General features: G+C 46.0%; 3 protein-coding genes and 2 pseudogenes across 4 annotated transcripts in view; 3 read left to right on the top strand and 2 right to left on the bottom strand.

The window, feature by feature from the left end:
- Positions 1-14386: 14386 nt before the first annotated feature.
- Positions 14387-66798, top strand: LOC130298004 (oocyte zinc finger protein XlCOF7.1-like). The gene is made up of 12 exons (XM_056550918.1): positions 14387-14866; positions 16380-16559; positions 17502-17628; positions 17712-17779; positions 18323-18797; positions 25107-26150; positions 32833-32927; positions 49059-49139; positions 51327-51453; positions 51537-51604; positions 52148-52622; positions 58932-66798. Exons 1-12 carry the CDS (start codon positions 14789-14791, stop codon positions 59984-59986), a joined length of 3873 nt encoding a protein of 1290 aa, XP_056406893.1. The 5' UTR covers positions 14387-14788; the 3' UTR covers positions 59987-66798.
- On the bottom strand, positions 47666-47870 carry LOC130342459 (U2 spliceosomal RNA; annotated as a pseudogene).
- A 15306-nt stretch (positions 66799-82104) lies between the features above and the next one.
- LOC130298097 (zinc finger protein 850-like) overlaps positions 82105-144179 on the top strand; it is a 190945-nt gene continuing 128870 nt past the window's right edge. The window contains exons 1-5 of the mRNA XM_056551025.1: positions 82105-82216; positions 83219-83366; positions 84007-84186; positions 85962-86088; positions 86172-86239. Of these exons, the coding sequence (XP_056407000.1) occupies positions 83289-83366; positions 84007-84186; positions 85962-86088; positions 86172-86239 (453 nt within the window). The 5' untranslated portion in view covers positions 82105-82216; positions 83219-83288. The remainder of the gene's footprint in view (positions 82217-83218; positions 83367-84006; positions 84187-85961; positions 86089-86171; positions 86240-144179) is intronic.
- On the bottom strand, positions 82716-82917 carry LOC130342514 (U2 spliceosomal RNA; annotated as a pseudogene).
- The window catches only part of LOC130296670 (zinc finger protein 260-like), a 29335-nt gene continuing 12519 nt past the window's right edge, over positions 127364-144179 (top strand). Inside the window, exon 1 of one of the 2 annotated variants that reach the window (XM_056548465.1) lies at positions 127364-127426. The gene's annotated coding sequence lies outside the window, so the exon portion shown is untranslated. Of the gene's footprint in view, positions 127427-134600; positions 134829-144179 lie in introns of those variants that run through there. The other variant, XM_056548483.1, reaches the window with a different exon arrangement.

Below are 144179 nucleotides of genomic sequence, written 5' to 3' on the forward strand. Positions count from 1 at the left end.
CAGGTGACAACAACCCCCATCATTACCACTACAGACCATATAAGAGATTACATACAGTTATATCAGGTGACTGACAACAACCCCCATCATTACCACTACAGACCATATAAGTGATTACATATAGTTATATCAGGTGACAACAACCCCCATCATTACCACTACAGACCATATAAGAGATTACATACAGTTATATCAGGTGACTGACAACAACCCCCATCATTACCACTACAGACCATATAAGTGATTACATATAGTTATATCAGGTGACAACAACCCCCATCATTACACTACAGACCATATAAGAGATTACATACAGTTATATCAGGTGACAACAACTCCCATCATTACACTACAGACCATATAAGTGATTACATACAGTTATATCAGGTGACTGACAACAACCCCCATCATTACACTACAGACCATATAAGTGATTACATACAGTTATATCAGGTGACTGACAACAACCCCCATCATTACACTACAGACCATAGAAGAGATTACATACAGTTATATCAGGTGACAACAACCCCCATCATTACACTACAGACCATATAAGAGATTACATACAGTTATATCAGGTGACAACAACCCCCATCATTACACTACAGACCATATAAGTGATTACATACAGTTATATCAGGTGACAACAACCCCCATCATTACACTACAGACCATATAAGAGATTACATACAGTTATATCAGGTGACAACAACCCCCATCATTACCACTACAGACCATATAAGAGATTACATACAGTTATATCAGGTGACTGACAACAACCCCCATCATTACCACTACAGACCATATAAGAGATTACATACAGTTATATCAGGTGACTGACAACAACCCCCATCATTACCACTACAGACCATATAAGAGATTACATACAGTTATATCAGGTGACAACAACCCCCATCATTACACTACAGACCATAGAAGAGATTACATACAGTTATATCAGGTCTTCTCTGATCGGGATCGGTCACTTTCCTTTTTCTTCTTCAGCTGAGACCGCCATGATGATTTCTTCCAGCTATGACTAATCTCTGGAGAACATGGCAGGAAAAAACATTTTTCAAATTACTGTAATAATGCCCCCTTATTATAGTGGGTAGTAGCAGAATTCCCCCACATTAGGTTGCCAGCAGATTCCACCCACAGTAGAGCAGCATTGTCCCCCACAGTATAGCAGCAGCGTCCCCCATAGTAGGCAGCAGCAGTGTCCCCCATAGTGGGCAGCAGCAGTGTCCCCCACAGTAGAGCAACAGTGTCCCCCATAGTAGGCAGCAATGTCCCCCATAGTAGGCAGCAGCAATGTCCCCCATAGTAGGCAGCAGCAATGTCCCCCATAGTAGGCAGTATGTAGGTATATATAGCTATGTGTGTATGTATATATGTCATGATTCGGCTGGCTGGAGGTGGATCCTCTGTGTCAGAGAGGGATTGGCGTGGACCATGCCGGCGGAACGGTTCTAAGTTGCTACTGGTATTCACCAGAGCCCGCCGGAAAGCGGGATGGTCTTGCAGCGGCGGTAGCAACCAGGTCATATCCACCGGCAACGGCTCAACCTCTCTGACTGCTGAGATAAGCGCGGTACAAGGGATAAGGCAAGACCAGGGTCGGACGTAGCAGAAGGTCAGGGCTGGCAGCAAGGATCGTAGTCAGGGGCAACGGCAGGAGGTCTGGAACACAGGCTAGGAACACACACGGAAACGCTTTCACTGGCACAATGGCAACAAGATCCGGCCAGGAAGTGCAGGGGAAGTGAGGTAATAAAGCCAGGGAGCAGGTGGAAGCTAATTAGGCTGATTGGGCCAGGCACCAATTATTGGTGCACTGGCCCTTTAAATCTCAGAGAGCTGGCACGCGCGCCCTAGAGAGCATGACAGCCGGGGACCGGGACAGGTAAGTGACTTGGGATGCGATTCGCGAGCGGGCGCGTCCCACTATGCGAATCGCATCCCCGCCGGCAATGTCAGTGCAGCGCTCCCGGTCAGCGGGTCTGACCGGGGCGCTGCAGAGAGAGGAACGCCTCGAGCACTCCGGGGAGGAGCAGGGACCCGGAGCGCTCGGCGTAACAGTACCCCCCCCCCCCCCCCCCCCCGGGTCTCCCCCTCTTTTTGGGACCTGAAAATTCTTTAATCGAGAAGACATCTGAGGACCCGGAGGCAGGAGTAGCTTTCTCTAGGCACTTGACTTCAAAGGGTCCAAGATAACGTGGTCCCAGATTAAAACTGGGGACGCGGAAGCTGATATACTTGGCGGAGAGCCACACAAAGACAGGAGGAGTTCTTCTTTTTTTGTCGGCATGCTTCTTCATCCGGGATGAGGCTTGTATGAGGGATTTTTGAGTCTTTTTCCAGACGGTGGAGAAGCCCCGGGAAACCTCATCAACAGCGGGCAAACCAGAAGGCGTGGGAGTGGGGAGGGAGGGAAGAGGGTGAAGCTTGGCACGGGGCAGAGTGTTAACAGGACGGGGGCTATGAGGAGGAGACACAGCATAGTCCTGATAGGCCTTGGGGAGACCAGGTAAAGGAGGAGACACTGAGGTTTGACTGACGGGACTCGGAGCAGACGTGAGGCATTTTTTGTGGCAAGAAGCACCCCAGCTCTTGATCTCCCTGGTGATCCAGTCAAGGGTAGGAGAGTGGCGTTGGAGCCATGGCAGACCGAGGAGGACTTCAGAGGTGCAGTTGGGCAAAACAAAAAGTTCAATCTTTTCGAGATGCAGTTTAATGCTCATGAGCAGGGGTTCTGTGCGGTAACGCACAGTGCAGTACAGACGTAAATTTTTATTTCTGCGGTGAGTCCTCTCTTCAGGGGTCAGGCGAGACCGATCCACTTGTATAGCCTCCTCGGCGGGAGGCACAGGGGTAGATTGCAAAGGATACTGTGAGAGAGGTGCTCCAAGCGGTGTGGCCCATGGCAGGGCCTTCCCAGACAGGAGACCACGGCAGAGTCTAGAGTCCCCATCAAATTTGTCCGGCAGGGACAAGCGGGGGTTGGGAGCGGCCGCTCGCTGCGGAGGAGGTGCAGGAGCCGGCGGAGGAGATGGTTGTTGCTGTAGCAGCTGCTGTATCTGGGATAGCAGCTGCTGTATCTGTGACTGAAGTTGCTGTGTCACGGTGGTCAAGTACGACAGCTGGTGATCTCGTTGGGCGATCAGTAGGGATTGCTGGGCGATCACCGTGGAAATGTCGGCGAGACTTGACAGCTGCACCTCAGCGGAATCCATGGCCGGATCTACTGTCACGATTCGGCTGGCTGGAGGTGGATCCTCTGTGTCAGAGAGGGATTGGCGTGGACCGTGCCGGCGGACCGGTTCTAAGTTGCTACTGGTATTCACCAGAGCCCGCCGGAAAGCGGGATGGTCTTGCAGCGGCGGTAGCAACCAGGTCGTATCCACCGGCAACGGCTCAACCTCTCTGACTGCTGAGATAGGCGTGGTACAAGGGATAAGGCAAGAGCAAGGTCGGACGTAGCAGAAGGTCAGGGCAGGCAGCAAGGATCGTAGTCAGGGGCAACGGCAGGAGGTCTGGAACACAGGCTAGGAACACACAAGGAAAGGCTTTCACAGGCACAATGGCAACAAGATCTGGCGAGGGAGTGCAGGGGAAGTGAGGTAATATAGCCAGGGAGCAGGTGGAAGCTAATTAGGCTGATTGGGCCAGGCACCAATCATTGGTGCACTGGCACTTTAAATCTCAGAGAGCTGGTGCGCGCGCGCCCTAGAGAGCAGAGCCGCGCGCGCCAGAACATGACAGCCGGGGACCGGGACAGGTAAGTGACTTGGGATGCGATTCGCGAGCGGGCGCGTCCCGCTATGCGAATCGCATCCCCGCCGGCAATGTCAGTGCAGCGCTCCCGGTCAGCGGGTCTGACCGGGGCGCTGCAGAGAGAGGAACGCCGCGAGCGCTCCGTGGAGGAGCAGGGACCCGGAGTGCTCGGCGTAACAATATATATATATATATATATATATATATATATATATATATAGATGTGTGTATGTATATACAGATGTGTATGTATATATAGTTGTGTGTATGTATATATAGATGTGTGTATGTATATATAGATGTGTGTATGTGTATATATAGATGTGTGTATGTGTATATATAGATGTGTGTATATATATACAGATGTGTATGTATATATAGTTGTGTGTATGTATATATAGTTGTGTGTATGTATATATAGATGTGTGTATGTATATATAGATGTGTGTATGTATATATATAGATGTGTGTATGTATATATAGTTGTGTGTATGTGTATATAGATGTGTGTATGTATATATAGATGTGTGTATGTATATATATAGATGTGTGTATGTATATATAGATGTGTGTATGTGTATATAGATGTGTGTATGTGTATATATAGATGTGTGTATGTATATATATAGATGTGTGTGTATATATATATATAGATGTGTGTGTGTATGTATATATAGATGTGTGTATGTGTATATAGATGTGTGTGTGTGTATATAAAGATGTGTGTATTTATATATAGATGTGTGTGTATGTATATACAGATGTGTATGTATATATAGTTGTGTGTATGTATGTCACACTTTGCTCTCTGGCCGTATGCACCAGCCGTGAGCAAATTGTCCCTGTGTCCCTGGCTGCCGAAGGGGCCGGGATTCGCATTGCGGGACGCGCCTGCATGCTAATCCTGGCCTGTCCCTCACACGCTCTGCTGCCGCCTCCTCCTCTGTGTCTCTGCTCCGGCGTGCGTCTTCCCGTCTCCTAGGATGCGCACGTGCGGGAGCTCTGAAATTTAAAGGGCTAGTAAGCCCATAATCAGCTGTACACCTGACACTACTCTATAAAGTCCCTGCACCTCCCACACTTCCCTGCCGGATCTTCAGTGCCCCTAGCCTGAGATTAAGCGTTCCATTGTTACGCCGAGCGCTCCGGGTCCCCGCTCCTCCCCGGAGCGCTCGCAGCGTTCTCTCATTCGCAGCGCCCCGGTCAGACCTGCTGACCGGGTGCGCTGCGATATTACTCCCAGCCGGGATGCGATTCGCGATGCGGGACGCGCCCACTCGCGATGCGCATCTCGGCTCCCGTACCTGACCCGTTCCCCGTCTGTGTTGTCCCGGCGCGCGCGGCCCCGCTCCTTAGGGCGCGCGCGCGCCGGGTCTCTGCCATTTAAAGGGCCGCTGCGCCACTGATTGGCGCAGCAGGCCTAATCAGTATTCTCACCTGTGCACTCCCTACTTATACCTCACTTCCCCTGCACTCCCTCGCCGGATCTTGTTGCCATTGTGCCAGTGAAAGCGTTCCCTTGTGTGTTCCTAGCCTGTGTTCCAGACCTCCTGCCGTTGCCCCTGACTACGATCCTTGCTGCCTGCCCCGACCTTCTGCTACGTCCGACCTTGCTCTTGTCTACTCCCTTATAGCGCGCCTATCTTCAGCAGTCAGAGAGGTTGAGCCGTTGCTGGTGGATACGACCTGGTTGCTACCGCCGCTGCAAGACCATCCCGCTTTGCGGCGGGCTCTGGTGAATACCAGTAGCAACTTAGAACCGGTCCACCAGCACGGTCCACGCCAATCCCTCTCTGGCACAGAGGATCCACCTCCAGCCAGCCGAATCGTGACAGTAGATCCGGCCATGGATCCCGCTGAAGTCCCACTGCCAGTTGTCGCCGACCTCACCACGGTGGTCGCCCAGCAGTCGCAACAGATAGCGCAACAAGGTCACCAGCTGTCTCAACTGACCGTGATGCTACAGCAGCTATTACCACAGCTCCAGCAACAATCTCCTCCGCCAGCTCCTGCACCTCCTCCGCAGCGAGTGGCCGCTTCCGGCTTACGATTATCCTTGCCGGATAAATTTGATCGGGACTCTAAGTTTTGCCGTGGCTTTCTTTCGCAATGTTCCCTGCACTTGGAGATGATGTCGGACCAGTTTCACACTGAAAGGTCTAAGGTGGCTTTCGTAGTCAGCCTTCTGTCTGGGAAAGCTCTGTCATGGGCCACACCGCTCTGGGACCGCAATGACCCCGTCACTGCCTCTGTACACTCCTTCACGGAGATCCGAAGTGTCTTTGAGGAACCTGCCCGAGCCTCTTCTGCTGAGACTGCCCTGCTGAACCTGGTCCAGGGTAATTCTTCTGTTGGCGAGTACGCCATCCAATTCCGTACTCTTGCCTCCGAATTATCCTGGAATAATGAGGCCCTCTGCGCGACCTTTAAAAAAGGCCTATCCAGCAACATTAAAGATGTGCTGGCCGCACGAGAAATTCCTGCTAACCTGCATGAACTTATTCATCTTGCCACTCGCATTGACATGCGTTTTTCCGAAAGGCGTCAGGAGCTCCGCCAGGATATGGACTTTGTTCGCACGAGGCGGTTTCTCTCCCCGGCTCCTCTCTCCTCTGGTCCTCTGCAATCCGTTCCTGTGCCTCCCGCCATGGAGGCTATGCAAGTTGACCGGTCTCGCTTGACACCTCAAGAGAGGACACGACGCCGCATGGAGAACCTATGCCTGTACTGTGCCGGTACCGAACACTTCTTGAAAGATTGTCCTATCCGTCCTCCCCGCCTGGAAAGACGTATGCTGACTCCGCACAAAGATGAGACAGTTCTTGATGTCTACTCTGCTTCTCCACGCCTTACTGTGCCTGTGCGGATATCTTCCTCTACCTTCTCCTTCTCTGCTACGGCCTTCTTGGATTCCGGATCTGCAGGAAATTTTATTTTGGCCTCTCTCATCAACAGGTTCAACATCCCGGTGACCAGTCTCGCCAGACCCCTCTACATCAATTCTGTTAACAATGAAAGATTGGACTTTACCGCACGGAACCTATCCTAATGTGCATCGGACCTCATCACGAAAAAATTGAATTTTTGGTCCTCTCCAACTGCACTTCTGAAATTCTTCTTGGATTACCGTGGCTTCAACGCCATTCCCCAACCCTTGATTGGTCCACAGGAGAAATCAAGAACTGGGGTACTTCTTGTCACAAGGACTGTCTTAAATCGGTGCCCAGTACTCCTTGCCGTGACCCTGTGGTTCCCCCTGTATCCGCTCTTCCTAAGGCTTATATGGACTATTCTGACGTTTTTTGCAAAAAGCAAGCTGAGACTTTGCCTCCTCACAGGCCTTATGACTGTCCTATTGACCTCCTCCCGGGTACTACCCCACCCCGGGGCAGAATCTATCCTCTGTCTGCTCCAGAGACTCTTGCCATGTCGGAGTACATACAGGAGAATTTAAAAAAGGGGTTTATCCGCAAGTCCTCCTCTCCTGCCGGAGCTGGATTTTTTTTTTGTGTCCAAAAAAGATGGCTCCCTACGTCCTTGTATTGATTACCGCGGACTTAATAAAATCACGGTAAAAAACCGCTACCCCTTACCTCTTATCTCGGAACTCTTTGATCGCTTACAAGGTGCCCACATCTTTACCAAACTGGACTTAAGAGGTGCTTATAATCTCATCCGCATCAGGGAGGGGGACGAATGGAAGACCGCATTTAACACCAGAGATGGACACTTTGAGTATCTGGTCATGCCCTTTGGCCTGTGCAACGCCCCTGCCGTCTTCCAAGACTTTGTTAATGAAATTTTTCGTGATCTCCTATATTCCTGTGTTGTGGTTTATCTGGACGATATTCTGATTTTTTCTGCCAACTTAGAAGAACACCGCCAGCATGTCCGCATGGTTCTTCAGAGACTTCGTGACAATCAACTTTATGCCAAAATGGAGAAATGTCTCTTTGAATGTCAATCTCTTCCTTTCCTAGGATACTTGGTCTCTGGCCAGGGACTACAAATGGACCCAGATAAACTCTCTGCCGTCTTAGATTGGCCACGCCCCTCCGGACTCCGTGCTATCCAACGTTTTTTGGGGTTCGCCAATTATTACAGACAGTTTATTCCACACTTTTCCACTATTGTGGCTCCTATCGTGGCTTTAACCAAGAAAAATGCCAATCCCAAGTCCTGGTCCCCCCAAGCGGAAGACGCATTTAAACATCTCAAGTCTGCCTTTTCTTCCGCTCCCATGCTCTCCAGACCTGACCCATCTAAACCCTTCCTATTGGAGGTAGATGCCTCCTCAGTGGGAGCTGGAGCTGTCCTTCTACAAAAAAATTCTTCCGGGCATGCTGTGACTTGTGGGTTTTTTTCTAGGACCTTCTCCCCGGCGGAGAGAAACTATTCCATCGGGGATCGAGAACTACTGGCCATTAAATTGGCGCTTGAGGAATGGAGGCACCTGCTGGAGGGATCAAAATTTCCAGTTATCATATACACTGATCACAAGAATCTCTCCTACCTCCAGTCTGCCCAACGACTGAACCCTCGCCAGTCTAGGTGGTCGTTGTTCTTTGCCCGTTTTAACTTTGAAATCCATTTTTGCCCTGCTGACAAGAACATTAGGGCCGATGCCCTCTCTCGTTCTTCTGATGCCTCTGAAGTAGAGGTCTCTCCACAACACATCATTCCTCCGGACTGTCTGATCTCCACTTCTCCAGCTTCCATCAGGCAAACTCCTCCAGGGAAGACCTTCGTTTCTCCACGCCAGCGTCTCGGGATTCTCAAATGGGGACACTCCTCCCACCTCGCAGGCCATGTGGGCATCAAAAAATCCTTGCAACTCATCTCTCGATTTTATTGGTGGCCGACTCTGGAGACTGATGTTATTGATTTCGTGCGGGCCTGTACTGTCTGTGCCCGGGATAAGACTCCTCGCCAGAAGCCTGCTGGTCTCCTTCATCCTCTGCCTGTTCCTGAACAGCCTTGGTCACAGATTGGTATGGACTTTATTACGGACTTGCCCTCATCCCGTGGCAACACAGTTGTTTGGGTGGTCGTTGATCGATTTTCCAAGATGGCACATTTTATTCCTCTTCCTGGTCTTCCTTCAGCGCCTCAGTTGGCAAAGCAATTTTTTGTACACATTTTTCGCCTTCACGGTTTGCCCACGCATATCGTCTCAGAGGCGTCCAATTCGTGTCTAAATTCTGGAGGGCCCTCTGTAAACAGCTCAAGATCAAATTAAACTTCTCTTCTTCTTATCATCCCCAATCCAATGGGCAAGTAGAAAGAGTTAATCAGGTCCTGGGTGACTATTTACGGCATTTTGTTTCCTCCCGCCAGGATGACTGGGCAGATCTTCTACCATGGGCCGAATTCTCATACAACTTCAGAGTCTCCGAATCTTCTGCTAAATCCCCATTTTTCGTGGTGTACGGCCGTCACCCTCTTCCTCCCCTCCCTACTCCCATGCCCTCTGGTTTGCCCGCTGTGGATGAAGTGACTCGTGATCTTTCCACCATATGGAAAGAGACCCAAAATTCTCTTTTACAGGCTTCATCCCGGATGAAAAGATTTGCTGATAAAAAAAGAAGAACTCCCCCCATTTTTGCTCCCGGAGACAAGGTATGGCTCTCCGCTAAATATGTCCGCTTTCGTGTCCCCAGTTACAAACTGGGACCACGCTATCTTGGTCCTTTCAAAATCAAGTGCCAGATCAACCCTGTCTCTTACAAACTCCTTCTTCCTCCTTCTCTCCGTATTCCCAATGCCTTCCATGTCTCTCTCCTTAAACCACTCATCCTTAACCGCTTCTCTCCCAAAGTTGTTTCTCCCTCTCCAGTTTCCGGATCTTCTGACGTCTTTTCTGTGAAGGAGATTCTAGCATCCAAAACGGTCAGAGGTAAAAGATTCTTCTTGGTCGACTGGGAGAATTGCGGCCCTGAGGAGAGATCCTGGGAACCTGAGGACAACATCCTGGACAAAAGTCTTGTCCTCAGGTTCTCAGGCTCCAAAAAGAGGGGGAGACCCAAGGGGGGGGGTACTGTTACGCCGAGCGCTCCGGGTCCCCGCTCCTCCCCGGAGCGCTCGCAGCGTTCTCTCATTCGCAGCGCCCCGGTCAGACCTGCTGACCGGGTGCGCTGCGATATTACTCCCAGCCGGGATGCGATTCGCGATGCGGGACGCGCCCGTTCGCGATGCGCATCTCGGCTCCCGTACCTGACCCGTTCCCCGTCTGTGTTGTCCCGGCGCGCGCGGCCCCGCTCCTTAGGGCGCGCGCGCGCCGGGTCTCTGCCATTTAAAGGGCCGCTGCGCCACTGATTGGCGCAGCAGGCCTAATCAGTATTCTCACCTGTGCACTCCCTACTTATACCTCACTTCCCCTGCACTCCCTCGCCGGATCTTGTTGCCATTGTGCCAGTGAAAGCGTTCCCTTGTGTGTTCCTAGCCTGTGTTCCAGACCTCCTGCCGTTGCCCCTGACTACGATCCTTGCTGCCTGCCCTGACCTTCTGCTACGTCCGACCTTGCTCTTGTCTACTCCCTTGTACCGCGCCTATCTTCAGCAGTCAGAGAGGTTGAGCCGTTGCTGGTGGATACGACCTGGTTGCTACCGCCGCTGCAAGACCATCCCGCTTTGCGGCGGGCTCTGGTGAATACCAGTAGCAACTTAGAACCGGTCCACCAGCACGGTCCACGCCAATCCCTCTCTGGCACAGAGGATCCACCTCCAGCCAGCCGAATCGTGACATCCATATTGCCTGTTTTGTCTTACCCGTATATCCAGACCTTCCCGCTACATTCTTTGACTCTGCACCTTTGCCACCTGCCTCGACCTTCTGCTACGTTAGATTATGCTACAGCCTGATCCTTCGGTACCTCGCCTTGCCCAGTTACCTATGTGGTTTTGCCGTGTTGGGGGGTAGCGACCTGGGTGTTGCCTGCTGCAGCAAACCCAATCCTGCCTTGCGGAAGGCTCTGGTGAAGACCAGACTCCGCACCCCGATATGGTCCGAGTCGTTAGCCACACAGGTTAGTGGATCCACATCCAGCTTCATAACAGCAAAACAGCCATGGATCCCACTGGGGTTCCTCTGCCAGATAATCTGGATCTCGCTTCTATTGTGGCGCTCCAGTCACAGCAGTTTGTCCAGTAGGCACATCAGTTGAGTCAGTTATCCGCCATGATGCAGCAGTTGCTTACTGCTCAACAACAACTGTCACAACCACAGCCTCCTCCTGTTCCAGTTCTGCCTCCCGCTGCTGCAGTCTCCTCCGGAATGAAACTCTGCCTGTCTCTTCCAGAGAAATTTGAGGAGGATCCCAAGTTCTGTCGTGGATTCGTTACTCAGTGCTCCATGCACATCGAACTCATGGCGGAACAGTTCCCTACGGAATGAGCAAAGGTGGCCTTCATCATCAGTCTCTTAACTGGAAGGGCTTTGGCCGCTTTGGGATCGCAGTAATGCTCTCACAACCAATCTCCAGGCTTTCCTGACGAAATTTCGGGGTGTCTTTGAAGAACCAGCCCGAACCTCCTCCGCTGAGACAGCATTGTTGAGTCTTTTGCAGGGCAACTCCTCTGTGCGTGAGTATGCCATCCATTTTCGCACCCTGGCATCGGAGTTATCATGGAACAATGAAACTCTTTGCGCCACCTTCAAGAGGGGACTATCTAGTCACATCAAGCATGTCCTTGCTGCCCGGGAATTGCCATCTAACTTGAATGATGTTATACAGTTGGCATCCTGAATTGATATCCGTTTCTCTGAGCGACGTGAGAAACAACATCAAGAAAGGGAGTCTGCATGACCTCGGCGCTTTCCTCGTCTGGCACCTGTCTTCCAGCAACCACCGCAACCCTCTACGTTGCCTCCCACAGTGGAGGCTATGCAGGTGGATCGGTCTTGCCTGACCCCGCATGAAAGGATTCACCGACAAACTGAGAATCTATGCCTATACTGTGCCATTGCGGATCACTTCTTATAAGATTGTCCTCTACGTCCACAGTCACAGGGAAACGCTCGCACCTAGGGTTTGATGGAGAGGCCTCCCTAGGTGTGAATACCACCTCTCCACGCATAAATTTGACTGTCCAGCTTTTTCTACCCTCCAAAGAGATGGTCTCTGTTCTTGCCTTCTTGGACTCTAGTTCCGCGGGAAATTTTATTGATGCCTCCCTAGTACATAGGTATCATATTTCTGTATCTCGCCTGTTAAAGCCCTTATTGATCTCTACGATCAATGGAGAAAAACTGTACTGTACTGTGCTGTATCGCACTGAACTGTTGTCTATGCAGGTTGGAGTCTCGCATAAGGAGAACTTGTCTTTCTATGTACTCCCTCATTGTACTTCTCCTCTCCTACTTGGTCTACCGTGGTTTCAACTCCATGCCCCACAGCTGGAATGGAGAACTGGAGAAGTTCTATGTTGGGGACTGCATTGCAACAACCACTGTATTCAAATACGTTTGACTAAGTTGCAACCATCTTCTTGTCTCCTGCCTGGTTTGCCTTCGGTCCTTCAGGATTTGGCTGATGTCTTCAGTGAAAAACGAGCTGAAGTCTTACCACCACATCGTCCCTATGATTGTCCTATTGACTTACTGCCTGGCTCCACACCTCCTTGGGGCAGAATCTACCCTTTGTCGGTCCCTGAAACTCAGGCTATGTGTAATTACATCCAGGAGAATATTTAGAAGGGATTTATCAGGAACTCTTCTTCCCCTGCCAGAGCCGGGTTCTTCTTCATGGAAAAGAAAGACGGGTCCTTGCGACCTTTCATCGACTACCGAGGATTGAATAAAATTACAGTAAAAAAACGCTACCCACTTACTTTAATCTTGAAATTATTTGATCGTCTGCAGGGTGCCTGAATCTTCTCTAAACTAGACCTTCGTGGGGCCTATAATTTGATTCGTATACGAGAAGGGGACAAGTGGAAGACTGTGTTTAATACTCGTGATGGGCATTTCGAGTATCTTGTGATGCCATTTGGACTCTATAATGCTCCAGCAGTCTTCCAGGAGTTTGTCAATGACATTTTTGTGACCTCCTGTACTCCTGTGTTGTCTATTTGGATGACATTCTCACCTACTCGCCCAATCTCCACACTTATCGTTCACACCTCTGCCAAGTTTTACAGCGCCCCCGAGACAACCATCTCTATGCAAAACTTGAGAAGTGTCCCGGTTACCTTTCCGCTGCCACGTGTAAACCTTATAAACCATCTGGAGGTAGCGCACACAGGGACGTCACTGACCTCCCGTGCTTGCGCCCATAGGAGCAGAGCAACGAAGACACGCACATGGTATGTTACCAGCGGCACGTCATCTTCGGTGCTCCGACCACTGCTCCTCCAGTCCTGGGATCTTTAGGCCATAGCAGTAAATCGTGACCCCGTACCAGAGGAGCTGTGGTTGGAGCACTGAGGTGGGGCAGTACACAGTCATACAGCCTGCAGCCATACACTGTATATGACTGAAAGCTTGAAAGCTGTATGTCTGTGGGGGGGCACCAGGAGGTAGCGCACACAGGGACGTCACTGATGTCCCGTGCTTGCGCCCATAGGAGCGGAGCGGAGCAACAAGGACATGCACATGGTAAGTTACCAGCGGCACATCATCTTCAGTGCTCCGACCACCGCTCCTCCGGTCCTGGGATCTTTAAGCCAGAGCAGTAGATTGTCACCCTGGACCAGAGGTGGTCGGAGCACTGAGGTGGGGCAGTTCACAGGCATACAGCCTCCAGCCATACACTGTATATGACTGAAGGCTGTATGTCTGTGGGGGCCACTGCCTACCTAATGTGGGGGGAACTATACTGCCAACCTAATGTGGGGGAACTATGCTACCAACCTAATGTGGGGTAAACTATACTGCCAACCTAATGTCTGGGGGAACTATACTGCCAAACTAATGTGGGGGAACTATGCTGCCAGCCTAATGTGGGGGAACTATACTGCCAACCTAATGTGGGGGAACTATGCTGCCAGCCTAACGTGGGGGGAACTATACTTCCAACCTAATGTGGGGGAACTATGCTGACAACCTAATGTGGGAGGAACTATGCTGACAAACTAATGTGGGGGAACTATAATGCCAACCTAATGTGGGGGGAACTATACTGCCAACCTAATGTGGGGGGACTATACTGCCAACCTAATGTGGGGGAACTATACTGCCAACCTAATGTGGGGGAACTATGCTGACAACCTAATGTGGGAGGAACTATGCTGACAACCTAATATGGGGTAACTTTGCTGCCAACCTAATGTGGGAGAACTATACTGCCAACCTAATGTGGGGGGAACTATACTGCCAACCTAATGTGGGGGAACTATACTGCCAACCTAATATGGGGGGAACTATACCGCCAACCAAATGTGGGGGAACTGCAACCTAATGTGGGGGAACTATACTGCCAACCTAATGTGGGGGGGACAATACTGCCAACCTAATGTGGGGGAACTATACTGCCAACCTAATGTGGGGGAACTATACTGCCAACCTAATGTGGGGGGAACCATACTGCCAACCTAATGTGGGTGGAACTATACTGCCAACCTAATGTGGGGGAACTATACTGCCAATCTAATGTGGGGGAACTATGCTGCCACTGTCCCAGCATTTGGAAGCAGGGAGAGCTGACCAATCCAAGTAGGCTTTGTATACAACAACCAGACAATCACTGGTAAGGTACCATACATCGCCGTAGAGGGGTAGTCTTATATGGCGAGTATATCCCAAACTCTATATTTTAACTTTAAAAGTTGGGAGTCGTCTTATACGCCGGAAAATACGGTATGTCTGTTTAGTTTTTATTTATTTTATTCTCATTGATCTCAAGAACCAGAACTTTCTGCGTATTTGTCTCTTCCTTTTTCCGTCTGTTGTTGTTTCTATTAGCAGCCGCCATTTCTCATCGTCTCCTCTTCTTCCCTTCAGGTTCCTCCAACCCAGGATCCTCTGCTGATATCTTCTATATAAGAGAATTCTCCTGGATGACCCATCAACCATGGAGAGAGACAGAAACAAGATGGCCGACAGGATAATAAACCTCACCTTAGAGATACTCTTCCGGCTTACTGGAGAGGTGAGGGATTCTGGGAGTGATGTCACATGACCTCATTCTTATCTATGTAATAACAGATGGATATGACAGGAGAGGTGAGGGATTCTGGGAGTGATGTCACATGACCTCATTCTTATCCATGTAATAACAAATGGATATTACTGGAGAGGTGAGGGATTCTGGGAGTGATGTCACATGACCTCATTCTTATCCATGTAATAACAAATGGATATTACTGGAGAGGTGAGGGATTCTGGGAGTGATGTCACATGACCTCATTCTTATCTATGTAATAGATGGATATGACTGGAGAGGTGAGGGATTCTGGGAGTGATGTCACATGACCTCATTCTTATCTATGTAATAGATGGATATGACTGGAGAGGTGAGGGATTCTGGGAGTGATGTCACATGACCTCATTCTTATCTATGTAATAACAGATGGATATGACTGGAGAGGTGAAGGATTCTGGAAGTGATGTCACATGACCTCATTCTTATCTATGTAATAACAGATGGACATGACTGGAGAGGTGAGGGATTCTGGGAGTGATGTCACATGACCTCATTCTTATCTATGTAATAACAGAAGGATATAACTGGCAAGGTGAGGGATTCTGGGAGTGATGTCACATGACCTCATTCTTATCTATGTAATAACAGATGGATATGACTGGAGAGGTGAAGGATTCTGGGAGTGATGTCACATGACCTCATTCTTATCTATGTAATAACAGAAGGATATAACTGGCGAGGTGAGGGATTCTGGGAGTGATGTCACATGACCTCATTCTTATCTATGTAATAACAGATGGATATGACAGGAGAGGTGAGGGATTCTGGGAGTGATGTCACATGACCTCATTCTTATCCATGTAATAACAAATGGATATTACTGGAGAGGTGAGGGATTCTGGGAGTGATGTCACATGACCTCATTCTTATCTATGTAATAGATGGATATGACTGGAGAGGTGAGGGATTCTGGGAGTGATGTCACATGACCTCATTCTTATCTATGTAACAGATGGATATGACTGGAGAGGTGAGGGATTCTGGGAGTGATGTCACATGACCTCATTCTTATCTATGTAATAGATGGATATGACTGGAGAGGTCAGGGATTCTGGGAGTGATGTCACATGACCTCATTCTTATCTATGTAATAACAGATGGATATGACTGGAGAGGTGAAGGATTCTGGAAGTGATGTCACATGACCTCATTCTTATCTATGTAATAGATGGATATGACTGGAGAGGTGAGGGATTCTGGGAGTGATGTCACATGACCTCATTCTTATCTATGTAACAGATGGATATGACTGGAGAGGTGAGGGATTCTGGGAGTGATGTCACATGACCTCATTCTTATCTATGTAATAACAGAAGGATATAACTGGCGAGGTGAGGGATTCTGGGAGTGATGTCACATGACCTCATTCTTATCTAATTAATAACAGATGGATATGACTGGAGAGGTGAGGGATTCTGGGAATGTATGTAGTGATATTAATGTGTCTCTTCATACACAGGTTTACACAGTAGTGAAGAAGTCCTCTAGTGGGCGGTGTCGGGCCCCTGTGTGTGAAGGATGGGGAAGAACCCTGAACCCAATCCCGGGGCCCCCACCTCACCCCCTGATACATGAGGAAATGGATGAACAGAAGATCCTAGAACTGATCAACAAGATGATGGAGCTGCTGACTGGAGAGGTGACCCTGCTGGGACATTATACAGTAATGGAGGGGTCTGGTGATGACTGGAGAGGTGACACTGCTGGGAATGCTGGGACATTATACAGTAATGGAGGGGTCTGGTGATGACTGGAGAGGTGACACTGCTGGGAATGCTGGGACATTATACAGTAATGGAGGGGTCTGGTGATGACTGGAGAGGTGACACTGCTGGGACATTATACAGTAATGGAGGGGTCTGGTGATGACTGGAGAGGTGACACTGCTGGGACATTATACAGTAATGGAGGGGTCTGGTGATGACTGGAGAGGTGACACTGCTGGGAATGCTGGGACATTATACAGTAATGGAGGGGTCTGGTGATGACTGGAGAGGTGACACTGCTGGGACATTATACAGTAATGGAGGGGTCTGGTGATGACTGGAGAGGTGACACTGCTGGGAATGCTGGGACATTATACAGTAATGGAGGGGTCTGGTGATGACTGGAGAGGTGACACTGCTGGGAATGCTGGGACATTATACAGTAATGGAGGGGTCTGGTGATGACTGGAGAGGTGACACTGCTGGGAATGCTGGGACATTATACAGTAATGGAGGGGTCTGGTGATGACTGGAGAGGTGACACTGCTGGGAATGCTGGGACATTATACAGTAATGGAGGGGTCTGGTGATGACTGGAGAGGTGACACTGCTGGGAATGCTGGGACATTATACAGTAATGGAGGGGTCTGGTGATGACTGGAGAGGTGACACTGCTGGGAATGCTGGGACATTATACAGTAATGGAGGGGTCTGGTGATGACTGGAGAGGTGATACTGCTGGGAATGCTGGGACATTATACAGTAATGGAGGGGTCTGGTGATGACTGGAGAGGTGACACTGCTGGGAATGCTGGGACATTATACAGTAACACCACTGGAGGGGTCGGGGTGATGACTGTATCATTGTGTGTCAGGTTCCTATAAGGTGTCAGGACGTGGCGGTGTATTTCTCCATGGAGGAGTGGGAGTATGTAGAAGGACACAAGGATCAGTACAAGGATCAGGTGATGATGGAGGATCAGCAGCCCCTCACATCAGCAGGTAATAGACATGACTATATACACACGTCCTCTCATTATTTGTATGTAAAGAATGAATTCAGTCTCTGTATGTGTTCCCTACAGTCAGATCCAGTAAGAGAACAGCAGCAGAGAGGTGTCCCCGTCCTCTTCTTCCACAGGATCAGGATCAGGTAGATGGAGATATTCCCTATGATCTGTAGAAGGGCTGTGAAGCTCTTGTGTTCAGTCTTGTTTTATCCTACAGTATTATATGCTTTATACTTGTGGAATGAGAAAGGTGGAGATGACAGGATAAAGCCGACCATAGACATTACATGTTGTCTGGATCTTCTCACAGTTTTCTGGCTATGGAGACTGCTGGTTGGAATAAGGAACCAACAGGTTGGATTTATACCCATCTGATCCTTTATTTCCCCCGAGACAAACCCCAGAGGTGTCTGGCAGGAGCTGATCTCCTCCACTGACACAACCTGAAGCCTGTCTAGCCATGGTGGATATACATGTGTATGAGGGTCCTGAGGTTATTGATCCATCATCTAATATCTATATCCAGTTTCTAGGAGACCTGCAGCTATGGGGCTCAGATAACTCCTCCTGTCATTTTTGTTCCTCTTGATATTTATTGATCTTTTCTGCTCATATAAAACATTCCAGGTGACTTCTCCTACTGTCTGATGACTTTTACAATATTTCTTTTACATCTTATGATTTAGGGTGAAGAGCTGAACATTTTTAATGCTCCAGAGACAGATGTGAGCGGTGATGAGCAGTATAAGGAGAACATTGCTTCTGGGAAAGATCTGAACTATGCTAATACTATATACATGAAGGAAGAAGAAGAGACAGATGTGAGCGGTGATGAGCAGTATATGGAGGACATTGCTACAGGGAAAGATCTGAACTATAATAATGCTACAGACATAAAGGAAGAAGAAGAGACAGATGTCAGCGGTGATGAACAGTATAAGGAGGACATTCCTACAAGAAAAGATCTGATCTATATTAATGCTACAGAACTAAGGGAAGAAGAAGAGACAGATGTGAGCAGTGATGAGCAGTATAAGGAGGACATTCCTACAGGGAAAGATCTGATCTATATTAATACTACAGACATAAAGGAAGAAGATGAGACAGATGTCAGCAGTGATGAGCAGTATAAGGAGGACATTCCTACAGGTAACCGTCCAGGTGAGTAGTAACTACTAAATGCATAAAAGAGTCACAGATTCTACAGTCACTGGCTGCAATATTTTTAGGCTCTGTGTCCTTTCCTGTCTTTTTTGCTGTAGGGAGAGGTGAGCAATTTTTTTTATTGGTCTGTATATTAGTACTATATGGCGGCCTACTATGGGGGAGGTTGTAAAGTGCTGGGAATTGTGCTGGAGAAAGGAGCCCCAAATTTATGTCAGTAGATTCTGCAGAGACAAGTTTTGGCCTGGAGAAGTCTTCATGGCTGTCTGGGCCAGATAGAAAAGAAAAGGTGAACTATTCCGATCAGAGGAGACGCCACTTGTGAGTCACCGGATGTAAATGTAATCTGTAATAGTGATGGAGGACAACCACCGGTGTACTATGTGTCCTGGCTCTTACCTCTGTCAGGTGACATTCTCTGTGCCATGTCTCTGCTGTACACCCTGGCCTTCCTCTTCTGGACTCCCTCCTGCTGCTTCAGACATAGCTGCAGTTTCCTCTCTGCCCTCTAGAGGCTTCATGCAAACACTGGCTTAGACTTCTAGGGCCAAGGTGCGCTCTCTAATAAATCCTCCTCCAATCTCTGTCAGGCACCACCTATAAGGGAGCACTCCTCCCTACCTGTGGTGCCTCAGTAATTGTGTAGTTAGTGCTACAATCGTAGGTGTTTGTATCCAGTTCTGTTTATCTGTGTGTTTGACCTCCGCTTGCTTCCTGATTCTGCTTCAGCCTTATCCCTCAGTATCTGTCTGCTTCTCCTGTGCCTAACCCTGATTGTCGACCACTCTTCTGTCTTCTATTCCTGACTGCTCCGTCTGGCTGCATTTGAGCTCCTCAGCTCTGCTGTTCTTACAGCTGCAGCTTAGCTAAAACAGGTAGTCAGCTCTGCTTCATCTGACTCTGCACCAAATCCTCCTATAGTGTCCGCTCGCCCCACCTGCTTGTATTCCCTGTGCTTGGCACCGGGGTGTTCTGGCCTGCAAGACCAGATACCAGTTACCAGGACCATTCTTGTGGCAGCGACCTGGTTTCTCCCCTGTGGCTATGTCCGGTTTCCGCATCCTGGAGCGGGATAAAGGGTGAAAACCAGGGGAACACTTCAATTACACTCCCAAGTCTGGTCCAAAGCCAAGTGGCACTGTGGGTCCACACACATAATCACTTATATGGTCTGCAGAGCCCGCGTGTACAGCTAGTATGTCACCAAGACCAACATCTACAAGGAGTTTGTATGTTCTCCCCTCGTGTACATGGATTTCCTCCCACACTCCAAAAACATACTGATAGGTGAATTAAGAATTTAGATTGTGATCCCCAATGGGCACAGGAAGCAATTTGTGACATGACAAACTCTGTACAGCGCTGTGGAATATGTGAGCGTCATATATTTATACACTGCTCAAAAAAATAAAGGGAACACTTAAACAACACAATGTAACTCCAAGTCAATGACACTTCTGTGAAATCCCACTGTCCACTCAGGAAGCAACACTGATTGACAATCAATTTCACATGCTGTTGTGCAAATGGAACAGACAACAGGTGGAAATTATTGGCAATTAGCAGGACACCCCCAATAAAGGAGTGGTTCTGCAGGTGGTGACCAAAGACCACTTCTCAGTTCCTATGCTTCCTGGCTGATGTTTTGGTCACTTTTGAATGCTGGCGGTGCTTTCACTCTAGTGGTAACATGAGACGGAGTCTATAACCCACACAAGTGGCTCAGGTAGTGCAGCTCATCCAGGATGGCACATCAATGCGAGCTGTGGCAAGAAGGTTTGCTGTGTCTGTCAGCATAGTGTCCAGAGCATGGAGGCACTACCAGGAGACAGGCCAGTACATCAGGAGATGTGGAGGAGGCTGTAGGAGGGCAACAACCCAGCAGCAGGACCGCTACCTCTGCCTTTGTGCAAGAAGGAGAAGGAGGAGCACTGCCAGAGCCCTGCAAAATGACCTCAGGCAGGTCACAAATGTGCATGTGTCCAACGGTCAGAAACAGACTTCATGAGGGTGGTATGTCCATAGGTGGGGGTTGTGCTTACAGCCCAACACCGTGCAAGACATTTGGCATTTGCCAGAGAACACCAAGATTGGCAAATTCGCCACTGGCACCCTGTGCTCTTCACAGATGAAAGCAGGTTCACACTGAGCACATGTGACAGACGTGACAGAGTCTGGAGACGCCGTTTGGCGGTGGGTCAGTAATGGTGTGGGGTGGCATTTCTTTCAGGGGCCGCACAGCCCTCCATGTGGTTGCCAGAGGTAGCCTGACTGCCATTAGGTACCGAGATGAGATCCTCAGACCCCTTGTGAGACCATATGCTGGTGCTGGGCCCTGGGTTCCTCCTAATGCAAGACAATGCTAGACCTCATGTGGCTGGAGTGGGTCAGCAGTTCCGGCAAGAGGAAGGCATTGATGCTATGGACTGGCCCGCCCGTTCCACAGACCTGAATCCGATTGAGCACATCTGGGACATCATGTCTCGCTCCATCCACCACAGACTGTCCAGGAGTTGGCGGATGCTTTAGTCCAGGTCTGGGAGGACATCCCTCAGGAGACCATCCTCCACCTCATCAGGACCATGCCCAGGCATTGTAGGGAGGTCATACGGGCACGTGGAGGCCACACACACTACTGAGCCTCATTGTGACTTGTTTTAAGGACATTACATAAAGTTGGATCAGCCTGTAGTGCGGTTTTCCACTTTGATTTTGAGTGTGACTCCATATCCAGACCTCCATGGGTTGATACATTTGATTTTCATTGATAATTTTTGTGTGATTTTGTTGTCAGCACATTCAACTATGTAAAGACGAAAGTATCATACAATTAGTTCATTCAGATCTAGGATGTGTTATCTTAGTGTTCCCTAAATTTTTTTGAGCAGTGTATTTATATATGAATATTGTAATTCTGTATCCTCACACTGATATTTCCCCCTTCTGTCCCCGCACTGATAGCATGTACTACTATTATTAGTGCCCCACACAGATTACCTGGTGGTGGCTGCTCGGTGATCCCACTGTCTGGTCTGTACCCGGCAGACATCACTAGCTGCTCCAGAACACCGCCTGCAGTATAGAAGTGATGTGGAAATCACGAGACAGAGAGCTGAGACCAGTTGTCCGAACTATTAGCCCCTTAACAACAATGGACGTAAATGTATGTCATGGTGCCGTGGTACTTAACGCACCATGACGTACATTTACGCTCTGCCATGACTGCGAGCACAGAACCGGTCATGCGCGGCAGGTCCTGGCTGCTATCAGCAGTCAGGGACCCGCCGATAATGGCGGACATCCACGATCGCGCGGATGTCCGCCATTAACCCCTCAGATGCCGTGATCAATACAGCAGAGATCCGATCATCCAGCATGGCGGCCGGAGGTCCCCTCACCTGGCTCCGGCCGTCTCCCGGGGTCTTTTGCTCTGGTCTGAGATCGAGCAGAAGATCACCGATAATACTGATCAGTGCTGTGTCCTATACATAGCACTGAACAGTATTAGCAATCAAAGGATTGCTATAAATAGTCCCCTATGGCGACTATTAAAGTGTAAAAAAATTAAAAAGTTAAAAAATGTAAAATAAAAAAGTTAAAAAATGTGAAAAATCCCCTCCCCCAATAAAAAGGTCAAAAATCAGTTTTACCCATTTTACCCCAAAAAGCGTAAAAAAAATTATTAATACACATAATTAGTATTCTTAAAATATATTGTTAATTATCCCGTACGGTAAACGGCATAAATGTAAAAAAAAATTAAAAAGTCCAAAATTGCTGCTTTTTTGTCACATTTTATTCCCAAAAAAATTAATAAAAAGTAAAGCCTAAGCAAAAATGTTACTGATAAAAACTACAGATCATGGCGCAATAAATGAGCCCTCATACCGCCCCGTATACGGAAAAATTAGGAAGTTATAGGTGGTCAAAATAGGGCAATTTCAAACATACAAATTTTGTTAAAATAGTTTGAGATTTTTTTTAAGCGGTACATATACAGAAAAGAATATAATCATGGGGATCATTTTAATCGTTTTGACCCACAGAATAAAGAAAACAGGTCTATTGTACCGGAAAGTGTACAGCGTGAAAACAAAACCTTCCAAAATTTGCTAAATTGCGGTTTTCTTTTCAATTTTCCCACATAAATAATATTTATTTGGTTGCGCCGTACATTTTATGGTAAAATAAGTGATGTCATTACAAAGTACAATTGGTGAGGAAAAAAACAAGCCCTCATATGGGTCTGTGGATGGAAATATAAGTTTTTAGAAGGCGAGGAGGAAAAAACGAAAATGCTAAAATAAAATTGGTCTGGTCCTTATGGCCAAAATGGGCCTGGTCCTTAAAGGGGTACTCCGCCCCTAGACATCTTATCCCCTATCCAAAGGATAGGGGATAAGATGTCAGATCGCCGCGGTCCCGCTGCTGGAGACCCCCGGGATCGCTGCTGCGGCACTGCGCTATCATTACAGCACAGAGCGAGTTCACTCTGCACGTAATGACAGGCAATACAGGGGACGGAGCAGCGTGACGTAATGGCTCCGCCCCTTGTGACGTCATGACCCGTCCCCTTAATGCAAGTTTATGGCAGGGGGCGTGACGACCGCGCGCCCCCTCCCATAGACTCGTATTGAGGAGGCGGGCCGTGACGTCACGAGGGGCAGAGCCGTGACGTAACGATGCTCCGGCCCCTGTATTGCCCGTCATTACGTGCAGAGCGAACTTGCTCTGTGGAGTACTGACAGCGGGGTGCCGCAGCAGCGATCCCCGGGGTCCCCAGCAGTGGGACCGCGGCGATCTGACATCTTATCCCCTATCCTTTGGATAGGGGATAAGATGTCTAGGGGCGGAGTACCCCTTTAAGGGGTTAAAATATGTTCATGGTCCTGTACGGTGGATGGCCTTAAAGGGGTTCTCCTGGAAAAAAAAATTTATTTATCAACTGGTTCCAGAAAGTTAAACAGATTTGTAAATTACTTCTATTAAAAAATCCAGTATAAAAAATCAGTACTTATGATCTTCTGAAGTTAAGGTTGTTCTTTTCTGTCTAAGTGCTCTCTGATGACACGTGTCTTGGGAAACGCCCAGTTTAGAAGAGGTTTGCTATGGGAATTTGCTTCTAAACTGGGCGTTTCCCAAGACATGTGTCATCAGAGAGCACTTAGGCAGAAAAGAACAACCTTAACTTCAGAAGGTCATAAGTACTGAAAGGATTAAGATTTTTTAACAGAAGTAATTTACAAATCTGTTTAACTTTCTGAAGCCAGTTGATATATAAAAAAAAGTTTTTTCCTGGATAACTCCTTTAAGAGTAAAAAATGAGAAAAAATGTCCGCTATATGGAATCCTTCCAGTAATCCTTCCAGTACTTATCAGCTGCTGAAGTTGAGTTGTTCTTTTCTGTCTAACTGCTCTCTGATGAGACCTATCTCGGGAGCTGTCCAGAGTAGGAGCGAATCCCCATAGCAAACCTTTTATGCTCTGGACAGTTCCTGAGACAGACAGAGATGTCAGCAGAGAGCACTGTTGTCATACAGGAAAAAAAAAACTCAACTTCAGCAGCTGATAACTATTGGAAGGATTAAGATTTTTTAATAGAAGTCATTTACAAATCTGTTTAACTTTCTGGAGCCAGTTGATCTAAAAAATAAAAAAAAATAAAAAAAAAAGATTTTTATTCCATTTACTGTGCGCCATAAAAAAAAGAAAGCCCAAAAAAGTCTTTAAATTGCTATATTCTGCCCCCCTATACCTGGTTTAGTTTCCCCTGTATGGAGCGGTGTCAGGATATTACTTTTTGCCTCGTGAGCTGCAGTTTTATCTTTATTATTTTGGGGTAGATGAGTTCTGACACAATTCTGACATTTCGTATATTTTTTGGTTAAAGGGGTATTCCAGGAAAAACCTTTTTTTTTGTCACCTCGCAAATTTTTTCCCTATTTTGCAGAATATTTTATGGTATAATAAAAGGTGTCATTACAAAGTATAAAAAACAAAAAAAACAAACCCTCATCTGGCCCTGTAGATGGAAAAATGTATTACGTCTCTTAGGAGAGGATGAAAAAAAAATTAGCATAAATGTAAATTTCCTGGGTCATTAAGGGGTTAGGCTCACACTATGGAATTTCTGGCTGGAGATTCAGAGTGTCGCCATAGGACTGCGCATGTTCTGTAGAAAGAATAAACAAGTCCATTCTTTCCGTGGCAAAATTTCAGCAGCGGAACATCCGCCGGCAAAATTCCAAAGTGTAAATCAAACCTTAAGGTTATTTCTTAAAAATAAATCTGTTTTATTCTCTGCAGATTCTTGTAGCAGGAGATCAGAGGAGAATCTTATATCTTCAGATTATAAAGCAGATGATGATATCACACAAGATACATATGAAGAACATTCCATTATCCCAGATACACCCTCAGCCCTTCACAGCCAAGATCTGTCATCTCATCCTGTAATACAAGTCCGACCTAAAGATTCATCACAGCAAAATATGAGGAAGCCATTTTCATGTGCTGAATGTGGGAAATGTTTTAATCAGAAATCACGTCTTCTTCTACATCAAAGAATTCACACTGGAGAGAAGCCATTTTTATGTTTACAATGTGGGAAGTGTTTTACTCAGAAACAATCTCTTGTTAACCATCAAAGAATTCACACAGGTGAGAATCCATTTTCATGCTCAGAATGTGGGAAATGTTTTATTCAGAAATCGCATCTTGTTGGTCATCAAAGAATTCACACCGGAGAGAAACCATATTCTTGTTCAGAGTGTGGGAAATGTTTTACTTGTAAATTATATCTTGTTAAACATCAAATAACTCACACAGGAGAAAAGGCATTTTCATGTGCAGAATGTGGGAATTGTTTTTCTGACAAATTACATCTTCGTCAACATAAAAAAATTCACATAGGAGAGAAGCCATTTTCATGTTCACAATGTGGGAAATGTTTTGCTGTAAAATCACAACTAGTTAAGCATCAAAAAATTCACACAGGAGAAAAGCCATTTTCATGTTCGGAATGTGGAAAATGTTTCACTCAGAAATCAACTCTTGTTAGACATCAAAAAATTCACACAGGAGAGAAGCCATTTTCATGTTTGGAATGTGGAATATGTTTTACTCAGAAATCAATACTTATCAGACATACAAGAATTCACACAGGAGAGAAGTCGTTTTCATGTTCAGAATGTGGGAAATGTTTTACTGAGAAATCAATACTTATCAGACATACAAGAATTCACACAGGAGAGAAGCCATTTTCATGTTCAGAATGTGGGAAATGTTTTACTGGGAAATCAAATCTTATCAAACATCTAAGAGTTCACAGAGGAGTGAAGATAATTCAGAGCAAAAATTGATGCAGATAACACATCTATATCTATATATTAACACATCTATATATTAACCATGACATTCATACATATATCATATACTGCATCTCCAAACTTGTTCCCAATTGTTAATAAAAGTTTTCTTTGCAGCATGCTGAGACTGGCACTTTTTTGTTTGTTTATCTTTTTTAAGCAAAAATGCCATAGTTTAACCCCTTAAGGACCAGGGATTTTTCAGTTTTTGCACTTTCATTTTTCTCTATCGGCTCCATTGGGGGACACAGACCATGGGTATATGCTGCTGTCTCTAGGAGGTTCAACATTATGGCAACAAGAAAAGTCGTCTCCTCCCAGCAGGGTATGCCCGCCCACAGGCACCGAGGTAATCAGTTTTAGCTTAGTGTCTAAGGAGGTAGACACGGTCTGGAGTTCTCTCCAGACCAGGTCTCATATTTTTTATTTTCCTAGGTTTAGGGACGTGTTAGTTTTTTTTATTCCTTTATCTTTCCTGTTTTCAGGTGGGGACTCAGGAACATAGCGTTCACTGTTTCCCCATTGCAATTGAGGGGGCACAGGCATCTTGGATGTACTGTTAACCCCCTCTCGCCAACGGTCAGCGCCTGGGGTTGTACCTCATGGGTCCGGGTCCCCCACCTTTCCCTGCTCGCCTCGCTTTTCAAGCCCGGCATGATGCATGTGACAAAATGCTGACTGAAGACTCCATTAGGTAAGTTCTTCTGACAGAAGGTGAGTATAATTCCCCCTTTTCTTGCAGGTCCTAGGATTCTTTATCCTCTGGAGACCCCCTACTTCAGCCCACTCCTCTTTATTGTTATCTCCTGAATTGTGGGGAACCCTTTCAGGCAATGGGGGCTTAAAATCTGTGGTGTAGGACTGTGCAAGTCTTTCCTTTTCTTCGGAGTCTATTCATTCAGACGCCGACACTACTTGGGCAGTAACTTTCATTTTGGCAGCGGAACACTGCTGACTCCTCCTGCATTCTCAGTGAGCGCGGACCCTATCTCCGGCCATATCGCTCATTGCGCCGGAACACAGCCCTGCTCTCCTGTCGGCAGCAGTTACTTTCATTTCAGCAGCAGAGCACTGCCGACTCCTCCTGCGCTTTCCGTGAGCGCGGCCCCTATCTCCGGCCATATCGCTCACTGCGCCGGAACACAGCCCTGCTCTCCTGTCGGCAGCGGCATGCTGCCGTCTGTGTTTTTTCTTTATGGGAGCGAGGACACCATTAGAGCCCGGCCATTTTCCTTCTCTGGCCGCAGGCCCTTGTCGGGCTTTAGCCCCGCCTACTCACAGCCGCGGGAATCCTTCTCTCTCTCCTTCTCTGCATGCGGCCAGTCCCTTTCTCTGCCAATCAGCGCTAAGCGCGTGCAGAGGGTTTCTGAGGGCCAATGAGTGGCGCCCTTTGGCTAGGCCGGTCTCTCTCTCTTCTCATTGGCTATGCTTTCTTCTCCCTCGCTATCTCCCCTCAGCCGTGTAGCGCTCCTCACAGCCGCTACCTTATTGGGGACACTTACATTGAGTGAGCAGTTACTTTAAAAATAAAATAAAATAAAAAAAATACATTTAAATAAATAAATATATAAGAATGGATGTGTCTGAGCCCGGAACTGTCCCTCCTTCTGGACAGATACCACGGGCCTGGTCACCTATTGTTCTTGCAGGGGTTAGCAACTCTACCATACTTGGCTCTGCTAAACCCACTTGTTCCGCCTGCACCACTGCTTCCCCTGCTATTCTATTTCTATCAACTTGGCTCAGGTCTCCCGTTCTGTGGTGACAGCCTTGGAGAGCTCCGCCCTACGCCGGCCCTCCAGAGGGACCCGCTCTCCCCCTATACTAACCGCTCTTGCAAGCGTCATAAAGGTGTTTCATCTGACTCACCTCGTTCCCATTCACCTGGAGAACTTGTGGTTGGAGTTTCCGATTGGATACATATGACATGGTGCACTCCTTGGTTTCGGCCATAAGAGACACCTTCCATCTAGAGGACCCAGGAACTTCGGACGTGGCTCCAGAAGTTTCCTTTCACAGAGGACAGCACGATTGGATACATCTGATGTGGTGTACTCATTGGTTTTGGCCATAAGAGACACCTTCCAGCAAAAGGACCCAGGAACTTCGGACGTGGTCCAGAAGTTTCCTCTCATCAGGGTCTTCGGGCGTGGCTCCAGAAGTTTCCTTTCATAGAGGACAGCATGGATAATCCTGATGTGGTGTATTCATTGGTTTCGGCCATAAGAGACACCTTCCAGCTGAAGGACCCTGGAACTTCGGACGTGGTCCAGACGTTTCCTCTCATCATGCCCGACCTCTTCCAGGGCTGCCTCACCTCGTTCCCATTCAACTGGAGAACTTGTGGATGAGGTTTATGATTCGGCCTCCGACTCATAGGAACGCACGGATGCCTGATGTGGTGTACTCATTGGTTTCGGCCATAAGACACACCTTCCATCTAAAGGACCCAGGAACTTCAGACGTTGCTCCAGAAGTCTCCTTTCTTCGTGCCCGATCGGCACCTAAGACTTTCAGCTCTCACGCTGAATTTTACGCCCTGCTGACATCCGCCTGGAGGCACCCTTTCAAGAAGGTTCAAGCGCGGTATCCCTTCGCCATAGACCTCATTGCTCGGTGGACCTCCTTTCCAACTGTGGATCTACCGGTCTCCCGCCTCTCTAAGGTGCCTACCCGGCTGTTGGCTGATGCGGCTGCCTTTAAGGATCCAGCGGACGGTGGACACTTTGGCAAACCTTGCCTTTGAGACAGCAGGTTCTTCCTGCTTTTGCTTCAGCCTGGGTGTCAAAGGCCCTTTCAGTATGGTCTCCCAACTCCACCAGGGTAGTCTTCAAGATCCCTCTAGAGGATTTGTTTAATCTAGCTCTCCGATGCTCCGCAGCTGGAGATTTTCTGTGTTCTGCTTCCATGCGCAGCCACTGTGCTGCCTTTGCCACAAGCTACCTAGTAGCCACTGTCCCTCCATATGGCTTAAAGCCTGGAATGTGGACGCCGCCTTTAGGAAGTGAGGCGACGGGCGGAGAAGAGTTCTTTATTACCTCTGGACAAGGCTCACAGAACCGCTTTCCATCGTAAGTCCTCCTTCTGGTTCTGCAGACCTTTGGTACCATCAAGGGGTACCAACAAAGGCTCCAGCCAGGCGCTTTCACAGGAAGAGGGCTCCCTCCTTCCGGACCTATCCGAGAGGTCGGCTATCCTTTCCGGCCGTTTTGCGGCCCCATCAGGCACCCGTAGGCCTTCCTCGGTCTGAAGGGTCGCCCCCACCCACCGACCTTTCTCGGGTGGTTGGCGCCTCTTACTCTTCTGGGACACCTAGACTACGCACATTCAGGACTCCTAGGTCAGGGATGTGGTAGTCAACGGATACAGGATCAAATTTGCTTCTCTTCCTTGGGATTGTCTTTTTCTTTCCTGGACCCTCCGGTTCCTCTCTCTAGCGAAAGCAGTTCGGGGAGCGCCCCAGCTCCTTTTTTACCCAGGGAGTTATTGTCCCGGTTCCTTCAGGGTAATGTTTTCGAGGTTTATTCCAACCTCTTTGTGGTCCCCAAGAAAGGCGTTTCTGTTCGCCCACTCTTGGTTCTCGAGTATTTCAGCCAGCATCTTCTGACTTCCATCCCGAATGGAGTCTCTCCGTTCAGTGCTGGCGTCCATGGTTCACGGGGAGTTTTCATTCCTCAGTGGACATCAAGGATGGCTGCCTCCACATCTCATTGTTTCCCGGTCATCAGCGGTAGCTCCGCTTTGCAGTTCCGGACGGTCATTTCCTATTTTGGCTCTCCATTTCAGTCTGACCACTTCTCCACGGACCTTTCACAAAGTCCTTGCACCTGTGATAGCCCCTTTTACGGACAATGGTTGTTTCCGTGATTCCTTACTTGGATGACCTCCTGATCAGAGCTCCAGCCAGGGCCCAGATCCTTAAGAGTCTTAGTCTCAACCTCCAGACCTTGTCTCACTTCGGTTGGGTGTTCAATCGGGACAAGTCCAACTGCTCTCCTGGGGCTCCAGTTCGACACGGCCTCTACCCGCTTTCGTTTTCCGCCGACCAGTCGGCTGACTCTCTTATCAAGAGTCCGATGACTTCGGCACCCTGATCCAGTTTCCATTCGCTTTTGCATGGATGTCCTGGATCGGTTAATGGCGGCCATGGAGGCCGTGCCATTTGCCCAGTTTCATCACCGACCTCTTCAACTGGTGATTCTCTTCTGGTGGGACAGGTCTCCATTGTTTCTCGACCGCAAGATCGTTCTCGGGGCCTTGGTCCCCCAAGAAGCCCTTTTACCCTTCAACATGTTTGGGCCTAGGGCAATTCTTTCTTGGCTTGTTTCTTGGGAAATTCCCTTCGGGGCGGAACTCAAGTTCCGGCATCTCAGTGATCTTCATTCCGGACGTTTCTGGGATGTGGTCTTTCTCAGACGGTCCTCAGCCGTCCAAGGCAAGTGGTCCCTACATCCGGAGGTGTTTGCAGTGACCTGCAACCTCTGGGGCGCTCCAGGCATGGACCTCTGCACTTTCCGCCACAATGAAACCGTTCCCTTCTATTGTTCGGGCTTTGCCCTTCCTTATGTTTCCTCCCCTTCCTCTCCTTTTGGGGTCCTGAGGCATCTCACAGCAGAGGGCGTTCCCGCCATTCTCATGGCCCAGACTGGCCCCGGCGGGCATGATATGTCGTCATGGTCAGGCTCCTGAACGACTTACCGCTGCGCCTTCCCTATCGTCCAGACCTCCTGTATCAGGTCTCCTGGGCCACCTCTATTTACTGTCTCTGCTTTTGATGGCGTGGCCGTTGAGACAGCGGTTCTGAGGACCCGCGGTTTCTCTTCCCAAGTGGTTCGCACCATGCTGAGGGCTCACAAGCCTTCCCCTGCAAAGAGTTACCACCATACCTGGCGGTCTTATTTCTGTTGGTGTGACACTCAGCCTTTTTCTTCGGTCGTGGTTGGCTTCAGCTCCCTTAGGGGTCAAAGGTTAGGCTGTTTCCATTCTTTTCCAACGTTCTCTGGTGTTCAATTATCATGTCCGAACATAGTTCAGGGAGCGGCACAAGCTGCCCCTCCTTTTCAGTCTCCTTTTTTCCCTTGGGACTTGTACTGGGTCTTAGATGCCCTGCAAGGCCCCCCTTTTGAACCTCTCAGGGACATTTCTCTTTGCCTCCTTCCCCGGAAGGTGGCATTCCTTATTGCTCTTCCCTCTGTTAGGAGGGTGTCAGAGCTGGCAGCTCTCTCCTGCAATTCTCCTTTCCTGGTTGTATACCAGGACAAGTTGTTTTGTTTTCCATCCAGGTCCGTCCTTCGTACCTGATATGGTTTTGACTTTTTCATCTCAATGAGGACATCGTCCTTCCATCCTTTTGTCCGGCCCCTTTTCACCCCTGGAAGCGTTTGTTCCACAACCTGTTGTGGTCGTTGGACAAGACAACCATTTTGGGAGCTTACCGCTGCAAGGGGAAGATCAACCCTTCAGGGTTTTGGCTCATTCCATCAGTTTTTCAGGGCATCCTTGGCCTCTGCTACGTGGCTTCGGCCTTGCAGTTCTGTGAGGCGTCCATGTGGGCGTCTTTGCACACTTTCTCAAGGTGCTACCAGATTCATGCCCTCGCATCAGCTGATTCTACTCTGGGCTGTAAGATGTTGCAGGTGGTGATGGTCCAACCGTAAACCTGTCTGATTCCTTACCCACCCAAGGGACGGCTTTGGTACGTCCCATGGTCTGTGTCCCCCAATGGAGCCAATAGAAAAAAGGAGATTTTTATGCTTACCGTAAAATCTCTTTCTCGAAAGATCCATTGGGGGACACAGCTCCCACCCTGTTCTGGTGTTTCTATTTCAGTCATCTGTCCGAGGGTGTGTTCAGTTACCTTTTCTTCTGGTTGCTCGGACAGTCTGTGGTTTTTCTCTGGACCTGTCGGTCTTCTCCTATTGCTACTGGGAGGAGCCGACTTTTCTTGTTGCCATAGTGTCGAGCCTCCTAGAGACAGCAGCATATACCCATGGTCTGTGTCCCCCAATGGATCCTTCGAGAAAGAGATTTTACGGTAAGCATAAAAATCTCCTTTTTCCACCTTACCTTTAAAAAATCATAACTCGTTCAATTTTGCACCTAAAAATCCATATTATGGCTTATTTTTTGCGCCACCAATTCTACTTTGTAATGACATCAGTCATTTTACCCAAAAATCTACGACGAAACGGAGAAAAAAATCATTGTGAGACAAAATTAAAGCAAAAACACAATTTTGTACCTTTTGGGGGCTTCCGTTTCTACACATTACCCTACTTATATAGGTTTGATTTTGCCGTACTTCTGGGGAAAAAATCAAAACTACATGCAGGAAAATTTATACGTTTAAAATTGTCATCTTCTGACCCCTATAACTTTTTTATTTTTACGTGTATGGGACGGTATGAGGGCTCATTTTGTGTACCATGATCTAAAGTTAATTTATTTATTTTTTCCTTTTTTTTCTTTTCTTTAAAAGAACAAAGAATACAATACATTTCTATCCAATACATAAATATACATTATTTTAAACCCTTCAGATAGAGGTGGTTAGAACAGGTATCAGTTTCGAGTTCGAGCCGGGGGTTTTCTTGTTTGGTTGAATTGTTTAATTCCTAAATTACCGATGATAAAAAAGAAGCTTATTTCAAATGTATTAATTATAGGAAGGTTAATAATAATGAGGAAATGGATATCTGATAAAATCCCGAACCGATCAGAATGGTATTCGGAGCTACAGAGGGTGAAAGGTTTTGAGAAGGTAAAGAGTAAAAAATTAGGAAAAATGCCCGCTATATGGAAGAAAAAGTGGGAAATCTGGGACTCCTGAAACCCCGATGATTCTGTGAACCCTAGGTAGAAGGGGAGAGAGGAGTGAAGCCCTTTTTTTTTATTTATTTTTTCCTTTGGGGGGGGGGAAGGTGAAGGGTTGGGGAGGGAAATCAAAGGAAAATTTGTTAAATGAATGTGTATTTATTGTATTTTTGTTTGTAAAAGTATTGTAAGAGCTGGTGTTCTTTGATTTATGTCATTTTTAGAAGTATTGAATAAAAATTATTTAAAAAAAAGGCCATTTAGAGACAAACATGGTGGAGGATTGTAATCATGAGGAAGCTGTCTTGCAGGACAGTGGAACGTGTGGAGCTGCTGTGTCTCCCGACCCCCCCCCCCCCCCCCCCTTGGTTGGCGAGGTAGCCCCTGGTATACATGCTCACTATTTCATTGCGGTACAGTATCAGCTGGTGGTGATAGCCATATTTTGGATTTTTGCCCCAGTCACGCCATTACTCTATATCCATTTCCAGCCTTACTGACTTTTTTCCCACTTCAGTGGTTATTTGGGTGACAGTCGTCCACCATGTTCTTTGTGTTGTTGAGTGGTTTTAAATGTCTGTGCTTTATTTGTGTGATTTAATAAAGACTTAACGTATTTTTTACCGTATAAGACGCACTTTTTCTTCCCCAAAACTGGGGGGGGGGGGGAGAAAAGTCGGTGCATCTTATACGGTGAATACACCCCTATCGCGGCGGTCCCTGCGGCCATCAACGGCCGGGACCCTCGGCTAATACAGGACATCACCGATCGCGGTGATGCCCTGTATTAACCCTTCAGACGCGGCGATCAAAGCTGACCGCCGCGTCTGAAGGGAAAGTGACACTAACCCGGCTGCTCAGGACCACCGCGGGGTGAAATCGCGGCGTCCCGAAGAGCTTACAGGACACCGGGAGGGACCTTACCTGCCTCCTCGGTGTCTGCTCCGTGTCGGGATCCCCTGCATGGCCGGCGCTCTCCTTCGACGTCATCACATCGTCCCGTCATCCAATAGGAGCGGCGTGCGTAGCAACGTGATGACGGCGACGGAGAGCGTGGATCCCGGGGAAGAAGACGTCCGGAGCGACGGGGACACCACGGGGACGCGGCGACAGCGATGGAGCGACATCCAGGGCAGCGGGGACGAGCGGTGACAGGTCCAGAGCGGCGGGGACACGTGAGTACTACCTCCTATACCAGTGGTCTTCAACCTGCAGACCTCCAGATGTTGCAAAACTACAACTCCCAGCATGCCCGGACAGCCGTCGGCTGTCCGGGCATGCTGGGAGTTGTAGTTTTGCAACATCTGGAGGTCCGCAGGTTGAAGATCACTGTTGGGTTCAGAATCTTTCTTTTTCTAGATTTTGCACCTTTAAAATTGGTTATTATTGTGGTGTGCATCTATTAAAGGGTACCTTTCATCAAAAAAAGCCTTTGATATATTATAGATTAATGTATGAAGAATAACTTTCCCATAGCATGTTATTAAAAAATATGCTTCTTTCTATTTAATGTTCCACTTTAAAAAAAATTACCACTAGGGGTCTCCCTACCAGTCCTTTTTTTTTTTTATAGATTCCTAAATCTCAGACTGCAGCTGGGACACAGACAAACTCAGCACTGCTCCCTGCCAGGGAGTCTGTCTGTGTCCCGGCTGCAGTCTGAGATATTAGGACTCCAGCATGAGTCTGAAATCTATAAAAAAAAAAATAAAAAGGACTGGTAGGGAGACCCCTAGTGGCCATTTTTTCAAAGTGGAAAATGAAATAGAAAGAAGCATATTTTTTAATAACATGCTATGGGAAAGTTATTCTGCATACATTAATCTATAATATATCAGAAGTTTTTTTGATGAGAGGTACCCTTGAACTAATTTACGCAGGATAAGTCATCAATTGCCGAGCCGAGAAGTTCGTGACGAATCAAATTTACTGTAAATTCGCTCATCTCTAAATGGAATGTGTAAGAAACCACAGTAGAGGCGAAAGGAAAATAGTTATTTATTACTAACTATAAAATAGTTAATTATTTTAATAGAGAGTGCATTTGTACTACCTACCAACATTTTTTATCTGCCACTTTCCAATAATTCCCATATTGAATTACTTTTAATTCCTAATTTCAAAAAAATACTCCCTAATCACCTCTTGTTCATGAACCAAAAACAGTGCCCGAGAAGCCAAAAAGTAATAAATGGAATTTTCAACCCCCCACATTCCGGTGAAGGAGTTAAATAGTGTAATTTAATTCTCACTCGTTTCCGCCCCCAAATTAATTCATTTAGCTTTTCCCCTAACCCTCCAAAAAAACTTTCTTTAATCCATATTGGTGAAACTCTTAAAAAATGGAGAACCATAGGTAACAAAACCATTTTAATTAAGGTTATCCTATCCGCCATATTTAGACGCAATTTTATCCATACATTAATTTTAATTGTTGTTTTTTCCAGCAAAGGTTGTAGATTAAGTTTATCAAATTCCTCTACATTTTTTGAGATTTTTATGCCCAGGTATTCCATATATTCTGTTGTTTTTAAAATTTTTATATTTCCTATAGGGGAATTTATTTCCTCATCAAGTGGGAGAAGCGCTGATTTTTGCCAATTCATTTTTAAACCCGGATATTACCCCGAATTCTTCCACCATTTTTATATCACTTTCGGAACCTTCTGAGTTGGGTTTCTGATAAACATAATCACATCATCTGATCTGAAGTTTTTAGCGGACTTTTTGTTCACTTTTTATTCATTTTTTCAGGATATAAAGAGTGACAAAAAATATGCTATTTTGGACTTTGAAATTTTTTGCACGTACGCAATTGATCATGCGGTTTAATTAACTATATATTTTTTCACAGTTTTATTTTTTTTTAAATGGGAAAAGGGGGGTGATTCAAACTTTTATTAGGGAAGGGGTTAAATGATCTTTATTCACTTTTTTTTCCCCCTTTTTTTTTTTTGCAGTGTTATAGCTCCCATAGGGACCTATAACGCTGCACACACTGATCTTTTACATTGATCAGTGGTTTCTCATAGGAAACCATTGATCGATGATTCTGCCGCTTGACTGCTCATGCCTGGATCTCAGGCACTGAGCAGTCATTTGGCGATCGGACACCAGGAGGCAGGTAGGGACCCTCCTGCTGTGTCACAGCTGTTCGGGATGCCACGATTTCACCGCAGCGATCCCGAACAGCCCCCTGAGCTAACCGGCATTGTTTTACTTTCACTTTAGACGCAGCCGCGTTTAAAGGGTTAATAGCAAGCGGCACAGTGATCAATGCCTCACGCTATTAGCCACGGGTCCCGGCCGTTGTCAGAGGCCGGGCCCAACCCGCTATGACGCGAGGCCACGCCGTGGCCCCGCGTTATAGAAAGGGAAAGGACTCAGGATGTACCGGTACGTCCTTGGTTCTTAAGAGGTTAAGGATGCAGTCAATTTTATTTTTTGAGTTTCATTTTTTATTTATGTTTACATCATTCGGGATCCTCAACATTATATTTTGACAGATCGGACATTTACGCATGCGGTGATACCATATATGGTTAATAATTATTTATTTTTATTTTTTTACGCTTTTTGGGGGTAAAATGGGGAAAAGAGGTGATTTAAATTTTTATTGGGGGGGGAATTTTTCAATTTTTTTTTACTTTTATTTTTTACTTATTATATGCCCATAGAGGACTATTCATGGCAAGCATTAGATTGCCAATACTGTTCAGTGCTATGCATATGTATAGCACTGATCAGTATTATCAGCAATCTTCTGCTCTGGTCTGCTGGAAGGCAGATCAGTGCAGAAGACGCCAGAGAGTCGGTGGAGGCAGGTGAGGGGACCTCCGTCCGCCATCTTAGCTGATCTGATCCCCACGGCTGTGCCGCGTGCGATCAGATCAGCTATTACGGTAGCCGCACTGCTGCAGATGCTGTGATCTGTATTGATCACGGCATCTGAGGGGTTAATGGCGGACATCAGCGCCATCGCGGATGTCCATCATTACCGGCGAGTCCCCAGCTGCTGATAGCAGTCAGGACCTGCCGTGTATGACCACAAGCACCGCTTCGATGCTCGCTGTCATGCACAGGATGTAAATGTATGTCCTGGTGCATGAAGTACCTCTGCACCAGAACGTACATTTACGCCCTTGGTCGTTAAGGGGTTAAGCATCAGTGGAAGGAAGTAGTGATGCATAGCGCTAAGGATACTGGATGCGTAAGCTGAAGTCCACTCACCATCCTGGCTCCTCCACTGGTTGGGTCTCTGTAGCTCGTCCCTTCTGGCGGTGTTTTCCCAGACGGGGAGACTTCAGCTGTTGCTAAACTACCACTACCAGCAAAGGCTGTCCGAGTATGCTCGGGGTTGTAGTTTTGCAGCAATTTTAGGCTCCCTGTTTAGGAAGACATTACCTTATTTGTGTTATGGAAATAAAATACAGCCTGATGTTACCAGGGTGGGCGAGGACCATTATTACTGGCTCTCCCCAGACTAAATAATACCAGCCTGTTACTGGCTAGGCCAAGGAGCGCCATTTTTGGTTAACTGGGTAATATTTGGTGGTTAGCGGTAGCTGTTTTTGGGGCTAACACTAACCCCCAGCTCAGTAATGGACTCTATCTATAACGGCTTCCACTACTAAGCCAGAAAATTAAATTAAAAAAACAAAAAAAAAAATTTATTTAAAAAAACACTCCGCCAAAGCCCTCGTAGCCATTTTATTAAATGAAAAAAAAAACAAAAAAAAAAAAAACACTGGTCATTGACATAGTTAACAAAATCCGACGTAGTCCCCAGAATAGACGGATCTAAAACAAGAAGAAGAGAAAAACATGAAAATGGGTTTGTTGCACAACTACAACTCCCAGCATGCCCAGACTGCCTTTGGCTGTTGGGGTATACTAGTAGTTGTAGTTTAGCAACAGCTGGAGTCTCCCTGTCTGGGAAGACACTGCCAGAAGGCAAAATGTACAAAGTGATCAGGGCTTAATACACTCATCACCCCTGGTCCCTGCTTTTAGTTTCGCCCCTAATGACGTCATCACTGATCCGGAACAGGAGGAGGTAAGTGGACGCCGGCTTCTGTATACACAACAATCTATAGATAGCTGAATACACTGTGTGTAATGTACATGTAGCTGAGCTGGAGACGCCGTGGAGAACGTTCTGCTGCCTGCAGCATCCTCCAGCATGACCGGTTTGGCGGTGGGTCAGTAATAGTGTGGGTTGGCATTTCTTTGGCGGGCCGCACAGCCCTCCATGTGATTGCCAGAAGTAGCCTGACTGCCATTAGGTACCGAGATGAGATCCTCAGACCCCTTGTGAGACCATATGCTGGTGCTGGGCCCTGGGTTCCTCCTAATGCAAGACAATGCTAGACCTCATGTGGCTGGAGTGTATCAGCAGTTCCTACAAGAGGAAGGCATTGATGCTATGAAATGGCCGCCCGTTCCCCAGACCTGAATCCGTTTGAGCACATCTGGGACATCATGTCTCGCTCCATCCACCACAGACTGTCCAGGAGTTGGCGGATGCTTTAGTCCAGGTCTGGGAGGACATCCCTCAGGAGACCATCCTCCACCTCATCAGGATCATGCCCAGGCATTGTAGGGAGGTCATACGGGCACGTGGAGGTCACACACACTACTGAGCCTCATTGTGACTTGTATTAAGGACATTACATAAAGTTGGATCAGCCTGTAGTGTGGTTTTCCCCTATGATTTTGAGTGTGACTCCATATCCAGACCTCCATGGGTTGATACATTTGATTTCCATTGATCATTTTTGTGTGATTTTGTTGTCAGCGAATTCATCTACGTAAAGACGAAAGTATTTCATACGATTAGTTCATTCACTCAGATCTAGGATGTAGATCAGTGTATAATATACGGCTGGTGGAGGTGAGTAATGATGCTATACATCTCTCCTCACACTCAATGGACCGGGCGCTCTGCATCCTACCCACGGAGTGGTACCCTGAAGGCAGTAGAAAAAAAATTGCCACAGGGTACAAAATTGGCAGATTCCACACACCAGAAAAAAATAAATAAATAAATAAAAAAGTAGTTTTTAGTGGTGGTGGAATCTTTCGTTGGTCACCTGACCTGGTCTTGGTATTAGGAGATCCCTGGATTGTACACTTCTTAATAAGTGATTAAACAGTAGTGACCGGCGTCTTCAAGGCTCTGGATCTTTTTCTATCCTTTCCCGTCTGTATAAAGTTCTATTACCTTAATACACAGGTGACAGTTCTTTTCTGCTCCCCATGGCTCAGTATCTCACCTGCTCAGAGCATCAACGTGAGAGCGAACAAACTCAATGACTATTTATACAGCTCAGCTACATGTACATTACACATATACAGCTCTATTGTGTACACATACAGCTCAGCTACATGTACATTACACATATACAGCTCTACTGTGTACACATACAGCTCAGCTACATGTACATTACACATATACAGCTCTAATGAGTACACATACAGCTCAGCTACATGCACATTACACATATACAGCTCTACTGAGTACACATACAGCTCAGCTACATGTACATTACACATATACAGCTCTACTGTATACACACACAGCTCAGCTACATGTACATTACACATATACAGCTCTACTGTGTACACATACAGCTCAGCTACATGTACATTACACATATACAGCTCTACTGAGTACACATACAGCTCAGCTACATGTACATTACACATATACAGCTCTACTGTGTACACATACAGCTCAGCTACATGTACATTACACATATACAGCTCTACTGTGTACACATACTGCTCAGCTACATGTACATTACACATATACAGCTCTACTGTGTACACATACTGCTCAGCTACATGTACATTACACATATACAGCTCTACTGTGTACACATACAGCTCAGCTACATGTACATTACACATACAGCTCTATTGTGTACACATACAGCTCAGCTACATGTACATTACACATATACAGCTCTACTGTGTACACATACAGCTCAGCTACATGTACATTACACATATACAGCTCTACTGTGTACACATACAGCTCAGCTACATGTACATTACACATATACAGCTCTATTGTGTACACATACAGCTCAGCTACATGTACATTACACATATACAGCTCTACTGTGTACACATACAGCTCAGCTACATGTACATTACACATATACAGCTCTACTGTGTACACATACAGCTCAGCTACATGTACATTACACACAACTTTACTGTGTACACATACAGCTCAGCTACATGTACATTACACACATACAGCTCAGCTACATGTACATTACACATATACAGCTCTATTGTGTACACATACAGCTCAGCTACATGTACATTACACATATATACAGCTCTACTGTGTACACATACAGCTCAGCTACATGTACATTACACATATACAGCTCTACTGTGTACACATACAGCTCAGCTACATGTACATTACACATATACAGCTCTACTGTGTACACATACAGCTCAGCTACATGTACATTACACATATACAGCTCTACTGTGTACACATACAGCTCAGCTACATGTACATTACACATATACAGCTCTACTGTGTACACATACAGCTCAGCTACATGTACATTACACATATACAGCTCTACTGTGTACACATACAGCTCAGCTACATGCACATTACACATATACAGCTCTACTGTGTACATATACAGCTCAGCTACATGCACATTACACATATACAGCTCAGCTACATGTACATTACACATACAGCTCAGCTACATGTACATTACACATATACAGCTCAGCTACATGTACATTACACATATACAGCTCTACTGTGTACACATACAGCTCAGCTACATGCACATTACACACATACAGCTCTACTGTGTACACATACAGCTCAGCTACATGCACATTACACACATACAGCTCTACTGTGTACACATACAGCTCAGCTACATGTACATTACACATATACAGCTCTACTGTGTACACATACAGCTCAGCTACATGCACATTACACATATACAGCTCTACTGTGTACACATACAGCTCAGCTACATGTACATTACACATATACAGCTCTACTGTGTACACATACAGCTCAGATACATGCACATTACACATATACAGCTCTACTGTGTACACATACAGCTCAGCTACATGCACATTACACATATACAGCTCTACTGTGTACACATACAGCTCAGCTACATGTACATTACACACATACAGCTCTACTGTGTACACATACAGCTCAGCTACATGTACATTACACACATACAGCTCTACTGTGTACACATACAGCTCAGCTACATGTACATTACACATATACAGCTCTACTGTATACACATACAGCTCAGCTACATGCACATTACACATATACAGCTCTACTGTATACACATACAGCTCAGCTACATGCACATTACACATATACAGCTCTACTGTGTACACATACAGCTCAGCTACATGCACATTACACACAGCTCTACTGTGTACACATACAGCTCAGCTACATGTACATTACACATATACAGCTCTACTGTGTACACATACAGCTCAGCTACATGCACATTACACATATACAGCTCTACTGTGTACACATACAGCTCAGCTACATGTACATTACACATATACAGCTCTATTGTGTACACATACAGCTCAGCTACATGTACATTACACATATACAGCTCTACTGTGTACACATACAGCTCAGCTACATGTACATTACACATATACAGCTCTACTGTGTACACATACAGCTCAGCTACATGCACATTACACATATACTGCTCTACTGTGTACACATACAGCTCAGCTACATGCACATTACACATATACAGCTCTACTGTGTACACATACAGCTCAGCTACATGCACATTACACATATACAGCTCTACTGTGTACATATACAGCTCAGCTACATGCACATTACACATATACAGCTCAGCTACATGTACATTACACATACAGCTCAGCTACATGTACATTACACATATACAGCTCAGCTACATGTACATTACACATACAGCTCAGCTACATGTACATTACACATATACAGCTCAGCTACATGTACATTACACATATACAGCTCTACTGTGTACACATACAGCTCAGCTACATGCACATTACACACATACAGCTCTACTGTGTACACATACAGCTCAGCTACATGTACATTACACATATACAGCACTACTGTGTACACATACAACTCAGCTACATGCACATTACACACATACAGCTCTACTGTGTACACATACAGCTCAGCTACATGTACATTACACATATACAGCTCTACTGTGTACACATACAGCTCAGCTACATGCACATTACACATATACAACTCTACTGTGTACACACAGCTCAGCTACATGCACATTACACACATACAGCTCAGCTACATGCACATTACACACATACAGCTCTACTGTGTACACATACAGCTCAGCTACATGTACATTACACACATACAGCTCTACTGTGTACACATACAGCTCAGCTACATGTACATTACACACATACAGCTCTACTGTGAACACATACAGCTCAGCTACATGTACATTACACACATACAGCTCTACTGTGTACACATACAGCTCAGCTACATGTACATTACACACATACAGCTCTACTGTGTACACATACAGCTCAGCTACATGTACATTACACATATACAGCTCTACTGTATACACATACAGCTCAGCTACATGCACATTACACATATACAGCTCTACTGTATACACATACAGCTCAGCTACATGCACATTACACATATACAGCTCTACTGTGTACACATACAGCTCAGCTACATGCACATTACACATATACAGCTCTACTGTGTACACATACAGCTCAGCTACATGTACATTACACATATACAGCTCTACTGTGTACACATACAGCTCGGCTACATGTACATTACACATATACAGCTCTACTGTGTACACATACAGCTCGGCTACATGTACATTACACATATACAGCTCTACTGTGTACACATACAGCTCAGGTACATGTACATTACACATATACAGCTCTACTGTGTACACATACAGCTCAGCTACATGCACATTACACACAGCTCTACTGTGTACACATACAGCTCAGCTACATGTACATTACACACAGCTCTACTGTGTACACATACAGCTCAGCTACATGTACATTACACATATACAGCTCTACTGTGTACACATACAGCTCAGCTACATGTACATTACACATATACACCTCTACTGTGTACACATACAGCTCAGCTACATGTACATTACACATATACAGCTCTACTGTGTACACATACAGCTCAGCTACATGTACATTACACATATACAGCTCTACTGTGTACACATACAGCTCAGCTACATGTACATTACACACATACAGCTCTACTGTGTACACATACAGCTCAGCTACATGCACATTACACATATACAGCTCTACTGTGTACACATACAGCTCAGCTACATGTACATTACACACATACAGCTCTACTGTGTACACATACAGCTCAGCTACATGTACATTACACATATACAGCTCTACTGTGTACACATACAGCTCAGCTTCATGTACATTACACATATACAGCTCTACTGTGTACACATACAGCTCAGCTACATGTACATTACACATATACAGCTCTACTGTGTACACTACAGCTCAGCTACATGTACATTACACATATACAGCTCTACTGTGTACACTACAGCTCAGCTACATGCACATTACACATATACAGCTCTACTGTGTACACATACAGCTCAGCTACATGCACATTACACATATACAGCTCTACTGTGTACACATACAGCTCAGCTACATGTACATTACACATATACAGCTCTACTGTGTACACATACAGCTCAGCTACATGCACATTACACATATACAGCACTACTGTGTACATTTACAGCTCAGCTACATGCACATTACACATATACAGCTCTACTGTGTACACATACAGCTCAGCTACATGCACATTACACATATACAGCACTACTGTGTACACATACAGCTCAGCTACATGTACATTACACATATACAGCTCTGCTGTGTACACATACAGCTCAGCTACATGTACATTACACATTTACAGCTCTACTGTGTACACATACAGCTCAGCTACATGTACATTACACATATACAGCTCTACTGTGTACACATACAGCTCAGCTACATGTACATTACACATATACAGCTCTACTGTGTACACATACAGCTCAGCTACATGTACATTACACATATACAGCTCTACTGTGTACACATAAAGCTCAGCTACATGCACATTACACATATACAGCACTACTGTGTACACATACAGCTCAGCTACATGTACATTACACATATACAGCTCTGCTGTGTACACATACAGCTCAGCTACATGTACATTACACATTTACAGCTCTACTGTGTACACATACAGCTCAGCTACATGTACATTACACATATACAGCTCTACTGTGTACACATACAGCTCAGCTACATGTACATTACACATATACAGCTCTACTGTGTACACATACAGCTCAGCTACATGTACATTACACATATACAGCTCTACTGTGTACACATACAGCTCAGCTACATGTACATTACACATATACAGCTCTACTGTGTACACATGCAGCTCAGCTACATGCACATTACACATATACAGCTCTACTGTGTACACATACAGCTCAGCTACATGCACATTACACATATACAGCTCTACTGTGTACACATACAGCTCAGCTACATGTACATTACACATATACAGCTCTACTGTGTACACATACAGCACAGCTACATGCACATTACACATATACAGCTCTACTATGTACACATACAGCTCAGCTACATGTACATTACACATATACAGCTCTACTGTGTACACATACAGCTCAGCTACATGTACATTACACATATACAGCTCTACTATGTACACATACAGCTCAGCTACATGTACATTACACATATACAGCTCTACTGTGTACACATACAGCTCAGCTACATGTACATTATACATATACAGCTCTACTGTGTACTCATACAGCTCAGCTACATGTACATTACACATATACAGCTCTACTGTGTACACATACAGCTCAGCTACATGTACATTACACACATACAGCTCTACTGTGTACACATACAGCTCAGCTACATGTACATTACACATATACAGCTCTACTGTGTACACATACAGCTCAGCTACATGTACATTACACATATACAGCTCTACTGTGTACACATACAGCTCAGCTACATGTACATTACACATATACAGCTCTACTGTGTACACATACAGCTCAGCTACATGTACATTACAGATATACAGCTCTACTGTGTACACATACAGCTCAGCTACATGTACATTACACATATACAGCTCTACTGTGTACACATACAGCTCAGCTACATGTACATTACACATATACAGCTCTACTGTGTACACCTACAGCTCAGCTACATGTACATTACACATATACAGCATTACTGTGTACACATACAGCTCAGCTACATGCACATTACACATATACAGCACTACTATGTACACATACAGCTCAGCTACATGTACATTACACATATACAGCTCTACTGTGTACACATACAGCTCAGCTACATGTACATTACACATATACAGCTCTACTGTGTACACCTACAGCTCAGCTACATGTACATTACACATATACAGCATTACTGTGTACACATACAGCTCAGCTACATGTACATTACACATATACAGCTCTACTGTGTACACATACAGCTCAGCTACATGTACATTACACATATACAGCTCTACTGTGTACACATACAGCTCAGCTACATGTACATTACACATATACAGCTCTACTGTGTACACATACAGCTCAGCTACATGTACATTACAGATATACAGCTCTACTGTGTACACATACAGCTCAGCTACATGTACATTACACATATACAGCTCTACTGTGTACACATACAGCTCAGCTACATGTACATTACAGATATACAGCTCTACTGTGTACACATACAGCTCAGCTACATGTACATTACACATATACAGCTCTACTGTGTACACCTACAGCTCAGCTACATGTACATTACACATATATACAGCTCTACTGTGTACACATACAGCTCAGCTACATGCACATTACACATATACAGCTCTACTGTGTACACATACAGCTCAGCTACATGTACATTACACATATACAGCTCTACTGTGTACACATACAGCTCAGCTACATGTACATTACACATATACAGCTCTACTGTGTACACATACAGCTCAGCTACATGTACATTACACATATACAGCTCTACTGTGTACACCTACAGCTCAGCTACATGTACATTACACATATACAGCATTACTGTGTACACATACAGCTCAGCTACATGCACATTACACATATACAGCTCTACTGTGTACACATACAGCTCAGCTACATGTACATTACACATATACAGCTCTACTGTGTACACATACAGCTCAGCTACATGCACATTACACATATACAGCACTACTGTGTACACATACAGCTCAGCTACATGCACATTACACATATACAGCTCTACTGTGTACACATACAGCTCAGCTACATGTACATTACACATATACAGCTCTACTGTGTACACATACAGCTCAGCTACATGCACATTACACATATACAGCTCTACTGTGTACACATACAGCTCAGCTACATGCACATTACACACAGCTCTGCTGCAGACATATATAACACACACATACACAGCTCTGCACCACGCACATCACACACACACAGCTCTGCTGCATACACATAACTTCAGCTCATCCAGCAGCGATCACAACCAGCACAGCAGAGTCCTGCATACACTGAGCAGATGAGCCTAGAGCAGCAGCCCCTGATCATGTGACTCCTCCTCCTCCATGTGACTGATCACATGACGGTGACATCATGCAGGTCCTGTAAGTGCACGGCTCTGTACAGGTATGTACATTTGTATATATTGTGTATTTATGGTCAGATCAGGAGGTTTCTTCTTTATATATAAACTCTATTGAGGGATTTATCAGAGGATTTAGATGTGTTTGTTTGTTGTGGTTTTGTGTTGTGACTTTTTTTGCATCTTTTTGCCCACAGCAGCTTTGAGAGAAAACACAATGGAAAGTGAAATGTCGCAGACGCTGCGCTCAGGAATTCATCATGGCGACTAAGTGGCGCAAAAAGTAGGAACCATATAGAGGGATGTAGTGAAGTAAGAAATGTTACCGGACCCATATTCATTACACGCACCATCTAATACACTTGGCGCACATACATGTGTACACCACAAATAATAGAAAGAAACGTTCACCAATATGGTACAGAACTACAACTCCCAGCATGCCCTGACAGCTGGGGATCGCTGTCCTATCATGTGTGTCTCTATATGGGACACAACTACAACTCCCAGCACACCCTAAGTTACATTAAATGTGAATAAGACCCTCCCCCTCTTTAAAAACTACAGATCGCCTCACTAAGAATGACCCTCATACAGCCCCATATATGGACACATTGTGTTTTTCTTTTCAATTTTCCGCCACAGATAACTTTTTCTTTGTGTGGTGCATTTCATGGTAATATGAAAAGTGTCATAACAAAGTACAATTGGTCGCACAAAAAACAACAAGAACAACAATAATAATAATAATAATAATAATAATAATAAGCCTCATATGGGTCTGTGGATTGAAAAAAAAAACAAAAAAACAGGGTTTATGGCTCTTAGGAGGAAAAACCAGGAGGAGGAAACAACGAAGATTCCTCAGAACCAGCCCCGGAACACCCCAGTACACCTACCTCCTCCATGCAGCACAAATCCCCACCAGTCCCATATCGGAGCGACTTATACACCAGCATGAAACTGATAAGAACAGATACTACACTTGATCTTAGCCAAAAGGCCGAGAAGCGAATATGAGGATGGGGTTGTTTTTTATTGAAAGCCGAGGTACTTGTGCACCTCAGCTTTCACTCTACCCGGACCTTAAGGCCAGATCCAGCAGCAAACGGGTCTCATCATAGATGACTGCTGTGCTATACAGCCATCCCCGGTACACCTGTCCTACTGTGTGGTTCTCCATCCTGCCATGGTGGTCTTCCACACCGCCAACTAACAGGAAGGGTACTGCACTTGATCTTAGCCAAAAGGTCGCCATCTGTTGTTGTTTCTATTAGCAGCCGCCATTTATCATCGTCTCCTCTTCTTCCCTTCAGGTTTCTCCAACCCAGGATCCTCTGCTGATATCTTCTATATAAGAGAATTCTCCTGGATGACCCATCAACCATGAAGAGAGACAGGAACAAGATGGCCGACAGGATAATAGACCTCACCCTACAGATACTCTTCCGGCTTACTGGAGAGGTGAGGGATTCTGGGAGTGATGTCACATGACCTCATTCTTATCTATGTAACAGATGGATATGACTGGAGAGGTGAGGGATTCTGGGAGTGATGTCACATGACCTCATTCTTATCTGTGTAATAACAGATGGATATGACTGGAGAGGTGAGGGATTCTGGGACTGATGTCACATGACCTCATTCTTATCTATGTAATAACAGATGGATATGACTGGAGAGGTGAGGGATTCTGGGAGTGATGTCACATGACCTCATTCTTATGTATGTAATAACAGATGTATATGACCGGAGAGGTGAGGGATTCTGGGAGTGATGTCACGTGACCTCATTCTTATCTATGTAATAGATGGATATGACTGGAGAGGTGAGGGATTCTGGGAGTGATGGCACATGACCTCATTATTATCTATGTAATAACAGATGGATATGACTGGAGAGGTGAGGGATTCTGGGAGTGATGTCACATGACCTCATTCTTATCTATGTAATAACAGATGGATATGACTGGGGAGGTGAGGGATTCTGGGAGTGATGTCACATGACCTCATTCTTATCTATGTAATAACAGATGGATATGACTGGAGAGGTGAGGGATTCTGGGAGTGTATGTAGTGATATTAATGTGTCTCTCCATACACAGGAATACACAGTAGTGAAGAAGTCCTCTAGTGGGCGCTGTCAGGCCCCTGTGTGTGAAGGATGGGGAAGAATCCTGAGCCCAATCCCAGGGCCCCCACCTCACTCCCTGATACATGAGGAAATGGATGAACAGAAGATCCTAGAACTGATCAACAAGATGATGGAGCTGCTGACTGGAGAGGTGACCCTGCTGGGACATTATACAGTAATGGAGGGGTCTGGTGATTACTGGAGAGGTGACACTGCTGGGAATGCTGGGACATTATACAGTAATGGAGGGGTCTGGTGATGACTGGAGAGGTGACACTGCTGGGACATTATACAGTAATGGAGAGGTCTGGTGATGACTGGAGAGGTGACACTGCTGGGACATTATACAGTAATGGAGGGGTCTGGTGATGACTGGAGAGGTGACACTGCTGGGACATTATACAGTAATGGAGGGGTCTGGTGATGACTGGAGAGGTGACACTGCTGGGAATGCTGGGACATTATATAGTAATGGAGGGATCTGGTGATGACTGGAGAGGTGACACTGCTGGGAATGCTGGGACATTATACAGTAATGGAGGGGTCTGGTGATGACTGTAGAGGTGACACTGCTGGGAATGCTGGGACATTATACAGTAATGGAGGGGTCTGGTGATGACTGGAGAGGTGACACTGCTGGGAATGCTGGGACATTATACAGTAATGGAGGGGTCTGGTGATGACTGGAGAGGTGACACTGCTGGGAATGCTGGGACATTATACAGTAATGGAGGGGTCTGGTGATGACTGGAGAGGTGACACTGCAGGGACATTATACAGTAATGGAGGGGTCTGGTGATGACTGGAGAGGTGACACTGCTGGGACATTATACAGTAATGGAAGGGTCTGGTGATGACTGGAGAGGTGACCCTGCTGGGAATGCTGGGACATTATACAGTAATGGAGGGGTCTGGTGATGACTGGAGAGGTGACACTGCTGGGACATTATACAGTAATGGAGGGGTCTGGTGATGACTGGAGAGGTGACACTGCTGGGACATTATACAGTAATGGAGGGGTCTGGTGATGACTGGAGAGGTGACACTGCTGGGAATGCTGGGACATTATACAGTAATGGAGGGGTCTGGTGATGACTGGAGAGGTGACACTGCTGGGAATGCTGGGACATTATACAGTAATGGAGGGGTCTGGTGATGACTGGAGAGGTGACACTGCTGGGAATGCTGGGACATTATACAGTAATGGAGGGGTCTGGTGATGACTGGAGAGGTGACACTACTGGGAATGCTGGGACATTATAGAGTAATGGAGGGGTCTGGTGATGACTGGAGAGGTGACACTGCTGGGACATTATACAGTAATGGGGGGGTCTGGTGATGACTGGAGAGGTGACACTGCTGGGACATTATACAGTAATGGAGGGGTCTGGTGATGACTGGAGAGGTGACACTGCTGGGACATTATACAGTAATGGAGGGGTCTGGTGATGACTGGAGAGGTGACACTGCTGGGAATGCTGGGACATTATACAGTAATGGAGGGGTCTGGTGATGACTGGAGAGGTGACACTGCTGGGAATGCTGGGACATTATACAGTAATGGAGGGGTCTGGTGATGACTGGAGAGGTGACACTGCTGGGACATTATACAGTAATGGAGGGGTCTGGTGCTGACTGGAGAGGTGACACTGCTGGGACATTATACAGTAATGGAGGGGTCTGGTGATGACTGGAGAGGTGACACTGCTGGGAATGCTGGGACATTATACAGTAATGGAGGGGTCTGGTGATGACTGGAGAGGTGACCCTGCTGGGACATTATACAGTAATGGAGGGGTCTGGTGATGACTGGAGAGGTGACACTGCTGGGAATGCTGGGACATTATACAGTAATGGAGGGGTCTGGTGATGACTGGAGAGGTGACCCTGCTGGGACATTATACAGTAATGGAGGGGTCTGGTGATGACTGGAGAGGTGACACTGCTGGGAATGCTGGGACATTATACAATAATGGAGGGGTCTGGTGATGACTGGAGAGGTGACCCTGCTGGGAATGCTGGGACATTATACAGTAATGGAGGGGTCTGGTGATGACTGGAGAGGTGACACTGCTGGGAATGCTGGGACATTATACAGTAATGGAGGGGTCTGGTGATGACTGGAGAGGTGACACTGCTGGGAATGCTGGGACATTATACAGTAATGGAGGGGTCTGGTGATGACTGGAGAGGTGACACTGCTGGGAATGCTGGGACATTATACAGTAATGGAGGGGTCTGGTGATGACTGGAGAGGTGACACTGCTGGGAATGCTGGGACATTATACAGTAACACCACTGGAGGGGTCGGGGTGATGACTGTATCATTGTGTGTCAGGTTCCTATAAGGTGTCAGGACGTGGCGGTCTATTTCTCCATGGAGGAGTGGGAGTATGTAGAAGGACACAAGGATCAGTACAAGGATCAGGTGATGATGGAGGATCAGCAGCCCCTCACATCAGCAGGTAATAGACATGACTATATACACACGTCCTCTCATTATTTGTATGTAAAGAATGAATTCAGTCTCTGTATGTGTTCCCTACAGTCAGATCCAGTAAGAGAACAGCAGCAGAGAGGTGTCCCCGTCCTCTTCTTCCACAGGATCAGGATCAGGTAGATGGAGATATTCCCTATGATCTGTAGAAGGGCTGTGAAGCTCTTGTGTTCAGTCTTGTTTTATCCTACAGTATTATATGCTTTATACTTGTGGAATGAGAAAGGTGGAGATGACAGGATAAAGCCGACCATAGACATTACATGTTGTCTGGATCTTCTCACAGTTTTCTGGCTATGGAGACTGCTGGTTGGAATAAGGAACCAACAGGTTGGATTTATACCCATCTGATCCTTTATTTCCCCCGAGACAAACCCCAGAGGTGTCTGGCAGGAGCTGATCTCCTCCACTGACACAACCTGAAGCCTGTCTAGCCATGGTGGATATACATGTGTATGAGGGTCCTGAGGTTATTGATCCATCATCTAATATCTATATCCAGTTTCTAGGAGACCTGCAGCTATGGGGCTCAGATAACTCCTCCTGTCATTTTTGTTCCTCTTGATATTTATTGATCTTTTCTGCTCATATAAAACATTCCAGGTGACTTCTCCTACTGTCTGATGACTTTTACAATATTTCTTTTACATCTTATGATTTAGGGTGAAGAGCTGAACATTTTTAATGCTCCAGAGACAGATGTGAGCGGTGATGAGCAGTATAAGGAGAACATTGCTTCTGGGAAAGATCTGAACTATGCTAATACTATATACATGAAGGAAGAAGAAGAGACAGATGTGAGCGGTGATGAGCAGTATATGGAGGACATTGCTACAGGGAAAGATCTGAACTATAATAATGCTACAGACATAAAGGAAGAAGAAGAGACAGATGTCAGCGGTGATGAACAGTATAAGGAGGACATTCCTACAAGAAAAGATCTGATCTATATTAATGCTACAGAACTAAGGGAAGAAGAAGAGACAGATGTGAGCAGTGATGAGCAGTATAAGGAGGACATTCCTACAGGGAAAGATCTGATCTATATTAATACTACAGACATAAAGGAAGAAGATGAGACAGATGTCAGCAGTGATGAGCAGTATAAGGAGGACATTCCTACAGGTAACCGTCCAGGTGAGTAGTAACTACTAAATGCATAAAAGAGTCACAGATTCTACAGTCACTGGCTGCAATATTTTTAGGCTCTGTGTCCTTTCCTGTCTTTTTTGCTGTAGGGAGAGGTGAGCAATTTTTTTTATTGGTCTGTATATTAGTACTATATGGCGGCCTACTATGGGGGAGGTTGTAAAGTGCTGGGAATTGTGCTGGAGAAAGGAGCCCCAAATTTATGTCAGTAGATTCTGCAGAGACAAGTTTTGGCCTGGAGAAGTCTTCATGGCTGTCTGGGCCAGATAGAAAAGAAAAGGTGAACTATTCCGATCAGAGGAGACGCCACTTGTGAGTCACCGGATGTAAATGTAATCTGTAATAGTGATGGAGGACAACCACCGGTGTACTATGTGTCCTGGCTCTTACCTCTGTCAGGTGACATTCTCTGTGCCATGTCTCTGCTGTACACCCTGGCCTTCCTCTTCTGGACTCCCTCCTGCTGCTTCAGACATAGCTGCAGTTTCCTCTCTGCCCTCTAGAGGCTTCATGCAAACACTGGCTTAGACTTCTAGGGCCAAGGTGCGCTCTCTAATAAATCCTCCTCCAATCTCTGTCAGGCACCACCTATAAGGGAGCACTCCTCCCTACCTGTGGTGCCTCAGTAATTGTGTAGTTAGTGCTACAATCGTAGGTGTTTGTATCCAGTTCTGTTTATCTGTGTGTTTGACCTCCGCTTGCTTCCTGATTCTGCTTCAGCCTTATCCCTCAGTACCTGTCTGCTTCTCCTGTGCCTAACCCTGATTGTCGACCACTCTTCTGTCTTCTATTCCTGACTGCTCCGTCTGGCTGCATTTGAGCTCCTCAGCTCTGCTGTTCTTACAGCTGCAGCTTAGCTAAAACAGGTAGTCAGCTCTGCTTCATCTGACTCTGCACCAAATCCTCCTATAGTGTCCGCTCGCCCCACCTGCTTGTATTCCCTGTGCTTGGCACCGGGGTGTTCTGGCCTGCAAGACCAGATACCAGTTACCAGGACCATTCTTGTGGCAGCGACCTGGTTTCTCCCCTGTGGCTATGTCCGGTTTCCGCATCCTGGAGCGGGATAAAGGGTGAAAACCAGGGGAACACTTCAATTACACTCCCAAGTCTGGTCCAAAGCCAAGTGGCACTGTGGGTCCACACACATAATCACTTATATGGTCTGCAGAGCCCGCGTGTACAGCTAGTATGTCACCAAGACCAACATCTACAAGGAGTTTGTATGTTCTCCCCTCGTGTACATGGATTTCCTCCCACACTCCAAAAACATACTGATAGGTGAATTAAGAATTTAGATTGTGATCCCCAATGGGCACAGGAAGCAATTTGTGACATGACAAACTCTGTACAGCGCTGTGGAATATGTGAGCGTCATATATTTATACACTGCTCAAAAAAATAAAGGGAACACTTAAACAACACAATGTAACTCCAAGTCAATGACACTTCTGTGAAATCCCACTGTCCACTCAGGAAGCAACACTGATTGACAATCAATTTCACATGCTGTTGTGCAAATGGAACAGACAACAGGTGGAAATTATTGGCAATTAGCAGGACACCCCCAATAAAGGAGTGGTTCTGCAGGTGGTGACCAAAGACCACTTCTCAGTTCCTATGCTTCCTGGCTGATGTTTTGGTCACTTTTGAATGCTGGCGGTGCTTTCACTCTAGTGGTAACATGAGACGGAGTCTATAACCCACACAAGTGGCTCAGGTAGTGCAGCTCATCCAGGATGGCACATCAATGCGAGCTGTGGCAAGAAGGTTTGCTGTGTCTGTCAGCATAGTGTCCAGAGCATGGAGGCACTACCAGGAGACAGGCCAGTACATCAGGAGATGTGGAGGAGGCTGTAGGAGGGCAACAACCCAGCAGCAGGACCGCTACCTCTGCCTTTGTGCAAGAAGGAGAAGGAGGAGCACTGCCAGAGCCCTGCAAAATGACCTCAGGCAGGTCACAAATGTGCATGTGTCCAACGGTCAGAAACAGACTTCATGAGGGTGGTATGTCCATAGGTGGGGGTTGTGCTTACAGCCCAACACCGTGCAAGACATTTGGCATTTGCCAGAGAACACCAAGATTGGCAAATTCGCCACTGGCACCCTGTGCTCTTCACAGATGAAAGCAGGTTCACACTGAGCACATGTGACAGACGTGACAGAGTCTGGAGACGCCGTTTGGCGGTGGGTCAGTAATGGTGTGGGGTGGCATTTCTTTCAGGGGCCGCACAGCCCTCCATGTGGTTGCCAGAGGTAGCCTGACTGCCATTAGGTACCGAGATGAGATCCTCAGACCCCTTGTGAGACCATATGCTGGTGCTGGGCCCTGGGTTCCTCCTAATGCAAGACAATGCTAGACCTCATGTGGCTGGAGTGGGTCAGCAGTTCCGGCAAGAGGAAGGCATTGATGCTATGGACTGGCCCGCCCGTTCCACAGACCTGAATCCGATTGAGCACATCTGGGACATCATGTCTCGCTCCATCCACCACAGACTGTCCAGGAGTTGGCGGATGCTTTAGTCCAGGTCTGGGAGGACATCCCTCAGGAGACCATCCTCCACCTCATCAGGACCATGCCCAGGCATTGTAGGGAGGTCATACGGGCACGTGGAGGCCACACACACTACTGAGCCTCATTGTGACTTGTTTTAAGGACATTACATAAAGTTGGATCAGCCTGTAGTGCGGTTTTCCACTTTGATTTTGAGTGTGACTCCATATCCAGACCTCCATGGGTTGATACATTTGATTTTCATTGATAATTTTTGTGTGATTTTGTTGTCAGCACATTCAACTATGTAAAGACGAAAGTATCATACAATTAGTTCATTCAGATCTAGGATGTGTTATCTTAGTGTTCCCTAAATTTTTTTGAGCAGTGTATTTATATATGAATATTGTAATTCTGTATCCTCACACTGATATTTCCCCCTTCTGTCCCCGCACTGATAGCATGTACTACTATTATTAGTGCCCCACACAGATTACCTGGTGGTGGCTGCTCGGTGATCCCACTGTCTGGTCTGTACCCGGCAGACATCACTAGCTGCTCCAGAACACCGCCTGCAGTATAGAAGTGATGTGGAAATCACGAGACAGAGAGCTGAGACCAGTTGTCCGAACTATTAGCCCCTTAACAACAATGGACGTAAATGTATGTCATGGTGCCGTGGTACTTAACGCACCATGACGTACATTTACGCTCTGCCATGACTGCGAGCACAGAACCGGTCATGCGCGGCAGGTCCTGACTGCTATCAGCAGTCAGGGACCCGCCGATAATGGCGGACATCCACGATCGCGCGGATGTCCGCCATTAACCCCTCAGATGCCGTGATCAATACAGCAGAGATCCGATCATCCAGCATGGCGGCCGGAGGTCCCCTCACCTGGCTCCGGCCGTCTCCCGGGGTCTTTTGCTCTGGTCTGAGATCGAGCAGAAGATCACCGATAATACTGATCAGTGCTGTGTCCTATACATAGCACTGAACAGTATTAGCAATCAAAGGATTGCTATAAATAGTCCCCTATGGCGACTATTAAAGTGTAAAAAAATTAAAAAGTTAAAAAATGTAAAATAAAAAAGTTAAAAAATGTGAAAAATCCCCTCCCCCAATAAAAAGGTCAAAAATCAGTTTTACCCATTTTACCCCAAAAAGCGTAAAAAAAATTATTAATACACATAATTAGTATTCTTAAAATATATTGTTAATTATCCCGTACGGTAAACGGCATAAATGTAAAAAAAAATTAAAAAGTCCAAAATTGCTGCTTTTTTGTCACATTTTATTCCCAAAAAAATTAATAAAAAGTAAAGCCTAAGCAAAAATGTTACTGATAAAAACTACAGATCATGGCGCAATAAATGAGCCCTCATACCGCCCCGTATACGGAAAAATTAGGAAGTTATAGGTGGTCAAAATAGGGCAATTTCAAACATACAAATTTTGTTAAAATAGTTTGAGATTTTTTTTAAGCGGTACATATACAGAAAAGAATATAATCATGGGGATCATTTTAATCGTTTTGACCCACAGAATAAAGAAAACAGGTCTATTGTACCGGAAAGTGTACAGCGTGAAAACAAAACCTTCCAAAATTTGCTAAATTGCGGTTTTCTTTTCAATTTTCCCACATAAATAATATTTATTTGGTTGCGCCGTACATTTTATGGTAAAATAAGTGATGTCATTACAAAGTACAATTGGTGAGGAAAAAAACAAGCCCTCATATGGGTCTGTGGATGGAAATATAAGTTTTTAGAAGGCGAGGAGGAAAAAACGAAAATGCTAAAATAAAATTGGTCTGGTCCTTATGGCCAAAATGGGCCTGGTCCTTAAAGGGGTACTCCGCCCCTAGACATCTTATCCCCTATCCAAAGGATAGGGGATAAGATGTCAGATCGCCGCGGTCCCGCTGCTGGAGACCCCCGGGATCGCTGCTGCGGCACTGCGCTATCATTACAGCACAGAGCGAGTTCACTCTGCACGTAATGACAGGCAATACAGGGGACGGAGCAGCGTGACGTAATGGCTCCGCCCCTTGTGACGTCATGACCCGTCCCCTTAATGCAAGTTTATGGCAGGGGGCGTGACGACCGCGCGCCCCCTCCCATAGACTCGTATTGAGGAGGCGGGCCGTGACGTCACGAGGGGCAGAGCCGTGACGTAACGATGCTCCGGCCCCTGTATTGCCCGTCATTACGTGCAGAGCGAACTTGCTCTGTGGAGTACTGACAGCGGGGTGCCGCAGCAGCGATCCCCGGGGTCCCCAGCAGTGGGACCGCGGCGATCTGACATCTTATCCCCTATCCTTTGGATAGGGGATAAGATGTCTAGGGGCGGAGTACCCCTTTAAGGGGTTAAAATATGTTCATGGTCCTGTACGGTGGATGGCCTTAAAGGGGTTCTCCTGGAAAAAAAAATTTATTTATCAACTGGTTCCAGAAAGTTAAACAGATTTGTAAATTACTTCTATTAAAAAATCCAGTATAAAAAATCAGTACTTATGATCTTCTGAAGTTAAGGTTGTTCTTTTCTGTCTAAGTGCTCTCTGATGACACGTGTCTTGGGAAACGCCCAGTTTAGAAGAGGTTTGCTATGGGAATTTGCTTCTAAACTGGGCGTTTCCCAAGACATGTGTCATCAGAGAGCACTTAGGCAGAAAAGAACAACCTTAACTTCAGAAGGTCATAAGTACTGAAAGGATTAAGATTTTTTAACAGAAGTAATTTACAAATCTGTTTAACTTTCTGAAGCCAGTTGATATATAAAAAAAAGTTTTTTCCTGGATAACTCCTTTAAGAGTAAAAAATGAGAAAAAATGTCCGCTATATGGAATCCTTCCAGTAATCCTTCCAGTACTTATCAGCTGCTGAAGTTGAGTTGTTCTTTTCTGTCTAACTGCTCTCTGATGAGACCTATCTCGGGAGCTGTCCAGAGTAGGAGCGAATCCCCATAGCAAACCTTTTATGCTCTGGACAGTTCCTGAGACAGACAGAGATGTCAGCAGAGAGCACTGTTGTCATACAGGAAAAAAAAAACTCAACTTCAGCAGCTGATAACTATTGGAAGGATTAAGATTTTTTAATAGAAGTCATTTACAAATCTGTTTAACTTTCTGGAGCCAGTTGATCTAAAAAATAAAAAAAAATAAAAAAAAAAGATTTTTATTCCATTTACTGTGCGCCATAAAAAAAAGAAAGCCCAAAAAAGTCTTTAAATTGCTATATTCTGCCCCCCTATACCTGGTTTAGTTTCCCCTGTATGGAGCGGTGTCAGGATATTACTTTTTGCCTCGTGAGCTGCAGTTTTATCTTTATTATTTTGGGGTAGATGAGTTCTGACACAATTCTGACATTTCGTATATTTTTTGGTTAAAGGGGTATTCCAGGAAAAACCTTTTTTTTTGTCACCTCGCAAATTTTTTCCCTATTTTGCAGAATATTTTATGGTATAATAAAAGGTGTCATTACAAAGTATAAAAAACAAAAAAAACAAACCCTCATCTGGCCCTGTAGATGGAAAAATGTATTACGTCTCTTAGGAGAGGATGAAAAAAAAATTAGCATAAATGTAAATTTCCTGGGTCATTAAGGGGTTAGGCTCACACTATGGAATTTCTGGCTGGAGATTCAGAGTGTCGCCATAGGACTGCGCATGTTCTGTAGAAAGAATAAACAAGTCCATTCTTTCCGTGGCAAAATTTCAGCAGCGGAACATCCGCCGGCAAAATTCCAAAGTGTAAATCAAACCTTAAGGTTATTTCTTAAAAATAAATCTGTTTTATTCTCTGCAGATTCTTGTAGCAGGAGATCAGAGGAGAATCTTATATCTTCAGATTATAAAGCAGATGATGATATCACACAAGATACATATGAAGAACATTCCATTATCCCAGATACACCCTCAGCCCTTCACAGCCAAGATCTGTCATCTCATCCTGTAATACAAGTCCGACCTAAAGATTCATCACAGCAAAATATGAGGAAGCCATTTTCATGTGCTGAATGTGGGAAATGTTTTAATCAGAAATCACGTCTTCTTCTACATCAAAGAATTCACACTGGAGAGAAGCCATTTTTATGTTTACAATGTGGGAAGTGTTTTACTCAGAAACAATCTCTTGTTAACCATCAAAGAATTCACACAGGTGAGAATCCATTTTCATGCTCAGAATGTGGGAAATGTTTTATTCAGAAATCGCATCTTGTTGGTCATCAAAGAATTCACACCGGAGAGAAACCATATTCTTGTTCAGAGTGTGGGAAATGTTTTACTTGTAAATTATATCTTGTTAAACATCAAATAACTCACACAGGAGAAAAGGCATTTTCATGTGCAGAATGTGGGAATTGTTTTTCTGACAAATTACATCTTCGTCAACATAAAAAAATTCACATAGGAGAGAAGCCATTTTCATGTTCACAATGTGGGAAATGTTTTGCTGTAAAATCACAACTAGTTAAGCATCAAAAAATTCACACAGGAGAAAAGCCATTTTCATGTTCGGAATGTGGAAAATGTTTCACTCAGAAATCAACTCTTGTTAGACATCAAAAAATTCACACAGGAGAGAAGCCATTTTCATGTTTGGAATGTGGAATATGTTTTACTCAGAAATCAATACTTATCAGACATACAAGAATTCACACAGGAGAGAAGTCGTTTTCATGTTCAGAATGTGGGAAATGTTTTACTGAGAAATCAATACTTATCAGACATACAAGAATTCACACAGGAGAGAAGCCATTTTCATGTTCAGAATGTGGGAAATGTTTTACTGGGAAATCAAATCTTATCAAACATCTAAGAGTTCACAGAGGAGTGAAGATAATTCAGAGCAAAAATTGATGCAGATAACACATCTATATCTATATATTAACACATCTATATATTAACCATGACATTCATACATATATCATATACTGCATCTCCAAACTTGTTCCCAATTGTTAATAAAAGTTTTCTTTGCAGCATGCTGAGACTGGCACTTTTTTGTTTGTTTATCTTTTTTAAGCAAAAATGCCATAGTTTAACCCCTTAAGGACCAGGGATTTTTCAGTTTTTGCACTTTCATTTTTCTCTATCGGCTCCATTGGGGGACACAGACCATGGGTATATGCTGCTGTCTCTAGGAGGTTCAACATTATGGCAACAAGAAAAGTCGTCTCCTCCCAGCAGGGTATGCCCGCCCACAGGCACCGAGGTAATCAGTTTTAGCTTAGTGTCTAAGGAGGTAGACACGGTCTGGAGTTCTCTCCAGACCAGGTCTCATATTTTTTATTTTCCTAGGTTTAGGGACGTGTTAGTTTTTTTTATTCCTTTATCTTTCCTGTTTTCAGGTGGGGACTCAGGAACATAGCGTTCACTGTTTCCCCATTGCAATTGAGGGGGCACAGGCATCTTGGATGTACTGTTAACCCCCTCTCGCCAACGGTCAGCGCCTGGGGTTGTACCTCATGGGTCCGGGTCCCCCACCTTTCCCTGCTCGCCTCGCTTTTCAAGCCCGGCATGATGCATGTGACAAAATGCTGACTGAAGACTCCATTAGGTAAGTTCTTCTGACAGAAGGTGAGTATAATTCCCCCTTTTCTTGCAGGTCCTAGGATTCTTTATCCTCTGGAGACCCCCTACTTCAGCCCACTCCTCTTTATTGTTATCTCCTGAATTGTGGGGAACCCTTTCAGGCAATGGGGGCTTAAAATCTGTGGTGTAGGACTGTGCAAGTCTTTCCTTTTCTTCGGAGTCTATTCATTCAGACGCCGACACTACTTGGGCAGTAACTTTCATTTTGGCAGCGGAACACTGCTGACTCCTCCTGCATTCTCAGTGAGCGCGGACCCTATCTCCGGCCATATCGCTCATTGCGCCGGAACACAGCCCTGCTCTCCTGTCGGCAGCAGTTACTTTCATTTCAGCAGCAGAGCACTGCCGACTCCTCCTGCGCTTTCCGTGAGCGCGGCCCCTATCTCCGGCCATATCGCTCACTGCGCCGGAACACAGCCCTGCTCTCCTGTCGGCAGCGGCATGCTGCCGTCTGTGTTTTTTCTTTATGGGAGCGAGGACACCATTAGAGCCCGGCCATTTTCCTTCTCTGGCCGCAGGCCCTTGTCGGGCTTTAGCCCCGCCTACTCACAGCCGCGGGAATCCTTCTCTCTCTCCTTCTCTGCATGCGGCCAGTCCCTTTCTCTGCCAATCAGCGCTAAGCGCGTGCAGAGGGTTTCTGAGGGCCAATGAGTGGCGCCCTTTGGCTAGGCCGGTCTCTCTCTCTTCTCATTGGCTATGCTTTCTTCTCCCTCGCTATCTCCCCTCAGCCGTGTAGCGCTCCTCACAGCCGCTACCTTATTGGGGACACTTACATTGAGTGAGCAGTTACTTTAAAAATAAAATAAAATAAAAAAAATACATTTAAATAAATAAATATATAAGAATGGATGTGTCTGAGCCCGGAACTGTCCCTCCTTCTGGACAGATACCACGGGCCTGGTCACCTATTGTTCTTGCAGGGGTTAGCAACTCTACCATACTTGGCTCTGCTAAACCCACTTGTTCCGCCTGCACCACTGCTTCCCCTGCTATTCTATTTCTATCAACTTGGCTCAGGTCTCCCGTTCTGTGGTGACAGCCTTGGAGAGCTCCGCCCTACGCCGGCCCTCCAGAGGGACCCGCTCTCCCCCTATACTAACCGCTCTTGCAAGCGTCATAAAGGTGTTTCATCTGACTCACCTCGTTCCCATTCACCTGGAGAACTTGTGGTTGGAGTTTCCGATTGGATACATATGACATGGTGCACTCCTTGGTTTCGGCCATAAGAGACACCTTCCATCTAGAGGACCCAGGAACTTCGGACGTGGCTCCAGAAGTTTCCTTTCACAGAGGACAGCACGATTGGATACATCTGATGTGGTGTACTCATTGGTTTTGGCCATAAGAGACACCTTCCAGCAAAAGGACCCAGGAACTTCGGACGTGGTCCAGAAGTTTCCTCTCATCAGGGTCTTCGGGCGTGGCTCCAGAAGTTTCCTTTCATAGAGGACAGCATGGATAATCCTGATGTGGTGTATTCATTGGTTTCGGCCATAAGAGACACCTTCCAGCTGAAGGACCCTGGAACTTCGGACGTGGTCCAGACGTTTCCTCTCATCATGCCCGACCTCTTCCAGGGCTGCCTCACCTCGTTCCCATTCAACTGGAGAACTTGTGGATGAGGTTTATGATTCGGCCTCCGACTCATAGGAACGCACGGATGCCTGATGTGGTGTACTCATTGGTTTCGGCCATAAGACACACCTTCCATCTAAAGGACCCAGGAACTTCAGACGTTGCTCCAGAAGTCTCCTTTCTTCGTGCCCGATCGGCACCTAAGACTTTCAGCTCTCACGCTGAATTTTACGCCCTGCTGACATCCGCCTGGAGGCACCCTTTCAAGAAGGTTCAAGCGCGGTATCCCTTCGCCATAGACCTCATTGCTCGGTGGACCTCCTTTCCAACTGTGGATCTACCGGTCTCCCGCCTCTCTAAGGTGCCTACCCGGCTGTTGGCTGATGCGGCTGCCTTTAAGGATCCAGCGGACGGTGGACACTTTGGCAAACCTTGCCTTTGAGACAGCAGGTTCTTCCTGCTTTTGCTTCAGCCTGGGTGTCAAAGGCCCTTTCAGTATGGTCTCCCAACTCCACCAGGGTAGTCTTCAAGATCCCTCTAGAGGATTTGTTTAATCTAGCTCTCCGATGCTCCGCAGCTGGAGATTTTCTGTGTTCTGCTTCCATGCGCAGCCACTGTGCTGCCTTTGCCACAAGCTACCTAGTAGCCACTGTCCCTCCATATGGCTTAAAGCCTGGAATGTGGACGCCGCCTTTAGGAAGTGAGGCGACGGGCGGAGAAGAGTTCTTTATTACCTCTGGACAAGGCTCACAGAACCGCTTTCCATCGTAAGTCCTCCTTCTGGTTCTGCAGACCTTTGGTACCATCAAGGGGTACCAACAAAGGCTCCAGCCAGGCGCTTTCACAGGAAGAGGGCTCCCTCCTTCCGGACCTATCCGAGAGGTCGGCTATCCTTTCCGGCCGTTTTGCGGCCCCATCAGGCACCCGTAGGCCTTCCTCGGTCTGAAGGGTCGCCCCCACCCACCGACCTTTCTCGGGTGGTTGGCGCCTCTTACTCTTCTGGGACACCTAGACTACGCACATTCAGGACTCCTAGGTCAGGGATGTGGTAGTCAACGGATACAGGATCAAATTTGCTTCTCTTCCTTGGGATTGTCTTTTTCTTTCCTGGACCCTCCGGTTCCTCTCTCTAGCGAAAGCAGTTCGGGGAGCGCCCCAGCTCCTTTTTTACCCAGGGAGTTATTGTCCCGGTTCCTTCAGGGTAATGTTTTCGAGGTTTATTCCAACCTCTTTGTGGTCCCCAAGAAAGGCGTTTCTGTTCGCCCACTCTTGGTTCTCGAGTATTTCAGCCAGCATCTTCTGACTTCCATCCCGAATGGAGTCTCTCCGTTCAGTGCTGGCGTCCATGGTTCACGGGGAGTTTTCATTCCTCAGTGGACATCAAGGATGGCTGCCTCCACATCTCATTGTTTCCCGGTCATCAGCGGTAGCTCCGCTTTGCAGTTCCGGACGGTCATTTCCTATTTTGGCTCTCCATTTCAGTCTGACCACTTCTCCACGGACCTTTCACAAAGTCCTTGCACCTGTGATAGCCCCTTTTACGGACAATGGTTGTTTCCGTGATTCCTTACTTGGATGACCTCCTGATCAGAGCTCCAGCCAGGGCCCAGATCCTTAAGAGTCTTAGTCTCAACCTCCAGACCTTGTCTCACTTCGGTTGGGTGTTCAATCGGGACAAGTCCAACTGCTCTCCTGGGGCTCCAGTTCGACACGGCCTCTACCCGCTTTCGTTTTCCGCCGACCAGTCGGCTGACTCTCTTATCAAGAGTCCGATGACTTCGGCACCCTGATCCAGTTTCCATTCGCTTTTGCATGGATGTCCTGGATCGGTTAATGGCGGCCATGGAGGCCGTGCCATTTGCCCAGTTTCATCACCGACCTCTTCAACTGGTGATTCTCTTCTGGTGGGACAGGTCTCCATTGTTTCTCGACCGCAAGATCGTTCTCGGGGCCTTGGTCCCCCAAGAAGCCCTTTTACCCTTCAACATGTTTGGGCCTAGGGCAATTCTTTCTTGGCTTGTTTCTTGGGAAATTCCCTTCGGGGCGGAACTCAAGTTCCGGCATCTCAGTGATCTTCATTCCGGACGTTTCTGGGATGTGGTCTTTCTCAGACGGTCCTCAGCCGTCCAAGGCAAGTGGTCCCTACATCCGGAGGTGTTTGCAGTGACCTGCAACCTCTGGGGCGCTCCAGGCATGGACCTCTGCACTTTCCGCCACAATGAAACCGTTCCCTTCTATTGTTCGGGCTTTGCCCTTCCTTATGTTTCCTCCCCTTCCTCTCCTTTTGGGGTCCTGAGGCATCTCACAGCAGAGGGCGTTCCCGCCATTCTCATGGCCCAGACTGGCCCCGGCGGGCATGATATGTCGTCATGGTCAGGCTCCTGAACGACTTACCGCTGCGCCTTCCCTATCGTCCAGACCTCCTGTATCAGGTCTCCTGGGCCACCTCTATTTACTGTCTCTGCTTTTGATGGCGTGGCCGTTGAGACAGCGGTTCTGAGGACCCGCGGTTTCTCTTCCCAAGTGGTTCGCACCATGCTGAGGGCTCACAAGCCTTCCCCTGCAAAGAGTTACCACCATACCTGGCGGTCTTATTTCTGTTGGTGTGACACTCAGCCTTTTTCTTCGGTCGTGGTTGGCTTCAGCTCCCTTAGGGGTCAAAGGTTAGGCTGTTTCCATTCTTTTCCAACGTTCTCTGGTGTTCAATTATCATGTCCGAACATAGTTCAGGGAGCGGCACAAGCTGCCCCTCCTTTTCAGTCTCCTTTTTTCCCTTGGGACTTGTACTGGGTCTTAGATGCCCTGCAAGGCCCCCCTTTTGAACCTCTCAGGGACATTTCTCTTTGCCTCCTTCCCCGGAAGGTGGCATTCCTTATTGCTCTTCCCTCTGTTAGGAGGGTGTCAGAGCTGGCAGCTCTCTCCTGCAATTCTCCTTTCCTGGTTGTATACCAGGACAAGTTGTTTTGTTTTCCATCCAGGTCCGTCCTTCGTACCTGATATGGTTTTGACTTTTTCATCTCAATGAGGACATCGTCCTTCCATCCTTTTGTCCGGCCCCTTTTCACCCCTGGAAGCGTTTGTTCCACAACCTGTTGTGGTCGTTGGACAAGACAACCATTTTGGGAGCTTACCGCTGCAAGGGGAAGATCAACCCTTCAGGGTTTTGGCTCATTCCATCAGTTTTTCAGGGCATCCTTGGCCTCTGCTACGTGGCTTCGGCCTTGCAGTTCTGTGAGGCGTCCATGTGGGCGTCTTTGCACACTTTCTCAAGGTGCTACCAGATTCATGCCCTCGCATCAGCTGATTCTACTCTGGGCTGTAAGATGTTGCAGGTGGTGATGGTCCAACCGTAAACCTGTCTGATTCCTTACCCACCCAAGGGACGGCTTTGGTACGTCCCATGGTCTGTGTCCCCCAATGGAGCCAATAGAAAAAAGGAGATTTTTATGCTTACCGTAAAATCTCTTTCTCGAAAGATCCATTGGGGGACACAGCTCCCACCCTGTTCTGGTGTTTCTATTTCAGTCATCTGTCCGAGGGTGTGTTCAGTTACCTTTTCTTCTGGTTGCTCGGACAGTCTGTGGTTTTTCTCTGGACCTGTCGGTCTTCTCCTATTGCTACTGGGAGGAGCCGACTTTTCTTGTTGCCATAGTGTCGAGCCTCCTAGAGACAGCAGCATATACCCATGGTCTGTGTCCCCCAATGGATCCTTCGAGAAAGAGATTTTACGGTAAGCATAAAAATCTCCTTTTTCCACCTTACCTTTAAAAAATCATAACTCGTTCAATTTTGCACCTAAAAATCCATATTATGGCTTATTTTTTGCGCCACCAATTCTACTTTGTAATGACATCAGTCATTTTACCCAAAAATCTACGACGAAACGGAGAAAAAAATCATTGTGAGACAAAATTAAAGCAAAAACACAATTTTGTACCTTTTGGGGGCTTCCGTTTCTACACATTACCCTACTTATATAGGTTTGATTTTGCCGTACTTCTGGGGAAAAAATCAAAACTACATGCAGGAAAATTTATACGTTTAAAATTGTCATCTTCTGACCCCTATAACTTTTTTATTTTTACGTGTATGGGACGGTATGAGGGCTCATTTTGTGTACCATGATCTAAAGTTAATTTATTTATTTTTTCCTTTTTTTTCTTTTCTTTAAAAGAACAAAGAATACAATACATTTCTATCCAATACATAAATATACATTATTTTAAACCCTTCAGATAGAGGTGGTTAGAACAGGTATCAGTTTCGAGTTCGAGCCGGGGGTTTTCTTGTTTGGTTGAATTGTTTAATTCCTAAATTACCGATGATAAAAAAGAAGCTTATTTCAAATGTATTAATTATAGGAAGGTTAATAATAATGAGGAAATGGATATCTGATAAAATCCCGAACCGATCAGAATGGTATTCGGAGCTACAGAGGGTGAAAGGTTTTGAGAAGGTAAAGAGTAAAAAATTAGGAAAAATGCCCGCTATATGGAAGAAAAAGTGGGAAATCTGGGACTCCTGAAACCCCGATGATTCTGTGAACCCTAGGTAGAAGGGGAGAGAGGAGTGAAGCCCTTTTTTTTTATTTATTTTTTCCTTTGGGGGGGGGGAAGGTGAAGGGTTGGGGAGGGAAATCAAAGGAAAATTTGTTAAATGAATGTGTATTTATTGTATTTTTGTTTGTAAAAGTATTGTAAGAGCTGGTGTTCTTTGATTTATGTCATTTTTAGAAGTATTGAATAAAAATTATTTAAAAAAAAGGCCATTTAGAGACAAACATGGTGGAGGATTGTAATCATGAGGAAGCTGTCTTGCAGGACAGTGGAACGTGTGGAGCTGCTGTGTCTCCCGACCCCCCCCCCCCCCCCCCCCTTGGTTGGCGAGGTAGCCCCTGGTATACATGCTCACTATTTCATTGCGGTACAGTATCAGCTGGTGGTGATAGCCATATTTTGGATTTTTGCCCCAGTCACGCCATTACTCTATATCCATTTCCAGCCTTACTGACTTTTTTCCCACTTCAGTGGTTATTTGGGTGACAGTCGTCCACCATGTTCTTTGTGTTGTTGAGTGGTTTTAAATGTCTGTGCTTTATTTGTGTGATTTAATAAAGACTTAACGTATTTTTTACCGTATAAGACGCACTTTTTCTTCCCCAAAACTGGGGGGGGGGGGAGAAAAGTCGGTGCATCTTATACGGTGAATACACCCCTATCGCGGCGGTCCCTGCGGCCATCAACGGCCGGGACCCTCGGCTAATACAGGACATCACCGATCGCGGTGATGCCCTGTATTAACCCTTCAGACGCGGCGATCAAAGCTGACCGCCGCGTCTGAAGGGAAAGTGACACTAACCCGGCTGCTCAGGACCACCGCGGGGTGAAATCGCGGCGTCCCGAAGAGCTTACAGGACACCGGGAGGGACCTTACCTGCCTCCTCGGTGTCTGCTCCGTGTCGGGATCCCCTGCATGGCCGGCGCTCTCCTTCGACGTCATCACATCGTCCCGTCATCCAATAGGAGCGGCGTGCGTAGCAACGTGATGACGGCGACGGAGAGCGTGGATCCCGGGGAAGAAGACGTCCGGAGCGACGGGGACACCACGGGGACGCGGCGACAGCGATGGAGCGACATCCAGGGCAGCGGGGACGAGCGGTGACAGGTCCAGAGCGGCGGGGACACGTGAGTACTACCTCCTATACCAGTGGTCTTCAACCTGCAGACCTCCAGATGTTGCAAAACTACAACTCCCAGCATGCCCGGACAGCCGTCGGCTGTCCGGGCATGCTGGGAGTTGTAGTTTTGCAACATCTGGAGGTCCGCAGGTTGAAGATCACTGTTGGGTTCAGAATCTTTCTTTTTCTAGATTTTGCACCTTTAAAATTGGTTATTATTGTGGTGTGCATCTATTAAAGGGTACCTTTCATCAAAAAAAGCCTTTGATATATTATAGATTAATGTATGAAGAATAACTTTCCCATAGCATGTTATTAAAAAATATGCTTCTTTCTATTTAATGTTCCACTTTAAAAAAAATTACCACTAGGGGTCTCCCTACCAGTCCTTTTTTTTTTTTATAGATTCCTAAATCTCAGACTGCAGCTGGGACACAGACAAACTCAGCACTGCTCCCTGCCAGGGAGTCTGTCTGTGTCCCGGCTGCAGTCTGAGATATTAGGACTCCAGCATGAGTCTGAAATCTATAAAAAAAAAAATAAAAAGGACTGGTAGGGAGACCCCTAGTGGCCATTTTTTCAAAGTGGAAAATGAAATAGAAAGAAGCATATTATTTAATAACATGCTATGGGAAAGTTATTCTGCATACATTAATCTATAATATAGCAAAAGTATTTTTTTTTTGGTGAAAGGTACCCTTTAATAGTGGCTAGCTTTTCTTTTCGCTCCCATAGCAGTCTGTGGAATGCAAAAAAAAAAAAAAAACGCCATGTTGGTTTAACATTGGCAATTTTTTGGGGGGCCTTTTCCCCCCCAAATTCTTCAGTAAAACCCCTTGAGTCACATGATGACTTGTCATGTAAAAAAAACCCAGGGGAAAGTATGGCAAGACTAAAAAAAATAAAAATAAAATGCCTTGCTAGTGCAAAATGAAAGTGGAAGTAGAAGTCTAGCCTAAAGCCATGATCACATGACGGATTTCCAAACTGAGTCAATTCTGCTCTGAAACTCCGTTGCAGCAGAGGCTCATTGTTTTCAATGGAATTCTGCTTTACCGCAAAAATGGCGAAATTTCAGTTGCGGAAATCCCAATTTCAGCCTCCGCAGAAAGAATGGACTTGTCAATTCTTCTGAATCCGCCCCGGAAATGCATTGCCATCTTTGGAGAAGCCACATTTCCAAGCATTTCCTAGTGCTTGCGCCGACTTTGGTCGCAGAAATTTCTGCCGTTGTCCCATTCATCTTAATGGGACCTGTAACCATCTTTGTACATGCTGCTGAAACAAACGCATTCAGTGGAAGGAAATAGATTTGCAGTCAAAGAGATTTCTAGGACATTGAGAAAAGAAAAAAAAAAAAGGTTTGTACTTCCAGCTCACCATTTGCCCGTATTAGAGATGAGCGAACTTACAGTAAATTCGATTCGTCACAAACTTCTCAGCTCGGCAGTTGATGACTTATCCTGCATAAATTAGTTCAGCTTTCCGGTGCTCCAGTGGGCTGGAAAAGGTGGATACAGTCCTAGGAGACTCTTTCCTAGAACTGTATCCATCTTTTCCAGCCCACCGGAGCCCCTGAAAGCTGAAAGGGTACCTCTCATCAAATAAACTTTTGATATATTTTAGATTAATGAATGTTGAATAACTTTCCAATAGCATGTTAATGAAAAATATGCTTCTTTCTATTGTATTTTTCCCGATCAGTCCTGTCAGCAAGCATTTCTGACTCATGCTGGAGTCCTAAACACTCAGAGCTGCCAGCCTGCTTTGTTCACAGCCAAACAGGCTGTGAACAAAGCAGGCTGGCAGCTCTGAGTGTTCTCCTTTGTGAACAAAGCAGACTGGCAGCTCGTAGTGTTTAGGACTCCAGCATGAGTCTGAAATGCTTGCTGCCAGGACTGGTAGGGAGACCCCTAGTGGTCATTTCTTCAAAGTGGAAAATTAAATAGAAAGAAGCAGATTTTTTAAGAACATGCAATTGTAAAGTTATTCTGCATACATTAATCTATAATATATCAGAAGTTTTTTTGATGAGAGGTACCCTTGAACTAATTTACGCAGGATAAGTCATCAATTGCCGAGCCGAGAAGTTCGTGACGAATCAAATTTACTGTAAATTCGCTCATCTCTAAATGGAATGTGTAAGAAACCACAGTAGAGGCGAAAGGAAAATAGTTATTTATTACTAACTATAAAATAGTTAATTATTTTAATAGAGAGTGCATTTGTACTACCTACCAACATTTTTTATCTGCCGCTTTCCAATAATTCCCATATTGAATTACTTTTAATTCCTAATTTCAAAAAAATACTCCCTAATCACCTCTTGTTCATGAACCAAAAACAGTGCCCGAGAAGCCAAAAAGTAATAAATGGAATTTTCAACCCCCCACATTCCGGTGAAGGAGTTAAATAGTGTCATTTAATTCTCACTCGTTTCCGCCCCCAAATTAATTCATTTAGCTTTTTCCCTAACCCTCCAAAAAAACTTTCTTTAATCCATATTGGTGAAACTCTAAAAAAATGGAGAACCATAGGTAACAAAACCATTTTAATTAAGGTTATCCTATCCGCCATATTTAGACGCAATTTTATCCATACATTCATTTTAATTGTTTTTTCCAGCAAAGGTTGTAGATTAAGTTTATCAAATTCCTCTACATTTTTTGAGATTTTTATGCCCAGGTATTCCATATATTCTGTTGTTTTTAAAATTTTTATATTTCCTACAGGGGAATTTATTTCCTCATCAAGCGGCAGAAGCGCTGATTTTTGCCAATTAATTGTAGTTTTGCAGCAATTTTAGGCTCCCTGTTTAGGAAGACATTACCTTATTTGTGTTATGGAAATAAAATACAGCCTGATGTTACCAGGGTGGGCGAGGACCATTATTACTGGCTCTCCCCAGACTAAATAATACCAGCCTGTTATTGGCTAGGCCAAGGAGCGCCATTTTTGGTTAACTGGGTAATATTTGGTGGTTAGCGGTAGCTGTTTTTGGAGCTAACACTAACCCCCAGCTCAGTAATGGACTCTATCTATAACGGCTTCCACTACTAAGCCAGAAAATGAAATTAAAAAAACAAAAAAAAAAATTTTATTTAAAAAAACACTCCGCCAAAGCCCTCGTAGCCATTTTATTAAATGAAAAAAAAAAAAACACTGGTCATTGACATAGTTGACAAAATCCGATGTAGTCCCCAGAATAGACGGATCTAAAACAAGAAGAAGAGAAAAACATGAAAATGGGTTTGTTGCAAAACTACAACTCCCAGCATGCCCAGACTGCCTTTGGCTGTTGGGGTATACTAGTAGTTGTAGTTTAGCAACAGCTGGAGTCTCCCTGTCTGGGAAGACACTGCCAGAAGGTAAAATGTACAAAGTGATCAGGGCTTAATACACTCATCACCCCTGGTCCCTGCTTTTAGTTTCGCCCCTAATGACTAGTGTTGCTCGCGAATATTCGCAATTCGAATATTATTCGCGAATATCGCATATTCGCGAATTTCGCGAATATAGCGCTATATATTCGTAATTACGGATATTCGTTTTTTTTTGTTTTTTTTTTCACAGTACACATCACAGTGATCACCCCTCCCTGCTTCCAGCTTGCGTGGTGTAAAGAAGTCTGTAATACTACTGTGTGAGACTGGCGTGCGAAAATTTGCATATGCAAAAATTAGCATATGCGACTTTTCGCATATGCGAATTTTCGCGTATGCTAATTTTGTATATGCTAATATTCACATATGTTAATTTTCGCATACGCGAATATTCGCATATGCGAAAATAAAACGATAATATAACGAATATGCGAATATTCGCGAATATATGACGAATATTCGTCCATATATTCGCGAATATTCGCGAATTCGAATATGGCCTATGCCGCTCAACACTACTAATGACGTCATCACTGATCCGGAACAGGAGGAGGTAAGTGGACGCCGGCTTCTTTATACACAACAATCTATAGATAGCTGAATACACTGTGTGTAATGTACTTGTAGCTGAGCTGGAGACGCCGTGGAGAACGTTCTGCTGCCTGCAGCATCCCCCAGCATGACCGGTTTGGCGGTGGGTCAGTAATGGTGTGGGTTGGCATTTCTTTGGCGGGCCGCACAGCCCTCCATGTGATTGCCAGAGGTAGCCTGACTGCCATTAGGTACCGAGATGAGATCCTCAGACCCCTTGTGAGACCATATGATGGTGAGTTGGCCCTGGGTTCCTCATAATACAAGACAATGCTAGACCTCATGTGGCTGGAGTGTGTCAGCAGTTCCTACAAGAGGAAGGCGTTGATGCTATGGACTGGCCGCCCGTTCCCCAGACCTGAATCCGTTTGAGCACATCTGGGACGTCTCGCTCCATCCACCACAGACTGTCCAGGAGTTGGCGGATGCTTTAGTCCAGGTCTGGGAGGACATCCCTCAGGAGACCATCCTCCACCTCATCAGGATCATGCCCAGGCGTTGTAGGGAGGTCATACGGGCACGTGGAGGCCACACACACTACTGAGCCTCATTGTGACTTGTTATAAGGACATTACATAAAGTTGGATCAGCCTGTAGTGGGGTTTTCCACTGTGATTTTGAGTGTGACTCCATATCCAGACCTCCATGGGTTGCTACATTTCATTTCCATTGATAATTTTTGTGTGATTTTGTTGTCAGCGCATTCAACTATGTAAAGACAAAAGTATTTCATACGATTAGTTCATTCATTCAGATCTAGGATGTAGATCAGTGTATAATATACGGCCGGTGGAGGTGAGTAATGATGCTATACATCCCTCCTCACACTAAATGGACCGGGCGCTCTGCATCCTACCCACGGAGTGGTAACCTGAAGGCAGTAGAAAAAAATTGCCACAGGGTACAAAATTGGCAGATTCCACACACCAGAAAAAAATAAATAAATAAATAAAAAAGTAGTTTTTAGTGGTGGTGGAATCTTTCGTTGGTCACCTGACCTGGTCTTGGTATTAGGAGATCCCCGGATTGTACATTTCTTAATAAGTGATTAAACAGTAGTGACCGGCGTCTTCAAGGCTCTGGATCTTTTTCTATCCTTTCCCATCTGTATAAAATTTTATTACCTTAATACACAGGTGACAGTTCTTTTCTGCTCCCCATGGCTCAGTATCTCACCTGCTCAGAGCATCAACATGAGAGCGAACAAACTCACTCAGAGGCCGGACGAAGCGCGTCTGTATGCGCGAAATGTCGGCATCGCCTCCGAGCGCTCCATACCACACAGCGTGATCCCGCTACCCTGGACCGGCTTTGATAGCGGCTGACTACAGACTGAGCGGTGAGTGCACTACACCTCTTTTCATTTGTTATACTATTTATACACAGACACTAAATGTAATGAACGAAGCCACAGGTGCCGGAAATTATTGTCATTGTATCCTGTGTATATAATCGTGTGTGTCCATAAGAACGAACGTATATAGGACAGAAACTTCTGATCAGGAGCATTGGCGGGATTTCTTATATCATTAGGATTTATAAAGGAACCGGACAACTATGTGATAACAAATGGCATCAGCTCAGCTACATGTACATTACACATATACAGCTCTACTGTGTACACATACAGCTCAGCTACATGTACATTACACATATACAGCTCTACTGTGTACACATACAGCTCAGCTACATGTACATTACACATATACAGCTCTACTGTGTACACATACAGCTCATCTACATGTACATTACACATATACAGCTCTACTGTGTACACATACAGCTCAGCTACATGTACATTACATATATACAACTCTACTGTGTACACATACAGCTCAGCTACATGCACATTACACATATACAGCTCTACTGTGTACACATACAGCTCAGCTACATGTACATTACACATATACAGCTCTACTGTGTACACATACAGCTCAGCTACATGTACATTACACATATACAGCTCTACTGTGTACACATACAGCTCAGCTACATGTACATTACACATATACAGCTCTACTGTGTACACATACAGCTCAGCTACATGTACATTACACATATACAGCTCTACTGTGTACACATACAGCTCAGCTACATGTACATTACACATATACAGCTCTACTGTGTACACATACAGCTCAGCTACATGCACATTACACATATACAGCTCTACTGTGTACACATACAGCTCAGCTACATGCACATTACACATATACAGCTCTACTGTGTACACATACAGCTCAGCTACATGTACATTACACATATACAGCTCTACTGTGTACACATACAGCTCAGCTACATGTACATTACACATATACAGCTCTACTGTGTACACATACAGCTCAGCTACATGTACATTACACATATACAGCTCTACTGTGTACACATACAGCTCAGCTACATGTACATTACACATATACAGCTCTACTGTGTACACATACAGCTCAGCTACATGTACATTACACATATACAGCTCTACTGTGTACACATACAGCTCAGCTACATGTACATTACACATATACAGCTCTACTGTGTACACATACAGCTCAGCTATATGCACATTACACATATACAGCTCTACTGTGTACAAATACAGCTCAGCTACATGCACATTACACATATACAGCTCTACTGTGTACACATACAGCTCAGCTACATGTACATTACACATATACAGCTCTACTGTGTACACATACAGCTCAGCTACATGCACATTACACATATACAGCTCTACTGTGTACACATACAGCTCAGCTACATGTACATTACACATATACAGCTCTACTGTGTACACATACAGCTCAGCTACATGCACATTACACATATACAGCTCTACTGTGTACACATACAGCTCAGCTACATGTACATTACACATATACAGCTCTACTGTGTACACATACAGCTCAGCTACATGTACATTACACATATACAGCTCTACTGTGTACACATACAGCTCAGCTACATGCACATTACACATATACAGCTCTACTGTGTACACATACAGCTCAGCTACATGCACATTACACATATACAGCTCTACTGTGTACACATACAGCTCAGCTACATGCACATTACACATATACAGCTCTACTGTGTACACACATACAGCTCAGCTACATGCACATTACACATATACAGCTCTAATGTGTACACATACAGCTCATCTACATGCACATTACACATATACAGCTCTACTGTGTACACATACAGCTCAGCTACATGTACATTACACACAGCTCTACTGTGTCCACATACAGCTCAGCTACATGTACATTACACATATACAGCTCTACTGTGTACACATACAGCTCAGCTACATGTACATTACACATATACAGCTCTACTGTGTACACATACAGCTCAGCTACATGCACATTACACATACAGCTCTACTGTGTACACATACAGCTCAGCTACATGTACATTACACCTATACAGCTCTACTGTGTACACATACAGCTCAGCTACATGTACATTACACATATACAGCTCTACTGTGTACACATACAGCTCAGCTACATGTACATTACACATACAGCTCTACTGTGTACACATACAGCTCAGCTACATGTACATTACACATACAGCTCTACTGTGTACACATACAGCTCAGCTACATGCACATTACACATATACAGCTCTACTGTGTACACATACAGCTCAGCTACATGTACATTACACATACAGCTCTACTGTGTACACATACAGCTCAGCTACATGTACATTACACATATACAGCTCTACTGTGTACACATACAGCTCAGCTACATGCACATTACACACATACAGCTCTACTGTGTACACATACAGCTCAGCTACATGTACATTACACACATACAGCTCTACTGTGTACACATACAGCTCAGCTACATGCACATTACACATATACAGCTCTACTGTGTACACATACAGCTCAGCTACATGCACATTACACCTATACAGCTCTACTGTGTACACATACAGCTCAGCTACATGTACATTACACCTATACAGCTCTACTGTGTACACATACAGCTCAGCTACATGTACATTACACATATACAGCTCTACTGTGTACACATACAGCTCAGCTACATGTACATTACACATATACAGCTCTACTGTGTACACATACAGCTCAGCTACATGTACATTACACATATACAGCTCTACTGTGTACACATACAGCTCAGCTACATGTACATTACACATATACAGCTCTACTGTGTACACATACAGCTCAGCTACATGTACATTACACATATACAGCTCTACTGTGTACACATACAGCTCATCTACATGTACATTACACATATACAGCTCTACTGTGTACACATACAGCTCAGCTACATGTACATTACATATATACAGCTCTACTGTGTACACATACAGCTCAGCTACATGCACATTACACATATACAGCTCTACTGTGTACACATACAGCTCAGCTACATGTACATTACACATATACAGCTCTACTGTGTACACATACAGCTCAGCTACATGTACATTACACATATACAGCTCTACTGTGTACACATACAGCTCAGCTACATGTACATTACACATATACAGCTCTACTGTGTACACATACAGCTCAGCTACATGTACATTACACATATACAGCTCTACTGTGTACACATACAGCTCAGCTACATGTACATTACACATATACAGCTCTACTGTGTACACATACAGCTCAGCTACATGTACATTACACATATACAGCTCTACTGTGTACACATACAGCTCAGCTATATGCACATTACACATATACAGCTCTACTGTGTACAAATACAGCTCAGCTACATGCACATTACACATATACAGCTCTACTGTGTACACATACAGCTCAGCTACATGCACATTACACATATACAGCTCTACTGTGTACACATACAGCTCAGCTACATGCACATTACACATATACAGCTCTACTGTGTACACATACAGCTCAGCTACATGTACATTACACATATACAGCTCTACTGTGTACACATACAGCTCAGCTACATGTACATTACACATATACAGCTCTACTGTGTACACATACAGCTCAGCTACATGTACATTACACATATACAGCTCTACTGTGTACACATACAGCTCAGCTACATGTACATTACACATATACAGCTCTACTGTGTACACATACAGCTCAGCTACATGTACATTACACATATACAGCTCTACTGTGTACACATACAGCTCAGCTACATGTACATTACACATATACAGCTCTACTGTGTACACATACAGCTCAGCTATATGCACATTACACATATACAGCTCTACTGTGTACAAATACAGCTCAGCTACATGCACATTACACATATACAGCTCTACTGTGTACACATACAGCTCAGCTACATGTACATTACACATATACAGCTCTACTGTGTACACATACAGCTCAGCTACATGTACATTACACATATACAGCACTACTGTGTACACATACAGCTCAGCTACATGTACATTACACATATACAGCTCTACTGTGTACACATACAGCTCAGCTACATGTACATTACACATATACAGCTCTACTGTGTACACATACAGCTCAGCTACATGCACATTACACATATACAGCTCTACTGTGTACACATACAGCTCAGCTACATGTACATTACACATATACAGCTCTACTGTGTACACATACAGCTCAGCTACATGCACATTACACATATACAGCTCTACTGTGTACACATACAGCTCAGCTACATGTACATTACACATATACAGCTCTACTGTGTACACATACAGCTCAGCTACATGCACATTACACATATACAGCTCTACTATGTACACATACAGCTCAGCTACATGAACATTACACATATACAGCTCTACTGTGTACACATACAGCTCAGCTACATGTACATTACACATATACAGCTCTACTGTGTACACATACAGCTCAGCTACATTTACACTACACATATACAGCACTACTGTGTACACATACAGCTCAGCTACATGCACATTACACATATACAGCTCTACTGTGTACACATACAGCTCAGCTACATGCACATTACACATACAGCTCTACTGTGTACACATACAGCTCAGATACATGCACATTACACATATACAGCTCTACTGTGTACACATACAGCTCAGCTACATGTACATTACACATATACAGCTCTACTGTGTACACATACAGCTCAGCTACATGTACATTACACATATACAGCTCTACTGTGTACACATACAGCTCAGCTACATGCACATTACACATATACAGCTCTACTGTGTACACATACAGCTCAGCTACATGCACATTACACATATACAGCTCTACTGTGTACACATACAGCTCAGCTACATGCACATTACACATACAGCTCTACTGTGTACACATACAGCTCAGCTACATGTACATTACACCTATACAGCTCTACTGTGTACACATACAGCTCAGCTACATGTACATTACACATATACAGCTCTACTGTGTACACATACAGCTCAGCTACATGTACATTACACATATACAGCTCTACTGTGTACACATACAGCTCAGCTACATGTACATTACACATATACAGCTCTACTGTGTACACATACAGCTCAGCTACATGTACATTACACATATACAGCTCTACTGTGTACACATACAGCTCAGCTACATGCACATTACACATATACAGCTCTACTGTGTACACATACAGCTCAGCTACATGTACATTACATATACAGCTCTACTGTGTACACATACAGCTCAGCTACATGCACATTACACATATACAGCTCTACTGTGTACACATACAGCTCAGCTACATGTACATTACACATATACAGCTCTACTGTGTACACATACAGCTCAGCTACATGTACATTACACATATACAGCTCTACTGTGTACACATACAGCTCAGCTACATGCACATTACACATATACAGCTCTACTGTGTACACATACAGCTCAGCTACATGCACATTACACATATACAGCTCTACTGTGTACACATACAGCTCAGCTACATGCACATTACACATATACAGCTCTACTGTGTACACATACAGCTCAGCTACATGCACATTACACATATACAGCTCTACTGTGTACACATACAGCTCAGCTACATGCACATTACACATACAGCTCTACTGTGTACACATACAGCTCAGCAACATGTACATTACACCTATACAGCTCTACTGTGTACACATACAGCTCAGCTACATGTACATTACACATATACAGCTCTACTGTGTACACATACAGCTCAGCTACATGTACATTACACATATACAGCTCTACTGTGTACACATACAGCTCAGCTACATGTACAATTACACATATACAGCTCTACTGTGTACACATACAGCTCAGCTACATGCACATTACACATATACAGCTCTGCTGTGTACACATACAGCTCAGCTACATGCACATTACACATATACAGCTCTACTGTGTACACATACAGCTCAGCTACATGCACATTACACATATACAGCTCTACTGTGTACACATACAGCTCAGCTACATGCACATTACACATATACAGCTCTACTGTGTACACATACAGCTCAGCTACATGCACATTACACATATACAGCTCTACTGTGTACACATACAGCTCAGCTACATGCACATTACACATATACAGCTCTACTGTGTACACATACAGCTCAGCTACATGCACATTACACATATACAGCTCTACTGTGTACACATACAGCTCAGCTACATGCACATTACACATATACAGCTCTACTGTGTACACATACAGCTCAGCTACATGCACATTACACATATACAGCTCTACTGTGTACACATACAGCTCAGCTACATGTACATTACACATATACAGCTCTACTGTGTACACATACAGCTCAGCTACATGCACATTACACATATACAGCTCTACTGTGTACACATACAGCTCAGCTACATGCACATTACACATATACAGCTCTACTGTGTACACATACAGCTCAGCTACATGCACATTACACATATACAGCTCTACTGTGTACACATACAGCTCAGCTACATGTACATTACACATATACAGCTCTACTGTGTACACATACAGCTCAGCTACATGTACATTACACATATACAGCTCTACTGTGTACACATACAGCTCAGCTACATGCACATTACACATATACAGCTCTACTGTGTACACATACAGCTCAGCTACATGTACATTACACATATACAGCTCTACTGTGTACACATACAGCTCAGCTACATGTACATTACACATATACAGCTCTACTGTGTACACATACAGCTCAGCTACATGTACATTACACATATACAGCTCTACTGTGTACACATACAGCTCAGCTACATGCACATTACACATATACAGCTCTACTGTGTACACATACAGCTCAGCTACATGCACATTACACATATACAGCTCTACTGTGTACACATACAGCTCAGCTAAATGTACATTACACATATACAGCTCTACTGTGTACACATACAGCTCAGCTACATGTACATTACACATATACAGCTCTACTGTGTACACATACAGCTCAGCTACATGCACATTACACAATATACAGCTCTACTGTGTACACATACAGCTCAGCTACATGTACATTACACATATACAGCTCTACTGTGTACACATACAGCTCAGCTACATGCACATTACACATATACAGCACTACTGTGTACACATACAGCTCAGCTACATGTACATTACACATATACAGCACTACTGTGTACACATACAGCTCAGCTACATGCACATTACACATATACAGCTCTACTGTGTACACATACAGCTCAGCTACATGTACATTACACATATACAGCTCTACTGTGTACACATACAGCTCAGCTACATGCACATTACACACATACAGCTCTACTGTGTACACATACAGCTCAGCTACATGTACATTACACATATACAGCTCTACTGTGTACACATACAGCTCAGCTACATGTACATTACACATATACAGCTCTACTGTGTACACATACAGCTCAGCTACATGCACATTACACATATACAGCTCTACTGTGTACACATACAGCTCAGCTACATGTACATTACACATATACAGCTCTACTGTGTACACATACAGCTCAGCTAAATGTACATTACACATATACAGCTCTACTGTGTACACATACAGCTCAGCTACATGTACATTACACATATACAGCTCTACTGTGTACACATACAGCTCAGCTACATGCACATTACACATATACAGCTCTACTGTGTACACATACAGCTCAGCTACATGTACATTACACATATACAGCTCTACTGTGTACACATACAGCTCAGCTACATGCACATTACACATATACAGCACTACTGTGTACACATACAGCTCAGCTACATGTACATTACACATATACAGCACTACTGTGTACACATACAGCTCAGCTACATGTACATTACACATATACAGCTCTACTGTGTACACATACAGCTCAGCTACATGCACATTACACATATACAGCTCTACTGTGTACACATACAGCTCAGCTACATGCACATTACACATATACAGCTCTACTGTGTACACATACAGCTCAGCTACATGTACATTACACATATACAGCTCTACTGTGTACACATACAGCTCAGCTACATGTACATTACACATATACAGCTCTACTGTGTACACATACAGCTCAGCTACATGTACATTACACATATACAGCTCTACTGTGTACACATACAGCTCAGCTACATGCACATTACACATATACAGCTCTACTGTGTACACATACAGCTCAGCTACATGCACATTACACACAGCTCTGCTGCAGACATATATAACACACACATACACAGCTCTGCACCACGCACATCACACACACACAGCTCTGCTGCATACACATAACTTCAGCTCATCCAGCAGCGATCACAACCAGCACAGCAGAGTCCTGCATACACTGAGCAGATGAGCCTAGAGCAGCAGCCCCTGATCATGTGACTCCTCCTCCTCCATGTGACTGATCACATGACGGTGACATCATGCAGGTCCTGTAAGTGCACGGCTCTGTACAGGTATGTACATTTGTATATATTGTGTATTTATGGTCAGATCAGGAGGTTTCTTCTTTATATATAAACTCTACTGAGGGATTTATCAGAGGATTTAGATGTGTTTGTTTGTTGTGGTTTTGTGTTGTGACTTTTTTTGCATCTTTTTGCCCACAGCAGCTTTGAGAGAAAACACAATGGAAAGTGAAATGTCGCAGACGCTGCGCTCAGGAATTCATCATGGCGACTAAGTGGCGCAAAAAGTAGGAACCATACAGAGGGATGTAGTGAAGTAAGAAATGTTACCGGACCCATATTCATTACACGCACCATCTAATACACTTGGCGCACATACATGTGTACACCACAAATAATAGAAAGAAACGTTCACCAATATGGTACAGAACTACAACTCCCAGCATGCCCTGACAGCTGGGGATCGCTGTCCTATCATGTGTGTCTCTATATGGGACACAACTACAACTCCCAGCACACCCTAAGTTACATTAAATGTGAATAAGACCCTCCCCCTCTTTAAAAACTACAGATCGCCTCACTAAGAATGACCCTCATACAGCCCCATATATGGACACATTGTGTTTTTCTTTTCAATTTTCCGCCACAGATAACTTTTTCTTTGTGTGGTGCATTTCATGGTAATATGAAAAGTGTCATAACAAAGTACAATTGGTCGCACAAAAAACAACAAGAACAACAATAATAATAATAATAATAATAATAATAAGCCTCATATGGGTCTGTGGATTGAAAAAAAAAACAAAAAAAACAGGGTTTATGGCTCTTAGGAGGAAAAACCAGGAGGAGGAAACAACGAAGATTCCTCAGAACCAGCCCCGGAACACCCCAGTACACCTACCTCCTCCATGCAGCACAAATCCCCACCAGTCCCATATCGGAGCGACTTATACACCAGCATGAAACTGATAAGAACAGATACTACACTTGATCTTAGCCAAAAGGCCGAGAAGCGAATATGAGGATGGGGTTGTTTTTTATTGAAAGCCGAGGTACTTGTGCACCTCAGCTTTCACTCTACCCGGACCTTAAGGCCAGATCCAGCAGCAAACGGGTCTCATCATAGATGACTGCTGTGCTATACAGCCATCCCCGGTACACCTGTCCTACTGTGTGGTTCTCCATCCTGCCTTGGTGGTCTTCAACACCGCCAACTAACAGGAAGGGTACTGCACTTGATCTTAGCCAAAAGGTCGCCATCTGTTGTTGTTTCTATTAGCAGCCGCCATTTCTCATCGTCTCCTCTTCTTCCCTTCAGGTTTCTCCAACCCAGGATCCTCTGCTGATATCTTCTATATAAGAGAATTCTCCTGGATGACCCATCAACCATGAAGAGAGACAGGAACAAGATGGCCGACAGGATAATAGACCTCACCCTACAGATACTCTTCCGGCTTACTGGAGAGGTGAGGGATTCTGGGAGTGATGTCACATGACCTCATTCTTATCTATGTAACAGATGGATATGACTGGAGAGGTGAGGGATTCTGGGAGTGATGTCACATGACCTCATTCTTATCTGTGTAATAACAGATGGATATGACTGGAGAGATGAGGGATTCTGGGACTGATGTCACATGACCTCATTCTTATCTATGTAATAACAGATGGATATGACTGGAGAGGTGAGGGATTCTGGGAGTGATGTCACATGACCTCATTCTTATGTATGTAATAACAGATGTATATGACCGGAGAGGTGAGGGATTCTGGGAGTGATGTCACGTGACCTCATTCTTATCTATGTAATAGATGGATATGACTGGAGAGGTGAGGGATTCTGGGAGTGATGTCACATGACCTCATTATTATCTATGTAATAACAGATGGATATGACTGGAGAGGTGAGGGATTCTGGGAGTGATGTCACATGACCTCATTCTTATCTATGTAATAACAGATGGATATGACTGGGGAGGTGAGGGATTCTGGGAGTGATGTCACATGACCTCATTCTTATCTATGTAATAACAGATGGATATGACTGGAGAGGTGAGGGATTCTGGGAGTGTATGTAGTGATATTAATGTGTCTCTCCATACACAGGAATACACAGTAGTGAAGAAGTCCTCTAGTGGGCGCTGTCAGGCCCCTGTGTGTGAAGGATGGGGAAGAATCCTGAGCCCAATCCCAGGGCCCCCACCTCACTCCCTGATACATGAGGAAATGGATGAACAGAAGATCCTAGAACTGATCAACAAGATGATGGAGCTGCTGACTGGAGAGGTGACCCTGCTGGGACATTATACAGTAATGGAGGGGTCTGGTGATTACTGGAGAGGTGACACTGCTGGGAATGCTGGGACATTATACAGTAATGGAGGGGTCTGGTGATGACTGGAGAGGTGACACTGCTGGGACATTATATAGTAATGGAGGGATCTGGTGATGACTGGAGAGGTGACACTGCTGGGAATGCTGGGACATTATACAGTAATGGAGGGGTCTGGTGATGACTGTAGAGGTGACACTGCTGGGAATGCTGGGACATTATACAGTAATTGAGGGGTCTGGTGATGACTGGAGAGGTGACACTGCTGGGAATGCTGGGACATTATACAGTAATGGAGGGGTCTGGTGATGACTGGAGAGGTGACACTGCTGGGAATGCTGGGACATTATACAGTAATGGAGGGGTCTGGTGATGACTGGAGAGGTGACCCTGCTGGGAATGCTGGGACATTATACAGTAATGGAGGGGTCTGGTGATGACTGGAGAGGTGACACTGCTGGGACATTATACAGTAATGGAGGGGTCTGGTGATGACTGGAGAGGTGACACTGCTGGGAATGCTGGGACATTATACAGTAATGGAGGGGTCTGGTGATGACTGGAGAGGTGACACTGCTGGGACATTATACAGTAATTGAGGGGTCTGGTGATGACTGGAGAGGTGACACAGCTGGGACATTATACAGTAATGGAGGGGTCTGGTGCTGACTGGAGAGGTGACACTGCTGGGACATTATACAGTAATGGAGGGGTCTGGTGATGACTGGAGAGGTGACACTGCTGGGAATGCTGGGACATTATACAGTAATGGAGGGGTCTGGTGATGACTGGAGAGGTGACCCTGCTGGGACATTATACAGTAATGGAGGGGTCTGGTGATGACTGGAGAGGTGACACTGCTGGGACATTATACAGTAATGGAGGGGTCTGGTGATGACTGGAGGGGTGACACTGCTGGGACATTATACAGTAATGGAGGGGTCTGGTGATGACTGGAGAGGTGACACTGCTGGGAATGCTGGGACATTATACAGTAATGGAGGGGTCTGGTGATGACTGGAGAGGTGACCCTGCTGGGAATGCTGGGACATTATACAGTAATGGAGGGGTCTGGTGATGACTGGAGAGGTGACCCTGCTGGGAATGCTGGGACATTATACAGTAATGGAGGGGTCTGGTGATGGCTGGAGAGGTGACACTGCTGGGAATGCTGGGACATTATACAGTAATGGAGGGGTCTGGTGATGACTGGAGAGGTGACACTGCTGGGAATGCTGGGACATTATACAGTAATGGAGGGGTCTGGTGATGACTGGAGAGGTGACACTGCTGGGACATTATACAGTAATGGAGGGGTCTGGTGATGACTGGAGAGGTGACACTGCTGGGAATGCTGGGACATTATACAGTAATGGAGGGGTCTGGTGATGACTGGAGAGGTGACACTGCTGGGACATTATACAGTAATGGAGGGGTCTGGTGATGACTGGAGAGGTGACACTGCTGGGAATGCTGGGACATTATACAGTAATGGAGGGGTCTGGTGGTGACTGGAGAGGTGACACTGCTGGGAATGCTGGGACATTATACAGTAATGGAGGAGTCTGGTGATGACTGGAGAGGTGACACTGCTGGGAATGCTGGGACATTATACAGTAATGGAGGGGTCTGGTGATGACTGGAGAGGTGACACTGCTGGGAATGCTGGGACATTATACAGTAACACCACTGGAGGGGTCGGGGTGATGACTGTATCATTATGTGTCAGGTTCCTATAAGGTGTCAGGACGTGGCGGTCTATTTCTCCATGGAGGAGTGGGAGTATGTAGAAGGACACAAGGATCAGTACAAGGATCAGGTGATGATGGAGGATCAGCAGCCCCTCACATCAGCAGGTAATAGACATGACTATATACACACGTCCTCTCATTATTTGTATGTAAAGAATGAATTCAGTCTCTGTATGTGTTCCCTACAGTCAGATCCAGTAAGAGAACAGCAGCAGAGAGGTGTCCCCGTCCTCTTCTTCCACAGGATCAGGATCAGGTAGATGGAGATATTCCCTATGATCTGTAGAAGGGCTGTGAAGCTCTTGTGTTCAGTCTTGTTTTATCCTACAGTATTATATGCTTTATACTTGTGGAATGAGAAAGGTGGAGATGACAGGATAAAGCCGACCATAGACATTACATGTTGTCTGGATCTTCTCACAGTTTTCTGGCTATGGAGACTGCTGGTTGGAATAAGGAACCAACAGGTTGGATTTATACCCATCTGATCCTTTATTTCTCCTGAGACAAACCCCAGAGGTGTCTGGCAGGAGCTGATCTCCTCCACTGACACAACCTGAAGCCTGTCTAGCCATGGGGGATATACATGTGTATGAGGGTCCTGAGGTTATTGATCCATCATCTAATATCTATATCCGGCTTCTAGGAGACCTGCAGCTATGGGGCTCAGATAACTCCTCCTGTCATGTTTTGGTCCTCCATGATAATGTTTTTTTCTGCTCATAGAAATCATCTCACATGACTTCTCCTACTGTCTGATGACTTTTAGGGTACGTTCACGCGTACAAGATCCTGCGCAGATTTGATGGGCAGGATTTGTATCTGCAGATTAGAAGCTTTGCTCATCAAATCTGCGTACCTGTGAACGTACCCTTACAATTTTTTCTCCCACATCTTATGATTTAGGGTGAAGATCTGAACAGGATTAATGCTCCAGAGACAGATGCGAGCGGCAATGAGCAGTGTAAGAACATTCCTACAGGGAAAGACCTGATCTATACTAATACTACAGACATAAAGGAAGAAGAAGAGACAGATGTGAGCAGTGTCGAGCAGTATAAGGAGGACATTCCTACAGGAAAAGATCTGAGCTTTATTAATGCTCCAGACATAAAGGAAGAAGAAAAGACAGATGTGATCAGTGATGAGCAGTATAAGGAGGACCTTTCTACAGGGAAAGATCTGATCTATATTAATGCTCCAGACATAATAGTAAAAGAAGAAGAGACAGATTTGAGCAGTGATGAGCAGTATAAGGAGGACATCCCTACAGGTAACTGCCCAGGTGAGTAGTAATCATTAAATATTGAGAAGAGTCACAGATTCTACACAATCACCGGCTGTATTATTTGTGTAGAATTTTTTTAACTCTCTGTCCTGCCTTTTTTCTACTGTATATTGTTTTATTCAGCCAAACCTGTGACTCAGTTATGGGAGATAACACATTTCTAATATGGATGGAGAATACAGGTGTAATATGGGCATGAAATATACCTATGTGAAGGAGTGTAAGGATAATGGTGGTAGGGGCCCGCAGCGGACACATGATCCCTGCACAAGTCAGTGTGGGCAACTTTTCTGTATGATGTTGTCTGAAGAAGGAGCTCAGAGAGGACGAGCCGCGGGGAGCAGAGCGCCTCTCTGTATACTGCTGCTGCTAATTCTATGGGATCAGGATATATAGTAGTTATACACCTCCCCTCCAGCTCTGTCTGTATACTGCTGCTGCTGTCGCTATGGAATTAGAATACATAGTAATTATATACCTCCCTTCCAGACTTATCTGTATACTGCTATCGCTGTCTCTATTGGATTAGGCTATATAGTAGTTATATACCTCCCCTCCAGCCTCATCTGTATACTGCTGCTGCTATTTCTATGGGATTAGGATATATACTAGTTATACCCCTCCCCTGTAGCCTTATTTGTATACTGCTGCTGCTATCTCTATGGGATCAGGATATATACCGTATTTATCGGGGTATACCTCGCACCGGCCTATAACACGCACCCTCATTTTTCCAAGGATATTTGGGTAAAAATGTTTTTTACCCAAATATCCTTGGTAAAATGAGGGTGCGTGTGTGTGTGCATGTGTATACCCTGATAGCAGCGGCTTTTGTGGGGTCAGAGACCGCCATCGCTGCCCGCTTCTCCCCCCTCCCTTTCCTGGGGTCTAGAGTCCTGCTGCTGCCGCTTCTCTCCTCCTGGCTATCCAGAGACCGCCGCCGCCACTGCCCCATCACCTCCCCCATCTGCGGTTTTAAAATGACCTGTTCCAGGGTCCACGCTGCTTCTGGCTCCGGAGGCGTCCTTAGCTGTCACTGTGCGCCGGGCCACTGACGGTGACGTCGCGCTGAAAACGTCACTCTTCATTGCGCAGCGCACAGCAACAACGCAGGACACCGCCGGAGCCAGAAGCAGCGCGGACCCCAGGAACAGGTAATTATAAAACCGCAGATGGGGAGACAATGGGGCAGTGGCGGCGGCGGTCTCTGGACCCCAGGATAGGCAGGGGCAGAGAAGTGGGCAGCGACGGTAGGTCTCTGGACCTGCAAAAGCCTCTGCAGTTCATTGATTTAAAGCCCCCGCTTTAAATCATTGAACTGCAGCGGCTTATCGGCGTATAACACGCAGATATACTTTTTAGCCTAAAAAATTTGTGTTATACGCCGATAAATACGGTAATTATACACCTTCTCGCCAGCTTAAATCAGTTTCTCCTCTTGGCAATATTTCTCTTGAAAATGCACTTTGAAAAAGAAAACGCATTGAAACAGCAAATGATGTGAACTGAACTCAACCTGCATATGAGTATAATCAGTTCACCTGGCTTAACTCCAGCACCAGCAACTTAATTAGACTTCCAGGTTCAGTGATGAGACCCCGCCCCCTCTCTCTGGAAAGCCAGAAGGTTTATTGGAAATGTAGGCAGCGATAGAACATAATCATTTCTGTATGGCTATAAAACCAATGCCTGCCACTTCAGCTAAAACAGGGAAGAACAAGGCATACACAAAAACCTCTATATTATTCTCTTATAGTCTATGCTGCACTATATGATAAAAAACAATCCTGCGGCGCTTCTTTAGGGTCTATTCACACGTACAGGATCCTGTGCAGATTTGATGCGCAGGATTTGTAACTGCAGATTAGAAGCGGTGCTCAGTCATTCAGTTTACATTGAAATCTGCAGCAGAAAATCCTGCACATCAAATCTACGCAGGATACTGTACATGTGAACGCACCCCTAAAGGCGTACTCCATACTCCATTGGCCAGCGTTCGAAAGTAAATGTTCCGAACGCTGTTTTCGCGATGCGGCAGTCGGCCACGCCCCCTCCCATAGTGTGGTCGTGATGTCACAAGGGGCGTGGCCGATCCCCACATCGCGAAAACAGCATTCGGAACATTTACTTCCGAACGCTGACCAATGGAGTACCCCTTTAAAGGGATATTCCAGGATTTATTTTTTATGCAAAGTTATAATCCTGTGTAATTTGCTTCTATCGCCTCCATGCGCCCTTTTGTCCCACTTTTTAATGCACAGGACCCCCACCCGGAAGAGCTGTAATTCAAGTCTTATTGTTTTACTGTTGTCTCTGACCTTTCCCAGCATTCTGTTCGGCCAGGGACAATATGTCATGAGTCACATGGTCTCCAGGGGGCGTGGCTATGCTGCAGTGGGTGGGTAGAAATGATTACTTCAGTAAATCCTTTCCATCCTGCTATCAAACCCCACCCCCACCCAAAGCAGCAAAGCCACGCCCCCTGGATAACCTGACAGTTTTTTTTTTTTATATTAATAAACCCCTCCCCTAATAAAAATTAATATTGCCCCGTTTTTCCTTTTCCCCCCCCAAAAAAACAAACATATTTAGCATCAGGCCGTCCGAAATTGTCCGAACGATTAAAGGGGTAATCCCGTGGAAAACTTTTTTTTTTTTTTAAATCAACTGGTGCCAGAAAGTTAAACAGATTTGTAAATGACTTCTATTAAAAAAAATCTTAATCCTTTCAGCACTTTTTAGGGGCTGTATTCTACAGAGAAATTTTTTTCTTTTTTGATCTCTATTCTGTCACGACCACAGTGCTCTCTGCTGACCATTTTAGGAGCTGTCCAGAGCAGGAGAAAATCCCCATAGCAAACATTTGCTGATCTGGACAGTGCCTAAAATGAACAGCAGAGTTCAGCAGAGAGCACTGTGGTTATGACATCAGAGAAATCCAAAAAGAAAAGCATTTCCTCTGTAGTATACAGCCCCTAAAAAGTACTGGAAGGATTAAGATTTTTTTTTAATAGAAGTAATTTACAAATCTGTTTAACTTTCTGGCACCAGTTGATTTAAAAAAAATAAAAAAAAGTTTTCCACAGGAGTACCCCTTTAATATATGACACTTACTGGTCCTGAACGGTGGATGGCATTAACCAAAAACAATTCCAAATGTTAGAATTGGATTTTTATTCACATCAAATCCCAGAAAAATGGGAAAAAAAAAAAAAAAGGCATCAAAAATACCAATCTACCCCAAAATAATAAAGATGAAACTGCAGATCACGATGCAAGAAGTAATATCCTGACACCGCTCCATAGAGGGGTTACCGTATATACTCGAGTATAGGCCGAGTTTTTCAGCACGATTTTTCGTGCTGAAAACACCCCCCTCGGCTTATACTCGAGTGAACTCCCCCACCCGCAGTGGTCTTCAACCTGCGGACCTCCAGAGGTTTCAAAACTACAACTCCCAGCAAGCCCGGGCAGCCATCGGCTGTCCGGGCTTGCTGGGAGTTGTAGTTTTGAAACCTCCGGAGGTCCGCAGGTTGAAGACCACTGCGGCCTTCAACATCATCCAGCCCCCCTCTCACCCCCTTTAGTTCTGAGTACTCACCTCCGCTCGGCGCTGGTCCGGTCCTGCAGGACTGTCCGGTGAGGAGGTGGTCCGGTGGGATAGTGGTTCCGGGCTGCTATCTTCACCGGGGAGGCCTCTTCTAAGCGCTTCGGGCCCGGCCTCAGAATAGTCACGTTGCCGTGACAACGACGCAGAGGTGCTTCTGCGTCATTGTCAAGGCAACGCCTCTATTCCGGGCCGGAAGCGCGGAGAAGAGGCGCCCCCGGTGAAGATAGCAGCCCGGACCACCTCCCCACCGGACCACCTCCTCTCCGGACAGCCCTGCAGGACCGGACCAGCGCAGAGCGGAGGTGAGTACTCAGAACTAAAGGGGGTGAGAGGGGGGCTGGATGATGTTGAAGGCCGCAGTGGTCTTCAACCTGCGGACCTCCGGAGGTTTCAAAACTACAACTCCCAGCAAGCCCGGACAGCCGATGGCTGCCCGGGCTTGCTGGGAGTTGTAGTTTTGAAACCTCTGGAGGTCCGCAGGTTGAAGACCACTGAGGGCGAATGATGAGAAGAGGATGATGAAGGGGGGGGTGTGGGGATGATGAAGGGGGGTGGGGATGATGAAGGGGGGGTGTGGGATGATAAGGGGATGATGAAGGGGGGATGTGTGGGATGATGACAAGGGGATGATGAAGGGGGGATGTGTGGGATGATAAGGGGATGATGAAGGGGGGATGTGTGGGATGATGACAAGGGGATGATGAAGGGGGGATGTGTGGGATGATAAGGGGATGATGAAGGGGGGATGTGTGGGATGATAAGAGGATGATGAAGGGGGGATGTGTGGGATGATGACAAGGGGATGATGAAGGGGGGATGTGTGGGATGATAAGGGGATGATGAAGGGGGATGTGTGAGATGATAAGGGGATGATGAAGGGGGGATGTGTGGGATGATGACAAGGGGATGATGATGAGGATGTTAATGACGGGTCTGGATGATGACAGGGGGGGATGAGGTATTTCCCACCCTAGGCTTATACTCGAGTCAATAACTTTTCCTGGGATTTTGGGTTGAAATTAGGGGTCTCGGCTTATACTCGGGTCGGCTTATACTCGAGTATATACGGTAACTAAACCAGATATAGGGGCAGAATATAGCAATTTAAAGACTTTTTTGGGCTTTCTTTTTTAATGGCGCACAGTAAATGGAATAAAAATCATTTTTTTTTTTTTTTTAGATCAACTGCCTCCAGAAAGTTAAACAGATTTCTAAATTATTTCTATTAAAAAAATCTTAATCCTTCCAATAGTTATCAGCTGCTGAAGTTGAGTTGTTCTTTTCTGTATGACAATAGTGCTCTCTGCTGACATCTCTGTCTGACACAGGAACCTTTTATTTTTGGTTGTAATTTTTTAAATTAATAAAACTAAAACTGTCCAAATCGGGTATTGTTGCGATCGTACCAACCTGATGAATAAAGATCACATGTCAATTTAGCCGTACAGTGAAAGGCATAATATTTTTTTTTTCCATTTCACAGTATATTCTATGGTAAAATGAAAGGTGTCATTACAAAGTACAATTGGTCCCGCAAAAAAAATAAACTTTTTATGGCCCTGTAGATGGAAAAATGTCATGCATCTTAAGAGAAGATGAAAAAATAAAATGCAAACATTTAAATTTGTTGGGTCATTGTGGGGTTAAGGTTAAAAATCTGTTTTATCCTTGGCAGATTCTTGTATCGGGAGATCAGAGGAGAATCTTATATCTTCAGATTATAAAGCAGATGATGATATCACACAAGATACATATGAAGAACATTCCATTATCCCAGATACACCCTCAGCCCTTCACAGCCAAGATCTCTCATCTCATCCTGTTATACAAGTCCTGTCTTCTGATTCATCAGAATATGTTAAGCAAAATAAGGAGAAACCATTTTCATGTCCAGCATGTGAGAAATGTTTTACTGACAAATCACAGCTTGTTAGACACCAAAGAACTCACACAGGAGAGAAGCCATTTTCATGTCCAGCATGTGAGAAATGTTTCATTCGGAAATCACATCTTGTTCAACATCAAAGGACTCACTCAGGAGAGAAACCATTTTCATGTGAAGTATGTGGGAAATGTTTTACTCAGAAATCAGTTCTTGTCAAACATCAAAGAACTCACACAGGAGAGAAGCCATTTTTGTGTTCAGAATGTGGGAAATATTTTACTAATAAATCACATCTTGTCGAACATCGAAAAACTCACACCGGGGAGAAGCCATTTTCATGTTCAGAATGTGGGAGATGTTTTACCCAGAAAACAGATCTTCTAAAACATCAAAGAATTCACACAGGAGAAAAGCCATTTTCATGTTCTGAGTGTGGGAAATGTTTCAATGACCAATCACATTTTGTGAAACATCAAAGAATTCACACTGGGGAGAAACCATTTTCATGTTCAGAATGTGGGAAATGTTTTACCCAGAAATCAGATCTTGTCAAACATCAAAGAACTCACACAGGAGAGAAACCATTTTCATGTTCAGAATGTGGGAAATGTTTTACCCAGAAATCAGATCTTGTTATACATCAAAGAACTCACACAGGAGAGAAGCCATTTTCATGTTCAGAATGTGAGAAATGTTATACCCGTAAATCACATCTTGTTGCACATCAAAGAATTCACACAGGAGAGAAGCCATTTTCATGTATAGAATGTGGAAAATGTTACATTTGGAAATCAGATTATGTTAAACATAAAAAGATTCACACAGGGGAGAAGCTATTTTAATGTTCAGAATGTGGGAAACATTTTATTGATAAACCACATCAAGGAACCCACACAGGCGTGAAGCCATTTTCATTTGCAGAATGTGGGAAATGATTTACTCAGAAATCACCACTTATCAAACATCTAAGAATTCACACAGGAGGGAAGCCAATTGAGAGCAATAAATGATGCAGATAAGACATCTATATATTAACCATGTACATAGGATATCTGACATTTATACATATATCATATACTGCATCTCCAAACTTGTTCCCAATTGTTAATAAAAGTTTTCTTTTAGAACGTAGTCACCGATCCAGCGATGTCATCACTATAGTTTACATGGTAGGAAAAGAGTGTGATATATGGTTGTGATATTCACTGCTCCTCATGGAGAAGACCCAACAGGCATAATCCATGGGGAGCTGCTACTGGAGACCCAAACACCTCAGAGAGAAGGGACTTATTCCAGTGATGAAGAATTCCAGGACATGACCAGATTAGAGACACAAAATCACTTCTATCTTCTGGCTTCTAGGACATTATTCTGATGGAAGAACTTTACACATTATAAACAGTCCTATAGGTGTTGGGGAACATTTATAGACAATTGTTGGCCCCGGCTGTCATGGCGTACCATAGGCCCCTGCCTCCATATTACACAGGTCTGATGGGGGAACAGGGTAAGTAAGGGTTAATGTTTGTGGTTCTAACAATAACTGTACAAGGATATATAAGAAGTAAGGAATATAGGAGATAAGATCTTCCAGCGCACACAGCTGCTGATATGGGGATTGGGTGGATGAGGCTCCTCGGGGGAGGGGTCAATTGTTATGTGTATAGGTGAGCATAGTCCTAAGGTAATAGAAGGTGGGTATAGACAGAGGGGGCGGAGCCATCTCACATATTAATAGAAATGGTGAGCAGTGTAGAATACTGACAGCGTGTTAAGCAGGAACTTCGCTCCTTGGATTCTCTAGGTGTCGGTGCACACAGCAGCAGGGCCTGTAGTTTCCAGTAGTTTGTACATATAACAATGAGCGGCCCCAGGATTGTGGGAGAGAAGTGACGGCTCAGTTACCTCTTTATGGTTTCTATGGTGACTTCTTTGTGTCTTTATATCTTGGACATTTCTTTGTACTAATAAGGGTTTTATGTCTTTTATTGAGCACAATAGTAGTAAACCTCCGCACATCAGACACAAATCTAGTTGTGTCAGAGAGTTCACCTATTGTTCCTTACATCTGTATATTGTACATATAGTCACTTAAAGGGGTACTCCGCTGCTCAGCGCTTGGTACAAACTGTTCCAAACGCTGGAGCCGGAAGCTTGTGACGTCATAGCCCCGCCCCTCATGACTTCACGCCCAACTCCCTCATTGCAAGTCTATGGGAGGGGGCGTGACCGTCACGCCCCCTCCCATAGACTTGCAATGAGGGGACGGGGCGTGAAGTAATGAGGGGGCGGGGTTATGATGTCACAAGCTCCCAGCGTTTGGAACAGTTTGTTCCAAACGCTGAGCAGCGGAGTACCCCTTTAAAGGGGTATTCCAATATTTAACTATTTTTTATATGTTGCTTACCCGGTTCCGGTGGCTTTATCCTCTCTTCCCTGATCCTGAGATGACACAGGACCTGCCCGCACAGCAGATCACTGGTCACATCGGTTCCCCGTCTCGGTCAGTATGTGGGTGATCAGGCAGGTCCTGCTCCAACATGTCACCTCAGAAGCAGAAAGAAGAGACAAGCAGCGGGGTAATGGAAAATGGTGCAAGGTAGTTACCGTATATACTCGAGTATAAGCCGAGTTTTTCAGCACGATTTTTCGTGCTGAAAACACCCCCCTCGGCTTATACTCGAGTGAACTCCCCCACCCGCAGTGGTCTTCGACCTGCGGACCTCCAGAGGTTTCAAAACTACAACTCCCAGCAAGCCCGGGCAGCCATCGGCTGTCCGGGCTTGCTGGGAGTTGTAGTTTTGAAACCTCCGGAGGTTCGCAGGTTGAGGACCACTGCGGCCTTCAACATCATCCAGCCCCCTCTCACCCCCTTTAGTTCTGAGTACTCACCTCCGCTCGGCGCTGGTCCGGTGCTGCAGGACTGTCCGGTGAGGAGGTGGTCCGGTGGGATACTGGTTCCGGGCTGCTATCTTCACCGGGGAGGCCTCTTCTAAGCGCTTCGGGCCCGGCCTCAGAATAGTCACGTTGCCGTGACAACGACGCAGAGGTGCGTTCATTGCCAACGTACTTCTGCATCATTGTCAAGGCAACGCCTCTATTCCGGGCCGGAAGCGCGGAGAAGAGGCGCCCCCGGTGAAGATAGCAGCCCGGACCACCTCCTCACCGGACCACCTCCTCTCCGGACAGCCCTGCAGGACCGGACCAGCGCCGAGCGGAGGTGAGTACTCAGAACTAAAGGGGGTGAGAGGGGGCTGGATGATGTTGAAGGCCGCAGTGGTCTTCAACCTGCGGACCTCCGGAGGTTTCAAAACTACAACTCCCAGCAAGCCCGGACAGCCGATGGCTGCCCGGGCTTGCTGGGAGTTGTAGTTTTGAAACCTCTGGAGGTCCGCAGGTTGAAGACCACTGAGGGCGAATGATGAGAAGAGGATGATGAAGGGGGGGTGTGGGGATGATGAAGGGGGGTGGGGATGATGAAGGGGGGGGTGTGGGATGATTACAAGGGGATGATGAAGGGGGGATGTGTGGGATGATAAGGGGATGATGAAGGGGGGGATGTGTGGGATGATAAGGGGATGATGAAGGGGGGATGTGTGGGATGATGAAGGGGGGATGTGTGGGATGATGACAAGGGGATGATGAAGGGGGGATGTGTGGGATGATAAGGGGATGATGAAGGGGGGATGTGTGGGATGATGACAAGGGGATGATGATGAGGATGTTAATGACGGGTCTGGATGATGACGGGGGGGATGAGGTATTTCCCACCCTAGGCTTATACTCGAGTCAATAACTTTTCCTGGGATTTTGGGTTGAAATTAGGGGTCTCGGCTTATACTCGGGTCGGCTTATACTCGAGTATATACGGTAAGCATTTATTTATTTATGTATTTATTTATTTTAAATCCAGATTACCCTGTTAAATAAACTAGTCACTCATCTTCAGTGTGTAAACATAATTTGAATAAACTGTATAACACTTGTCAGAAGTAGGAATGTTCTGGAGGGGTGGGGGGAGGATGGGGTGCGCCAGAGGCTCGTGACGTCATGGACACGCCCCCTCAGTGCAAGTCTATGGGAGGGGGCGTAGGAGCGAAGTTCATTCCGTGCACCAGATGTTTGGAGTGCCACGGCCGAGATGGTAGGGATCCCCAGTGGTGGGACCTCCACGATCAGACATCTTATCCCTCATCCTTTGGAGTACCCCTTTAAGGCCCTCAGGTCTCGGGGGAACCCCACACACCCCACCTTCCAAAGCTGCACTGTAACCCAGTTCTGTACTTTTCTTTACAGTTCTCTCTGTTACAATCAAAATTCCGATCACAGTTCACGGGGATCAGATCATTCATCAAGGGACCTTGTCCAAATATTTATCGGCAGATCACTGCCCCATATGAAGGCGATTTAGAACTTTGGAGCTTGTTAGTAAGAACCTTTACACGGCACAATTATTGTGAGTGCAAGGTCACAAGAACGATCGCTGACATCATTTTCAGCAGCGGATGAGTATTTTTGGTGTCACGTGATTCCAACGATCAGACAAGTGTTTGCTCGTTCATCCGCTGAACACTGGGTCTTTGAGGCTGTGCTCACCCATTGTAGTTGTATTGCAATTTCAACGCAGAGTTGTTGGAATGTAATGAAACTTTCTATGTGTGACTGTGATGATGGAAGTGATTACAATATTATAGCGAAAGGAGAAGATTGGGGAAAACCATAGAATTGAAAGGAGATTCTACTACGGATATAAGATGAGAAACGTTGGGATACAAGGAGGCTCTTGTACCCTGTTGGGCGCCTTTATACAAGATGTGATACGTTGGGATACAAGGAGACTCTAGTACAGATATAAGATGAGAAACGTTGGGATACAAGGAGTCTCTTGTACCCTGTTGGGCGCCTTTATACAAGATGTGATACGTTGGGATACAAGGAGGCTCTAGTACAGATATAAGATGAGAAACGTTGGGATACAAGGAGGCTCTAGTACAGATATAAGATGAGAAACGTTGGGATACAAGGAGGCTCTAGTACAGATCTAAGATGAGAAACGTTGGGATACAAGGAGGCTCTTGTACCCTGTTGGGCGCCTTTATACAAGATGTGATACGTTGGGATACAAGGAGGCTCTTGTACCCTGTTGGGCACCTTTACCTGTTGAGATACGTTGGGATACAAGGAGGCTCTTGTACCCTGTTGGGCGCCTTTATACAAGATGTGATACGTTGGGATACAAGGAGGCTCTTGTACCCTGTTGGGCGCCTTTATACAAGATGTGATACGTTGGGATACAAGGAGGCTCTTGTACCATGTTGGGCGCCTTTATACAAGATGAGATACATTGGGATACAAGGAGGCTCTTGTACCCTGTTGGGCGCCTTTATACAAGATGAGATACGTTGGGATACAAGGAAGCTCTTGTACCCTGTTGGGCGCCTTTATACAAGATGTGATACGTTGGGATACAAGGAGGCTCTTGTACCCTGTTGGGCGCCTTTATACAAGATGTGATATGTTGGGATACAAGGAGGCTCTTGTACCCTGTTGGGCGCCTTTATACAAGATGAGATACGTTGGGATACAAGGAGGCTCTTGTACCCTGTTGGGCGCCTTTATACAAGATGAGATACGTTGGGATACAAGGAGGCTCTTGTACCCTGTTGGGCGCCTTTATACAAGATGTGATACGTTGGGATACAAGGAGGCTCTTGTACCCTGTTGGGCGCCTTTATACAAGATGAGATACGTTGGGATACAAGGAGGCTCTTGTACCCTGTCGGCTGCCACTGGCCTGGATACATGGTGAGATATGGTTTGACATGGAGGCACAGTTTTAGTATGGCATTCAAATAATTCCTTTATTTATATAGCACAAACATATTCCATAGCGCTGCACACAGCTTATCATCTCAAAAAATTTGTCCCAGTTCCCTTTGAGCTCACAATCTAAATTCCAGATTCACCTATCAGTATGTGGGAATAAACCGGAGTACCTGAAGGAAACCCAAACAAACATGGAGAGAATATACAAACTTATTTGTTGATGTTATCCTGTGTGGGATTTGAACAAAGGAGCCCAGCGCTGCAAGTGTCTGGGCGGCCATTACTTCTGTATATACCAGCTGAAAACCATGAGAGGAAACACATGTGGAAAAAGGATGTCCTGCACATACCGCTGAGCTGTCAGTGTCCCTCGTATCATCACTATTAGGGGTGACTGACTGTCGTATACGATGGCTCCCAAGATCATCACGCCAGCAGGGGGCAGTGTGTCGCTTCACAGCAAAGGCAGGATTGAAGTGCTCACAACTAGGCCTCCAAACTCCAACCCAACCATCATCAGGTTCCAACCTGGATTCATTGCTAAAGACAGTAAGTTTCCAGTCCATGGTAGTCCAGGTTTATCGTTCACAGCACCACTGCAAACAGGTGACGGTGGCTGCTGTCAGTGGCAGGACACATAAGAAGCACCTTGAAATGGTTCGGGTAGAGACAGGGAGTGTAATAAACATAGCAAGAGTATCTGTAGTCCAGCTCACTCCCTCAGCCCGTCGCGCCAGGACCGACGTGGGCAACACCAACTGGAGACAACGTACAAAGGCAAGGTGTCCAGCGCGAATATCAGAAAACAGGATATTTATTCCAATAAAAGCTACAAAGACCAGGAGAACATGACAGGGTTACAGTGGCGTTGCGACCGGGGTGCGGCGGGTGCGGCCCGCACCGGGTGACACCATCCTGATGGTGTGACACCAGGTACGCTGCCGGTCCTCAGTTGAGCTGCCTGTCTCCATACTAGCAGCCCCCCACGGCCCCCACTTGCGCTGCCTCTGTAAGAGCATCCCCCCCCCGGTCCTCACTTGTTGCGTCTCCGTACTAGCACCCCCCCCGTCCCCGTCACCTGCACAGTGAACCGGCCTGCGCCCCCACGTCTTCTGTTGCGCCGGTCCGATGTCCCTCCGCAGGGCCGGCGCAGGAGGACGTGACGTCACTCGCAGAGCGACCGGAGAGAAGGAGCGCTGCGCTGGATGGGTGAGTGAGTGTCTGTTTCTCTCTGTTTGTGTGTCTCTGTCTGTATGTGACTGTCTGTGTGTGACTGTGTGTGTGTGACTGTGTGTGTGTCTGTGAGTGTGTGTCTCTCTGTGTGTGTGACTGTGTGTGTCTGTCGCAATCTCTGTGTGTGGCTCTCTGTCTGTGTGTGACTCTCTGTCTTTGTGTGACTCTGTGTGTGTGTGACTGTGTGTGTCTCTCTGTGAGTGTGTGTCTCTCTGACTGTGTGTGTGTCTCTCTATCTATCTGTGTGTGTGTGTCTCTGTGTTGTGTGTGTGTGTTTTTTTTTTTTGTGTGGGGGGAGGGGGGGTTTGTTTGAACCAGCGATCTAATGTGGGGAGACTTTGACCTATTGTGGGGAACATGCAAGGGAACCTGCGGCCTAATGGGGGGAAACTACTACCAAATGTGGGGAATCTATGCTACCTAATGTGGGAAACTGCTACCTAATGTTGGAAAATTGCTACCTAATGTGCGAAGGCTGCTACATAATGTGGGAAAACTGCTACCTAATGTGGGGATTCTGTGCTACCTAATGTGTGGAATCTGTGCTACTTAATGTGGGGAAATTACTACCTAATGTGGGGTAACTGGTACCAAATGTGGGGAATCTATGCTACCTAATGTGGGGAAACTGCTACCTACCTAATGTGGGGGAACTGCTACCTACCTAATGTGGGGGAACTGCTACCTACCTAATGTGGGGGAACTGCTACCTACCTTAAGTGGGGGAACTGCTGCCTACCTAATGCTCCCCCCCCCCTGGCAGTAGCAACCTCATCATCCACCAGCAACCCCCCCCCCCCAGCAGCAGCACCTCCATCAGCAGATCCTGATGGTGGATGATGGGGGTGCTCCTGCCAGGAGGATGATCCTGCCGATGGACGATGGGGGTGATACTGCCAGGGGGGATGGCCAGTAGCACCTTCATCATCCTCCAGCAACACCTCCCCAGTACTAGCACCCCCATCATCAACTAGCAACACCACCAGATTTATATTCAGAGGGTACAGTATGTGGCAGATTTATATTCAGAGGGCACAGTGTGTGGCAGTATATTCAGAGGGTACAGTATGTGGCAGATTTATATTCAGAGGGCACAGTGTGTGGTGGTATATTCAGAGGGTACAGTATGTGGCAGATTTATATTCAGAGGGTACAGTATGTGGCAGATTTATATTCAGAGGGTACAGTGTGTGGCGGTATATTCAGAGGGTACAGTATGTGGCAGATTTATATTCAGAGTGTACAGTATGTGTTGGTATTCAGAATGTACAGTGTGTGGTAGTATTATATTCAGTGGGTACGGTGTATGGAAGGTTTATAATCAAAGAGTATAGTGTATAGTAGTATTATATTTAGAGGATACAGTGTCTGGCAGGTTTATAATAATTATTGTTTTCATATAGAGGATGAGAATGCGCTGACATAGTGAGGAGACGTCTGGGCGTCACATTCTGCAGACAGAAGACGTCACCTGTAGTCACTGATATCATTGTGTATTCTCCTCACTATAGAGAAGACGTCACCTGTAGTCACTGATATCATTGTGTATTCTCCTCACTATAGAGAAGACGTCACCTGTAGTCACTGATATCATTGTACATTCTCCTCACTATAGAGAAGACGTCACCTGTAGTCACTGATATCATTGTACATTCTCCTCACTATAGAGAAGACGTCACCTGTAGTCACTGATATCATTGTGTATTCTCCTCACTATAGAGAAGACGTCACCTGTAGTCACTGATATCATTGTACATTCTCCTCACTATAGAGAAGACCTCACCTGTAATCACTGATATCATTGTGTATTCTCCTCACTATAGAGAAGACGTCACCTGTAATCACTGATATCATTGTACATTCTCCTCTCTGTGTCCTATCAGAGCTGTAGTCGCTTGTCAGTTCTACAGTTATGGTGAGTGAAACTACAACTCCCAGCATAACCTCACCACTGCATAAAGGGGTACTCTACTGGAAAAAAAAATTTGTAATCAACTGGTGCTACAAAGTTAAACAGATTTATAAATTACTTCTACTTAAAAATCTTAATCCTTCCAGTACTTATTAGCTGCTGTATAAGCGATTCACAGGAAGTTCTTTTCTTTTTTAATTTATTTTCTGTCTGACCACAGTGCTCTGTGCTGACACCTCTGTCCATGTCAAGAACTGTCCATAGTAGGAGCAAATCCCCATTGCAAACCTCTCCTGCTCTGGACAGTTCCTAACATGGACAGACAGAGCACTGTGGACAGACTGGAAAGAACTACACAACTTCCTGTGGAGAATACAACACTTATATAAGTACTGTAAGGATTAAGATTTTAAATAGAAGTAATTTAAAAATCTGTTTAACTTTCTGGCACCAGTTGATATAAAAGTTAATGTTTTCCAGTGGAGTACCCCTTTAAGTAATTCTGGGAGCTGTATATTTAAATGGTGAAAACTTCTTTAACACTTTCCCATTCTGTGGCAGCTGGTATATCTGATTATTATACTGGAATTTCTCACAATGCGCTACAACAGTGGTGTCTGTCACAACAGGCTAAAAACGTGCTGAGGGGGGGAAGGTATGGGGGTGACACCATTTTCTACCGCACCGGGTGACACCAACCCTAGCAACGCCACTGCAGGGTTACCCTGTCATGTTCTCCTGGTCTTTGTAGCTTTTATTGGAATAAATATCCTGTTTTCTGATACTCGCGCTGGACACCTTGCCTTTGTAATAAACATAGTAACATAGTTCTTAAGGTTGAAAAAAAGAGTATATCAAGTTCAAACTACATCCCTATTCTGTCCTATTGTGTTTGTAGGGACAGATGAAAAGACAGGAGGGTGTAGTGAAGAGACATGGGAGTGTAATAAAGAGACAGGAGCATAATAAACACACAGGGGAGTGTAATGAAGAGATGGGGGAGTGTAATGAAGAGATAGGAGTGTAATGTAGAGACAGGATTAAAATAAAGAGATAAGAGTATAATGGAAAAATGAAAGTATAAAGAAGATATAGGGAAGGGTAATGAAGACACAGGGGAGTGTAATGAAGGGACAAGGGAGTGTAATGAAGAGATGGGGGTGTAATGAAGAGACAGGATTAAAATAAAGAGATAAGAGGATAATGGAAAAATGAAAGTATAAAGGAAGATATAGGGAAGGGTAATGAAGACACAGGGGAGTGTAATGAAGGGACAAGGGAGTGTAATGAAGAGACGGGAGTTTAATGAAGAGACAGGAGTGTAATGTAGAGACAGGATTAAAATAAAGAGATAAGAGGATAATGGAAAAATGAAAGTATAAAGGAAGATATAGGGAAGGGTAATGAAGACACAGGGGAGTGTAATGAAGGGACAAGGGAGTGTAATGAAGAGATGGGAGTGTAATGAAGAGACAGAAGTTTGCATACACTTGATGAATTGGTAATATAAGAACCATTTCTAAAGAAAACATGAGCGATCAGCATTTTATCTCTTATGGGATTTATATTCTACTGTAAATGATAACAGAACGGTGCAGCTGGTCAGCACTGCCTTATCAATCTCAGCGCTCAGAGCCTAAGCGGCTCTCAGGGAAAAATGACTGGTTGTGCTGTACCGCAAGAATCATCAGACACTTCAGACAGCAATCCAGAGAGAAATATACAGTGGCACTCACCAGGTAGGAAAGTTCATATCTTTACTTCATCTTTCAGTGCAGGTTACATTCAGCGTCTGTGTCCAGCCGGACTAGGACACCGATGCATTCACTTGATCAGGTAACAATTGTTTCACGCGCTTAATCGGACCCTGCCTCCCACTGCTCCTCTCACCTGTTAAATGCACTTCATCCAGGTGACGTCAGGAACAGGAGGAGTCAATCAAGGTAACATTTTAAAAACAAATTCTATTAGAAAACAACATTTTTTAAACAAACAGGTTACAAAAAGATTCCCGCATCAATTCGGTCATTCAATCCTCCATATTGGACCATAGTCATGTGCTATCCCCAAAACATATCTGGAGTTAGAGTAAATGTCTGCACCCTTACCTGAGGCCAGTCTACAGGCTTCTGTGAACGTCTTTAGCTCTGCTGAACAATGAAGCTGAAGTGCTTCAACTTTTTGTAATTGAAATGATTATTATTATTTATCCAGTAAAGGATTTGCTGTCCTCAGCATACCTCCATCAATCTAAAAACTCAACATCTGCATTAGCAATCGGTTCATATTCCATATACAGAGATCCCTCAACATACGATGGTAATTCGTTCCAAATTAACCATCGTATGTTGAGGGATCCGTGCATTGTAAAGTATAGGAAGTAATACTCACCTGTCCCCGCCACTCCGGACCGTCACTGCTGCCCTGGATGTCGCCCTCCATCGCTGTTGCCGCGTCCCTGGGGTGTCCCTGCCGCTCCGGACCGTCTCTGCTGCCTGAGATCGTCGCTCTTCATAGCCATCATCATGTCGCTGCGCGCGCCGCTCCTATTGGATGACAGGACGGTGTGCGCGTCGATGTGATGACGACAAAGGAGATCGACAGCGATGCAGGGGATCCCGAAGAGAACAGTCCGGAACGTCGGGGACAGGTGAGTTACCATCACCAGACCACACAGCGCACCGTAAACGGCTATCTGGCGGCAGCTGAAGCAGTCTGCGCTGCCGGATAGCCGTTTATGAGACATACAAAAGCATCGTATGTTGATGCTGCCATCGTATGTTGAAATTATCGCAGGTTGGGGGTTCACTGTACTTAAAGGGGTACTCTGGCCCTAAGACATCTTATCCCCTATTGAAGGATAGGGGATAAGATGTCTGACTGCGGGGGTCCTGCCGCTGGGGACCCCCGCAATCTTGCATTCGGCACCCACCTCTTTAAGCTGCACGCCGCGCTGCCAGCTCACAAACTGCTGGGTGCCGACCACGGGGCCAGAGAATCGTGATGTCGCAACCCCGGCCCTTGTGTGATGTCACCCCCCGCTTTGCGGAGGCGAAGTTGTGACGTCACAATACTTCAGCCCCGTGGTTGGCATCCGGCAGTTTGTGACATGGCAGCGTGGCATGCAGCTCAGAGGTGGGTGCCGAATGCAGGATTGCGGGGGTCCCCAGCGGCAGGACCCCCGCGGTCAGACATCTTATCCCCTATCCTAAGGATAGGGGATAAGATGTCTTAGGATGGGAGTACCCCTTTAAATCCCGCTGCATTAGGTCAATTGTGCTCATCATGATCCACATCAGTACTACTATTAACTCCTACTTTCTACACCTATTGTCATACCCCTTTCCTTAAAAAACTGTTTTATAGATTCGTGGACGATGTGTTCCTTATAGGGGACAGTTCAAAATATCAATTTGAGGAATTTGTTTCATATCTGAATGACATAAATGATGTAAATGTGAGATTTACTTCTGCCCTTGGTGACAAAACTCTAGAATTCTTGCATGTCAAAACTGAGATTTCTGATAATAAATTGCTGTCCTCAGGATTTAGGAAATGTACATCCAAAAATTTGCTATTGCATTATGGTTCTTCCCATTCAATACACACGAAAAAAAAAAAAAGTATTCCATACAGCCAACCTTGAACGTAAAAATAATAACACTGATACTTACCTAGAAAAGGCGGGAGAACTGTGTGAAAGACTAGTTGAGCGCGGCTATCCTCCTGAAATAGTGAATAAAGCACATAAGAAGGGAGATAGAATCCTTGTAATGTACTCATCAAGCCCCTAAGGCCTGACAAAGCACTTAATGGTGTCATACAGCTGTGGCCCGACGCCTGATTCCCCTGTTTCCATCTTCCGCCTCCCTGCTGACTCACCTAAGGGTGTCATATGGCTGTGGCCCAACGCCTGATTCCCCCGTTTCCATCTTCCGTCTCCATACTAACTCACCTAAGGGTGTCATACGGCTGTGGCCCGACGCCTAATTCCCCCGTTTCCATCTTCCGCCTCCCTGCTTACTCACGGCTGTGGCCCGATGCCTGATTCCCCCCTTTCCATCTTCTGCCTCCCTGCTTACTCACCTAAGGGTGTGATACAGCTGTGGCCCAATGCCTGATTCCCCCGTTTCCATCTTCCGCCTCCCTGCTTTCTCACGGCTGTGGCACAACGCCTGATTCCCCCATTTTCATCTTCTGCCTCCCTCCTTACTCACTGCTGTGGCCCGACGCATGATTCCCCCATTTCCATCTTCTGCCTCCCTGCTTACTCACGGCTGTGGCCCGACGCCTGATTCCCCCATTTCCATCTTCTGCCTCCCTGCTTACTCACCTAACGGTGTGATACGATGCCGGATTCCCCCGTTTCCATCTTCTGCCTCTCTGCTTACTCACTGCTGTGGCCTGATGCCTGATTCCCCCCTTTCCATCTTCCGCCTCCCTGCTTACTCACCTAAGGGTGTGATACGGCTGTGGCCCAATACCTGATTCCCCCATTCCCATCTTCCGCCTCCCTGCTTACTCACGGCTGTGGCCCTATGCCTGATTCCCCCGTTTCCATCTTCCGCCTCCCTGCTTACTCATGGCTGTGGCCTGATGCCTGATTCCCCCCTTTCCATCTTCCGCCTCCCTGCTTACTCACCTAAGGGTGTGATACGGCTGTGGCCCAATGCCTGATTCCCCCGTTTCCATCTTCCGCCTCCCTGCTTTCTCACAGCTGTGGCCCAACGCCTGATTCCCCCATTTTCATCTTCCGCCTCCCTGCTGTGGCCCAATGCCCGATTCCCCCGTTTCCATCTTCCGCCTCCCTGCTTTCTCACGGCTGTGGCCCAACGCCTGATTCCCCCATTTTCATCTTCTGCCTCCCTGCTTACTCACTGCTGTGGCCCGACGCCTGATTCCCCCGTTTCCATCTTCCACCTCCCTGCTTAATCACGGCTGTGGCCTGACGCCTGATTCCCCCATTTCCATCTTCTGCTTCCCTGCTTACTCCCCTACCGGTGTGATACGGTGCCTGATTCCCCCGTTTCCATCTTCTGCCTCCCTGCTTAATCACAGCTGTGGCCCGATGCCTGATTCCCCCGTTTCCATCTTCCGCCTCCCTGCTTTCTCACGGCTGTGGCCCAACGCCTGATTCCCCCATTTTCATCTTCTGCCTCCCTGCTTACTCACTGCTGTGGCCCAACGCCTGATTCCCCCGTTTCCATCTTCCACCTCCCTGCTTAATCACGGCTGTGGCCTGACGCCTGATTCCCCCATTTCCATCTTCTGCTTCCCTGCTTACTCCCCTACCGGTGTGATACGGTGCCTGATTCCCCCGTTTCCATCTTCTGCCTCCCTGCTTACTCACAGCTGTGGCCCGATGCCTGATTCCCCCGTTTCCATCTTCTGCCTCCCTGCTTACTCACAGCTGTGGCCCGATGCCTGATTACCCCCTTTCCATCTTTCGCCTCCCTGCTTACGGCTGTGGCCCAACGCCTGATTCCCCCATTTTCATCTTCCGCCTCCCTGCTTACTCACTGCTGTGGCCCGACGCCTGATTCCCCCGTTTACATCTTCCGCCTCCCTGCTTACTCACGGCTGTGGCTCGACGCCTGATTCCCCCATTTCCATCTTCCGCCTCCCTGCTTACACACGGCTGTGGCTCCATGCCTGATTCCCCCGTTTCCATCTTCCGCCTCCCTGCTTACTTACGGCTGTGGCTCGACGCCTGATTCCCCCGTTTCCATCTTCCGCCTCCCTGCTTACTTACGGCTGTGGCTCAACGCCTGATTCCCACGTTTTCCATCTTCCACCTCCCTGCTTATTCACGGCTGTGGCTCGACGCCTGATTCCCCCGTTTCCATTGTCCGCCTCCCTGCTTACTCACCGAAATGTACCGAAAGGTTTGTAAATTACTTATTTTTAAAAATCTTAATACTTCTACAACTTATCAGCTTCTATTTGCTCCACAGGAAGTTCTTTTCTTTTTGAATTTGCTTTCTGTCTGACCACAGTGCTCTCTGCTGACACCTCTGTCCATGTCAGGAACTGTCCAGAGTAGGAGAAAATCCCCATAGCAAACCTCTCCTGCTCCAGACAGTTCCTAAAATGGACAGAGGTGTCAGCAGAGAGCACTGTGGTCAGACAGAAAGCAAATTCAAAAAGAAAAGAACTTCCTGTGGAGCATACAGCAGCTGATAAGTACTAGAAGGATTAAGATTTTTTTTAATAGAAGCAATTTACAAATCTGTTTAACTTTCTGGCACCAGTTGATAAGAAAAAACAAAAAACACATTTCCATGGGAGTACCCCTTTAACCATCTTTGCTCGGTCTTGTCACATGACAGGAATCCTTGGTTAGAATGTGTGTGGGCATCTCTGAGACATTTATGCTACAATGTCATTTTCCAGCGATATACGTTTTACAAAGAAATAGCGAATACGGTATATCTATAATTGAACATTTGGTCTTTATGCTTTGAACGAAAGAGGAACCAGCTTGCAGTTAATCAGTTTCTGTAACCCTTTGGTAACTATGTGATGAGGTCTGTAATAACTTGAAGATGATTGATACACAGAAAACTGATTACATCGAAATTACTGTCATGACGGATCGAATTCAAAATGGCTTCCGTATCATTGTGTTGGAATCAAGAGATCCCCGGATTGTCCACTTCTTAATAAGTGACCGGAATCTTCAAGGCTCTGCATCTATTTATTTCCTTTCCCTTCTGTATCAAGTTCCATTGCCTTGTTACACAGGTGACAGTTCTTTTCTGCTCCCCATGGCTCAGTATCTCACCTGCTCAGAGCATCAACGTGAGAGCGAACAAACGTATTTGACATTTATCAAAGTCAGTGTAGGCGCACTGATGTTATACACAGGTTTTGAAGGTGTAGTTAGAGTGTACATGAACACACATACACCTCAGCTACATGCACATTACACATATACAGCTCTACTGTGTACACATACAGCTCAGATACATGTACATTACACACATACAGCTCAGCTACATGTACATTACACATATACAACTCTACTGCGTACACATACAGTTCAGCTACATGCACATAACACATATACAGCTCTACTGTGTACACATACAGCTCAGCTACATGCACATTACACATATACAGCTCTACTGTGTACACATACAGCTCAGCTACATGTACATTACACATATACAGCTCTACTGTGTACACATACAGCTCAGCTACATGCACATTACACCTATACAGCTCTACTGTGTACACATACAGCTCAGCTACATGCACATTACACATATACAGCTCTACTGTGTACACATACAGCTCAGCTACATGTACATGCACATTACACATATACAGCTCTACTGTGTACACATACAGCTCAGCTACATGTAAATTACACATATACGGCTCTACTGTGCACACATACAGCTCAGCTACATGCACATTACACATATACAGCTCTACTGTGCACACATACAGCTCAGCTACATGCACATTACACATATACAGCTCTACTGTGTACACATACAGCTCAGCTACATGTACATTACACATATACAGCTCTACTGTGTGCACATACAGCTCAGCTACATGTACATTACACATATACAGCTCTACTGTGTACACATACAGCTCAGTTACATGTACATTACACATATACAGCTCTACTGTGTACACATACAGCTCAGCTACATGTACATTACATATATACAGCTCTACTGTACACATACAGCTCAGCTACATGCACATTACACATATACAGCTCTACTGTGTACACATACAGCTCAGCTACATGTACATTACACATATACAGCTCTACTGTGTACACATACAGCTCAGCAACATGTAAATTACACATATACAGCTCTACTGTGCACACATACAGCTCAGCTACATGCACATTACACATATACAGCTCTACTGTGCACACATACAGCTCAGCTACATGCACATTACACATATACAGCTCTACTGTGTACACATACAGCTCAGCTACATGTACATTAGACATATACAGCTCTACTGTGTACACATACAGCTCAGCTACATGCACATTACACATATACAGCTCTACTGTGTACACATACAGCTCAGCTACATGTACATTACACATATACAGCACTACTGTGTACACATACAGCTCAGCTACATGTACATTACACATATACAGCACTACTGTGTACACATACAGCTCAGCTACATGTACATTACACATATACAGCTCTACTGTGTACACATACAGCTCAGCTACATGTACATTACACCTATACAGCTCTACTGTGTACACATACAGCTCAGCTACATGTACATTACACATATACAGCTCTACTGTGTACACATACAGCTCAGCTACATGTACATTACACCTATACAGCTCTACTGTGTACACATACAGCTCAGCTACATGCACATTACACCTATACAGCTCTACTGTGTACACATACAGCTCAGCTACATGTACATTACACATATACAGCTCTACTGTGTACACATACAGCTCAGCTACATGCACATTACACACATACAGCTCAGCTACATGCACATTACACATATACAGCTCTACTGTGTACACATACAGCTCAGCTACATGTACATTACACACAGCTCTACTGTGTACACATACAGCTCAGCTACATGTACATTACATATATACAGCTCTACTGTACACATACAGCTCAGCTACATGTACATTACACATATACAGCTCTACTGTGTACACATACAGCTCAGCTACATGTACATTACACATATACAGCTCTACTGTGTACACATACAGCTCAGCTACATGCACATTACACATATACAGCTCTACTGTGTACACATACAGCTCAGCTACATGTACATTACACATATACAGCTCTACTGTGTACACATACAGCTCAGCTACATGTACATTACACATATACAGCTCTACTGTGTACACATACAGCTCAGCTACATGCACATTACACATATACAGCTCTACTGTGTACACATACAGCTCAGGTACATGTACATTACACATATACAGCTCTACTGTGTACACATACAGCTCAGCTACATGCACATTACACATATACAGCTCTACTGTGTACACATACAGCACAGCTACATGCACATTACACATATACAGCTCTACTGTGTACACATACAGCTCAGCTACATGTACATTACACACAGCTCTACCGTGTACACATACAGCTCAGCTACATGTACATTACACATATACAGCTCTACTGTACACATACAGCCCAGCTACATGTACATTACACATATACAGCTCTACTGTGTACACATACAGCTCAGCTACATGCACATTACACATATACAGCTCTACTGTGTACACATACAGCTCAGCTACATGTACATTACACATATACAGCTCTTCTGTGTACACATACAGCTCAGCTACATGCACATTACACATATACAGCTCTACTGTGTACACATACAGCTCAGCTACATGTACATTACACATATACAGCTCTACTGTGTACATACAGCTCAGCTACATGCACATTACATATATACAGCTCTACTGTACACATACAGCTCAGCTACATGTACATTACACATATACAGCTCTACTGTGTACACATACAGCTCAGCTACATGCACATTACACATATACATATCGGGGATGCGACCCGCGAGCGGGCGCGTCCCGCTACGCGGATCGCATCCCCGCAGGCAGTGACAGTGCAGCGCTCCCGGTCAGCGGGTCTGACCGGGGCGCTGCAGAGAGGAGAACGCCGCGAGCGCTCCGGGGAGGAGCAGGGACCCGGAGCGCTCGGCGTAACAGTACCCCCCCCCCCCTTAGGTCTCCCCCTCTTTTTATCTGCTTGTCCCTTCATACGAGACGAGGCCAGTGGGAGCGACTCTTGAGTCTCCTTCCAGATAACGGAGAAGTCCTGGGTTACTTCATCTACGGCAGGAACTCCAGAAGAAGTGGGAATGGGGAGGGGGGCAGAGGGGGAAGCTTGCCACGGGGCAGAGTGGTACCAGGAAGGAGGCTATGAGGAAGTAAGATCTCTACTTGCTTTTTGCAGAAAATATCAGAAAAGTCCTGGTAAGCCTTGGGAGGGACCGGTAAGGGTGGAACCTCAGGAGTTAGACAAGTGGGAGCAGATGTGAGGCATCGTTTGTGACAAGAAGGACCCCAATTTTTGATCTCCCCGGTGGTCCAGTCAAGAGTAGGAGAATGACGTTGGAGCCATGGCAGACCGAGGAGGACTTCAGAGGTGCAGTTGGGCAGAACAAGAAATTCAATTTTTTCGTGATGCAGTCCAATGCTCATAAACAGGGGTTCTGTGCGGAAGCGCACAGTGCAGTCCAATTCTTCTACGTTGACAGAGGAAATGTAGAGCGGCTTGACAAGACGGGTTACTGGGATACTGAACCTATTAACGAAAGAGGCCAAAATAAAGTTTCCTGCGGAACCGAAGTCCAAGAAGGCCACAGCAGAGAAGGAGGAGTTAACAGAAGGAGAAATCCGCACAGGCACAGTCAGACGTGGAGGGGCAGAATTTATGCCAAGAGACGCCACTCCCACGTGAACAGGGTGCGTGCGTGCGTTTCCCAGACGCGGAGGACGAATAGGGCAGTCCACTAGGAAATGTTCGGTACTAGCGCAGTACAGGCACAAATTTTCATCTCTGCGACGAGACCTCTCTTCTTGGGTCAGGCGAGACCGATCCACTTGCATAGCCTCCTCGGCGGGAGGCACAGGAGTAGATTGCAGAGGAATCTGGGATAGAGGTACCCAGAGATCAAGGTCCTTTTCCTGGCAGAGCTTCTGGCTTCTTTCAGAAAAATGCATATCAATGCGGGTGGCCAACTGGATAAGTTCAGACAGGGTAGCAGGAATTTCTCGTGTGGCCAGCACATCTTTGATGTGACTGGATAAGCCTTTCTTGAAGGTCACGCAGAGGGCCTCATTGTTCCAGGATAGCTCAGAGGCGAGGGTACGAAACTGGATGGCGTATTCGCCTACGGAAGAACTCCCTTGGACGAGGTTCAGCAAAGCAGTCTCGGCTGAGGAGGCCCGGGCTGGCTCCTCAAAGACACTACGAACTTCAGCGAAGAAGGACTGGATTGTAGCAGTGGCAGGATCGTTGCGGTCCCAGAGCGGTGTGGCCCATGCCAAGGCCTTTCCAGACAGGAGACTGACCATGAAAGCCACCTCAGATCGTTCAGTGGGGAATTGGTCCGACATCATCTCCAAGTGCAAAGAACACTGGGACAGAAACCCACGGCACAATTTAGAGTTCCCATCGAACTTGTCAGGTAGGGACAAGCGGAGTCTGGAAGTGGCAACTTGCTGCGGAGGAGAAGCAGGCAGAGGAGATGGTTGCTGCTGTAGAGGCAGAAGCTGCTGTAGCATGGCGGTCAACTGCGACAGCTGTTGTCCTTGTTGGGTGACCACGGTGGTGAGGTCAGCGAGACTTGGCAGTGGCACCTCAGCGGGATCCATGGCCGGATCTACTGTCAGGATTTGGCAGGCTGGAGGTGGATCCTCTGTGTCAGAGAGGGATTGGCGTGGACTGTACCGGTGGACCGGTTCTAAGTTGCTACTGGTTTTCACCAGAGCCCGCCACAAAGCGGGATGGTCTTGCTGCGGCGGTAGCAACCAGGTCGTGTCCACCGGTAACGGCTCAACTTCACTGACTGCTGAGAGTGGCGTGGGACAGAAGGACTAGACAGAGGCGAGGTCAGACGTAGCAGAAGGTCAGGGCAGGCGGCAAGGTTCGTAGTCAAGGGCAACGGCAGAAGGTCTGTTAACACTGGTAAGGGCATACACAAAAACGCTTTCACTAGGCACTGAGGCAACAAGATCAGGAAGGGGAAGTGGGTTTAAATAAGCCTGGAGCAGATGGAAGCTAATTACACTGATTGGGCCAGGCACCAATTAGTGGTGCACTGGCCCTTTAAATCTTAGAGAGCCAGCGCGCGCGCCCTAGAGAGCGGAGCCGTGCGCCAGGACGCGACAGCCGGGGAACGGGACAGGTGAGTAGATTGGGATGCGACCCGCGAGCAGGCGCGTCCCGCTACGCAGATCGCATCCCCGCCGGCAGTGACAGTGCAGCGCCCTGGTCTGACCGGGGCGCTGCAGAGAGGAGAACGCCGCGAGCACTCTGGGGAGGAGCAGGGACTCGGAGCGCTCGGCATAACACTTATGCTACATAAAAAGGCTGGATACTATAAGATAAAGGACTTGGGCCATCTGATGATTAGGAAAAAGCTTATACTACATAAAAAGACTGGATACTATAGGATAAAGGACCTGGTCCCTCTGCTGCCTAGGAAATAGCCTGCTCTACGGGAGATTGTTAAATCCTAGCCAGAAAAGGGACCTGATCCATCTGATGACTAGGAAATAAAGGACCTGGTCCATCTGATGATTAAGAAATAAAGGACCTGGTCCATCTGATGACCAGGAAATAAAGGACCTGGTCCATCTGATGACTAGGAAATAAAGGACCTGATCCATCTGATGATTAGGAAATAGCTTATGCTACATAAACAGGCTGATACTATAGGATAAAGGACCTGATCCATCTGATGATTAGGAAATAGCTTATGCTACATAAAAAGGCTGGATACTATAGGATAAAGGACCTGATCCATCTGATGATTAGGAAATAGCTTATGCTACATAAAAAGGCTGATACTATAGGATAAAGGACCCAGTCCCTCTGATGATTAGGAAATAGCTTATGCTACATAAAAAGGCTGATACTATAGGATAAAGGACCCGGTCCATCTGATGATTAGGAAATAGCTTATACTACATAAAAAGGCTGGATACTATAGGATAAAGGACCTGGTCCCTCTGATGATTAGGAAATAGCTTATACTACATAAAAAGGCTGATACTATAGGATAAAGGACCCGGTCCATCTGATGACTGGGAAATTAGCTTATGCTACATAAAAAGGCTGGATACTATAGGATAAAGGACCTGGCCCATCTGATGACTAGGATATAGCTTATGTTCCCGCTCTTTACAGTATTACAACAAAGTGTTATACAAATCCACTTCCGATGAAGCATCCTAAGTCGATTCGCTCATCCCTAGATGTTAACTTTTTATCTCTGGTGTTGTAGTACAGAACCTGTAAACCCCAAGAGGACAATTTTCATTTTCACAGACCACTGTTCCAAAAACCTGTCAAGACACCTGTGGGGTTTAAATACTCACTTTACCCCTTGTAACATTCCGTGAGGGGTGTAGTTTCCAAAATGGGGTCACATGTGGGGGGGTCCATTGTTGTTACGCCGAGCGCTCCGGGTCCCCGCTCCTCCCCGGAGCGCTCGCAACATCCTCGCAACTGCAGCGCCCCGGTCAGATCTGCTGACCGGGTGCGCTGCGATTCCTCTCCCAGCCGGGATGCGATTCGCGATGCGGGTGGCGCCCGCTCGCGATGCGCACCCCGGCTCCCGTACCTGACTCGCTCTCCGTCGGTCCTGTCCCGGTGCGCGCGGCCCCGCTCCCTAGGGCGCGCGCGCGCCGGGTCTCTGCAATTTAAAGGGCCACTGCGCCGCTGATTGGCGCAGTTGGTTCAATTAGTGTGTTCACCTGTGCACTCCCTATTTATACCTCACTTCCCCTGCACTCCCTCGCCGGATCTTGTTGCCATTGTGCCAGTGAAAGCGTTTCCTTGTGTGTTCCTAGCCTGTGTTCCAGACCTCCTGCCGTTGCCCCTGACTACGATCCTTGCTGCCTGCCCCGACCTTCTGCTACGTCCGACCTTGCTCTTGTCTACTCCCTTGTACCGCGCCTATCTTCAGCAGCCAGAGAGGTTGAGCCATTGCTAGTGGATACGACCTGGTTACTACCGCCGCTGCAAGACCATCCCGCTTTGCGGCGGGCTCTGGTGAATACCAGTAGTAACTTAGAACCGGTCCACTAGCACGGTCCACGCCAATCCCTCTCTGGCACAGAGGATCCACCTCCTGCCAGCCGCATCGTGACAGTAGATCCGGCCATGGATCCCGCTGAAGTTCCACTGCCAGCTGTCGCCGACCTCACCACGGTGGTTTCCCAGCAGTCGCAACAGATAGCGCAACAAGGCCACCAGCTGTCTCAACTGACCGTAATGCTACAGCAACTTCTACCACAGCTTCAGCAATCATCTCCTCCGCCAGCTCCTGCACCTCCTCCGCAGCGAGTGGCCGCTCCCGGCCTACGACTATCCTTGCCGGATAAATTTGATGGGGACTCTAAGTTTTGCCGTGGCTTTCTTTCACAATGTTCCCTGCACTTGGAGATGTCGGACCAGTTTCCTACTGAAAGGTCTAAGGTGGCTTTCGTAGTCAGCCTTCTGTCTGGAAAAGCTCTGTCATGGGCCACACCGCTCTGGGACCGCAATGACCCCGTCACTGCCTCTGTACACTCCTTCTTCTCGGAAATTCGAAGTGTCTTTGAGGAACCTGCCCGTGCCTCTTCTGCTGTGACTGCCCTGCTGAACCTGGTCCAGGGTAATTCTTCCGTTGGCGAGTACGCCATCCAATTCCGTACTCTTGCTTCCGAATTATCCTGGAATAATGAGGCCCTCTGCGCGACCTTTAAAAAAGGCCTATCCAGCAACATTAAAGATGTTCTGGCCGCACGAGAAATTCCTGCTAACCTGCATGAACTCATTCATCTAGCCACTCGCATTGACATGCGTTTTTCCGAAAGGCGTCAGGAACTCCGCCAGGATATGGACTTTGTTCGCACGAGGCGTTTTTTCTCCCCGGCTCCTCTCTCCTCTGGTCCTCTGCAATCCGTTCCTGTGCCTCCCGCCGTGGAGGCTATGCTAGTTGACCGGTCTCGCTTGACACCTCAAGAGAGGACACGACGCCGCATGGAGAATCTTTGCCTGTACTGTGCCGGTACCGAACACTTCCTGAAGGATTGTCCTATCCGTCCTCCCCGCCTGGAAAGACGTACGCTGACTCCGCACAAAGGTGAGACAGTTCTTGATGTCAACTCTGCTTCTCCACGCCTTACTGTGCCTGTGCGGATATCTGCCTCTACCTTCTCCTTCTCTACTATGGCCTTCTTGGATTCCGGATCTGCAGGAAATTTTATTTTGGCCTCTCTCATCAACAGGTTCAACATCCCGGTGACCAGTCTCGCCAGACCCCTCTACATCAATTGCGTTAACAATGAAAGATTGGACTGTACCGTGCGTTACCGCACGGAACCCCTCCTAATGTGTATCGGACCTCATCACGAAAAAATTAAGTTTTTGGTCCTCTCCAATTGCACTTTCGAAATTCTCCTTGGACTACCGTGGCTTCAACGCCATTCCCCAACCCTTGATTGGTCCACAGGAGAGATCAAGAGCTGGGGTATTTCTTGTCTCAAGGACTGTCTTAAACCGGTTCCCAGTACTCCCTGCCGTGACCCTGTGGTTCCCCCTGTAACCGGTCTCCCTAAGGCTTATATGGACTATGCTGACGTATTTTGCAAAAAGCAAGCTGAGACTTTACCCCCTCACAGGCCTTTTGACTGTCCTATTGACCTCCTCCCGGGCACTACTCCACCCCGGGGCAGAATCTATCCTCTGTCCGCCCCAGAGACTCTTGCTATGTCTGAATACATCCAGGAAAATTTAAAAAAGGGGTTTATCCGCAAATCCTCCTCTCCTGCCGGAGCTGGATTTTTCTTTGTGTCCAAAAAAGATGGCTCCCTACGTCCTTGCATTGACTACCGCGGACTTAATAAAATCACGGTAAAGAACCGCTACCCCCTACCTCTTATCTCAGAACTTTTTGATCGCCTTCAAGGTGCCCACATCTTTACCAAACTGGACTTAAGAGGTGCTTATAATCTCATCCGCATCAGGGAGGGGGACGAATGGAAAACCGCATTTAACACCAGAGATGGTCACTTTGAGTATCTGGTCATGCCCTTTGGCCTGTGCAACGCCCCTGCTGTCTTCCAAGACTTTGTTAATGAAATTTTTCGTGATCTTTTATATTCCTGTGTTGTTGTGTATCTGGACGATATTCTGATTTTTTCTGCCAACTTAGAAGAACACCGCCAGCATGTCCGCATGGTTCTTCAGAGACTTCGAGACAATCAACTTTATGCCAAAATGGAGAAATGTCTGTTTGAATGTCAATCTCTTCCTTTCCTAGGATACTTGGTCTCTGGCCAGGGACTACAAATGGACCCAGATAAACTCTCTGCCGTCTTAGATTGGCCACGCCCCTCCGGACTCCGTGCCATCCAACGTTTTTTGGGGTTCGCCAATTATTACAGACAATTCATTCCACATTTTTCCACTATTGTGGCTCCTATCGTGGCTTTAACCAAGAAGAATGCCAATCCTAAGTCCTGGTCTCCCCAAGCGGAAGACGCATTTAAGCGGCTCAAGTCTGCCTTTTCTTCTGCTCCCGTGCTCTCCAGACCTGACCCTTCTAAACCCTTCCTATTGGAGGTTGATGCCTACTCAGTGGGAGCTGGAGCGGTCCTTCTACAAAAAAAACTCTTCCGGGCATGCTGTTACTTGTGGTTTTTTTTCTAGGACCTTCTCTCCGGCGGAGAGGAACTACTCCATCGGGGATCGAGAACTACTGGCCATTAAATTGGCACTTGAGGAATGGAGGCATCTTCTGGAGGGATCAAAATTTCCAGTTATCATTTACACCGATCACAAGAATCTCTCCTATCTCCAATCTGCCCAACGGCTGAATCCTCGCCAGGCCAGGTGGTCGTTGTTCTTTGCCCGTTTTAATTTTGAAATTCATTTTCGCCCTGCCGACAAGAACATTAGGGCCGATGCTCTCTCTCGTTCCTCGGATGCCTCGGAAGTAGAGGTCTCTCCGCAACACATCATTCCTCCTGACTGTCTGATTTCCACTTCTCCAGCCTCCATCAGGCAAACTCCTCCAGGGAAGACCTTCGTTTCTCCACGCCAACGTCTCGGGATTCTCAAATGGGGTCACTCCTCCCACCTCGCAGGCCATGCGGGCATCAAAAAATCCTTGCAACTCATCTCTCGTTTCTATTGGTGGCCGACTCTGGAGACGGATGTTGTTGATTTTGTGCGGGCTTGTACAGTCTGTGCCCGGGATAAGACTCCTCGCCAGAAGCCTGCTGGTCTCCTTCATCCTCTGCCTGTCCCCGAACAGCCTTGGTCTCTGATTGGTATGGACTTTATTACAGACCTACCCCCATCCCGTGGCAACACTGTTGTTTGGGTGGTCGTTGATCGATTTTCCAAGATGGCACATTTTATTCCTCTTCCTGGTCTTCCTTCAGCGCCTCAGTTGGCAAAACAATTTTTTGTACACATTTTTCGTCTTCACGGTTTGCCCACGCAGATCGTCTCGGATAGAGGCGTCCAATTCGTGTCAAAATTCTGGAGGGCCCTCTGTAAACAACTCAAGATTAAATTAAACTTCTCTTCTGCTTATCATCCTCAATCCAATGGGCAAGTTGAAAGAATTAACCAGATTCTGGGTGACTATTTACGGCATTTTGTTTCCTCCCGCCAGGATGACTGGGCAGATCTTCTACCATGGGCTGAATTCTCATACAACTTCAGAGTCTCTGAATCTTCTGCTAAATCCCCATTTTTCGTGGTGTACGGCCGTCACCCTCTTCCCCCCCTCCCTACTCCCTTGCCCTCTGGTTTACCCGCTGTGGATGAAGTGACTCGTGATCTTTCCACCATATGGAAAGAGACCCAAAATTCTCTTCTACAGGCTTCATCTCGCATGAAAAGGTTTGCTGATAAGAAAAGAAGAACTCCCCCCATTTTTGCTCCCGGAGACAAGGTATGACTCTCCGCTAAATATGTCCGCTTTCGTGTCCCCAGTTACAAACTGGGACCACGCTATCTTGGTCCTTTCAAAGTCTTGTGCCAGATTAATCCTGTCTCTTACAAACTCCTTCTTCCTCCTTCTCTTCGTATTCCCAATGCCTTCCATGTCTCTCTCCTTAAACCTCTCATCATCAACCGTTTCTCTCCCAAACTTGTCTCTCCCACTCCTGTTTCCGGCTCTTCTGACATCTTCTCCGTGAAGGAGATACTGGCCTCCAAGACGGTCAGAGGAAAAAAAAATTTTTTGGTTGATTGGGAGGGCTGTGGTCCTGAGGAGAGATCCTGGGAACCTGAGGACAACATCCTAGACAAAAGTCTGGTCCTCAGGTTCTCAGGCTCCAAGAAGAGGGGGAGACCCAAGGGGGGGGGTACTGTTACGCCGAGCGCTCCGGGTCCCCGCTCCTCCCCGGAGCGCTCGCAACATCCTCGCAACTGCAGCGCCCCGGTCAGATCTGCTGACCGGGTGCGCTGCGATTCCTCTCCCAGCCGGGATGCGATTCGCGATGCGGGTGGCGCCCGCTCGCGATGCGCACCCCGGCTCCCGTACCTGACTCGCTCTCCGTCGCTCCTGTCCCGGCGCGCGCACGCCGGGTCTCTGCGATTTAAAGGGCCACTGCGCCGCTGATTGGCGCAGTTGGTTCAATTAGTGTGTTCACCTGTGCACTCCCTATTTATACCTCACTTCTCCTGCACTCCCTCGCCGGATCTTGTTGCCATCGTGCCAGTGAAAGCGTTTCCTTGTGTGTTCCTAGCCTGTGTTCCAGACCTCCTGCCGTTGCCCCTGACTACGATCCTTGCTGCCTGCCCCGACCTTCTGCTACGTCCGACCTTGCTCTTGTCTACTCCCTTGTACCGCGCCTATCTTCAGCAGTCAGAGAGGTTGAGCCGTTGCTAGTGGATACGACCTGGTTACTACCGCCGCTGCAAGACCATCCAGCTTTGCGGCGGGCTCTGGTGAATACCAGTAGTAACTTAGAACCGGTCCACTAGCACGGTCCACGCCAATCCCTCTCTGGCACAGAGGATCCACCTCCTGCCAGCCGCATCGTGACAATTGTTCTGGCACTATGGGGGCTTTGTAAACACACATGGCCTTCAATTCCAGACACATTCTCTCTCCAAAAGTCCAATGGCGCTCCTTCTCTTCTGAGCCCTGTAGTGCGCCGCAGAGCATTTTACGTCCACACATGGGGTATTTCCATACTAAGAAATATTGCTCCAAATTTTGGGGGCTTTTTCCTATTACCCCTTGTAAAAATGAAAACTTTGGAGTAACACCAGCATTTTACTGAAATAAATTTTCATTTTCATGTCCAACTTTAACAAAAATGTGTCAAACATCTGTGGGGTGTTAAGGCTCACTGTACCCCTTGTTATGTTCCATGAGGGGTGTGGTTTTTAAAAAGGGGTCACATGTGGGTGTTTTTTTTTCCATTTATGTCAGAACTGCTGTAACAATCAGCCCTCCCTGTGGAAATCACCAGTTTAGGCCTCAAATGTACATAGTGCGCTCTCACTCCTGAGCCTTGTTGTGCACCCATAGAGCACTTTACGTCCACATATGGGGTATTTCCGTACTCAGGAGAAATTGTGTTACAAACATGCTGACCCCAACTTTACCTTTCCATAAGGGGTAAAAGGAGAAAAAGCCCCCCAAAATTTGTAACACATTTCCTCCCGAGTACAGAAATACCCCATATGTGGCCCTAAACTGTTACCTCGAAATACGTCAGGGCTCCAGAGTGAGAGAGCGTCATGCGCATTTAAGGCCTAAATTAATTTTCATCAAAATACCCTATGGCAGTGTTTCCCAAACAGGGTTGCAAAAACTGTTGCAAAACTCCCAGCATGCATGGACAGTCAATGGCTATCCGGAAATACAGGGAGTTCTTATTTTGCAACAGCTGGACGGACAACCAGAGTAATACGGGGAATGGGAGGACTACAGTACCTAGAAAGATTATCAGAATTAGGGTTATTTAGTTTAGAAAAAAGAAGGCTTAGGGGCGACCTAATAACTATGTATAAATATATCAGGGGGGCGTACAGAGATCTCTCCATGATCTATTTATACCCAGGACTGTATCTATAACAAGGGGGGCATCCTCTACGTCTAGAGGAAAGAAGGTTTCTACACCAGCACAGACGGGGGTTCTTTACTGTAAGAGCAGTGAGACTGCGGAATTCTCTGCCTGAGGAGGTGGTCATGGGGAACTCTGTAAAAGAGTTCAAAAGGGGTCTGGATGCATTTTTGGAGAGTAATAACATTGCTGGTTATTTATGCTAGATTTATAGGGACAGAACGTTGATCCAGGGATTTATTCTGATGACATATTTGGAGTTGGGAAGGAATTTTTACCTCTAGTATGAGTTTTTTTTGCCTTCCTCTGGATCAACTCAGTAGGGAATCATTAGGGATATAGGTTAAACTTGATGGACTCTGGTCTTTTTTCATACAGTAACTATGTTACTATGTTTTGGAAACAGTGCCGTACAAGACGTTTTTCATTTTTATGGGGGGTCGTTGGTGTACTGTAGTGTTTTTAGGGTACGGTCACACGGTCGGATTTACAGCGAGTTTCCTGCTTGAAGTTTGAGCTGTGGCGGAAAATTTGCCTCAGCTCAAACTTGAAGCTGGAAAATCGCTGTAAATCCGACCGTGTGATTGTACACTGTACAACTCTCAGCATGCACTAACAGACCATGGATGCTGGGAGTTGTAGTTGTGCAACAACTGGAGGCACACTGGTTGGGAAACAGTGAGTTAGGTAACAGACTACCGCAGTGTTTCTGCACCAGTGTACCTCCAGCTTTTGCAAAACCACAACTCCCAGCCTTGCCCCCGCATCTTTCCCTGCTCTGCCCGGACTTCAAGGGGCGAGCAGAGCGGGGGATCTCAATTGTTACCCCCCCCCCCTGCGATTGGCTGGTCAGTCATGACCAGCCAATCGCAGGGAATAGGAGGAGGTGGCACCTCACTCCTATCCTTCAGGGTGGTTGGAGCTGTCTCTGACAGCACCGATCATCCCTATTTTCTGAGTGATCCTGTCACCAGAGATGGAAAAGCTGTCATTCGCCAGTCAGAATTGACCTGCGAATCACCGCGATTGCCGACAAGGTAGGGGTCTCAGGCGATGTGCTGGGATCATCCCGTTCCAGTCACCACCCGGTGACCGGAAGCGCCAAGGGCGTACAGCTATGCCCTTGGTCCCCAACAGGTTAATACCAACCTTTTTTTTCTGTTTCAATACTTTTTATTGGGTTTTCCAAATATTTAACACATTCTAGACCTGTTACATAGTCGCAATAAAAGATATTTGTAACAAGTATTTCGTACATACTAAACAGTCTGGTGTATAGGATACAATGAAGCATGACAATAACTTATATTTAACAAGCCAGTATAGTGTGAAGTTTCAGTGCGACAAGGGTGGTCATGAACATAGGCCACGGTAAGTAAGGATTTAAGGGGGAATTTATCAATGTTGGTGTAGGTAGAAGTTTTTATAGATCATTTTGGTTGGTCATTTTTGTACCCTGTGGCAATTTTTTTACTGCCTTCAGGTACCACTTCATGGGTCAGATGCAGAGCGCCCGGCCCACATAGTGTAAGGACGTAATGAGTGATGCATAGTATATACATATACAGGGTGCAGAGCATCACTACTTACCTCCGCTGGCCGTATAGTATACAGGGGTGCATAGTGAACCCATATATACTATACAGGAGCCCAGCAAGAAAAGAGTAAACCCACGTTGCTGCTGCGGAGCAGTTCTGGGTTATGTGTTTGTGCGCTATCCTGTATATACAGCTGTCTATAGATGACTATATAAACAGGATACAGTAGGCACACGTCAACAATTGGAAGCTCCCTGTTTAGGAACACCCCAGGGGAGAGCGCCAAAAATGTACTAGCCTTTTTTTCTTTCACATTTCAGATACGTGAATGAGGAGGACTACGTCAGATTTGATGGATTGCGACAATGACCAGCGTTTTTTTTTTAAATGTCAATAAAAGGGTTAATGAGGGCTGTGGGGATATATATATATATATATTTTTTTTTTTTTATAAAATTTTTTTTTCAATGTGCCATGTTTTTATAATTGAATTTTCAGGCTTAGTAGTGGAAGCCGCCTGGTAGACAGAATCCATTACTAAGCCGGAGCTTAGAGCTAACCCCCAATTATTACCCCAGTACCCATTGCCACAGGGGTACTGGGAAGAACCGGTTCCAACAGGCCCGGATGGCAAAAGTGGAGCTTCTGGGCCTAGGTTGTAACAGGCTGGCGTTATTTAGGCTGGGGAGGGCCAGTAACAATGGTCCTCGCCCACCCTGGTAACGTCAGGCTGTTGCTGCTTGGTTGGTATCTGGGTGATACTGAAAATAGGGGGAACCACACACATTTTTTTTTTTTATTTAAAAAACCTGAATATGGGTTCACCATATTTTAAGGATCAGTCAGATATCAACCAAGCAGCAACAGCCTGACGTTACCAGGGTGAGCGAGGACCATTGTTACTGGCCTTCCCCAGCCTAAATAACATCAACCTGTTACAGCCCAGGAGCACCATTTTTTTTATGCTCCGGGCCTGTTGGTACCAGTTCTCCCCGGCACCCCTGTGGCGGTGGGTACCGGGGTAATAATTGGTGGTCAGCATTAGCTGTTTTTGGTGCGAACACTAAGCCCCGGCTTAGTAATGGATTCCGTCTATAAGACGGCTTCCACTACTAACCCTGAAAATTCAGTTATAAAAAACAAGACACATTGTAAGAAATTGTTTATTTAAAAAAACACTACCCACAGCCCCCATTAACCATTTTATTGAAATAAAAAAAAGCTGGTTCTCGTCACAGTCCTCCTCATTCACGTATCTGAAATGAAAAGAAATATAGGTTAGTACACTTTTTGTGCTCTCCCCTGGACATAATGCAGCATGTTCCTAAACAGGGAGCCTCCAATTGTTGCTAAACTACAACTCCCATCATAGGGGGCTGTAGTTAAGCAACAGCTGGAGTCTCCCTGTTTGGGAACAGACTGCCAGAAAGGTTCTGTCCCCATTATGCAAAATGCATAATGTGAACAGAGTAAGGCCATAATGTGAACAGAGTAAGACAATAACTCCCATCATGGGCAGTCATCACTTGGGGGCGGAGCAGTAAGGTCACAGGGGGTCTCAGGAGTGAGACCCCCTTTCGATCTGTCCCTCTACCCTTGGACTACTACTCCCATCATGGGACAGAGTATGTCCCATGATGGGAGTAGTTGTAGCACCGCAACGCTGAGGGACTTCACTTGCATATCCCCCCCCCCCCCCCCCCCCGGCTGCAGGACTCTTGGGACAGTTTGGACTACTACTCCCATCATGAACAGCCTGCCCATGATGGGAGTTATAGTACAGGGGCCGAGGGGCAGATCGCAGCAGGTCACTCTCAATAGACCCACTGCGCTATCCACCAATCATAGTTCCCGTCTCCGGCGTATACAGGAGCCGGCGGAAAGCGCAGTTCGTCTATTGAGAGTGACCTGCTGCGATCTGCCCCTGTACTATAACTCCCATCATGGGCAGTCTGTTCATGATGGGAGTAGTAGTCCAAACTGTCCCAAGAGTCCCGCAGCCGGCAATTCCCCCTTAGAGTGATTGCTGGTGAGGAGAAGGGCAGAAGCCCTATAGTAACGGGGGAGGTTTTCTCTTGGTGGGTGAATGGTTAAGGCTCCGTTCACACTGACATTTGTGGCCGGTAGGTGACGTTCATTAGGAAGATGGCGGGAGAAGAATGTGACATGTGACGTCTTCATCTCTCACTGCAATAACGGGAGTTATAACGGATTCAAGGGAATTGGATACTCTTTGCCCGTTATGACGACTTCCGTAATGGGCGTTAAGGGTGGACAAAGTTGAAAAAAAAAAAAAAAAAAAAAAAAGCCCTTCATGTCCATTTGTAACAGAGCCACATAGTGTGAATGTAGCCTAAGTAATACTCTGCAGGGGCTAAGTAATACTCTGCAGGGGCCTATAGGAGCCAGTCTGGAGTCTGCACGAAGCACAGTTCATATCCCCAGAGGCTTATGAGTGGCTTGCTGTAATGCTCTGCAGGAGGAGGAGGGGGGGGGGGGGTGTTGCTGTAATGTTCTGCAGGAGGAGGGGGGGGGGAGTTGCTGTAATGCTCTGCAGGAGGAGAGGGGGGGGTTGCTGTAATGCTCTGCAGGAGGAGAGGGGGGGTTGCTGTAATGCTCTGCAGGGGGAGAGGGGGGTTGCTGTAATGCTCTGCAGGAGGAGGGGGGGTGTTGCTGTAATGCTCTGCAGGAGGAGGGGGGGTGCTGCTGTAATGCTCTGCAGGAGCAGAGGGGGGGGAGTTGCTGTAATGCTCTGCAGGAGGAGAGGGGGGGGGTTGCTGTAATGCTCTGCAGGAGGAGAGGGGGGGTTGCTGTAATGCTCTGCAGGGGGAGAGGGGGGTTGCTGTAATGCTCTGCAGGAGGAGGGGAGTTGCTGTAATGCTCTGCAGGAGGAGGGGGGGTTGCTGTAATGCTCTGCAGGAGGAGGGGGGTTGCTGTAATGCTCTGCAGGAGGAGGGGGGTTGCTGTAATGCTCTGCAGGAGGAGGGGGGTTGCTGTAATGCTCTGCAGGAGGAGGGGGGTTGCTGTAATGCTCTGCAGGAGGAGGGGGTTGCTGTAATGCTCTGCAGGAGGAGGGGGGTTGCTGTAATGCTCTGCAGGAGGAGGGGGGTTGCTGTAATGCTCTGCAGGAGGAGAGGGGGGGTTGCTGTAATGCTCTGCAGGAGGAGAGGGGGGTTGCTGTAATGCTCTGCAGGAGGAGAGGGGGGGTTGCTGTAATGCTCTGCAGGAGGAGAGGGGGGGTTGCTGTAATGCTCTGCAGGAGGAGAGGGGGGTTGCTGTAATGCTCTGCAGGAGGAGAGGGAGGGGATTGCTGTAATGTTCTGAAGGAGGAGAGGGGGGGTTGCTGTAATGCTCTGCAGGAGGAGGGGGGGTTGCTGTAATGCTCTGCAGGAGGAGAGGGGGGTTGCTGTAATGCCCTGCAGAAGGAGAGGGGGGGTGCTGTAATACTCTGCAGGAGGAGAGGGGGGGGGTTGCTGTAATGCCCTGCAGGAGAGAGGGGGGTTGCTGTAATGCTCTGCAGGAGGAGAGGGGGGGGGGTTGCTGTAATGCTCTGCAGGAGGAGAGGGGGGTTGCTGTAATGCCCTGCAGGAGAGAGGGGGGTTGCTGTAATGCTCTGCAGGAGGAGAGGGGGGGGGGTTGCTGTAATGCTCTGCAGGAGGAGAGGGGGGGGTTGCTGTAATGTTCTGCAGGAGGAGAGGGGGGACTGCTGTAATGCTCTGAGGGGGGGGGGTTGCTGTAATGCTCTGCAGGAGGAGGGGGGGTGCTGTAATGCTCTGCAGGAGGAGAGGGGGGTGCTGTAATGCTCTGCAGGAGGAGAGGGGGGGTTGCTGTAATGCTCTGCAGGAGGAGAGGGGGGGTTGCTGTAATGCTCTGCAGGAGGAGAGGGGGGGGGGGGTTGCTGTAATGCTCTGCAGGAGGCCCCCCGCCCCTCTCCTGCAGAGCATTACAGCAACAACACATAAGCCTCTGGGGATATCAATTATGCTTCTTGCAGACTCCAAACCGGCTCCATAGGCCCCTGCAGAGCATTACTTGGCCCCTGCAGACTATTACTCCGCCATATACACCACCAAGAGGAAACCTCCCCCGATACTAAAGCTTTCCTGTCCTTCTCCTCACCAGCAAATCACTCATAACCGCCAAATCTATTGTATTTCCTACAGACTCCGGACTGGCTCCGCCTACTCGGGTCTAGTCACATGGCTCGTCACATGGTCATGACATCATCACAGGTCCTTTAGCTGGCTAGGAAATAGCATCTACCACATTTCCCCTACAGCTCTGAGAAAGGAGGTATGTGGGTGGATGGATAGGAGATAGATAGATGTGTATACATATAAATCTATGTGTGTGTATATACATAAATCTGTGTGTGTAATATATATATATATATATATATATATAGTGTATGTATGTATTCTATGTGTGTACGAGGCTGAAGTTGGTTTCTTATTCAGCAGCTTCTTATTCACTGAAGTTGGTTTCTTATTCGGCAGCTTCTTATTCACTGAAGTTGGTTTCTTATTCGGCAGCTTCTTATTCACCGAAGTTGGTTTCTTATTCGGCAGCTTCTTATTCACTGAAGTTGGTTTCTTATTTGGCAGCTTCTTATTCACCGAAGTTGGTTTCTTATTCGGCAGCTTCTTATTCACCGAAGTTGGTTTCTTATTCGGCAGCTTCTTATTCACCGAAGTTGGTTTCTTATTCAGCAGCTTCTTATTCACCGAAGTTGGTTTCTTATTCAGCAGCTTCTTATTCACCGAAGTTGGTTTCTTATTCGGCAGCTTCTTATTCACCGAAGTTGGTTTATTATTCGGCAGCTTCTTATTCACTGAAGTTGGTTTCTTATGCGGCAGCTTCTTATTCACTGAAGTTGGTTTCTTATGCGGCAGCTTCTTATTCACTGAAGTTGGTTTCTTATGCGGCAGCTTCTTATTCACTGAAGTTGGTTTCTTATTCGGCAGCTTCTTATTCACCGAAGTTGGTTTCTTATTCAGCAGCTTCTTATTCACCGAAGTTGGTTTCTTATTCAGCAGCTTCTTATTCACCGAAGTTGGTTTCTTATTCGGCAGCTTCTTATTCACCGAAGTTGGTTTCTTATTCGGCAGCTTCTTATTCACTGAAGTTGGTTTCTTATGCGGCAGCTTCTTATTCACTGAAGTTGGTTTCTTATTCGGCAGCTTCTTATTCACTGAAGTTGGTTTCTTATTCGGCAGCTTCTTATTCACTGAAGTTGGTTTCTTATGCGGCAGCTTCTTATTCACTGAAGTTGGTTTCTTATTCGGCAGCTTCTTATTCACTGAAGTTGGTTTCTTATTCGGCAGCTTCTTATTCACTGAAGTTGGTTTCTTATTCGGCAGCTTCTTATTCACCGAAGTTGGTTTCTTATTCGGCAGCTTCTTATTCACCGAAGTTGGTTTCTTATTCGGCAGCTTCTTATTCACCGAAGTTGGTTTCTTATTCGGCAGCTTCTTATTCACCGAAGTTGGTTTCTTATTCGGCAGCTTCTTATTCACCGAAGTTGGTTTCTTATTCGGCAGCTTCTTATTCACCGAAGTTGGTTTCTTATTCGGCAGCTTCTTATTCACCGAAGTTGGTTTCTTATTCGGCAGCTTCTTATTCACTGAAGTTGGTTTCTTATGCGGCAGCTTCTTATTCACTGAAGTTGGTTTCTTATGCGGCAGCTTCTTATTCACTGAAGTTGGTTTCTTATTCGGCAGCTTCTTATTCACTGAAGTTGGTTTCTTATGCGGCAGCTTCTTATTCACTGAAGTTGGTTTCTTATGCGGCAGCTTCTTATTCACTGAAGTTGGTTTCTTATTCGGCAGCTTCTTATTCACTGAAGTTGGTTTCTTATTCGGCAGCTTCTTATTCACTGAAGTTGGTTTCTTATTCGCGCATTGTCTTATAGATGACTGTGACTAATAGACATTTTCTCCTCTTATCTCTGCAGTAAACCTGTTTTTTTATATATTATTTGGCTCCAGATGGGGTGTAGTAAATTCTATGGTAATAAGAGTAGACGGATGCTTTCCAGGGTCCTGTGGAGTAGACAGGTCCAGACTCATGTCCCTTCTATGCGTTCACAGTCGGGGTCTATGGTGCACACCACGGAAGATATTGTGTCAACCGTTCACTCTTTCTTCTCTGATCTGTACCGTCTCCTGCCACCGCCAGCCTCCTCAACATGCCCTCCCCTTCCCGGTTCTCTCCCCTGGCGAACAGGAGGCGCTGGATGCCCCCTTTTTGTCTGAGGAATTAGTCGTGGTTGTCCAAAACACGCCGGCGGGAAAAGTCCTGGCTCGGATGGCTTTACTGGGAAATTCTATAAATCCTTTAAGACCTCCTCTCCCCCATCCTACTCAGGGCCTTTAACTCCTTCTCTCCCAACACTCCCTTTCCCTCGGCCTCCACTCTGGCCCATGTGGTGGTACTGCCAAAACCTAATATGGACCCCCACTCCTGCGGTAGCTACCGCTCCATTTCCTTGCTAAATGTTGACCTAAAACTTTACTCCAAACTCCTGGCCGACCGCTTCTTCCCTCTCTCATCCATCCCGAGCAGGTGGGGTTTGTGCCGGGGAGGGAAGCCAGGGACAACACGATAACACGATAAAAACTTTGGACAGAATTAATTATGCACAATCTAAGAAATTGCCTCTGATGATCCTCTCACTTGATGCCGATAAGGCCTTTGATCGAATTTCCTGGTCCTCCCTGACACAAACCTTGCAGCATGTGGGTTTGGGTCCCAACCTCTCAGCTAAAATATTGGCGCTGTACCACGCTCCTAGAGCGTGCTTGAAAATCAATGGGTCTCTCTCCGCCATTCCCGATCCATAATGGTACTCGACAGCCCTTTCCCCTCTAGTGATGGAACATCTTCTGGCTACCATACGAACGGACCCTGACATTCACGGAGTTGCTATTGGGGACTGCACGTACAAATGCTCTGCATTCGCAGACGATCTTTTGGTATATATCAATGACCCGCTGGTGTCCCTTCCCTGCTTAATGACCCGACTGCGTGAATTTGGGGCCTGGTCTAACTTTAAAGTAAACCTCTTTAAGTCAGAAGCTCTTAATGTTTCCTTACCTGACCGTATAGTGACCTCCCTCAGATCAGCCTTCCCGTTTGGCTGGCCTGATAGGGGCATCCGCTACCTGGGGACAACGATCCCTAGGGACCTTTCCCAACTATTCTCCCATAATTTTCCCCCCTTCTGGCCCGATTCCGGATGGAATTGGAATCTTGGAACCGAAAGGACTTTTAGTGGTTTGTCCGGGTAAACATGCTCAAAATGTCCCTGATGCGTCGTTTGCTATACTTATTACAGACAATTCCACTTCACATTCCCTCTACATATTGGAGTCTGCTGCAGGCTTGCTTTGGCTCTTTTGTGTGGGCATCGGCCCGCCCTCGTATCAATCGACTTACATTGTCCCGCCCTAAAACCTTGAGTGGGGTGGGTCTCCCTGATTGTCGTATGTACTACCTAGCTTGTGCTCGTTTAAGGGTTCTCGATCTGTTGCACAATCACACGGCGAAACTTTGGTTTCGTCTAGCACAGGATATTTGTCCCAAAGCACTCTCCACTCTGCCATGGACTTGGTCCCCGACATCCCAACACACCTTTTCCACCTCCTTCACGACCCGCCACACTTTAGCGATCCTACATCACAAGGGTCGGGGGTTTATCCTCATCGACCGGGGGGGACCTCTCCTCCCGATCACAGACAACCCACGTTTCCAACCTGGATCCTCCGAGAATGGAGCTTTCTTTGAGGCTACTTTATCTCACCCACTTCGATTTCACCATGTCCTAGCTGGTGGTGAGCTCAAACCTCTAGAGGTCCTCCTGGCAGATCGCCCATTGTCTAGGCATGCCCCGTTCGCTGACCTCCAGCTACGACATTTTTATTCTAGTCTTTCGGGACGCTTGAACTTACGCTGTAGCCCAACTCCATTTGAACAACTGTGCTTGGCTTCCTCGTACCCTTGTCACTCCATCTCCGTCATCTACAGCTTGCTAATGTCCCTCCGAACGGATGCCCTCCCGAGCTTTCATCGAGCTTGGGAATCTGAGTTGGACACGACATTCTCCCCAGATCAATGGAAAAGATGTTTTTTCCTCACTCATAAAGCTGTCATTGCCACAAAGGCTCGGGATACGAGCTATAAAATTTTCTCGTTGGTATAGGGTTCCTGCGACACTTCATCGCTGGTACCCGACCGTTTCGAGCTCATGTTGGCGTTGTGGTGGTGACGAGGGTACTATGACGCATATTTGGTGGAGTTGCCCCCAGCTTATACCTTTCTGGCGATCGGTTCTTCAGGTAATTAGGGATGTGACCAGAGTCCAGGTCCCCTCTTGCCCGGAAGCTGCCTTGCTTTATATGTTCCCAATGGCACAGGCAAAATACCAGAAATCCCTTGCACGACATCTTCTCCAGGCTGCTAAAACTGTTATCCCCAGACATTGGAAAAGCCCTGTACCTCACTCTCTTGAGGAGTGGTTTGCTGAGGTAGCACATATTCAACATATGGAGGAACTCATGGTTATTCACCCCGAGGATGTGGCCAAACTGGCCGCAGCCTGGCTCCCATTGGCTTCCTTCTGCTCTTCCCCTGAATACCGGCTTCTGAGATAATGGCTACGCTTGGCTCTGCCCCGCTGTCTCTGATCTGTATGCTGGAGCTCAGTTTTGCTCGGTATCCGCCCCAGCAGGGTCTCCTTGTTATGTTTGTTTGTCTGTTTGTCCCATGCTGTGTCCTTTTGTTGTCACTCTTTTCTTGTCCTTGTCTGGTCTTCCACTCTCTTATCCTGACCTGATCTGCACACTTTCCTTTCTCTATTATAGTGGTTTTCTTTATCCGTTCCTTTTTTCAATTGAACGCCTTGGGGGTTCTTCCCTCTCCCTGATTGTTCCCTTCCCTCACCCCGCTCCCTCCCTCTCCTTCATACCCAACTACCCTGGCGAATAGATGATTCTTTGTTGACCATATGTTTTCGCTTTTCATGCAGTTTTGATATGTTGTTCTTATTGTTCTGCATAGTCTGTTCCAATTGTATAGGCCGTTGTTTGTTGTATAACCCACTCACATCTGCTTTGTACTCATCTGGTTTATTAATAAACTTTCTTGAATTTGAAAAAAAAAATGTTATATATTATTTGGGAACAATCAGATTCAGAAGAAGAAAAAATCTGGATTGTGTTTTTGCTGAAAAGACATTACTAAAAAAGGATGAAAAAATATGTGTTTTGAATAAGTAGCTGATGAATTTAAAGGGTTAAACGCGGTTGGGCCACTGACCTAAGGGTTGAAAAACAAAGAGTAAGGGCCCCTCCATAATACCCAGCCGTATAGCCTCGCCCAAACAGTGGATTGGCATTAAAAAAGGTGCCAACCTTGCCAACTTTATACATTTTCTACATTTTGAATAAGTAACTGAGGAATTTAAGGGGTTAAATGCAATTCAGATCGGCAATTCACGGCTTTTCCGGGCTGATCGGGTCTCTGATGACCCGATAGCCTGGAAAATAGGGATGATCGGAGCTGTCAGAGACAGCCCCGATCATCCTAGAGGATAGGAGCGAGGTGGCAGGGTGCCACCTCCTCCTATCCCCTGCGATTGGCCAATGCGGCCAATTGGCGAATCCCCAGGGGAGGGGCGGGGGGAACGTTCGTTTCCCCTGCTCTGCCCACCCCTGGATGTCAGGGCAAAGTGGGGGGAAGATGGCGGCAATGTGCGGGGGCCGTTGTGGGGACCGCCGGTTACCTGGGCTCACGTGCGACCGAGGACCAGGACCGGCAGGTGACATGAGGCGCAGGCAAGTGGAGGCGGCAGCGGCGGTTTCCTAGTTACAGCGGTGAAGATCGCCGTAAAGTGATCTTCACTGCTGTATCTAGGAGTTTCAAAACTACAACTTCCAGCATGGCCAGAAAGCCTTTGGCATGCCCAGAAAGCCTTTGTCTCCACAGTTTGGAGACCACTGTCCTTTCAGATGTTGTAAAACTACAACTCTGAGCATGCCCAGACTGTCCAGGCATGCTGGGAGTTGTAGTTCTGTAACATCTGGCCCTCCAGATGTTGCAGCACTTCAACTCCCAGCATGCCTGGACAGTCTCAGCATGCTGGGAGTTGTAATTTTGCAACATCTGGATGGGCACAGTTTGGAGACCACTATATAATAGTGTCCAAACTGTAGCGCTCCAGATGTCAATTCAAAGCATGCTGAGACTGTCCAGACATGCTGGGAGTTGTAGTTCGGCAACATTTGGCCCTTCAGATGTTGCCGCACTACAACTCCCAGCATGCCTGGGCATGCTTGGAGTTTAAGTCTTGCAACATCTGGAGGGCTACAGTTTGGAGACCACTACACAGTGGTCTCCAAACTGTTCTCCTCCAGTTGTTGCATAAGTACAACTCCCAACATGTCCTTCGGCTGTCTGGGCATGCTGGGAGTTGTAGTATTGCAACAACTGGGGTCGCACTGGTTGGGAAATATTGTCTGTTTCCTAACTCAGTGTTTCCCAACCTGTGTGCCTCCTGCTGTTGCAAAACTATAACTCCCAGCATGCAATGACAGACCATGGACAGGGTTGAGAAGGGGTAACAGAGGGGGGGAAAGGGTACGGTACCTTAAGCAAGCCGGCCCGCGCAGCTTGCAGTTCCACGGCAGGCACGGGAGTCCGGCGCAGATGCAGCTCGTTCCGCCCCAGGGCACCATTTTCGGCTCACTGCGCCGCAAGGGAGAGGGGGACGCAGGGATCAGCGAGATAGGGGCTCGATTGCTCAAGCCTGTAGCTCAGGCTTGGAGCAATCAAACGCCGATCGGACGAGATGGAGCAAGGTGAGGGGGTCTCCGCTCGCGTCCTAGCTGATCGGGACATCGCGATCCGACTGAGCTGCCAGAAAGTGTTTACTTTCATTTTTTGACGCGGTGAACAACTTTGATCGCCGCGTCTAAAGGGTTAATAGCGTGCGGCACAACGGCCCGGTGTGACACCGTATTAAACACCGGGACCAGGCGAGGGGTGTACAGGTACGCCCTTCGTCCTGAAGGAGTTATATTTATCAGTTACTTATTCAAAATGCAAAAAATGTATATAGTTGGCACCTTTTTTAATGCCAATCCACAGTTTGGGCCGGGCTGGATACAGGTGGGTATTATGGAGGGGCCCTTACCCTTTATATTTCAACACTTAGGTCAGTGGCCCAACCACGTTTAACCCCTTAAATTCATCAGTTACTTATTCAAAACACCAATTTTTTCATCCATTTTTTTTGTCATCCATCTTTTTTTCAGCAAAAAACGCAAACAATCAAGATTTTTTTTTTCTGAATTCGATTGTTCCCAAATAATATTTAACATTTATGTATAAAAAACTGGTTTACTGTAGAGAAATAAGAGAAGAAAAGGTCTATTGGTCATAGTCATCTATAAGACAATGCGCGAATAAGAAACCAACTTCAGTGAATAAGAAGCTGCCGAATAAGAAACCAACTTCAGTGAATAAGAAGCTGCCGAATAAGAAACCAACTTCAGTGAATAAGAAGCTGCCGAATAAGAAACCAACTTCAGTGAATAAGAAGCTGCCGAATAAGAAACCAACTTCAGTGAATAAGAAGCCGCCGAATAAGAAACCAACTTCAGTGAATAAGAAGCTGCCGAATAAGAAACCAACTTCAGTGAATAAGAAGCTGCCGAATAAGAAACCAACTTCAGCCTCGTTGTGTGTGTGTGTGTGTGTGTGTGTGTGTATAATATATCTATGTGTGTGTATATAATATATCTATGTGTGTGTATATATCTGTGTGACAAAGAAAGTGAAAAAGAGGTGCTCACCTCATGCAGATTACCCAGTGGATGGGTATTGTGAGCAAAGCCAAATAAGGTGGACCCTTACCTGGCAGAGTTATGCTAAGAGCGTAACGTCTGGATGAGCATATAGCAATATCAGCCGCAGCCTCGTGGTCCATCTGGTGATCCAAGTGTGAAGACCGGCTGTTAAAGGGGTTATCCAGGAAAAAACTTTTTTTTTAATGTGTGTGTATATATATATATATATATATAATATATATATATATATATATATCTCAACTGCCTCCAGAAAGTTAAACAGACTTGTAAATTACTTCAAAAATCTTCATCCTTTCAGTACTTATGAGCTTCTGAAGTTGAGTTGTTCTTTTCTGTCTAAGTGCTCTCTGATGACACGTGTCTCGGGAACATAGCAAACCTCTTTTACACTGTGCAGTTCCCGAGACAAGAAAAGATGTCAGCAGAGAGCACTGTTGCCAGACAGAAAACAACAACTCAACTTCAGCAGCTGATAATTATTGAAAGGATTAAGATTTTTTAATAGAAGTAATTTACAAATCTGTTTAACTTTCTGGAGCCAGTTGATATAAAAAAAAAAAAGTGTTTCCTGGAATACCCATTTTAATAGCAAAGCAGGTAGGGGGCACGGAGTACCTCTCAAAAATGGGACATCAGTCGGGCCCAGACACAAACCACCTTTCTCTTCCACTGCCTGAAAGAGAATTTACTTTTAGGCAGTGGAAGGGAGAGGTGGTTTGTGTCTGGGCCCAACTGATGTCCAATTTTTGAGAGGTACTCCGTGCCCCCTACCTGCTTTGCTATATATCTGTGTGTGTATATATAAAAAAAAAAAAAAAAAAAAAAAAATATATATATATATATATATTAAAGAACCAAAAGGGCATCACTACCACACGGGTGCCAGCAATGGAATGTCCCGGGTCAGGGGTCACATAGATATTGGCAAGTGTAGTTCACGAAAATCCAGCTCGCTCCACCAATGCGCCCCCGACACGGATCCGCACCCAGCCCGGTGCACACAGATTCAAACAAGAGGAAGAAATGATCCAGCGTGGGTCAGTAGAAATCCAGACTTTATTAGAACTCACAGTAAAAGCAGTAAAAGCAACCAGCATATCAGACGCGTTTCAGGCGCATGCGCCCTTCGTCAGTGAGGCACTGACGAAGGGCGCATGCGCCTGAAACGCGTCTGATCTGCTGGTTGCTTTTACTGCTTTTACTGTGAGTTCTAATAAAGTCTGGATTTCTACTGACCCACGCTGGATCATTTCTTCCTCTTGCTTGTCACATAGATATCCCCACCCCAAAAGGAAGGTACTGCCAAAGTAGGTAAGCGTGAATGAAATTTATTGACCTGACATCAAAGCGACGTTTTAGTTCCCCACTTGCAGCCTTTCTCAAGCTCAGCAACCAGTGATACTAACAGGGTATTTATACAGCAAGTGTACAACAAATCAATTGATTTACATAATTATCATAATATGAATAAAAACTGTGAATATAAGGATCACCTCTAATCATACACATGTGCATAAAGTGCAAGTGCTAAGTGCTTCTCACTAATACTAGTGATCCGCATTTACAAAGTCAGGTTCATATCAATACTCAATACAGTGAACAGTGTTAATAGAATAAGAGAGGGGCCGGAGATACATACATTAGATCACCGGGCAAAGATGTCTGTACAGGAACTGCCATAATGGTGTGGAACGCCACCTCAGCTCTCGGCGCATGGCGCCGTTCAATGTGTCTATGCGCATGCGCTAGAATGACTCACTGATAGAGCCTATTACTGGCAGGCGTCACCGTTGGCTATGGCAGCTGGTCTCCACATGACTGCGCGCAAGCGCACATGGCAGTAGTGAATCCCTGTACACCATGGGAGAGCCTGGCACTTCGTAAGGTTCTCCTTATACAAGGTTATATGCATTTTTATGATCGGAGGCATGACTGGCAGGCATCATAGGGGCTCACGCTATGCAAATCGCACAAGGGGAGGACCTTTGGTGGACATGGACCCCGGGTTAATGGGAAACCACAATCAGCCTGGTGATGCCCACCTTTTCATGCTGTCCAACCCAATGTGACATAATGTAAGCGAAGAGACACAGTCATTTGTACAGTGGAGACCATGTTGTTATTCAGCAGACCCTTGTCCCGGTTTTTCACGCTTGTAGTATGTCGCCTCCTCATTAGTGTTATCTAAAAATAGAATAAAAACATTAATTTAAGAAAACCAGTTGAATGAATGCAAGATTGAATGAATACAAAATTACATGTATATCAAAATTACATGTATATATATATAATACATTTAAAATTCCCGGAGTTACCACAAATTCCACATTTAATCCATGAGGCGGCAAGGAGTCGAGTGTGTGGATCCAACGCAACTCCCGTTTTTTTTAAATGCTGGTGCGGTCTCCACCATATTTCAAGGGGGAATGTGGTCAAGCAAGGTGAACCTCAGATCTTTTTCACTATGGCTGGCCTCCAAAAAATGTTTGGAGACCGGTAGATCTACACGTTGTTTTCGTATTGAATAACAATGTTGAGTGATTCAATGTTTGAACATAAGAGTGGTTTCGCCCACGTAAATTAAGTTGCACGGGCAACTTAAAACGTTAATTACATGGTCCATAGTGCACGTAAGATAGTAACATAGTTCATAAGGTTGAAAAAAGACCAGATTCCATCAAGTTCAACCTATAACCCTAATGAGTCCCTACTGAGTTGAGTTGATCTAGAAGAAGGCATAAAACGCTCATACTAGAGGTAAAGATTCCTTCTCGACTCCAATATGGCATCAGAATAAATCCCTGGATCAACGTTCTGTCCCTATAAATCTAGTATACATAACCAGTGATGTTATTATTCTCCAAAAATGCATCCAGCCCCTTTTTGAACTCTATTAAAGAGTTCACCATGACCACCTCCTCCGGGAGAGAATTCCACAGTCTCACTGCTCTTACAGTAAAGAACCCCCGTCTGTGCTGGTGTAGAAAAACCTTCTTTCCTCTAGACGTAGAGGATGCCCCCTTGTTATAGATACAGTCCTGGGTATAAATAGATCGTGGAGAGATCTCTGTACTGTCCCCTGATATATTTATACATAATTATTAGGTCTCCCCTAAGCCTTCTTTTTTCTAAACTAACCCCAATTCTGATAATCTTTCTGGGTACTGTAGTCCTCCCATTCCCCGTATTACTCTGGTTGCCTGTCTTTGAACCCTCTCCAGCTCCACTATATCTTTCTTGTACACTGGTTCCCAGTACTGTACACAGTATTCTATGTGTGGTCTGACTAGTGATTTGTACAGCAGTAGAATTATTTCCTTGTCGTGGGCATCTATGCCCCTATTGATGCCCCCCATGATTTTATTAGCCTTGGTAGCAGCTGCCCGACATTGGTCACTACAGCTAAATTTACTGTTAACTAAGACTCCTAAGTCCTTTTCCATGTCAGTTGTCCCAAGTGTGCTCCCATTTAATACATAATCCCAGCCCGGATTTTTCTTCCCCATGTGCATTACCTTAAATTTATCAGTGTTGAACCTCATCTGCCACTTCCCAACCCAAACCTCCAACCTATCCAGATCCATTTGTAACAGTGCCCTGTCCTCTATAGTGTTTACCGCTTTACAGAGTTTAGTGTCCTCTGCAAAGATTGCTACTTTACAATTCAACCCCTCTACAAGGTCATTAATGAACATATTAAATAGGACAGGACCCAAGACTGACCCCTGTGGTACCCCACTAGTAACAGTCACCCAATCAGAATAAGTACCATTAATAACCACCATCTGTTTCCTATCATTGAGTCAGTTACTTACCCACTTGCACACATTCTCCCCCAGCCCCATCCTTCTCATTTTATGCACCAACCATTTATGTGGCACCGTATCAAATGCTTTGTAAAAATCCAGATATGCGACATCCAGCGATTGCCCCTGGTCCAGTCTGGAGCTCCCCTCCTCGTAAAAGCTGATCAGGTTAGTTTGACAGGACCGATCCCTCATAAAGCCATGCTGATACGGGGTCATACATTTATTATTATCAAGATATTCCAAAATAAGCATCTCTTAGGAAACCCTCAAACAATTTACATACAACTGAGGTTAAGCTAACAGGTCTATAATTCCTGGGGTCACCTTTTGACCCCTTCTTAAATATTGGCACCACATTTGCCATGCGCCAGTCCTGGGGAACAGTCCCTATCACTATAGAGTCCCTGAAGATTAAAAATAGCGGTCTGTCTATTACATTACTTAATTCCTTTAGAACACGGGGGTGAATGCCATCTGGACCTGGTGATTTGTCTATTTAGATTTTTTGTAGGTGGCACTGTACTTCTTCCTGGGTTAGACAAGTGACCTGTACTGGGGAGTTTACCTTATCTCGCTGTATTTCACCTGCCATTTCATTTTCCTCGGTGAATACAGTGGAGAAGAATTTGTTTAATATATTTGCTTTTTCCTGATCCCTGTTTATAATTTCTTCCTCATCATTTTTAAAAGGGCCAACACTTTCATTTTTAACCTTTTTGCTATTTATATAGTTAAAGAACATTTTGGGGTTAGTTTTACGCTCTTTGGCAATAAGTCGTTCTGTCTCTATTTTTGCGGCATTAATCCGTTTTTTTTTAACATATTTTACATTTTTCTCTATAGCTTTTTAATGCTTCTTCACTGCTGTCCTGTTTTAGTAATTTAAATGTTTTATTTTTGTCATTTATTGCCCCCTTAACATTTTTATTCATCCATATTGGTTTTCTTTTATTCCTGACCCTTTTATTCCCATAAGGTATTTAAAAGTCTCCCATTTAATGTCAGTATTCTTGTTTTCGAGGACATTATCCCATTTTATTTTGTTAAGGGCTTCGCTGAGTTCATCAAACTTTGCCTTCCTAAAGTTCATTGTTTTTGTGGCCCCTCGAGAGATTCCCTTATTGAAGAACAAGTTATAATGTATTATATTATGATCTCTATTTCCTAGGTGTCCTTCTACCTGCACATTAGTTACTCTGTCAGGCCTGTTGGTCAATATTAAGTCTAGTAGGGCGCCCCCTCTGGTCGGGCCCTGCACCATTTGGGACAGATAATTGTCTTTAGTTATAGTCAGAAACCTGTTTCCTTTATGAGATTCACAGGTCTCAGTCTCCCAGTTTATATCAGGATAGTTATAGTCTCCATTATTATCACCTCATTCTGATTTGCTGCCTTGTTTATTTGCCTCAGTAATTGATCTTCTGCCTCTTCCATTATGTTTGGTGGCTTATAGCTTATACTCCTATCAGGATTTTATTATTTTTATCTCCATATATTTCTACCCAAAATGACTCCACATTATTGTTTCCCTCCCGTATATCCTCCCAGCAGTGCGGCCTTCAAATTGGACTTTACATAAAGACATACTCCTCCCCCTTTCTGTTTTGTCCGATCCTTCCTGAATAGACTATAACCCTGTATGTTGACCGCCCAGTCACAGGTATCGTCCAACCAAGTCTCTGTTATACCCACTATGTCATAATCCTCCTCAGACATTTTCAACTCCAGTTCGTCAGTTTTATTGAACAGACTTCTGGCATTAGTCAACATGCAATTCAATGGTGTATGTTTTTATTTCCTATCCCTATTAACGATTCTAACCCCTCCCTCCGCTCCACCCCCAGGTACATTATTAAGTCCCCCCCTCTATCTACACTATCTTCCCCCTCTATTTTGTAGGTTCCCTCCCCCCCCAGTCCCTAGTTTAAACACTCCTCCACCCTTCTAGCCATCTTCTCCCCAAGCACAGCTGCACCCTCCCCATTGAGGTGCAGCCCGTCCCTACGGTAGAGCCGGTAACCGACAGTGAAGTCGGCCCAGTTCTCCATGAACCAAGACCCCTCCTTCCTACACCAGCTTCTGAGCCACTTGTTTACCTCCCTAATCTCTCGCTGCCTCTCTGGTGTGGCTCATGGTACAGGTAATATTTCAGAAAATACTACCTTGGAGGTCCTTGCCTTAAGCTTGCAGCCTAAGTCCCTGAAATCATTTTTAAGGACACTCCACCTACCTCTTACTTTGTCATTGGTGCCAATATGTACCATGACTGCTGGGTCTTCTCCCCACCCAACAACCTGTCAACCCGATCCGCGATGTGCCGAACTCGAGTGCCAGGAAGACAACACACTGTTCTGTGATCCCGGTCTTTGTGACAGATCGCCCTGTCTGTCCCCCAATAATTGAGTCCCCCACTACCAATACCTGTCTGGCCTGCCCTGCACTCCTCCCCCCTTACTGGAGCAGACACCCCCCTGGCGGTCAGAGGCAGAGTCCTGCAGCAGTACCGCTAGCTCTGAAATGGCATCCCCCTCATCTGCCAACCGGGCAAACTTGTTGGGGTGTGCCAGTTCAGGACTAGCCTCCCTGACACTTTTCCCTCTACCCCGTTTTCTAACTGTAACCCAGGTAACTGCCTGACTGTCCTGCACCTCCGTCCCACTATCCTCCCCCACCTATACCCCAGAGAGTACTTGCTCAGTGAGCAGGAGACTCCTCTCCAAGTTGTCAATGCATCTCAGTGTTGCCAGTTGCTCCTCTAGATCCAGGATCTGGGCTTCCAAATGAACAACTCGCACACATCTCACACAACAATATGCACCCTCAAACTGCTGTTCAAGGATTGCATACATTGTGCAAGATGCACACTGGACTGCCTTTTCCAACATCGAGGCCATACTAGATTTGGGGATAGCAAAAATTAACAACAAAAAAATCATATATTTCAATTTAAACTTCCTGAATTTAAAGTCCCTTAATTTTAAGTCCCCTCACTTTTATACTCACTCACTTGTATACTTCACACTCTTGTATACAGACACACAATCACTAGCTCAGACAATCGCTAGATATACTTGGTTTTATAGTTACCAAACAGCACCTCTTTCTTCACAGCCTGGGAGTGAATGCAAGCTATGCAAGATATGATTTAATATTTGTACACCTGACCTGTGCCTGGATGTACAAAATTGGGACCTTTAATCATGTATGAACAGTTCACACAATTCCTGCCAGGGTAGGAGCCCTTATTCTGTACCGTGAAGAAGGATTGTTTGCTACCAGAACCCACAGAAATGTCGGCTTTGACCAATTTGTTACGAAGGCTAGGAGGTCTAGGAGGACATAAGGGGTTGTGTTTGGAATTCTTCAATGTCTGGAAAACTATTTCGGATGATGTGCCAGTATTTCCTAACTGTACGTGCTACTTTACTGGCTCTAGGACTGAACATTGTTACAAAAGATATACGTGTCAAGGATTTTGCTGGCCTAGTGGTAGAGAGTAGGTGTTCTCTATCCATGGTCAGCACTTTGTTTGCTCTGTTCTATTAGGGCAGGTGGATAACCCCTAGCTGTGAAGTTTTTAGCCATGTCTAGTGTGCCTAGCCATGTCTAGTGCGGGTATGACATTAGGTTCTCTGCTGACAATACGTCGAGCCCTCATCACTTGACTTGTCGGCTGAGAACGAACAATATCTTTAAGGTGATGACTGTCGTATTTGAGTATAGAATTACAATCTGTACTTTTGGTATATAAATCCGTATGTAATTGATTGTTACAAATGGAAACAGTGGTATTCAAAAAATCAAAGTAAGTGTGGGACCAGTTGAGTGTAAATTGGAGGCACGGATTAATTACCTCTCCAGATCAGGACACATCATCTATGTATCGCCACCACTTCCACCATGTGCTGAAGTGGTAGCGATACATAGATGATGTGTCCTGATCTGGAGAGGTAATGAATCAGATCTACACAATTTTCATTCCTTTTTGAATACTATTAATCCATGCCTCCAATTTACACTCAACTGGTCCCACACTTCCGTAGATTTTTTGGATACCATTGTTTCCATTTCTAACAATTACATACGGATTTATATACCAAAAGTACAGATTGTAATTCTATACTTTAATACGACAGTGATCACCCTAAACATATTGTTCGTTCTCTGCCGAATGATGAGGGCTCGACGTATTGTCAGCAGAGAACCTAATGTCATAACCCGCACTAGACGCCATGGCTAAAAAATTCACAGCTAGGGGTTATTCACCTGCCCTAATAGAACAGAGCAAGCAGAAAGTGCTGACCATGGATAGAGAACACTTACTCTCTACCACTAGGCCAGCAAAATCCTTGACACGTATACCTTTTGTAACAACGTTCTGTCCTAGTGCCAGTAAAGTAGCACGTACTGTTAGGAAATACTGGCACATCATCCGAAATAGTTTTCCAGACATTGAAGAATTCCAAACACAACCCCTTATGTCCTACCGTAGACCTCCTAGCCTTCGTAACAAATTGGTCAAAGCCGACATTTCTGTGGGATCTGGTAGCCAACAATCCTTCATCACGGTACAGAATAAGGGCTCCTACCCTGGCAGGAATTGTGTGAACTGTTCATACATGATTAAAGGTCCAAATTTTGTACATCCAGGCACAGGTCAGGTGTACAAATATTAAATCATATCTTACGTGCACTATGGACCATGTAATTAACGTTTTAAGTTGCCCGTGCAACTTAATTTACGGGGCGAAGCCACTCTTATGTTCAAACATTGAATCACTCAACATTGTTATTCAATACGAAAACAACGTCCAGATCTACCGGTCTCCAAACATTTTTTGGAGGCCAGCCATAGTGAAAAAGATCTGAGGTTCACCTTGCTTGACCACATCCCCCCCTTGAAATATGGTGGAGACCGCACTAGCATTTAAAAAAATCGCGAGTTGCGTTGGATCCACACACTCAACTCCTTGCGGCCTCATGGATTGTATGTGGAATTTGTGGTAACTCCGGGAATTTTAAATGTATCATAACAAGAATAAGTTGTTGTGGTGTTTGTTACCGATAACAACCACGTGTGATTATACATGTAATTTTGTATTCATTCAATCTTGCATTCATTCAACTGGTTTTCTTAAATTAATGTTTTTATTCTATTTTTAAATAACACTAATGAGGAGGCGACATACTACAAGCGTGAAAAACTGGGACAAGCTTCTGCTGAATAACAACATGGTCTCCACTATACAGTGGTCCCTCAAAATACGATGGTAATCCGTTCCAAACGGACCATCGTTTGTTGAAACCATCGCATGTTGAGGGATCCGTGCAATTTAAAGTATAGGACTGTGGTCTACAACCAGCGGACCT

The sequence above is a fragment of the Hyla sarda genome, chromosome 1 (genome assembly GCF_029499605.1).
Source record: "Hyla sarda isolate aHylSar1 chromosome 1, aHylSar1.hap1, whole genome shotgun sequence".
NCBI lineage: Eukaryota > Metazoa > Chordata > Amphibia > Anura > Hylidae > Hyla > Hyla sarda.

Bases quoted from the DNA above. Each gene is read 5' to 3' on its own strand.
- LOC130298004 (XM_056550918.1), top strand. From the start codon at position 14,789: ATGGAGAGAGACAGAAACAAGATGGCCGACAGGATAATAAACCTCACC. The intron at 14,867-16,379 runs GTGAGGGATTCT...CTTCATACACAG, and splicing joins TCTTCCGGCTTACTGGAGAG to GTTTACACAGTAGTGAAGAA. The intron at 52,623-58,931 runs GTGAGTAGTAAC...TATTCTCTGCAG, and splicing joins TCCTACAGGTAACCGTCCAG to ATTCTTGTAGCAGGAGATCA.